Source organism: Argopecten irradians, chromosome 13, assembly GCF_041381155.1.
Source record: "Argopecten irradians isolate NY chromosome 13, Ai_NY, whole genome shotgun sequence".
Lineage (NCBI taxonomy): Eukaryota > Metazoa > Mollusca > Bivalvia > Pectinida > Pectinidae > Argopecten > Argopecten irradians.
The window spans coordinates 851,821-976,740 of record NC_091146.1 but is presented as its reverse complement, the minus strand read 5'-3'; the positions used below and the strand labels follow the sequence as shown (position 1 = coordinate 976,740).

General features: G+C 37.0%; 1 protein-coding gene across 1 annotated transcript; it reads right to left on the bottom strand.

Moving 5' to 3' along the window:
* Window positions 1-10,751: 10,751 nt before the first annotated feature.
* On the bottom strand, window positions 10,752-116,679 carry LOC138306573 (CD82 antigen-like). The gene is made up of 7 exons (XM_069247013.1): window positions 116,151-116,679; window positions 94,652-94,801; window positions 55,440-55,676; window positions 33,513-33,587; window positions 22,932-23,043; window positions 11,248-11,378; window positions 10,752-11,057 (listed from the first exon to the last, which is right to left on the bottom strand). The coding sequence occupies exons 2-7, from the start codon at window positions 94,715-94,717 to the stop codon at window positions 10,965-10,967; spliced, it is 714 nt and encodes a 237-aa protein (XP_069103114.1). The 5' UTR covers window positions 94,718-94,801; window positions 116,151-116,679; the 3' UTR covers window positions 10,752-10,964.
* Between the last annotated feature and the right edge of the window lie 8,241 nt (window positions 116,680-124,920).

The following is a 124,920-nucleotide window of genomic DNA, read 5'->3' as shown; positions in this document are numbered from 1 at the left end:
AATATACTGGAGCTTAATGACTTACACAGGTCACGTGATCATAAAGACATGTTACAGCTGTTCTGCCTGTACAATATACTGGCGCTTAATGACTTACACAGGTCACGTGATCATAAAGACATGTTACAGCTGTTCTGCCTGTACAATATACTGTAGCTTAATGACTTACACAGGTCACGTGATCATAAAGACATGTTACAGCTGTTCTGCCTGTACAATATACTGGAGCTTAATGACTTACACAGGTCACGTGATCATAAAGACATGTTACAGCTGTTCTGCCTGTACAATATACTGGAGCTGAATGACTTACACAGGTCACGTGATCATAAAGACATGTTACAGCTTTTCTGCCTGTACAATATACTGGAGCTGAATGACTTACACAGGTCACGTGATCATAAAGACATGTTACAGCTGTTCTGCCTGTACAATATACTGGAGCTTAATGACTTACACAGGTCACGTGATCATAAAGACATGTTACAGCTGTTCTGCCTGTACAATATACTGGAGCTTAATGACTTACACAGGTCACGTGATCATAAAGACATGTTACAGCTGTTCTGCCTGTACAATATACTGGAGCTTAATGACTTACACAGGTCACGTGATCATAAAGACATGTTACAGCTGTTCTGCCTGTACAATATACTGGAGCTTAATGACTTACACAGGTCACGTGATCATAAAGACATGTTACAGCTGTTCTGCCTGTACAATATACTGGAGCTTAATGACTTACACAGGTCACGTGATCATAAAGACATGTTACAGCTGTTCTGCCTGTACAATATACTGAAGCTTAATGACTTACACAGGTCACGTGATCATAAAGACATGTAACAGCTGTTCTGCCTGTACAATATACTGGAGCTTAATGACTTACACAGGTCACGTGATCATAAAGACATGTAACAGCTGTTCTGCCTGTACAATATACGGGAGCTTAATGACTTACACAGGTCACGTGATCATAAAGACATGTTACAGCTGTTCTGCCTGTACAATATACTGGAGCTTAATGACTTACACAGGTCACGTGATCATAAAGACATGTTACAGCTGTTCTGCCTGTACAATATACTGAAGCTTAACGACTTACACAGGTCACGTGATCATAAAGACATGTTACAGCTGTTCTGCCTGTACAATATACTGGAGCTTAATGACTTACACAGGTCACGTGATCATAAAGACATGTTACAGCTGTTCTGCCTGTACAATATACTGGAGCTTAATGACTTACACAGGTCACGTGATCATAAAGACATGTTACAGCTGTTCTGCCTGTACAATATACTGGAGCTTAATGATACTGGAGCTTAATGACTTACACAGGTCACGTGATCATAAAGACATGTTACAGCTGTTCTGCCTGTACAATATACTGAAGCTTAACGACTTACACAGGTCACGTGATCATAAAGACATGTTACAGCTGTTCTGCCTGTACAATATACTGGAGGTTAACGACTTACACAGGTCACGTGATCATAAAGACATGTTACAGCAGCTGTTCTGCCTGTACAATATACTGGAGGTTAATGACTTACACAGGTCACGTGATCATAAAGACATGTTACAGCTGTTCTGCCTGTACAATATACTGGAGCTTAATGACTTACACAGGTCACGTGATCATAAAGACATGTTACAGCTGTTCTGCCTGTACAATATACTGAAGCTTAATGACTTACACAGGTCACGTGATCATAAAGACATGTTACAGCTGTTCTGCCTGTACAATATACTGAAGCTTAATGACTTACACAGGTCACGTGATCATTTTGTATACGGTAGGTTGGAATTACTGCCAATAGCTCAAGTATACACTTTATTGAAGATAAGTTTCATTCATGTTTATTTTGTTTATTTTATTTATCATTTTTAATATTTTGGCTTAAATTGTATGATCACCATAGTGATTATATTGAAAGTCCTAAATCGAAATAAATAGAAAATATATTTACAAATCATGGCCCCATATTTCACATTGTATTATCACAGATTTCAAACAAGTGTGATAAAATTGAAGATTCATTTGTTTGCAATCTGATCAATTAAGGACCGAATGAGAATTGGTTGCAGAATAAAGGAATGCTTGAAAAGTTGCCGACGGTGGAATTAAAGCGTAGGTACATGTAGTACCAGCATATACATCGAGAGAAAAAACCCAGATTAATTAAGCACCTTTCACCACCCTCTCATGGTTTTGAGTTTCTTTTATGCATAATAATACAATTATCAAACACACGTTTCACGACACAACACAAGTTTGATATTCTAAGATGAAGTTAATATAGTGAGACAAAATTTGTTACCAAAGCAACATAGGCTAGCGCACGTGCGGATTAATATACAAAATGTGTATCTAAAATTTTTATCTATAACTGTAATTAGAAAGTTATATACTACATGTACAGTGACTTGATTACTGTCATGTCATCTATTCTGTATTTGTGGATAGGTATTGCTTGTGACGTCGTGTGTTTGTGAGCGTGACGAAGAACGTAAAACGACGTGAATTTCGCTCACAAAATATATAATGACGTCACAATGGATACCTACCCCAAGGGAGCGAACTCTGTAAAATGCAAAGACGGAGTATGTGATAATTATCTTAAAAACATTTCGTTCCCACGTAATGATATTTTGTTCGAACGTCATAATGATAGTTTTCCATGTCCGTGTGAAGCCACCGCGTCACAATGACCAAAAGTATAGGATGCCACTAGGAAATGAAACTCGAAGATCGAGCCTCGATGTCGACAACATTGCATGCATCAGTGTTACAGCTATCATTACATACGCATCCACTATCATTTTGATGTCCAGTAGGCTAGAATAATGAGAATCTATTTTGATTATGACGTCATACCGCAGTGACATATATAATTTGTTAAAAATTATATATAAATTGAAGCATTTAACAGAACCAAGGAATATGAACAGATTTACAATATGGACATGATCAAATACAGAACATAAAAATAGATCATCATAACTTTACTGTGCAGCTTTCCTGAGAGTCGAACGTATTGCTAATACACTGATACTGTCTATCACGACTACAGGCGTAGTCATGGAAACAAAGAGATGTTAATTACAGTCTATCACCACTACAGGCGTAGTCATGGAAACAAAGAGATGTTAATTACAGTCTATCACCACTACAGGCGTAGTCATGGAAACAAAGAGATGTTAATTACAGTCTATCACCACTACAGGCGTAGTCATGGAAACAAAGAGATGTTAATTACAGTCTATCACCACTACAGGCGTAGTCATGGAAACAAAGAGATGTTAATTACAGTCTATCACCACTACAGGCGTAGTCATGGAAACAAAGAGATGTTAATTACAGTCTATCACCACTACAGGCGTAGTCATGGAAACAAAGAGATGTTAATTACAGTCTATCACCACTACAGGCGTAGTCATGGAAACAAAGAGATGTTAATTACAGTCTATCACCACTACAGGCGTAGTCATGGAGATGTTAATTACAGTCTATCACACTACAGGCGTAGCATGGAAACAAAGAGATGTTAATTACAGTCTATCACCACTACAGGCGTAGTCATGGAAACAAAGAGATGTTAATTACAGTCTATCACGACTACAGGCGTAGTCATGGAAACAAAGAGATGTTAATTACAGTCTATCACCACTACAGGCGTAGTCATGGAAACAAAGAGATGTTAATTACAGTCTATCACGACTACAGGCGTAGTCATGGAAACAAAGAGATGTTAATTACAGTCTATCACACTACAGGCGTAGTCATGGAAACAAAGAGATGTTAATTACAGTCTATCACGACTACAGGCGTAGTCATGGAAACAAAGAGATGTTAATTACAGTCTATCACGACTACAGGCGTAGTCATGGAAACAAAGAGATGTTAATTACAGTCTATCACCACTACAGGCGTAGTCATGGAAACAAAGAGATGTTAATTACAGTCTATCACCACTACAGGCGTAGTCATGGAAACAAAGAGATGTTAATTACAGTCTATCACCACTACAGGCGTAGTCATGGAAACAAAGAGATGTTAATTACAGTCTATCACCACTACAGGCGTAGTCATGGAAACAAAGAGATGTTAATTACAGTCTATCACCACTACAGGCGTAGTCATGGAAACAAAGAGATGTTAATTACAGTCTATCACCACTACAGGCGTAGTCATGGAAACAAAGAGATGTTAATTACAGTCTATCACCACTACAGGCGTAGTCATGGAAACAAAGAGATGTTAATTACAGTCTATCACCACTACAGGCGTAGTCATGGAAACAAAGAGATGTTAATTACAGTCTATCACCACTACAGGCGTAGTCATGGAAACAAAGAGATGTTAATTACAGTCTATCACCACTACAGGCGTAGTCATGGAAACAAAGAGATGTTAATTACAGTCTATCACCACTACAGGCGTAGTCATGGAAACAAAGAGATGTTAATTACAGTCTATCACCACTACAGGCGTAGTCATGGAAACAAAGAGATGTTAATTACAGTCTATCACCACTACAGGCGTAGTCATGGAAACAAAGAGATGTTAATTACAGTCTATCACCACTACAGGCGTAGTCATGGAAACAAAGAGATGTTAATTACAGTCTATCACCACTACAGGCGTAGTCATGGAAACAAAGAGATGTTAATTACAGTCTATCACCACTACAGGCGTAGTCATGGAAACAAAGAGATGTTAATTACAGTCTATCACCACTACAGGCGTAGTCATGGAAACAAAGAGAGTCATAAAATAGAAATGTTGTGATTGTTTGTTTGTTTTATAAGACCTTTTTAAATCTCCCGTATAACTACTATTGTTTTACATTCATTTAAAATAAAAGGTAACAACGTGTGAGAAATTATCAAATGTTTTCCTTTTCTTTGATGTCAAATGTTCACAGATATAATAACCGTCCTTTGTGTGTAATGAATTATTTTCTGGAATTTGCAATGAAGCGAAATCAAATATAAGAAATCCCATAGTTCATACAAATAACCACAAATACAGTACACAGGCAATATTTTTTCACATGAATTTCACGTGAAATTCACATAAAAATGTTCACGTGAAATTCATGTGAAAGGGCTTTCACGAGAAATTAACCAGAATCTCACGTGAAAAAAATGCACGTGGAATTATAAAGAAATGTTGCCATGTATCCTCAAAGTACGGAAGCAATGAATGTAGCACAAAACCAATCCTAATATTATGTACAAAATATTACACTATCAATCACTAAAACTACATTGTAAGTAACAAAATACATTGTAAGATTTTTATAACTACATTGTAAGTAAATAACCACATTGTAAGTTTTTCTAACCACATTGTAAGTAACTAACTACATTGTAAGTATTTGCTAACAACATTGTAAGTAACTAACTACATTGTAAGTTTTTCTAACCACATTGTAAGTAACTAACTACATTGTAAGTTTCTATAACTACATTGTAAGTAACTCTCTACATTGTAAGTTTTTTTCTAACAACATTGTAAGTAACTAACTACATTGTAAGTTTTTCTAACCACATTGTAAGTAACTAACTACATTATAAGTTTGTTTCCGACAACATTGTACGTAACTAACTACATTATAAGTTTTTATAACCAAATTGTAAGTAAGTAACTACCGGTATATAAGTTTGTTTCCGACAACATTGTACGTAACTAACTACATTATAAGTTTTTATAACCAAATTGTAAGTAAGTAACTACCGGTATATTCAACTTTTTATAACTACATTAAAAGTTACTAACTTCATAGCTAGTTCTGATTACACTACAACTTTTTATAACTACATTAAAAGTTGCTAACTTCATAGCTAGTTCTGATTACACTACAACTTTTTATAACTACATTAAAAGTTACTAACTTAATTGCTTGTTCTGATTACATAGTTGACCACAGACAACAGTGATTACATGAATACCAAACAAACTTTAACACATGCATTGAAAGTCTTGTTGAGCAGTTTGAGCTGGGTATAATAAGTGGACAAAGGTGTTTGAAAACACAGCGAACAAAAACTAAACACTAACATATAGAGTTCGTGTTCTGATTGGCGAACCACTATATGTCTCCAACAGGAGCATTGTTTATAAAACACCAGTTGTTATATCACGTGGATAAAACACCAGTTGTTATATCACGTGGTGTGGTTAACATCCAGCCTATAGCGTATTGTTACGTCATTCAGTCGTGTATATAGCAGATCAACATTCACCATTAATCCAACGTTATAACGACAAAATTAATAATTATTGTTATTTTCAAAAAGTTTCTGCATTATTAATGTACATTAATATGCATCAAGCAAAGCAGCCATTACCATAGAGACTTATAAATTAAGTTTTAGCGAGCATCTTATATTTACCACAGAGACTTATAAATCAAGTTTTAGCGAGCATCTTATAATTACCACAGAGACTTATAAATCAAGTTTATATTTACCACAGAGACTTATAAATTAAGTTTTAGCGAGCATCTTATAATTACCACAGAGACTTATAAATCAAGTTTTAGCGAGCATCTTATAATTACCACAGAGACTTATAAATCAAGTTTTAGCGAGCATCTTATAATTACCACAGAGACTTATAAATCAAGTTTTAGTGAGCATCTTATATTTACCACAGAGACTTATAAATCAAGTTTTAGTGAGCATCTTAGCGAGCATATTTCAAGTATAATTACCACAGAGACTTATAAATCAAGTTTTAGCGAGCATCTTATAATTACCACAGAGACTTATAAATCAAGTTTTAGCGAGCATCTTATAATTACCACAGAGACTTATAAATCAAGTTTTAGCGAGCATTGATAATATTTATTAATCTAATTTTAGCTACATCCTTATAATTACCCACAGGGACATTTATAAATCAAGTTTTAGCGAGCATCTTATAATTACCGAAAACAGAGACATATTATAATTAAACAGTTTTATTTTAATATTTAAGTTTTAGCCAAATATAATTTTAAGGAGATGAGCATCTTTATATGATTTACCTCACAGACTTAAATAAAATCAAGTTTTTAGCGAGCATCTTATAATTACCACAGAGACTTATAAATCAAGTTTTAGTGAGCATCTTATAATTACCACAGAGACTTATAAATCAAGTTTTAGCGAGCATCTTATAATTACCACAGAGACTTATAAATCAAGTTTTAGCGAGCATCTTATAATTACCACAGACTTATAAATCAAGTTTTAGCGAGCATCTTATAATTACCACAGAGACTTATTTAAATCAAGTTTAACCTCTGTCCTCAGTGAGCATCTTATAATTACCACACCACCTCCCATATTATAAATCAAAACCCCCGTTATTCTCAGCGAGCAGACTTATAAATCAAGTTTTAGCGAGCATCTTTATAATTACCACAGAGACTTATAAATCAAGTTTTTTGAGCGAGCATCTTATAATTACCTCAGTCGCATACAACCCCCCCGACTTATAAATCAAAGTTTTAGCGAGCATCTTATAATTACCACAGAGACTTATAAATCAAGTTTTAGCGAGCATCATAATATAAATTACCACAGAGACAGACTTATAAATCAAGTTTTAGCGAGCATCTTAATAATTACCACAGAGACTTATAAATCAAGTTTTAGCGAGCATCTTTATAATTACCACAGAGACTTATAAATCAAGTTTTAGCGAGCATCTTATAAAATTACACCACAGAGACTTATAAAATCAAGTTTTAGCGAGCATCTTATAATTACCACAGACTTATAAAAAATCAAGTTTTACGCTAGTGAGCATTCTTTATAATTACCAAAGAGACTTATAAATCAAGTTTAGCTGAGGCTTCTTACCACAGACTTAATAAATCAAGTTTTAGCGAGCATCTTATAATTACCACAGACTTATAAATCAAGTTTTAGCGAGCATCTTATAATTACCACAGACTTATAAATCAAGTTTTAGTGAGCATCTTATAATTACCACAGAGACTTATAAATCAAGTTTTAGCGAGCATCTTATAATTACCACAGACTTATAAATTAAGTTTTAGCGAGCATCTTATAATTACCACAGACTTATAAATCAAGTTTTAGCGAGCATCTTATAATTACCACAGAGACTTATAAATCAAGTTTTAGCGAGCATCTTATAATTACCACAGACTTATAAATCAAGTTTTAGCGAGCATCTTATAATTACCACAGACTTATAAATCAAGTTTTAGCGAGCATCTTATAATTACCACAGAGACTTATAAATCAAGTTTTAGCGAGCATCTTATCACAGAGGATATTTCCACGATGATTCATTCTCTTTTCTCCAAATCAGAATTAATTAGAAACATAATAATGTATTTTTTTGTTTCTATCAGCTCCTTGCTAAAAGTCGATATCGCTGAAAATGTTGTGGACAAATTTTCTATGTCACGAGGAAGTATAAAGGTAAACTACTTCCGGTTTATTGTAATTTAGTTTGTATTTCCGCTTCCGCTGATGACCACCTCATATGACTGTGTTGATTAATATACGTAGTGTAAATGACGTCACAACGAACATATAAAACATATATCACAATATAAGTTTGAGTATCACAATTATAAAGAGAGTGCATAAGGGTTCATAAGGTCACTATAACAGGTCAAAGTTCAACATCGTTCGCACGTGAAGAGAAATATAAGAATATCAAAGAGAAAGCAATGGTGACGTCATATTTTCTGTGACTAAAATCTTTTCCAGTGCAAAAGTATCATTTATACAAATAAGTTACGCGAAAATATTATTTTTGGCATTTATTGTAGATAATGACATTGGAGGTTAAAATACGAGAAACTCTCGTCTTCTGTTCAGTGGTATACCCCTTATTTCAAAATTAATTAAAAAGCTTCCGAAAGAAGCTACTGATTTTAGTGTCCAAAGTGCGATTTATAACGTCCATCCAAGGTTCGATTGTTTTTTTCCTTTTTTGAGCACATTATGTAAAGTCAGAGAACCACATACATATGGGTGGTCCCATGTCAGAGAACCACATACACATAAGTGGTCCCACGTCAAGGAATCACATACACATGGTTGGTCCCATGTCAGAGAACCACATACACATGGGTGGTCCCATGTCAGAGAACCACATACACATGGGTGGTCCCATGTCAGAGAACCACATACACATGGGTCGGTCCATGTCCCATGTCAGAAGAACCACATACACATGGTTGGTGGTCCCATGTCCAGAGAACCACATACACATGGGGTGGTCCCAACACCACGTCAAGGAACCACATACACATGGTGGTCCCACGTCGTCCACCATGAATCACAAATACACATGGTTGGTCCCATGTCAGAGAACCACATACACATGGGTGGTCCCATGTCAGAGAACCACATACACATGGGTGGTCCCATGTCAAGGAACCACATACACATGGTTGGTCCCATGTCAGAGAACCACATACACATGGTTGGTCCCATGTCAGAGAACCACATACACATGAGTGGTCCCACGTCAAGGAACCACATACACATGGGTGGTCCCACGTCAAGGAATCACATACACATGGGTGGTCCCACGTCAAGGAATCACATACACATGGGTGGTCCCATGTCAGAGAACCACATACACATGGGTGGTCCCATGTCAGAGAACCACATACACATGGGTGGTCCCATGTCAGATGAACCACATACACATGAGTGGTCCTATGTCAGAGAACCACATACACATGAGTTGGTCCCATACCATGTCATGTCAGAACCACATACACATGGGTGGTCCCATGTCAGAGAACCACATACACATGGTTGGTCCCATGTCAGAGAACCACATACACATGGGTGGTCCCATGTCAGAGAACCACATACACATGGGTGGTCCCATGTCAGAGAACCACATATACATGGGTGGTCCCATGTCAGAGAACCACATACACATGGTTGGTCCCATGTCAGTCAGAGAACCACATATACATGAGGTTGGTCCATGTCAATGGATACACATTTACCATGGTTTGGTGCCCATGTCAGAGAACCACACATACACATGGGTGGTGGTCCCATGTCAGAGAACCACATACATAGTGGTCATGAGTGGTCCCATGTCAGAGGAACCACATACACATGGTTGGTCCCATGTCAGAGAACCACATACACATGGGTGGTCCCATGTCAGAGAACCACATACACATGGGTGGTCCCATGTCAGAGAACCACATATACATGAGTGAATGGTCCCATGTCAATGGAACCACATACACATGGTTGGTCCCATGTCAGAGAACCACATACACATGGGTGGTCCCATGTCAGAGAACCACATACACATGAGTGGTCCTATGTCAGAGAACCACATACACATGAGTGGTCCTATGTCAGAGAACCACATACACATGAGTGGTCCTATGGCAGAGAACCACATATACATGGTTGGGCCCACGTCAGAGAACCACATACACATGAGTGTCCCATGTCCGAGAACCACATACACATAAGTGTTCAGAGAACCCATATAGAGAAAGGACACATACACATGAGTGTCACATGTCCCACGAGAACCACCACATACACACATGAGTGGTCCCCATCACGTCAAGGAGAATCACAGACCAAACACATGAGTTGGTTCCACATACACATGTCAGAGAACCACATACACATGATTGGTCCCATATCAGAGAAACCACACACACACATGAGTGTCCCAGATGTCCTATGGCGAGAACCACATACACACATGAGTGGTCCCCACATAAAAGCTGATCTTGTACATTTGTATAATGCATATACTTTATCATAATCACAAATAAATATGATATATGTATTCAGAGAGTATTAAAATAACAAAAATATTTATATTACACATAATTATTTGCATATATATATATATATATCCTCGGCAATAATCGGCAACCATCGGATTATTTTTCAGTGCCTGGCGGAGTTTACCGAGCTTTTCCGAAGGTCTAAGTCTCCGTACACCCACCTGGGTCTATTTCTTCATGAGTCTGCCGACCCATGATTATAAACAGGAGTATAGATGAGCATGCGCAGCATAACTGTAACATAAATCAATGAACGTGTTTATGTAAGTATCGACAGGTAAAGAGTAACTTTTTGTTACACATTCAAAAAGTCGAATTGAACAACTATACAGTTGTTGCATAACACCATATATATGTATATATATTAATTTTAACCATAAGAATAGCATATCTCCTATTTGTCCGTTGTCTTTGAGAGTCTTACCATAACTAGTGTGTAGATACCGCCAAGGACGAACAGTGTAGCAGAATAATTCTTTAACTTTTTACTGAGCTCGTCATCAGTCCCCGTATAGTACATAGTACATACCGTGAGGAAGTTAGAGTTGTCCTCGTCTGAATGTCATTCAGTCCCCGTATAGTACACATTACATACCGTGAGGAAGTTAGAGTTGTCCTCGTCTGTATGTCATTCAGTCCCCGTATAGTACATAATACATACCGTGAGGAAGTTAGAGTTGTCCTCGTCTGAATGTCATTCAGTCCCCGTATAGTACATAATACATACCGTGAGGAAGTTAGAGTTGTCCTCGTCTGAATGTCATTCAGTCCCCGTATAGTACACATTACATACCGTGAGGAAGTTAGAGTTGTCCTCGTCTGAATGTCATTCAGTCCCCGTATAGTACACATTACATACCGTGAGGAAGTTAGAGTTGTCCTCGTCTGAATGTCATTCAGTCCCCGTATAGTACATAATACATACCGTGAGGAAGTTAGAGTTGTCCTCGTCTGTATGTCATTTCCGAGTCCCCGTATAGTACACATTACATACCGTGAGGAAGTTAGAGTTGTCCTCATGTCTGTATGTCATTCAGTCCCCGTATAGTACACATTACATACCGTGAGGAAGTTAGAGTTGTCCTCGTCTGTATGTCATTCAGTCCCCGTATAGTACACATTACATACCGTGAGGAAGTTAGAGTTGTCCTCGTCTGAATGTCATTCAGTCCCCGTATAGTACATATTACATACCGTGAGGAAGTTAGAGTTGTCCTCGTCTGTATGTCATTCAGTCCCCGTATAGTACACATTACATACCGTGAGGAAGTTAGAGTTGTCCTCGTCTGAATGTCATTCAGTCCCCGTATAGTACACATTACATACCGTGAGGAAGTTAGAGTTGTCCTCGTCTGTATGTCATTCAGTCCCCGTATAGTACACATTACATACCGTGAGGAAGTTAGAGTTGTCCTCGTCTGAATGTCATTCAGTCCCCGTATAGTACACATTACATACCGTGAGGAAGTTAGAGTTGTCCTCGTCTGAATGTCATTCAGTCCCCGTATAGTACACATTACATACCGTGAGGAAGTTAGAGTTGTCCTCGTCTGAATGTCATTCAGTCCCCGTATAGTACACATTACATACCGTGAGGAAGTTAGAGTTGTCCTCGTCTGTATGTCATTCAGTCCCCGTATAGTACTAATTACATACCGTGAGGAAGTTAGAGTTGTCCTCGTCTGTATGTCATCAGTCCCCGTATAGTACACATTACATACCGTGAGGAAGTTAGAGTTGTCCTCGTCTGAATGTCATTCAGTCCCCGTATAGTACACATTACATACCGTGAGGAAGTTAGAGTTGTCCTCGTCTGAATGTCATTCAGTCCCCGTATAGTACACATTACATACCGTGAGGAAGTTAGAGTTGTCCTCGTCTGAATGTCATTCAGTCCCCGTATAGTACACATTACATACCGTGAGGAAGTTAGAGTTGTCCTCGTCTGAATGTCATTCAGTCCCCGTATAGTACACATTACATACCGTGAGGAAGTTAGAGTTGTCCTCGTCTGTATGTCATTCAGTCCCCGTATAGTACACATTACATACCGTGAGGAAGTTAGAGTTGTCCTTGTCTGAATGTCATTCAGTCCCCGTATAGTACACATTACATACCGTGAGGAAGTTAGAGTTGTCCTCGTCTGTATGTCATTCAGTCCCCGTATAGTACACATTACATACCGTGAGGAAGTTAGAGTTGTCCTCGTCTGTATGTCATTCAGTCCCCGTATAGTACACATTACATACCGTGAGGAAGTTAGAGTTGTCCTCGTCTGAATGTCATTCAGTCCCCGTATAGTACACATTACATACCGTGAGGAAGTTAGAGTTGTCCTAGTCTGAATGTCATTCAGTCCCCGTATAGTACATAATACATACCGTGAGGAAGTTAGAGTTGTCCTCGTCTGTATGTCATTCAGTCCCCGTATAGTACACATTACATACCGTGAGGAAGTTAGAGTTGTCCTCGTCTGAATGTCATTCAGTCCCCGTATAGTACACATTACATACCGTGAGGAAGTTAGAGTTGTCCTCGTCTGTATGTCATTCAGTCCCCGTATAGTACACATTACATACCGTGAGGAAGTTAGAGTTGTCCTCGTCTGAATGTCATTCAGTCCCCGTATAGTACATAATTACATACCGTGAGGAAGTTAGAGTTGTCCTCGTCTGAATGTCATTCAGTCCCCGTATAGTACATAATACATACCGTGAGGAAGTTAGAGTTGTCCTCGTCTGAATGTCATTCAGTCCCCGTATAGTACATAATACATACCGTGAGGAAGTTAGAGTTGTCCTCGTCTGAATGTCATTCAGTCCCCGTATAGTACATAATACATACCGTGAGGAAGTTAGAGTTGTCCTCGTCTGTATGTCATTCAGTCCCCGTATAGTACACATTACATACCGTGAGGAAGTTAGAGTTGTCCTCGTCTGAATGTCATTCAGTCCCCGTATAGTACACATTACATACCGTGAGGAAGTTAGAGTTGTCCTAGTCTGTATGTCATTCAGTCCCCGTATAGTACACATTACATACCGTGAGGAAGTTAGAGTTGTCCTCGTCTGAATGTCATTCAGTCCCCGTATAGTACACATTACATACCGTGAGGAAGTTAGAGTTGTCCTCGTCTGAATGTCATTCAGTCCCCGTATAGTACACATTACATACCGTGAGGAAGTTAGAGTTGTCCTCGTCTGTATGTCATTCAGTCCCCGTATAGTACACATTACATACCGTGAGGAAGTTAGAGTTGTCCTCGTCTGAATGTCATTCAGTCCCCGTATAGTACACATTACATACCGTGAGGAAGTTAGAGTTGTCCTCGTCTGAATGTCATTCAGTCCCCGTATAGTACACATTACATACCGTGAGGAAGTTAGAGTTGTCCTCGTCTGAATGTCATTCAGTCCCCGTATAGTACACATTACATACCGTGAGGAAGTTAGAGTTGTCCTCGTCTGTATGTCATTCAGTCCCCGTATAGTACACATTACATACCGTGAGGAAGTTAGAGTTGTCCTCGTCTGTATGTCATTCAGTCCCCGTATAGTACATAATACATACCGTGAGGAAGTTAGAGTTGTCCTCGTCTGTATGTCATTCAGTCCCCGTATAGTACACATTTACATACCGTGAGGAAGTTAGAGTTGTCCTCGTCTGTATGTCATTCAGTCCCCGTATATAGTACACATTACATACCGTGAGGAAGTTAGAGTTGTCCTCGTCTGTATGTCATTCAGTCCCCGTATAGTACATAATACATACCGTGAGGAAGTTAGAGTTGTCCTCGTCTGTATGTCATTCAGTCCCCGTATAGTACACATTACATACCGTGAGGAAGTTAGAGTTGTCCTCGTCTGAATGTCATTCAGTCCCCGTATAGTACACATTACATACCGTGAGGAAGTTAGAGTTGTCCTCGTCTGAATGTCATTCAGTCCCGTATAGTACATTACATACCGTGGGAAGTTAGAGTGTCCTTCTGAGTCATCAGTCCCCGTATAGTACATAATACATACCGTGAGGAAGTTAGAGTTGTCCTCGTCTGAATGTCATTCAGTCCCCGTATAGTACACATTACATACCGTGAGGAAGTTAGAGTTGTCCTCGTCTGTATGTCATTCAGTCCCCGTATAGTACACATTACATACCGTGAGGAAGTTAGAGTTGTCCTCGTCTGAATGTCATTCAGTCCCCGTATAGTACACATTACATACCGTGAGGAAGTTAGAGTTGTCCTCGTCTGAATGTCATTCAGTCCCCGTATAGTACACATTACATACCGTGAGGAAGTTAGAGTTGTCCTCGTCTGTATGTCATTCAGTCCCCGTATAGTACACATTACATACCGTGAGGAAGTTAGAGTTGTCCTCGTCTGTATGTCATTCAGTCCCCGTATAGTACACATTACATACCGTGAGGAAGTTAGAGTTGTCCTCGTCTGTATGTCATTCAGTCCCCGTATAGTACACATTACATACCGTGAGGAAGTTAGAGTTGTCCTCGTCTGTATGTCATTCAGTCCCCGTATAGTACACATTACATACCGTGAGGAAGTTAGAGTTGTCCTCGTCTGAATGTCATTCAGTCCCCGTATAGTACACATTACATACCGTGAGGAAGTTAGAGTTGTCCTCGTCTGTATGTCATTCAGTCCCCGTATAGTACACATTACATACCGTGAGGAAGTTAGAGTTGTCCTCGTCTGTATGTCATTCAGTCCCCGTATAGTACACATTACATACCGTGAGGAAGTTAGAGTTGTCCTCGTCTGAATGTCATTCAGTCCCCGTATAGTACACATTACATACCGTGAGGAAGTTAGAGTTGTCCTCGTCTGAATGTCATTCAGTCCCCGTATAGTACACATTACATACCGTGAGGAAGTTAGAGTTGTCCTCGTCTGAATGTCATTCAGTCCCCGTATAGTACACATTACATACCGTGAGGAAGTTAGAGTTGTCCTCGTCTGTATGTCATTCAGTCCCCGTATAGTACACATTACATACCGTGAGGAAGTTAGAGTTGTCCTCGTCTGTATGTCATTCAGTCCCCGTATAGTACACATTACATACCGTGAGGAAGTTAGAGTTGTCCTCGTCTGAATGTCATTCAGTCCCCGTATAGTACACATTACATACCGTGAGGAAGTTAGAGTTGTCCTCGTCTGTATGTCATTCAGTCCCCGTATAGTACACATTACATACCGTGAGGAAGTTAGAGTTGTCCTCGTCTGAATGTCATTCAGTCCCCGTATAGTACACATTACATACCGTGAGGAAGTTAGAGTTGTCCTCGTCTGAATGTCATTCAGTCCCCGTATAGTACACATAATACATACCGTGAGGAAGTTAGAGTTGTCCTCGTCTGAATGTCATTCAGTCCCCGTATAGTACACATTACATACCGTGAGGAAGTTAGAGTTGTCCTCGTCTGAATGTCATTCAGTCCCCGTATAGTACATAATACATACCGTGAGGAAGTTAGAGTTGTCCTCGTCTGAATGTCATTCAGTCCCCGTATAGTACACATTACATACCGTGAGGAAGTTAGAGTTGTCCTCGTCTGTATGTCATTCAGTCCCCGTATAGTACACATTACATACCGTGAGGAAGTTAGAGTTGTCCTCGTCTGAATGTCATTCAGTCCCCGTATAGTACATCAATACATTACCGTGAGGAAGTTAGAGTTGTCCTCGTCTGAATGTCATTCAGTCCCCGTATAGTACACATTACATACCGTGAGGAAGTTAGAGTTGTCCTCGTCTGAATGTCATTCAGTCCCCGTATAGTACACATTACATACCGTGAGGAAGTTAGAGTTGTCCTCGTCTGAATGTCATTCAGTCCCCGTATAGTACACATTACATACCGTGAGGAAGTTAGAGTTGTCCTCGTCTGAATGTCATTCAGTCCCCGTATAGTACATAATACATACCGTGAGGAAGTTAGAGTTGTCCTCGTCTGAATGTCATTCAGTCCCCGTATAGTACACATTACATACCGTGAGGAAGTTAGAGTTGTCCTCGTCTGAATGTCATTCAGTCCCCGTATAGTACACATTACATACCGTGAGGAAGTTAGAGTTGTCCTCGTCTGTATGTCATTCAGTCCCCGTATAGTACATATTACATACCGTGAGGAAGTTAGAGTTGTCCTCGTCTGAATGTCATTCAGTCCCCGTATAGTACACATTACATACCGTGAGGAAGTTAGAGTTGTCCTCGTCTGAATGTCATTCAGTCCCCGTATAGTACATAATACATACCGTGAGGAAGTTAGAGTTGTCCTCGTCTGAATGTCATTCAGTCCCCGTATAGTACATAATACATACCGTGAGGAAGTTAGAGTTGTCCTCGTCTGAATGTCATTCAGTCCCCGTATAGTACACATTACATACCGTGAGGAAGTTAGAGTTGTCCTCGTCTGAATGTCATTCAGTCCCCGTATAGTACATATTACATACCGTGAGGAAGTTAGAGTTGTCCTCGTCTGAATGTCATTCAGTCCCCGTATAGTACACATTACATACCGTGAGGAAGTTAGAGTTGTCCTCGTCTGAATGTCATTCAGTCCCCGTATAGTACACATACATACCGTGAGGAAGTTACCGTGAGGAAGTTAGTGAGGAAGTTAGAGTTGTCCTCGTCTGAATGTCATTCAGTCCCCGTATAGTACACATTACATACCGTGAGGAAGTTAGAGTTGTCCTCGTCTGTATGTCATTCAGTCCCCGTATAGTACACATTACATACCGTGAGGAAGTTAGAGTTGTCCTCGTCTGAATGTCATTCAGTCCCCGTATAGTACACATTACATACCGTGAGGAAGTTAGAGTTGTCCTCGTCTGAATGTCATTCAGTCCCCGTATAGTACATATTACATACCGTGAGGAAGTTAGAGTTGTCCTCGTCTGAATGTCATTCAGTCCCCGTATAGTACACATTACATACCGTGAGGAAGTTAGAGTTGTCCTCGTCTGAATGTCATTCAGTCCCCGTATAGTACACATTACATACCGTGAGGAAGTTAGAGTTGTCCTCGTCTGTATGTCATTCAGTCCCCGTATAGTACATAATTACATACCGTGAGGAAGTTAGAGTTGTCCTCGTCTGAATGTCATTCAGTCCCCGTATAGTACATATTACATACCGTGAGGAAGTTAGAGTTGTCCTAGTCTGAATGTCATTCAGTCCCCGTATAGTACACAATACATACCGTGAGGAAGTTAGAGTTGTCCTCGTCTGAATGTCATTCAGTCCCCGTATAGTACACATTACATACCGTGAGGAAGTTAGAGTTGTCCTCGTCTGAATGTCATTCAGTCCCCGTATAGTACACATTACATACCGTGAGGAAGTTAGAGTTGTCCTCGTCTGAATGTCATTCAGTCCCCGTATAGTACATATTACATACCGTGAGGAAGTTAGAGTTGTCCTCGTCTGAATGTCATTCAGTCCCCGTATAGTACACATTACATACCGTGAGGAAGTTAGAGTTGTCCTCGTCTGTAATGTCATTCAGTCCCCGTATAGTACACATACATACCGTGAGGAAGTTAGAGTTGTCCTCGTCTGAATGTCATTCAGTCCCCGTATAGTACACATTACATACCGTGAGGAAGTTAGAGTTGTCCTCGTCTGTATGTCATTCAGTCCCCGTATAGTACACATTACATACCGTGAGGAAGTTAGAGTTGTCCTCGTCTGTATGTCATTCAGTCCCCGTATAGTACACATTACATACCGTGAGGAAGTTAGAGTTGTCCTCGTCTGTATGTCATTCAGTCCCCGTATAGTACACATTACATACCGTGAGGAAGTTAGAGTTGTCCTGTCTGAATGTCATTCAGTCCCCGTATAGTACATATTACATACCGTGAGGAAGTTAGAGTTGTCCTCGTCTGAATGTCATTCAGTCCCCGTATAGTACACATTACATACCGTGAGGAAGTTAGAGTTGTCCTCGTCTGTATGTCATTCAGTCCCCGTATAGTACATAATTACATACCGTGAGGAAGTTAGAGTTGTCCTCGTCTGTATGTCATTCAGTCCCCGTATAGTACATATTACATACCGTGAGGAAGTTAGAGTTGTCCTCGTCTGAATGTCATTCAGTCCCCGTATAGTACACATTACATACCGTGAGGAAGTTAGAGTTGTCCTCGTCTGTATGTCATTCAGTCCCCGTATAGTACACATTACATACCGTGAGGAAGTTAGAGTTGTCCTCGTCTGAATGTCATTCAGTCCCCGTATAGTACACATTACATACCGTGAGGAAGTTAGAGTTGTCCTCGTCTGAATGTCATTCAGTCCCCGTATAGTACACATTACATACCGTGAGGAAGTTAGAGTTGTCCTAGTCTGAATGTCATTCAGTCCCCGTATAGTACATATTACATACCGTGAGGAAGTTAGAGTTGTCCTCGTCTGAATGTCATTCAGTCCCCGTATAGTACATAATACATACCGTGAGGAAGTTAGAGTTGTCCTCGTCTGAATGTCATTCAGTCCCCGTATAGTACACATTACATACCGTGAGGAAGTTAGAAGTTGTCCTCGTCTGAATGTCATTCAGTCCCCGTATAGTACATAATAATACCGTGAGGAAAGTTAGAGTTGTCCTAGTCTGAATGTCATTCAGTCCCCGTATAGTACACATTACATACCGTGAGGAAGTTAGAGTTGTCCTCGTCTGTATGTCATTCAGTCCCCGTATAGTACACATACATTACATACCGTGAGGAAGTGTTACAGGTTAGCTAGTAAACTGTAAGGTGTAACTACAGTCTACATAACCAGACACACCACAACAGTTCAGCTACAACACACAGACAGTAAGTGTAACTACAGGTCTACATAACCAGACACACCACAACAGTTCAGCTACAACACACAGACAGTAAATGTAACTACAGGTCTACATAACCAGACACACCACAACAGTTCAGCTACAACACACAGGACAGTAAAGTGTAAATACAGGTCTACATAACCAGACACACCACAACAGTTCAGCTACAACACACAGGACAGTAAATGTAACTACAGGTCTACATAACCAAGACACACCACAAACATCTCAGCTAGACAACACACAGGCCAGTAAGTGTAACTACAGGTCTACATAACCAGACCAGACACAGTTTCAGTCAACACACAGTATAAGTGGTATTATCACTACATGGTACTACATAACACCGAGACACACCACAACATTCCGCTACAACACAAAGCAGAAGGTAAATACAGGTCCTACAAACCAGACACACCACACAGTTCACTACAAAACACCGACAGTGAGTGTAAATACAGTCACATAACCATACACTCCACAACAGTCATTTTTTTGTGTGTTTGTTAGTTTGATTAATTAACGTTCTATTAACACTAAGGTCATAGTAAGGACCGGCCTCCCCATGTATGCGTGTGTTGCGTGTATGTTTGTTGCGAGGGTGCGTGTTTTCGGGAGACTGCGGTATATTCATTTGTGATCTTCTTGTATAGCGGAACTGTTGCATCTTTTATATAGTGCTATGGCCTTCAACTTGAAAGCACGCCGCTAAGCTAGACACCAAGACCTCATACACACCCACCCGGTTCACATTGATACTGACAACGGGTGAACCATCGTCCCACTCCCTTTATTGCTGAGCGCTAAGCAGGAGCAGAAACTTCCCCGTTTTGGACAAAGTTTGTGTGGTTCTCGGCCAGGGGACAGAACCCAGACCTTCCTCACAGGGGCGAACGCTCAACTCAAGCCAAAAGTGAGGGCGCGGTGGCACAACAGTTCAGCTACAACACACAGTCAGTAACTCGCGTATAAATAAGGTCACAAAACCAGACACGCCACAACCGTTCAGTCTACAACCCACTGACATAAGTGTAACTACAGGTCAACATAACCAGACACACCAACAACATTTTCAGCTACAACACACAGACGTAAGTTGTAACAACTATTGTCTACATAAACACAGACACACCACAACAGTTCAGCTACAACATCACATAGCTAACAACACAACACACAGACAGTAAGTGTAACTACAGGTCTAACATAACCAGACACACCACACAAACAATTCCAGCTACAACGACACAGTCAGTAATTTTGTGTAACGTCAGTTTGCGCTTGCAATCACCAGGAAGGCAATTGTAAACGTAGAAAAAAACAAACACAAAAACAATACAAATCAAACTCATATACCTCACCTAATTCATAAATGATTGCGGAATAGAAAAAACATGAAAAGTAAATATAACAGCGCCCACATAAACACACTAACACCCCAAAGCGAAAATATAAGTATTACAACGTCCACTAATAAAGCTGTTACAACATTGTAGCAAGCACCAGGCGGATAAGATTCTTAGGGTATGATTTCAGGTGTTAAGGTATGCTAACGGAACTACTAACCACATACCCAGTTACGAGGTTATCAGATCATAGTATGAGAAGGTAGAAAGCATTATCGGAGGGGCTGAAGTTGGTATTGCAGACCGGATACCCGTTATCAAGTTCCTAGTTCCGTTTAACTTAAAACGGAACTAGGAACCAAGACCCCGCGACCCGACTCTCGTTTAACTATAAACGGAACTAGGAACCAGACCCCGAGTTCCGTTAACTTAAACCGGAAAATAACGGAACCAGACCCCGAGTTCCGTTTAACTTAAACACGGAACTAGGCAACCAGACCCTCACGAGTTCCTATAACACATGTTTAAGTGATCCTTATACGGAACTAGGAACCAGACCCGAGTGTCCGTATAACCCAATCGCTTGCATAGATGGCATTTTGTAAAGCTCACCTGACCCGAAGGGCCCGATGAATCGAATACTAATAATATGAGATATCTTATATATAATGCGATTAAATTCTGGATGGACCTTGCTCCTTTCAATAAATTTTTAAATTGGCTTTGCCATAACGCATTACTTACTCATTTTAATAGCTCAACTGGTCCAAAAGGACCGAGTTAAGTTATGCAATAGCGCGACGTGTCGGCGTTGATGAATGAGACCGGGGAATTTCCGTTGAAATTAAATGGAAATTCTAGGCAACAGACCGTTTAAGCCCAGTACATACGATTTATTACAGATATTCTTTATCTAAATCCCCATGGTAAAAGGATTTTTGATTTTAAAATTTAAAATCTAACAATGTTTTCTCGAAATATTCAGATTTCCAGATTAATGTTTCTTCATTTATTTTTATTTTTATTTTTATGTGAAAGGAGTATTTCAAATTTATATTTTTTCTGATATTTTAATATTCTGTTAAATTGATGTGCATTTTATCGAACTTCAAGCATAAACCAAAACTGCCTTTGAATTATACATGTATATTGTAACACTATTGATCTTGGTTAAGAATATTCCTTCCATTAGTCAACAAAATAGATCACAAGGAAGCCACCTGTTTTATGAAGAAATTGTCACAAAAAAATTGTCTAGGGTATCCAGATCCGTTTAAGGAAATCTGTGTTATAGATATTAATTCTGTTCTATACATTATTCATCGAAGCTCTAAGTTCGATTCCTGTATATAATAGGTAATTGACGAACATGATGATAGGAATCCTCAGTTCCGCTCGTATGGCCAAGTATTTGTTTGTTAAATCGGATACTCGCGGTCTGTTCCCTAGTTCCGTATAAGCTTATGACGGAACTCGGGACTGGTTCCTATGTTGGTACTAAGCCTGAGTCTATGTATCTAGATGTTTAAACTGTGTTATAGATAATAATTTCTGTTTCTATAGAGATTCATCGGAACTCTAAGTTCTATTTCTGTAATATAATCAAGGTAATTGAACATGGGCTAGTCCGTAGGTAAGCTTCGTTGGCCAGTAACGGTTGGGTTAAACGGAGAGGCGCTCGGGTGGTTCTGGTTATAGGAGCTTTAAAACGTAACTCGGGCTGAGTTTTGGACCCTGAGTTTGCCGTTTAAGTTAAAACGGACTCACTCGGGTCTGGTTCCTAGTTCCGTTTTAAGTTAAACGGAACTCGGGTCTGGTTCCTAGTTTCCGTTTTATTAAACGGAACTAGGAACTAGGAACTCGCAACCAACTTCAGCCCTCCAAGAATATCCTGGTGTTACTCACTGAGTGGAATATGTAGTTCCAGGCCACACTCCTAGAATCTGTCGCTTCATTTCCCTTATAGTGCCGTTTCAGGTTTTCTTTCATTGAATTCTCCAGATAGGCTAGCTCCTGTGAAAGGTAGATAACAGAAATAACATATAAATATAGATAATACTAACTTGTTACAGTGACTTCTCCTTTTACCCCTACACCATCAAGGTATGGAACTCTTTACCAGCTCACACCATCACCTCTGATAACTGGATGCTGACATAAAATAAGAAATAAAAAATAACTTCATCCTTTTTAACATTTTTTTTTTAACCATGCGCACCCCGATATATCAATATAATCAGTATGATGATAAGGGCCAGATATCTTTAACAACGATTGATGACGTAGCAACATGACGTCACTGTTCAGAGTTATCGCTCTTTCACTTCACGTTGGCCAAATCACGCTAAACATATTTTTCCTACTTCCTGAATTTAAGTGTTTTGAGTGGTGTAATTATCAAGCGTTTTACTAATCTCTTGAGTAGGTATGGACATAACGCTGATAGTATCATACCATATCAATACTTCGCTAATTGATAACAATTGTTTATTTCAGCATCGGTTCATCTAAAGTCTACAAAACAATAAAAAAATATTCTGAGGTCAGAATTTACTTCTAAATCTAAAACTCGAAAAGAATCATGAAAACTATCTTAATAGATAGATATTCCTTGATTTTACTAAACGTATGTTTACATATATATATACATGTATATATACACAGGCAAAAGTGCCACGCATGGTTTTCATGCGAAAATTGAAACAATACGGCTGTGTCAGCCAAAACGATAATATAGGATTGAGATAGATCACTGGAAATAGTCCAACGTGCATGTAAACAGATTCAAAGTTGATAAAATGTAGAAGAATTTGGAGACTGTACACAGTACTACTCTATCTAAGTAGCCAATATTGGGTGATACTGTAATCCCACAAATCGTAAAATCAAACTTAATTTGTCATACACATGTCGATAGGAACCAGTTTTATGGTCCGCGGCCGCCATTCCCGACCGTACAACTCGTGTGAAGGGCGGGGATGATGGGAGTTTTACAGTCAGGCAGAAACATCAAAGTGGGTCATCAGGGAGGATTAGAGAACATCAAACTCGGTCATCAGGGGCAATTAGAGATGGTGATGGACATTTGTGCACTTCGGAATACAAGTAACAGTGACCTTGATTCGTTTTACTACGTATTAGAGTATGACGTCATGTACCAACGCTCGTGTAACGTTCACCTAGATTATTGTGATAGCGATTGATGTAACGATTTGGCTATCAAACATGTGTATTCGTTCTCTGCAAATATAGTTGTGGTTTTTTTTATATAATCCCCGTGTTGTATAAATATATTTGTGTTTTATTTTTATATAATTGCTGTGTTATATAAATATATTTTTGTTTTGTTTTTATATAATCCCTGTGTTGTATAAATATATTTTTGTTTTGTTTTTATATAATCCCTGTGTTGTATAAATATATTTGTGTTTTGTTTTTATATAAACCCTGTGTTGTATAAATATATTTGTGTTTTGTTTTTATATAATCCCTGTGTTGTATAAATATATTTGTGTTTTGTTTTTATATAATCCCTGTGTTGTATAAATATATTTGTGTTTTGTTTTTATATAATCCCTGTGTTGTATAAATATATTTGTGTTTTGTTTTTATATAATCCCTGTGTTGTATAAATATATTTGTGTTTTGTTTTTATATAATCCCTGTGTTGTATAAATATATTTGTGTGTTGTTTTTATATAATCCCTGTGTTGTATAAATATATTTGTGTTTTGTTTTTATATAATCCCCGTGTTATAAAAATATATTTGTATTTGTTGTTTTTATATAATCCCTGTGTTGTATAAATATATTTTTGTTTTGTTTTTATATAATCCCTGTGTTGTATAAATATATTTGTGTTTTGTTTTTATATAAACCCTGTGTTGTATAAATATATTTGTGTTTTGTTTTTATATAAACCCTGTGTTGTATAAATATATTTGTGTTTTGTTTTTATATAATCCCTGTGTTGTATAAATATATTTGTGTTTTGTTTTTATATAATCCCTGTGTTGTATAAATATATTTGTGTTTTGTTTTTATATAATCCCTGTGTTGTATAAATATATTTGTGTTTTGTTTTTATATAATCCCCGTGTTGTATAAATATATTTGTGTTTTGTTTTTATATAATCCCTGTGTTGTATAAATATATTTGTGTTTTGTTTTTTATATAATCCCTGTGTTGTATAAATATATTTGTGTTTTGTTTTTATATAATCCCTGTGTTGTATAAATATATTTGTGTTTTGTTTTTATATAATCCCTGTGTTGTATAAATATATTTGTGTTTTGTTTTTATATAATCCCTGTGTTGTATAAATATATTTGTGTTTTGTTTTTATATAATCCCTGTGTTGTATAAATATATTTGTGTTTTGTTTTTATATAAACCCTGTGTTGTATAAATATATTTGTGTTTTGTTTTTATATAATCCCTGTGTTGTATAAATATATTTGTGTTTTGTTTTTATATAATCCCTGTGTTGTATAAATATATTTTTGTTTTGTTTTTATATAATCCCTTGTGTTGTATAAATATATTTGTGTTTTGTTTTTATATAAATCCCTGTGTTGTATAAATATATTTGTGTTTTGTTTTTATATAATCCCTGTGTTGTATAAATATATTTGTGTGTTGTTTTTATATAATCCCTGTGTTGTATAAATATATTGTTGTTGTTGATTTTATATAATCCCTGTGTTGTATAAAAATATCCCTGTGTTGTTTTTATAAATCCCTGTGTTGTATAAATATATTTGTGTGTTGTTTTTATATAATCCCTGTGTTGTATAAATATATTTGTGTTTTGTTTTTTATATAATCCCTGTGTTGTATAAATATATTTTTTGTTTTTGTTTTTATATAATCCCTGTGTTGTATAAATATATTTGTGTTTGTTTTTTATATATCCCTGTGTTGTATAAATATATTTGTGTTTTGTTTTTATATAATCCCTGTGTTGTATAAATATATTTGTGTGTTTGTGTTTTTATATAATCCCTGTGTTGTATAAAATATATTTGTGTTTTGTTTTTATATAATCCCTGTGTTGTATAAATATATTTGTGTTTTGTTTTTATATAAACCCTGTGTTGTATAAATATATTTGTGTTTTGTTTTTATATAATCCCTGTGTTGTATAAATATATTTTTGTTTTGTTTTTATATAAACCCTGTGTTGTATAAATATATTTTTGTTTTGTTTTTATATAATCCCTGTGTTGTATAAATATATTTGTGTTTTGTTTTTATATAATCCCTGTGTTGTATAAATATATTTGTGTTTTGTTTTGATATAAACCCTGTGTTGTATAAATATATTTTTGTTTTGTTTTTATATAATCCCTGTGTTGTATAAATATATTTGTGTTTTGTTTTTTAATAATCCCCTGTGTCTGTAATAAATATATTTGTGTTTTGTTTTTAATATAATCCCTGTTGTTGTATAAATATATTTGTGTTTTTTGTTTTTATATAATCCCCAGTGTTGTATAAATATAATTGTGTTTTGTTTTTATATAAACCCTGTGTTGTATAAATATATTTGTGTTTGTGTTTTTTAATCCCCCTGTGTTGTATAAAAATTATATTGTGTTTTAGTTTTGATATAATCCCTGTGTTGATAATAAAATTTGTGTTTGTTGCTGATTTTATATAAACCCTGTGATTTATAAATATGTTTTGTTTTTTTATTATATATAATCCCTGTGTTTGTATAATATATTTTCGTGTTTTGTTTTTATATAATCCCTGTGTTGTATAACTATATTTGTTTTGTTTTTTATATAACTCCCTGTGTTGTTAAAATATATTTTGTGTTTTGTTTTTATATAAAATCCCTGTGTTGTATAAATTATATTTGTGTTTGTTTTTATATATAAACCCTGTGTTGTATAAATATATTTGTGTTTTGTTTTTTATATAATCCCTGTGTTGTATAAATATATTTTGTGTTTTAGTTTTTATATAAACCCTGTGTTGTATTAAATATATTTGTGTTTTGTTTTTATATAAACCCTGTGTTGTATAAAATATATTTGTGTTTTGTTTTTATATAAATCCCAGTGTTGTATAAATACTATTTGTGTGTTGTTGTTTTTATATAATCCCTGTGTCTGTATAAATATATTTGTGTTTTTTTTTTATATAAACCCTGTGTTGTATAAATATATTTGTGTTTTGTTTTTTATATAATCCATGTGTTGTATAAATATATTTGTGTTTGTTTTTTATATAATCCCTGTGTTGTATAAATATATTTTCGGTGTTTTGTTTTTTATATAATCCCTGTGTTGTATAATATATTTGTGTTTGTTTTTATATAATCCCTGTGTTGTTTTTTTTTTTTTATATAATCCCTGTGTTGTTATAAATATATTTGTGTTTTGTTTTATATAATCCCTGTGTTGTATAAATATATATTTTGTTTTGTTTTTATATAATCCCTGTGTTGTATAAATATATTTGTGTTTTATGTTTTTTTTATGTTTTTATTGTTTTTATATAATCCCTGTGTTGTATAAATATATTTTGTTTTGTTTTTTATATAATCCCCTGTGTTGATAAATATATTTTTGTTTGTGCGTTTTATATTATATCCCTGTGTTGTGTTTAAATATAATCTTGTGTTTTGTTTTTTATATTAAACCGCTGTGTATGTATAAATATATTTGTTTTGTTTATTTATAATCCCTGTGTTTTGTTATATTAATATATTTGTGTTTTGGTTTTTTATATAATCCCTCTGTAGTATAAATATACTTTGTGTTTTGTTTTTATATAATCCCTGTGTTGTATAAAAATATATTTTGTTTTGTTTGTTATATAATCCCTGTGTTAGTATAAATATATTTGTGTGTTGTTTTTATTTAATCCCTGTGTTGTAGAAATATATTCTGTGTTTTTGGTTTTTTATATAAAGTCCCTGTGTTGTTAGGGATATATATTTTTGTTTCGTTTTTTCACTTTATAAGATCCCTGTTGTTGTATAAATATATTTTGCGTGTTTTTGTTTTGATATATAATCCTGTGTTTCGCGTTTTTATGATAACTCTCCTGTGTTTGTGATAATTAAACCCTGTGTTGTATAAATATATTTTGTGTTTGTTTTTATATATTCCTCCGTGTTGTATAAATATATTTGTGTTTTGTTTTTTATATAATCCCTGTGTTGTATAAATGATATTTGTTTTGTTTTTATATAAATCCCTGTGTGTATAAATATATTTTTGTTTTTTTTTTTATATTTCCAGATCCCTGTGTTGTTATAATATCATTGTTGGTTTTCGTTTTTATATAAACCCTGTGTTGTTATAATCCTCAGGTGTTGTGTGGATATGTAGCTCAGGGGGGTTATATGTGTCTGTTGGTAAAAAATATTGACCGTGACCGGCCATTAGAGCGGGGTATATAAACCCTGTGTTGTATAAATTATATTTGTGTTTTGTTTTTATATAATCTGTCATGTATAATATAATTGTGTTTTTTTTTATATAAACCCTTGTGTTGTATAAAATATAGTCCGTTGTTTTTTTTTATATAATCCCGTTGTTTTATATTTGTGTTTTGTTTTTATATAATCCCTGTGTTGTATAAATATATTTTGTTTTGTTTTTATATAAACCCTGTTGTTGTATTTATCTTTGTTTTGTTTTTTATAATATTTGGATATGTGTTTGTATATATAATATATTGTTGTATTTGTTTTTTTATATAATAAACCCTGTTTTAATAAATTATTTTTGTTTTGTTTTTTTATATAATGTGTTGTATAAATATATCCCTGTGTTGTATGTGTATATTATTTTTATAATCCCTGTGTTTTTATATATATATATAATCCCAGTGTTGTATAAATATTTTTGTGTTTTGTTTTTTTATTATAATCCTGTGTTGTATAAATATATTTTGTTTTGTTTTTTATATAATCCCTGTGTTGTATAAATATATTTGTGTTTTGTTTTTATATAATCCCTGTGTTGTATAAATATATTTGTTTTGTTTTTATATAATCCCTGTGTTGTATAAATATATTTGGTTTTGTTTTTATATAAATCCCTGTGTTGTATAAATATATTTGTTTTTGTTTTATATAATCCCTGTGTTGTATAAATATATTTGGTGTTTTGTTTTTTTATATAATCCCTGTGTTGTATAAATATATTTGTGTTTTGTTTTTATATAATCCCTGTGTTGTATAAATATATTTGTGTTTTGTTTTTTATATAATCCCTGTGTTGTATAAATATATTTGTTTTGTTTTTATATAATATAAATATATTTGTGTTTTGTTTTTTATATAATCCCTGTGTTGTATAAATATATTTGTGTTTTGTTTTTATATAATCCCTGTGTTGTATAAATATATTTGTGTTTTGTTTTTATATAATCCCTGTGTTGTATAAATATATTTGTTTTGTTTTTATATAATCCCTGTGTTGTATAAATATATTTGTTTGTTTTTATATAATCCCTGTGTTGTATAAATATATTTTTGTGTTTTGTTTTTATATAATCCCTGTGTTGTATAAATATATTTGTGTTTTGTTGTTTTTATATAATCCCTGTGTTGTATAAATATATTTGTGTTTTGTTTTTATATAATCCCTGTGTTGTATAAATATATTTGTTTTGTTTTTATATAATCCCTGTGTTGTATAAATATATTTGTTTTGTTTTTATATAATCCCTGTGTTGTATAAATATATTTGTGTTTTGTTTTTATATAATCCCTGTGTTGTATAAATATATTTGTTTTGTTTTTATATAATCCCTGTGTTGTATAAATATATTTGTTTTATGCTTTTCCCAAACCCCTCCATGTTTTATATAACAATCTCCCCACACCTATCCTAAGACCGCCCTAGTCGACAGGTCTCTAAGTAAGCGTACCACAGCTAGTTTAACACTAGTGAACTTGACCCAGGAAATATAAAAGCTATTGAAATGGAATTATGCGCCCGGACTTACTGTTTCAGTACAAAGTTATGTGAATATATCAATTATATATAAGTAATAGAAACCGAAACACTCTATATAAATACCACTGGCGTATATAAATATACGTGATGTTGTTGTATTGAAACGTTGTAAAACTATACTATGGAGCAGGCGTAGTAATCAATGGTATATATTATGTCCATTGTAATCCTACAGAAAATGTACATAAACTGATCATAGCGGTCGGTTGATGACCTTTCCACAAACTAGGCACTCTGGGTACTCCGGTTTCTATCGATACAAGCTTGATTTGTATCAGGAATTCTACAAGCTATGGAAGTGACCTATACGAAATAACATTCGTGATATCGAATGTCAACGAATAATGTATCGTGTGCAGAGTGTTATTATACAAACATATTGATGTTTGTGGTGTATACTATTCATTTGGGTTTACAGAGGAACCCAGATAAATAACAAAGACTTACCCCAGATCCAAGGAACCCAGATAAATCATAAAGATTACCCCAGAACCAATGAACCTAGATAATTGATAAAGACTTACTCCAGAACCAAGGAACCCAGATAAATCATAAATACTTATCCCAGAACCAAGGAACCCAGATAAATCATAAATATTACCCCAGAACCAAGGAACCCAGATAATTGATAAGGACTTACCCCAGAACCAAGGAACCCAGATAATTGATAAGGACTTACCCCAGAGCCAAGGAACCCAGATAAATAATAAACACTTACCCCAGAACCAAGCCACCCAGATAAATGACAAAGACTTACCCCAGAACCAAGGAACCCAGATAAATGATAAAGACTTACCCCAGAACCAAGGAAAACCAGATAAATGACAAAGACTTACCCCAGAACCAAGGAACCCAGATAAATGATAAAGACTTACCCCAGAACCAAGCCACCCAGATAAATGATAAAGACTTACCCCAGAACCAAGGAAACCAGATAAATGACAAAGACTTACCCCAGAACCAAGGAACCCAGATAAATGATAAAGACTTCTTACCCCAGTAACCAAGGAAACCAGATAAATAATAAAGACTTTCCCCAGAACCAAGGGAAACCAGATAAATAATAAAGACTTTCCCCGGAGCCAAGGAAACCAGATGAATAATAAAGACTTACCCCAGAGCCAAGGAACCCAGATAAATGATAAAGACTTACCCCAGAACCAAGGAACCCAGATAAATAATAAACACTTACCCCAGAACCAAGCCACCCAGATAAATGATAAAGACTTACCCCCAGAACCAAGGAAACCAGATAAATGACAAAGACTTACCCCAGAACCAAGGAACCCAGATAAATGATAAAGACTTACCCCAGAACCAAGGAAACCAGATAAATCATAAAGATTACCCCAGAAAAACCAATGAACCAAGATAATTGATAAAGACTTACTCCAGAACCAAGGAACCCAGATAAATCATAAATACTTATCCCAGAACCAAGGAACCCAGATAAATCATAAAGACTTACCCCAGAACCAAGGAACCCAGATAATTGATAAGGACTTACCCCAGAGCCAAGGAACCCAGATAAATAATAAACACTTACCCCAGAACCAAGCCACCCAGATAAATGATAAAGACTTACTCCAGAACCAAGGAAACCAGATAAATGACAAAGACTTACCCCAGAACCAAGGAACCCAGATAAATGATAAAGACTTACCCCAGAACCAAGGAAACCAGATAAATGACAAAGACTTACCCCAGAACCAAGGAACCCAGATAAATGATAAAGACTTACCCCAGAACCAAGCCACCCAGATAAATGATAAAGACTTACCCCAGAACCAAGGAAACCAGATAAATGACAAAGACTTACCCCAGAACCAAGGAACCCAGATAAATGATAAAGACTTACCCCAGAACCAAGGAAACCAGATAAATAATAAAGACTTTCCCCGGAGCCAAGGAAACCAGATAAATAATAAAGACTTACCCCAGAGCCAAGGAACCCAGATAAATGATAAAGACTTACCCCAGAACCAAGGAACCCAGATAAATAATAAACACTTACCCCAGAACCAAGCCACCCAGATAAATGATAAAGACTTACCCCAGAACCAAGGAAACCAGATAAATGACAAAGACTTACCCCAGAACCAAGGAACCCAGATAAATGATAAAGACTTACCCCAGAACCAAGGAAACCAGATAAATAATAAAGACTTTCCCCGGAGCCAAGGAAACCAGATAAATAATAAAGACTTACCCCAGAACCAAGGAATCCAGATAAATAATAAAGACTTACCCCAGAACCAAGGCATCCAGATAAATAATAAAGACTTACCCCAGAACCAAGGAATCCAGATAAATAATAAAGACTTACCCCAGAACCAAGGAACCCAGATAAATGATGAAGATTTACCCCAAAACCAAGGAACCCAGATAAATGATAAAGACTTACCCCAGAGCCAAGGAACCCAGATAAATAATAAAGACTTACCCCAGAACCAAGGCATCCAGATAAATAATAAAGACTTACTCCAGAACCAAGGAACCCAGATAAATAATAAAGACTTACCCCAGAACCAAGGCATCCAGATAAATAATAAAGACTTACCCCAGAGCCAAGGAACCCAGATAAATAATAAAGACTTATCCCAGAACCAAGGAAACCAGATAAATGATGAAGATGTACCCCAAAACCAAGGAACCCAGATAAATGATGAAGATTTACCTCAGAACCAAGGAACCCAGATAAATGATAAAGACTTACCCCAGAACCAAGGCATTTAGATAAATAATAAAGACTTACCCCAGAACCAAGGAAACCAGATAAATTATAAAGACTTACTCCAGAACCAAGGAACCCAGATAAATGATGAAGATTTACCCCAAAACCAAGGAATCCAGATAAATGATAAAGACTTACCTCAGAACCAAGGCATTCAGATAAATAATAAAGACTTACGCCAGAACCAAGGCATCCAGATAAATGATAAAGACTTACCCCAGAACCAAGGAACCCAGATAAATGACAAAGACTTACCCCAGAACCAAGGAACCCAGATAAATGACAAAGACTTACCCCAGAACCAAGGAACCCAGATAAATGATAAAGACTTACCTCAGAACCAAGGCATCCAGATAAATAATAAAGACTTACCCCCAGAACCAAGGAAACCAGATAAATAATAAAGACTTACTCCAGAACCAAGGAACCCAGATAAATGATAAAGACTTACCCCAGAACCAAGGAACCTAGATAAATGATAAAGACTTACCCCAGAACCAAGGAACCCAGATAAATTTCACAGACTTACCCCAGAACCAAGGAACCCAGATAGATAATAAAGACTTACTCCAGAACCAAGGAACCGTGATAAATGATACAGACTTACCCCAGAACCAAGGCATCCAGATAAATTATAAAGACTTACTCCAGAACCAAGGAACCCAGATAAATAATAAAGACTTACCCCAGAACTAAGGAACCCAGATAAATGATAAAGTCTCACCCCAGAACCAAGGCATCAAGATATATGATAAAGACTTACCCCAGAACCAAGGAACCAGGCCAACACTCCAGCTACGACAGCTAGGACCATCACAATGATGACGTCAATACCATACTGAAACGACAACAGTAACACGATGTCATTCACATACTGAAAATTGGCAGTCATAGGAGGATAAATGCCAATCGGAGAACGACAAAAAGTCCACCGTTGTCCATTTGTCATTTATCCTCCCATAATTGCCAACATAATACAGCTTATATTTACATTTCATAATGATTTTAAGAAATATTTGTTTTATGATAAACTAGTGTCATATCACCAGGGTAGAATGGTCAACAACCATTTTCCTGACATCGGCCCGACAATAAGAAAGTCATAGGGAAAATGACGCCAGCCATACATTACATCACAGAAGTATACCCAGGATTTAGTCCAGTAATTATAATTTCACTATTTCACATACTTATTTATACAAAGAGGACAAAAATAGAAAACAGCGGTCACGTGACAAAATAACAAATAATGCTTTGGTTATTGACGCCTCAGTGTTAATTAATAACAACAATTTGTTTACGTTTGTCTGGTATCGGTGTAAAGAAGATTCATGGAGGGACGATGTTTTCTTCTATACTAAACGTACAATACCCCTACTGGGACGCTGACAAATTTGGACATTAATCAAAACTTAATCACGTGAATCTAGCCTTTGGTTTTATATTGCTTTCTTTCCGTTGATAAGCCCGGCACATTTATGGAAATTATGGAGAGCCTCCTCTGTAAGTTCTGTGTGTTTAGTAATGTATTGTGTAGTCGACGTATTCAGTGGAGTGTTGACGTAATTATCAATACATTATAGATGTATCCAGTATGTAACGTATTACATGTATAATTAACGTATCTGTGTAGTCGACGTATTCAGTGGAGTGTTGACGTAATCAATATATTATAGATGTATCCAGTATGTAACGTATTACATGTATAATTAACGTATCTGTGTAGTCGACGTATTCAGTGGAGTGTTGACGTAATCAATATATTATAGATGTATCCCAGTTATCAACGGGCGATTACATGTATAATTAATGTATCTGTGTAGTCGACGTAATTCAGTGGAGTGTTTTGACGTAATCTATTATATTATAGATTATCCAGTATGTAACATATTACATGTAATAATTAACATATCTGTGTAGTCGACGTATCAGTGGAGTGTTGACGTAATTAAATCAATATATTGTAGATGTTATCCAGTATGTAACGTATTACAGTGATGATTGTGATAATTATTACATTAACGTATCAGTGTATAGTTAAATATCAGTGTAGTCCGACGTATTCAGTGGATTGTTGACGTAATCCAATATATTAATAAGATGTATCCAGTATGTAACGTATTACATGTATAATTAAACGAAATCTGTTGTAGTCGAACGTATCCAGTGGAGTGTTGACGTAATCAATATATTATCAGATGTATCCATTATGTAATAACGTATTACATGTATAATTTCAACGTATCTGTGTAGTCGACGTATTCAGTGGATGTTGTAGTGACGTATTTCAATCGTAAATTTCAAATTATAGGATGTATGTCCAGTATGTAACGTATTACATGTATAATTAACGTAATCTGTGTAGTCGACGTATTCAGTGGAGTGTTGACGTAATCAATATATTATAGATGTATCCAGTATGTAACGTATTACATGTATAAATTAACGTAAATTTGTGTAGTCGACGTATTCAGTGGAGTGTTGACGTAATCAATATATTAAAGATGTATCCAGTATGTAACGTATTACAGTGTATAATTACACGTATCTGTGTAGTCGACGTATCCAGTTTGAGTGTTTGACGTTAAATCAATATATTAAAGATGTTATCCAGTATGTAACGTATATATACATGTATAATTAACGAATCTGTGTAGTCGACGTATTCAGAGGAGTGTTGACGTAATCAAAGTATATTATAAGATGTTACAACAACGGACGTGGCTGTTGGATTATGGAAAAATTTATGCCACACGAGTGAGTTTTTTTTTAAGTTTACAAATAGACACGAAGCGTTTTGCGAATTTTTAAAAAAATACTTTCAGAGTGTGGGAATCCAATCCAACCACGAGTCGTACCCTGTTGGCTCGTGTGACCTGTTTCTACCACAATTCTATCCGCTTTTAAGCCTATAGAAATATGACGAGGATAAGTACGCTATCCAACAGCAGTTTTGGCGTCAAGCGGGCGATCACCACCAGCGATAGCATGACGTCACTCGATTATTGATGACGTTGACAAAATGATGACACGACACTCAGAAAAGACGTATTTCGGTCAAAAGTTCACCGTGTCAGCCAATCAGAATGCGTATCAGGAGTTTATTACCACGAAGTGGTATAAAACAATTTGTTTAATCAACAGCTGCATCGTTTATTTGATACTCTGAGAGTTGAATAACACTGATTGATTTGTGGTAGAAAGGATGTATACAGAATGTAACGTGTCATACATGTGTATAATTAACGAATCTGTGTCAGTCGAACGTATTCAGTGGAGTGTTGACGTAATCAATATATTTATAAGATTTGTATCCAGATATGTAACGTAATTTAATGTAAATAATTAAGCGTAACTGTGTAGTGCGACGTATTCAGTGGAGTTAGTTGGACAGTAATCAATTAAGATGTATCCATATGTAACGATTACAAGTATACATCAACGTATCATTGTGTTAGTCCCGACGTATTACAGTGGAGTATTTGACGTAATCAATATATTATAGATGTATCCAGTATGTAACGTATTACATGTATAATTAACGTATCTGTGTAGTCGACGTATTCAGTGGAGTGTTGACGTAATCAATATATTATAGATGTATCCAGTATGTAACGTATTACATGTATAATTAACGTATCTGTGTAGTCGACGTATTCAGTGGACAGTGTTGACGTAATCAATATAATTATTAGATGTATACAGTATGTAACATATTACACTGTATAATTAACGTATCTGTGTAGTCGACGTATTTCAGTGGAGTGTTGACGTAATCAATATATTATAGATGTATCCAGTATGTAACGTATTACATGTATAAATTAACGTATCTGTGTAGTCGACGTATTCAGTGGAGTGTTGACGTAATCAATATAATTTGTTTTACATGGTTTTAGAGCACTATATCAACACATATCCACTATTTTGGTAATAAAAGTACTCAAACCTAGTACTGCAAATACAACGCATCAGAAACAGAAAAAAAAAATTCGAATAAAATCAAATGAATTTGATTAATTTTCAGTACTGCTCAATATTTTAGTTTTAAGTCCTGTTGAAGTATGATGACCATTTTTTTTTTATAAAAACTAATTATTTTCTTATGATGAATATCTAAACAAATCCATTATGGTAAAAACAACAAGCTGTTATGGCAGGGATCTTTGAATCCCATTCCTCAGAAAAACAGATACCTGTAAACTTTCCTGGAAAATTAAAAGCTAAAAATTGAAAGGCTGATATTTGGGTATCTATCACCCAGCTGGGGGTCTAATGTCCTGTTGGCCCAACCTTAAAATATCAATAATATTCAAGAAACTTCAACTTGTCACAGAAAAGGAAAAACATATACATTTACAGGGGTATGTATACTGTATTGTTTTGATATTTATCTTAATTAAATTTCCTATATAAAAATAAACACATTTTCAAAAACTAAAAAAAAGCCCTTAAAGTCTAATAATCCATTACAAGGATTTTAGTTCCTACACACATACTTTATCAACAAACATAAAACAGATAAAACTATTTTTGCACACATGAGGCTTAAAAATTTTCTGTTAGCAGCCTTATCAAGGACAATCAAACGTTTCTGAAAAACAGCGTATTTTCAATGACAAACAGTCCCAAAATGAAATTAAAAGTTGAAACTGTAGTAAATTGAATATAAAGGATTTACTTTGAATAATTCTGTTAAGGAATCCACACTGAGAGTAACTTATCTATGCGGTATTTAGAGTCCAATTTGTATTATACTCCATAACGTAGAAAAATTATGTTAATCCTTAGAACAACAGTAAAAAACTGATTATTTTTACTTTTAACTCCCTGAGGTCTAACACCTTAGATGCAATTTGAATATCATTGAACGGAGATCATTGGAATTGTGAGGAGTGTATACACATGCGGAGACAGTGCAGGATTGAGTACATGTTAGGTGCGTATATTCTAGCACAGAGGCTGTGTGAATTCCCACCAATCATAAGGACAAGCTTCCCATGACTGCAATACCCACAAATGCAGTAAAGGGAATGCAACATTTTGATTGGATCCAAAGGAATATTTACGAATCGAAGTTTATGAAATGAAATGGTTCCAAGAGTGTCACCACAGAGATGTCATTGTAGGGGCAAGCCCCTACACATCAATAGTAAACCAGATAGCAAACAAATGCTCAACAGGAACAGTGCAACAACAACGCAGCAGAAACAGAAAAAATATAATAAATTCAATTAATTACCAAAATCAAAATTAATATAAAACTCCTTTTTACATTATGTTTTCACATATACACTATTTTGGAAAAACCATGTCACCATATGAGACAGCCTTTTACAATAGTTTGCATTTACCTCAGATCTGTGTTTAACCATTCGATTTATTTAAAAAAACATTAGATTTAAGTAGCACAAAAAGGGCATATTATTGATAAATATAGTTTATACTTTTAAAACTCTAATGCCTATAAACCATAGATAGTAAGTTAATCAGTAACAAATATTATGTAAGTTTGTACAGAGGAGTCGATCCACAACATTCCTAATCGAGTTGTAGATAATACAAACGCTAGTCGCGTTTGTATATATATAACAATAATTCATACGTTGTGCACTGTAAAGTTATCACTATGGTACGTAGTATTGATTTTATTTATGTTAAGTTCCTTCAGATCTCAAATAGACACCACGAGTTACTTACATGTAATACTCAACACTATAACGTACACATTCAACACTATGATGTAACAGGGTCGATAGATAATACATATATATATATATCGTACCTTTTATATCATATAAATATGTTGCTTATTTCAAATGATAAAAATATTTTAATCTTTCAAATATTCCCGCCAGTTATATATTTATAGTATACATGTATAGGGATATGCTGTGGTCAACTGCTTTACCCATGTGTCACTGGTCAGTTTCGGTCTTTGTTGGATTTCCTGCCTAAGTTATACCTTGACAGATATTGCAACTGGTCAGACGTGGTATCGTCTAATTAATTTGACACAACTCTGACTTGACTTGGACGTATGTGATTATGTAAGTATGTGATGCATGCAATACTAACATCACAATTCCCAGTCCAACTAATCAATGTGTCTATACAGGTGTGGTATAGAGTATCAATGTGTCTATACGGGTGTGGTATAGAGTATCAATGTGTCTATACAGGTGTGGTATAGAGTATCAATGTGTCTATACGGGTGTGGTATAGAGTATCAATGTGTCTATACGGGTGTGGTATAGAGTATCAATGTGTCTATACGGGTGTGGTATAGAGTATCAATGTGTCTATACGGGTGTGGTATAGAGTATCAATGTGTCTATACGGGTGTGGTATAGAGTATCAATGTGTCTATACAGGTGTGGTATAGAGTATCAATGTGTCTATACAGGTGTGTGGTATAGAGTATCAATGTGTCTATACAGGTGTGGTATAGAGTATCAATGTGTCTATACAGGTGTGGTATAGAGTATCAATGTGTCTATACGGGTGTGGTATAGAGTATCAATGTGTCTATACGGGTGTGGTATAGAGTATCAATGTGTCTATACGGGTGTGGTATAGAGTATCAATGTGTCTATACAGGTGTGGTATAGAGTATCAATGTGTCTATAAGGTGTGATATAGAGTATCAATGTGTCTATACGGGTGTGGTATAGAGTATCAATGTGTCTATACGGGTGTGGTATAGAGTATCAATGTGTCTATACGGGTGTGGTATAGAGTATCAATGTGTCTATACGGGTGTGGTATAGAGTATCAATGTGTCTATACGGGTGTGGTATAGAGTATCAATGTGTCTATACGGGTGTGGTATAGAGTATCAATGTGTCTATACGGGTGTGGTATAGAGTATCAATGTGTCTATACGGGTGTGGTATATAGAGTATCAATGTGTCTATACGGGTGTGGTATAGAGTATCAATGTGTGTATCTATACGTGTTATGTGTGGTATAGAGTATCAATGTGTCTATACGGGTGTGGTATAGAGTATCAATGTGTCTATACGGGTGTGGTATAGAGTATCAATGTGTCTATACGGGTGTGGTATAGAGTATCAATGTGTCTATACGGGTGATGGTATAGAGTATCAATGTGTCTATACGGGTGTGGTATAGAGTATCAATGTGTCTATACGGGTGTGGTATAGAGTATCAATGTGTCTATACGGGTGTGGTATAGAGTATCAATGTGTCTATTGGGTGTGGTATAGAGTATCAATGTGTCTATACGGGTGTGGTATAGAGTATCAATGTGTCTATACGGGTGTGGTATAGAGTATCAATGTGTCTATACGGGTGTGGTATTAGAGTATCAATGTGTCTATACGGGTGTGGTATAGAGTATCAATGTGTCTATACGGGTGTGGTATAGAGTATCAATGTGTCTATACGGGTGTGGTATAGAGTATCAATGTGTCTATACGGGTGTGGTATAGTGTCTACGGTGTGGTATAGAGTATCAATGTGTCTATACGGGTGTGGTATAGAGTATCAATGTGTCTATACGGGTGTGGTATAGAGTATCAATGTGTCTATACAGGTGTGGTATAGAGTATCAATGTGTCTATACAGGTGTGGTATAGAGTATCAATGTGTCTATACGGGTGTGGTATAGAGTATCAATGTGTCTATACAGGTGTGGTATAGAGTATCAATATGTCTATACAGGTGTGGTATAGAGTATCAATGTGTCTATACGGGTGTGGTATAGAGTATCAATGTGTCTATACGGGTGTGGTATAGAGTATCAATGTGTCTATACGGGTGTGGTATAGAGTATCAATGTGTCTATACGGGTGTGGTATAGAGTATCAATGTGTCTATACGGGTGTGGTATAGAGTATCAATGTGTCTATACGGGTGTGGTATAGAGTATCAATGTGTCTATACGGGTGTGGTATAGAGTAGTATCAATGTGTCTATACGGGTGTGGTATAGAGTATCAATGTGTCTATACGGGTGTGGTATAGAGTATCAATGTGTCTATACGGGTGTGGTATAGAGTATCAATGTGTCTATACGGGTGTGGTATAGAGTATCAATGTGTCTATACGGGTGTGGTATAGAGTATCAATGTGTCTATACAGGTGTGGTATAGAGTATCAATGTGTCTATACAGGTGTGGTATAGAGTATCAATGTGTCTATACAGGTGTGGTATAGAGTATCAATGTGTCTATATGGGTATAGAGTATCAATGTGTCTATACGGGTGTGGTATAGAGTATCAATGTGTCTATACGGGTGTGGTATAGAGTATCAATATGTCTATACGGGTGTGGTATAGAGTATCAATGTGTCTATACGGGTGTGGTATAGAGTATCAATGTGTCTATACGGGTGTGGTATAGAGTATCAATGTGTCTATACGGGTGTGGTATAGAGTATCAATGTGTCTATACGGGTGTGGTATAGAGTATCAATGTGTCTATACGGGTGTGGTATAGAGTATCAATGTGTCTATACGGGTGTGGTATAGAGTATCAATGTGTCTATACAGGTGTGGTATAGAGTATCAATGTGTGTATACGGGTGTGGTATAGAGTATCAATGTGTCTATACGGGTGTGGTATAGAGTATCAATGTGTCTATACAGGTGTGGTATAGAGTATCAATGTGTCTATACGGGTGTGGTATAGAGTATCAATGTGTCTATACAGGTGTGGTATAGAGTATCAATGTGTCTATACGGGTGTGGTATAGAGTATCAATGTGTCTATACGGGTGTGGTATAGAGTATCAATGTGTCTATACGGGTGTGGTATAGAGTATCAATGTGTCTATACGGGTGTGGTATAGAGTATCAATGTGTCTATACGGGTGTGGTATAGAGTATCAATGTGTCTATACGGGTGTGGTATAGAGTATCAATGTGTCTATACGGGTGTGGTATAGAGTATCAATGTGTCTATACGGGTGTGGTATAGAGTATCAATGTGTCTATACAGGTGTGGTATAGAGTATCAATGTGTCTATACGGGTGTGGTATAGAGTATCAATGTGTCTATACGGGTGTGGTATAGAGTATCAATGTGTCTATACGGGTGTGGTATAGAGTATCAATGTGTCTATACGGGTGTGGGTATAGAGTATCAATGTGTCTATACAGGTGTGTATAGAGTATCAATGTGTCTATACGGTGTGGTATAGAGTATCAATGGGTGTGGTATAGAGTATCAATGTGTCTATACGGGTGTGGTATAGAGTATCAATGTGTCTATACAGGGTGTGGTATAGAGTATCAATGTGTCTATACGGGTGTGGTATAGAGTATCAATGTGTCTATAAGGGTGTGGTATAGAGTATCAATGTGTCTATACGGGTGTGGTATAGAGTATCAATGTGTCTATACGGGTGTGGTATAGAGTATCAATGTGTCTATACGGTGTGGTATAGAGTATCAATGTGTCTATACGGGTGTGGTATAGAGTATCAATGTGTCTATACGGGTGTGGTATAGAGTATCAATGTGTCTATACGGGTGTGGTATAGAGTATCAATGTGTGTCTATACGGGTGTGGTATAGAGTATCAATGTGTCTATACGGGTGTGGTATAGAGTATCAATGTGTCTATACGGGTGTGTCTATACGGGTGTGGTATAGAGTATCAATGTGTCTATACGGGTGTGGTATAGAGTATCAATGTGTCTATACGGGTGTGGTATAGAGTATCAATGTGTCTATACGGGTGTGGTATAGAGTATCAATGTGTCTATACGGGTGTGGTATAGAGTATCAATGTGTCTATACGGGTGTGGTATAGAGTATCAATGTGTCTATACGGGTGTGGTATAGAGTATCAATGTGTCTATACGGGTGTGGTATAGAGTATCAATGTGTCTATACGGGTGTGGTATAGAGTATCAATGTGTCTATACGGGTGTGGTATAGAGTATCAATGTGTCTATACGGGTGGATAGTATCATGTGTCTATACGGGTGTGGTATAGAGTATCAATGTGTCTATACGGGTGTGGTATAGAGTATCAATGTGTCTATACAGGTGTGGTATAGAGTATCAATGTGTCTATACGGGTGTGGTATAGAGTATCAATGTGTCTATACGGGTGTGGTATAGAGTATCAATGTGTCTATACGGGTGTGGTATAGAGTATCAATGTGTCTATACGGGTGTGGTATAGAGTATCAATGTGTCTATACAGGTGTGGTATAGAGTATCAATGTGTCTATACGGGTGTGGTATAGAGTATCAATGTGTCTATACGGGTGTGGTATAGAGTATCATACGGTGTGTCTATATCGGTCAAGTGTGGTATAGAGTATCAATGTGTCTATACGGGTGTGGTATAGAGTATCAATGTGTCTATACGGGTGTGTGGTATAGAGTATCAATGTGTCTATACGGGTGTGGTATAGAGTATCAATGTGTCTATACGGGTGTGGTATAGAGTATCAATGTGTCTATACGGGTGTGGTATAGAGTATCAATGTGTCTATACGGTTGGGTGTGGTATAGAGTATCAATGTGTCTATACGGGTGTGGTATAGAGTATCAATGTGTCTATACGGGTGTGGTATAGAGTATCAATGTGTCTATACGGGTGTGGTATAGAGTATCAATGTGTCTATACGGGTGTGGTATAGAGTATCAATGTGTCTATACGGGTGTGGTATAGAAGTATCAATGTGTCTATACGGGTGTGGTATAGAGTATCAATGTGTCTATACGGGTGTGGTATAGAGTATCAATGTGTCTATACGGGTGTGGTATAGAGTATCAATGTGTCTATACGGGTGTGGTATAGAGTATCAATGTGTCTATACGGGTGTGGTATAGAGTATACAATGTGTCTATACGGGTGTGGTATAGAGTATCAATGTGTCTATAACGGGTGTGGTATAGAGTATCAATGTGTCTATACGGGTGTGGTATAGAGTATCAATGTGTCTATACGGGTGTGGTATAGAGTATCAATGTGTCTATACGGGTGTGGTATAGAGTATCAATGTGTCTATACGGGTGTGGTATAGAGTATCAATGTGTCTATACGGGTGTGGTATAGAGTATCAATGTGTCTATACGGGTGTGGTATAGAGTATCAATGTGTCTATACGGGTGTGGTATAGAGTATCAATGTGTCTATACGGGTGTGGTATAGAGTATCAATGTGTCTATACGGGTGTGGTATAGAGTATCAATGTGTCTATACGGTGTGGTATAGAGTATCAATGTGTCTATACGGGTGTGGTATAGAGTATCAATGTGTCTATACGGGTGTGGTATAGAGTATCAATGTGTCTATACGGGTGTGGTATAGAGTATCAATGTGTCTATACGGGTGTGGTATAGAGTATCAATGTGTCTATACGGGTGTGGTATAGAGTATCAATGTGTCTATACGGGTGTGGTATAGAGTATCAATGTGTCTATACGGGTGTGGTATAGAGTATCAATGTGTCTATACGGGTGTGGTATAGAGTATCAATGTGTCTATACGGGTGTGGTATAGAGTATCAATGTGTCTATACGGGTGTGGTATAGAGTATCAATGTGTCTATACGGGTGTGGTATAGAGTATCAATGTGTCTATACGGGTGTGGTATAGAGTATCAATGTGTCTATACGGGTGTGGTATAGAGTATCAATGTGTCTATCGGGTGTGGTATAGAGTATCAATGTGTCTATACGGGTGTGGTATAGAGTATCAATGTGTCTATACGGGTGTGGTATAGAGTATCAATGTGTCTATACGGGTGTGGTATAGAGTATCAATGTGTCTATACGGGTGTGGTATAGAGTATCAATGTGTCTATACGGGTGTGGTATAGAGTATCAATGTGTCTATACGGGTGTGGTATAGAGTATCAATGTGTCTATACGGGTGTGGTATAGAGTATCAATGTGTCTATACGGGTGTGGTATAGAGTATCAATGTGTCTATACGGGTGTGGTATAGAGTATCAATGTGTCTATACGGGTGTGGTATAGAGTATCAATGTGTCTATACGGGTGTTAGTGGTATAGAGTATCAATGTGTCTATACGGGTGTGGTATAGAGTATCAATGTGTCTATACGGGTGTGGTATAGAGTATCAATTGTCTAACGGGTGTGGTATAGAGTATCAATATGTCATACGGGTGTGGTATAGAGTATCAATGTGTCTATACGGGTGTGGTATAGAGTATCAATGTGTCTATACGGGTGTGGTATAGAGTATCAATGTGTCTATACGGGTGTGGTATAGAGTATCAATGTGTCTATAGGGTGTGGTATAGGTATCATGGTCAATGTGTCTATACGGGTGTGGTATAGAGTATCAATTGTCTATACGGGTGTGGTATAGATTATCAATGTGTCTATACGGGTGTGATTTAGAGTATCAATGTGTCTATACGGGTGTGGTATAGAGTATCAATGTGTCTATACGGGTGTGATTTAGAGTATCAATGTGTCTATACGGGCGTGGTATAGAGTATCAATGTGTCTATACGGGTGTGGTATAGAGTATCAATATGTCTATACAGTTGTTGTATAGAGTATCAATGTGTCTATACGGGTGTGATTTAGAGTATCAATGTGTCTATACGGGTTTGGTATAAAAGTAGAAGTTCTGATAAGACGTGTATGTTATATATACATATAATTAACAGTATTCAATCCATGCAGATGTGCTTCGCTATACCCTATCTGTCAAAATGGCGCCATCAATAGCTCCATAAACACGAATTATGTATACGAACACGCGAGTATAATTAGCCATCCCCTAATTATATAAAGTTCCATGTCCACAGAGCATGTTACAAGGCTGAATAGCGGTAATCCTGTATATACCTCCAAGGCTTTTCACAGCGTTACTGTGGCCAGGGAACCACGACAATTGACCATATGTTGTAACTATTAATATTTCCTGTAAATATTTACGATGTATCTCCAATACAAAATGTCCACCAATTACACAATATAACATGTACATTGTAGCCGGTTTTAATTGTATATAATACATCGATTTATTTTATAATTTCAAAACTAATTGACAACCTGAGGTGATGTTACAATCAATAACTGTTATCATAAAGTATGTACAAAATTGAGTCTGGTGTAGAGGATATATTATCCTGTACCAGAAATATCGTATAAATAATACGGCCGCCGTCTAGCTTAGCTCTAGAGCGAATTTCTCTTATAATCTGTACTTAAATCATTAGTTACAATTTAATAAACAGGCAATCACTATACATGTACACTATTAGGAGTGAAATACTTTCTCTTACCCCGGACAAGGATGTTCGTAATTTTACCGGTGTGAGATATACATTATGTATCTATCTCCCCCTAGGGTAAAGACAGGTTACACGAGATCTTTGCTCGTGCTCACACAGGGTAAAAGAAAAATTTTTTTTTACCTCCTTTGGGATGAGACAGGAGATCTCAACCCTCGGGATTAGATTCTTAAGCTGCCATACACTCCACAAAGCCTCGTGTTTGACAATTTAAGAATCTTACCCCTCGGGTTGAGATTCCCCTGTCTCACCCCAAAGGGGGTGAAAGATTCTAGGACTCGGTACCATTTTACTGTAGATACCTTGTTGATGTTCCATCATACATTTGTTTTGTTTTGTCATGTAAAAACAGTTGTTCTATTTTTAATGCTTCTTGTAAACATATTCCGTCTTTGCATGTTACAGAATTACCTCCCTTGCGGAAAGGTATGCATCGTGACGTCAATATTTTGAGAGCTAAACTCACGTCGTTTTCCTTCCAATAGTATGACTATATAACGCTCGAAAACACACGACGTGACAATCAATAAATGTACCTATCCGCAGGGGCAAATAACTCTGTAATATACAAACATGGAATGATATATATAACGGTCGGTAGCGATCTTCACTGTCAATATTTGTATCCAGTATAATACAGTCGGTTACATATATTTCGAACATTTTATTACGTGCCATAAGGGAGGCTGAAGTTGGTTCCGAGTTCCGTTTAAGGATTTTGGTTTTTTTAAATAAAATTAAAAAAAATTCAATTTATGTAATTTGAACATATTACAAATGTTATCTGTTGTGTTTTGTGACGGAAAATTTGTGATAGAGTCAGTTTAAATACGTTTTCAAATAACTCCTATTTCCGTTTAAATAAAACGGAACTCGGAACTTCCGTTTAAGGAAATTTTCTATCATTTTAGATAAAAACAGGTAATGTGCTTTGGACATAATAGAAATGTTACCTGTTGTCTTTTTTCATAGATTACTAGTGACAAATCCACTTGAACTTAGTTTTCGATCGACTTCCAGTTCTGAGTTCCGTTTAAGTTTACTATACATTATATTGAACTGACAATACTTGGTCCTGTACATAAAGCCATTTAATTATTGACTAAGTGATTAATCAGTTCCGTTAATTATTTATATCGATTTCCCAGGACTTTTGTTTGTACTTTTGATTACTCAATCCATGAACACATACACAGACTCATTCACTTCGTGTTTAGATTATTGGTGTAACCTTTCGTAACCTTTCGTAACCTTTCGTATACGGAATGATTGCACGAGATATCTTTCCCTATAGGAGATTTCAGAAAAGATGGCGATGACGTCACACAAAGGTACATCCGGGCGCTCAAAGGTACAACTCCGTATATCTACACATAAACATAGCGGAAAAACAGCCGCTTGCGATGTTTGTTTACGTTTTATTGTAATACATAGTACGACAATCCGAGAACTATTGCGTTATTTTAATTATAAAAAGGGTAAATAAATATATTCAACAATAATATTTAGATATAAACATCAGGTATTTGTATTTTACTCCGTTTATACTCAATTTTCTACCGCCACGAGAAAAAAAACACGGTCGCCATTAGACCTACGTATAAACATTGACAGAAGTTACAAAATTGACAGAAACTTCAAATTAAATTCCAAGTTTCCCCAAATATTATACTGATATTTTAATAAGCAATTACTGTTTTTCTAAGTCTTACTTGGTAAAACAGCTTACGATGTGTGATTATGACCAAATTAAAATTTGCCTTCGTAGATACCCCAAGCGCACTGCAGCCATTACGTACAGTACTGCCGAGATCCCGAATTTCGTCATTTTTCATAGTCACAAAATTATGTATTCTGGTTAACTTTTTCGTCAGAAATATTGGAATTTAGTTTATAACATTCAAATGAGTCATTTTATAGATACTTTTTATCATGTTTTCAAACAAAACTTCGAGTATTTTAGGATTCTCGAGGCCGTGCGCAATACATGTATGTCCTGGTCGGCATTTATAGAAATTACGATCTACATTGTAGCTATATTCATAAATCTAAATGTAGTCTATCTAACATGTATTCAAATTATTTAAAAGTAATATCTCCTCAATTTGGGACTTCACATAACGGCACATGGAATACAAGTGATTAAAAAAATATAAAAATAAACTCATGAAATTGAACGATTTCACTATTTTATTTTTTGAGATATCGGCAGCCATAGGCCTACTGTACGTCTACGTACACATGCATGTATATCTTCATTTATGTGTAACGGTGGTTTATACCATTCATTTAAAATAATATATACATGGGAAATAACGAAATATATATATATATATTACAAGTACTTATTGAGATATGTGTTGGTAATTACGTATAAATATTATTAATTTCCCAACTATCGGCTGTTGCCCGAGGTGATCTACCAGCGAAGCCATGCACGAGCGGCCGTGGTCTGACCAGGTGGTTCACATTTCGTTATATTTATATTAAATAGTGTTATGGACAGATTTTTCGTGTATAACAGAAATATGATACATTGAAATCAATTATCTATTCATAACTTTTTCACAACATGGATTTCTACGTGTGAACAAAAAGCGGGTACGTGTGACGGCCCGGCACCGCTTCGCAAGCTGGCTTCAACACTAAATCTAAACAAATATATTTAGCAATAAACAATTGTAAATAGAAATGTCTGTAACCTCTGAAACAATAAGGAACTATTTTGAAATCAGAATTTGCAAGTATGAAAGTGTATGCTTTTGTCAACGTATCGATTGTGTAGCAGGGATGTACGTATCTGTTATTGTTTTTATTAGTCGCCATACCGTGTTTGTACCTTTGAGGACCCGGATGTAAACTTTCTGTGACGTCACGCCATCTTTTCTGAAATCTCCTATAGCAAATTAAATGACTCGTGTAGGATTGTACTACGCGTACCTTTCGTATTTCCACTTTATGGCCTCTCTCTGAGGACTAACTTCTGGCTAATTGATAAAGAGAGACGAACAGATGGAGGAATAAATAGACGGTAGTCTAAAAATACTAACGCAACTATATCTTACACCGAGCAGGAATACCTAGGGAGCAAATTAACACGCATGACTAATTACGTTCCCACGTCTTTACAAATCGGAACATACAGCTCATATATGTTTGATCACGTGTCTCCCGACCAACCTTGGTGTACCGTGATCATGTCCCTTGTTACGGTAGCTTGCGGCTAGGGCAGAATATAGACACATGTGGTCAGTGTTTACAAGTAGCAGCAGAGGCTGGTCACTATGTAGTATCTGTATAGTACCGCCTACTTCCTTATCGGCTTAATTACCAACCACCCGGTTTTTTAAGTAGGTCGTGCCCGGCCTTTAAAGTTGTATGGTCTATCACTTTCGCTCTTTTTGTCATAGTGAAAACTGTTTAAGTGTTATACACATTTTTCTTCGTCTGTCTGAGTTTTAAACTTTCGGTTTTTACCACTTTTTATAAAGTTGCAGTACTGAGAGTATTTTAATTATTAAAGTAAAAAATCTTTTTAACGTGTGCACGTTAAAAATAGGCTCGAAATATGCCGAATCATTCCGAATTCTTCCGAACATCGTCGCCAAAATCTCGAAGTAACTCGAGAGTTGTGAAACCAAGAAAAAATGTCAACAATTTTTCATAAACAAAACATGTGGTCGACCTCAGCAGACTAGATCTACAAAGAAAATAACGCATATTACAATATTTGAAACATACAATATTTTTTTTCGGCAATTATTTGCTCGAGAAGGAAAACGTAAACAAACACATGTGCGCTTACGCTAGTACCTGGCTCACCACGTGCAGGTCGTGTCGACGTCGACATGCACGTGACACGATTTGGAATTCCGACAAAACTCGAAGGTACTGATCAAATCCAGGAATATATGGTCCCTAGATTGCGGCTCTCTTATAGGCCGACATTTGCCTTTGGGGAGCTAAATCATCAACTTACATGTCCATGTTCAAATATCAAATGTTTAAGCGACATATCGTTACAGTGAAATTAGCAGGAAATACAACTTTAAATTAAGCTCATGCTCATCTGTCGGTACAGCGGCGAGTCGCGAGTCCAAGAATAAATTACAATACACGTGACCCGTTTTGTACAGATGTTAAATGTCAGCCAATACTAACAAAACAGCTAATATTGTCCGCCTTCAGTCAATAGTTCTTTATTGTGAAAAGTTTGATAACAGCGCTCAATGCCAGTGACAAATGTGGAGGGAGTCACTAGAAGAGATGTTTAAACAGTGTCCATTACAAGTACTTAATGGCTTTCAATCTCTAGTTTACGGAATATAATGGACCGATGCTTTAAATGTCCCGATGTTTTTATCACACATACCGAGTGTTCACTGTCCTCCGAAACAGACATCTCTATTGTCGGCTAACCAATATCGATTGATGTGTCACGCCCGTAACATTGTCACCATGATCTGTCTGTAATCACTGACCATTGATGTGTCACACTCGTAACACTGTCACCATGATCTGTCTGTAATCACTGACCATTGATGTGTCACACTCGTAACACTGTCACCATGATCTGTCTGTAATCACTGACCATTGATGTGTCACACTCGTAACACTGTCACCATGATCTGTCTGTAATCACTGACCATTGATGTGTCACACTCGTAACACTGTCACCATGATCTGTCTGTAATCACTGACCATTGATGTGTCACACTCGTAACACTGTCACCATGATCTGTCTGTAATCACTGACCATTGATGTGTCACACTCGTAACATTGTCACCACCATGATCTGTCTGTAATCACTGACCATTGATGTGTCACACTCGTAACATTGTCACCATGATCTGTCTGTAATCACTGACCATTGATGTGTCACACTCGTAACACTGTCACCATGATCTGTCTGTAATCACTGACCATTGATGTGTCACACTCGTAACACTGTCACCATGATCTGTCTGTAATCACTGACCATTGATGTGACACACTCGATACACTGTCACCATGATCTGTCTGTAATCACTGACCATTGACGTGTCACACTCGTTACACTGTCACCATGATCTGTCGGTAATCACTGACCATTGATGTGTCACACTCGTAACACTGTCACCATGATCTGTCGGTAATCACTGACCATTGATGTGTCACACTCGTAACATTGTCACCATGATATGTCTGTAATCACTGACCATTGATGTGTCACACTCGTAACATTGTCACCATGATCTGTCTGTAATCACTGACTATTGATGTGTCACACTCGTAACATTGTCACCATGATCTGTCTGTAATCACTGACCATTGATGTGTCACACTCGTAACACTATCACCATGATCCGTCTGTAATCACTGACCATTGATGTGTCACACTCGTAACACTATCACCATGATCTGTCTGTAATCACTGACCATTGATGTGTCACACTCGTAACATTGTCACCATGATCTGTCTGTAATCACTGACCATTGATGTGTCACACTCGTAACACTATCACCATGATCTGTCTGTAATCACTGACCATTGATGTGTCACACTCGTAACACTGTCATCATGATCTGTCTGTAATCACTGACCATTGATGTGTCACACCCGTAACACTGTCACCATGATCTGTCTGTAATCACTGACCATTGATATGTCACACTCGTAACACTATCACCATGATCTGTCTGTAATCACTGACCATTGATGTGTCACACTCGTAACACTGTCACCATGATGTGTCTGTAATCACTGACCATTGATGTGTCACACTCGTAACACTGTCACCATGATGTGTCTGTAATCACTGACCATTGATGTGTCACACTCGTAACACTGTCACCATGATATGTCTGTAATCACTGAATTTCCCTATAACCTTCGGCTTCGATAAACAGTTCATCAGGTTGAACCCAACATCTCGGGGATAACTTCTGACTGTTGACTGATATGGAAAGAAACAACTGCATTATTACAACCTGGTACTCACTCGACTGATGTCATAGCCGATCGTCAGCCTTATTTACATTAAAGAGTGACTACCACTTTATACTGAACATTAAAGAGTGACTACCACTTTATACTGAACATTAAACAGTGACTACCACTTTATACTGAACATTAAACAGTGACTACCACTTTATACTGAACATTAAACGGTGACTACCACTTTATACTGAACATTAAACAGTGACTACCACTTTATACTGAACATTAAACGGTGACTACCACTTTATACTGAACATTAAACAGTGACTACCACTTTATACTGAACATTAAACGGTGACTACCACTTTATACTGAACATTAAACGGTGACTACCACTTTATACTGAACATTAAACAGTGACTACCACTTTATACTGAACATTAAACAGTGACTACCACTTTATACTGAACATTAAACGGTGACTACCACCACTTTATACTGAACATTAAACAGTGACTACCACTTTATACTGAACATTAAACAGTGACTACCACTTTATACTGAACAGTCAACAGTGACTACCACTTGATACTGAACATTAAACAGTGACTACCACTTTATACTGAACATTAAACAGTGACTACCACTTTATACTGAACATTAAACAGTGACTACCACTTTATACTGAACATTAAACAGTGACTACCACTTTATACTGAACATTAAACAGTGACTACCACTTTATACTGAACATTAAACAGTGACTACCACTTTATACTGAACATTAAACAGTGACTACCACTTTATACTGAACATTAACAGTGACTACCACTTTATACTGAACATTAAACAGTGACTACCACTTTATATCGAACATTAAACAGTGACTACCACTTTATACTGAACATTAAACAATGACTACCACTTTATACTGAACATTAAACAATGACTACCACTTTATACTGAACATTAAACATTGACTACCACTTTATACTGAACATTAAACAGTGACTACCACTTTATAATGAACATTAAACAGTGACTACCACTTTATACTGAACATTAAACGGTGACTACCACTTTATACTGAACATTAAACAGTGACTACCACTTTATACTGAACATTAAACAGTGACTACCACTTTATACTGAACATTAAACGGTGACCACCACCACTTTATACTGAACATTAAACAGTGACTACCACTTTATACTGAACATTAAACAGTGACTACCACTTTATACTGAACATTAAACAGTGACTACCACTTTATACTGAACATTAAACAGTGACTACCACTTTATACTGAACATTAAACAGTGACTACCACTTTATATCGAACATTAAACAGTGACTACCACTTTATACTGAACATTAAACAGTGACTACCACTTTATACTGAACATTAAACATTGACTACCACTTTATACTGAACATTAAACAATGACTACCACTTTATACTGAACATTAAACATTGACTACCACTTTATACTGAACATTAAACAGTGACTACCACTTTATACTGAACATTAAACAGTGACTACCACTTTATACTGAACATTAAACAGTGACTACCACTTTATACTGAACATTAAACAATGACTACCACTTTATACTGAACATTAAACGGTGACTACCACTTTATACTGAACATTAAACAGTGACTACCACTTTATAATGAACAGTAAACAGTGACTACCACTTTATACTGAACATTAAACAGTGACTACCACTTTATACTGAACAGTTAAACAGTGACTACCACTTTATACTGAACATTAAACAGTGACTACCACTTTATACTGAACACTAAACAGTGACTACCACTTTATATCGAACATTAAACGGTGACTTACCACTTTATACTGAACATTAAACAGTGACTACCACTTTATACTGAACATTAAACAGTGACTACCACTTTATACTGAACATTAAACAGTGACTACCACTTTATACTGAACATTAAACAGTGACTACCACTTTATACTGAACATTAAACAGTGACTACCACTTTATACTGAACATTAAATAGTGACTACCACTTTATACTGAGCATTAAACATTGACTACCACTTTATACTGAACATTAAACATTGACTACCACTTGATACTGAACATTAAACATTGACTACCACTTTATACTGAACATTAAACAGTGACTACCACTTTATACTGAACATTAAACAGTGACTACCACTTTATACTGAACATTAAATAGTGACTACCACTTTATACTGAGCATTAAACATTGACTACCACTTTATACTGAACATTAAACATTGACTACCACTTGATACTGAACATTAAACATTGACTACCACTTGATACTGAACATTAAACATTGACTACCACTTTATACTGAACATTAAACAGTGACTACCACTTTATAATGAACATTAAACAGTGACTACCAATTTATACTGAACATTAAACATTGACTACCACTTGATACTGAACATTAAACATTGACTACCACTTTATACTGAACATTAAACAGTGACTACCACTTTATACTGAACATTAAACATTGACTACCACTTTATACTGAACATTAAACATTGACTACCACTTTATACTGAACATTAAACAGTGAATACCACTTTATATCGAACATTAAATGGTGACTACCACTTTATACTGAACATTGAACAGTGACTACCACTTTATACTGAACATTGAACAGTGACTACCACTTTATACTGAACATTAAACAGTGACTACCACTTTATACTGAACATTAAACAGTGACTACCACTTTATACTGAACATTAAACAGTGACTTCCACTTTATACTGAATATTGAACAGTAACTGCCACTTTATACTGAACATTAAACAGTGACTACCACTTTATACTGAACATTAAACAGTGACTTCCACTTTATACTGAACATTGAACAGTGACTGCAACTTTTATTTTATACTTATACTGAACAAGTCATAAGTGTGTGGACTTACTGCTATAAGACAACTCCTCCATCTACAGAGACATATGTGTGTAACAGGAGAGGAGAAAATGTAGCGGCCAGACCGGGATTCGAACCCGGAAACCTCCGAACACTAGCCGAGTGCTCTACCGACTGAGGTACCTAGTCACTGATGTTCGACCCAGTCCAATCCCGCTACACTGGGGATCCTTTCTCGAAGTCTTCGCCCTCGAAGACATACGAGACCCTTTCAAACACCACCACTGTGGTTATTTAGATGGGCACCAATTTTGTAACAGGAGATCGAAGAGAAAATGTAGCGGCCAGACCGGGATTCAAACCCAGGACCCTCCGAACACTAGCCAAGTGCTCTAGCGACTGAGCTTCCAGGTCACTGATGACCAATCCCGCTACAAGTGTGTGGACTTACTGCTATAAGACAACTCCTCCAGCTGCAGAGACATAAGTTTACGGACTAACTGCTATAAGACAACTCCTCCAGCTACAGAGACATAAGTTTACGGACTAACTGCTATAAGACAACTCCTCCATCTACAGAGATTTAAGTTTACGGACTTACTGCTATAAGACAGCTCCTCCAGCTACAAGCAGCCCCAGAACAGCCGATAAGGGAGACGACTAGTCCTGCCAGACCGACGGCGATGAACAGGTTCGATAACGTCACTAACATGTCCTCTATGGTGGCGCCATCCTGCTGTGTGTTTAGATCTCTGAGGAGATCCACTAACGGTCCATTAATGAAGTCACCCTTAACCTTCACGGCCATACCAGCCGCTACCATGGCGAAGCCGAGCAGCTGAAAGTACAGGATATTAAAATGAAAAACATGACCATAACAAAGCTAGAAAATGACAACCCTAACCATACCAAAGCTACATCAAGAGGTCTAGATGGTCTGTATCCCTTACCTGGTTTGTAATGCCAAGATAAGATCTCCGAAAATGGAATCACTGTTTCTATTCGAAAGGTTTCTCAAAAATTAACTGTATTCCTCCTATTGGGCACTACTCTTTCTGCTCCAGGGGATCAGAGCCAAGACAATACAAAATATGTTCCCCATCCCTCAAGGATGTTTCTGACCAAATTTAGTTACAATCCACACATGAATCTATGACTAGTATCGATTTAAAAGATTTACCTGTCTCTCCAATTGGGCCCCGCACCTCCTGGCCCCAGGGGGTCAGAGTCAAAATGTACACAATATCCGTTCCCCTTTCCCCAAGAATGTTTCTGGCCAAATTTGGTTACAGTCCATGCAGAACTCTATGAGTAGGGGTGATTTCAAGGATTTACCACTATTTTTCACTATTTTTCCTATTGGGCCTAACCCCTTCTACTCCTTGGGATTCAGGGCCAAAAATTATACAAATTCATTTCCCCTTCCCTATATAATGTTTCTGGCTAAATTTGGTTGTTTTTTTTTTTATCAAAATGTAGAATTTAGTTATGTGGGCACATATTTTTTTTTCTTAATTTTGGTTATTTTCCCACTATTGGCTTTCTTTGTAATGAACATGAACAAAATAAAGGTTATTATATTGTGTTTTGGATTTGTTTAATGGCCATCATTTTTCACAATAATGGCGTTTTTATGACAAATCACACCACTGTCCACCTGGACCGTTAAGATCAGTTATAATCCAATTAAAACCCATGAATTTCAGGTACATTTCATTAAAAAACAATTAATCCAGCTTAAAACATTATTACTTTTAATGTTTGGCCACTGTTTCATGTCCAGTAGAAAAATAATGGCCATTACATTAAAAACAAATTATGTGCTTTGTAATGGGAATCTTACAATCCTGAAATTTGTTAATAGGGAAAGTAATTGGTATGGCCATTACTTGAGGGGGCGATAAAGGTGTACAAAAGTCATGGCAAAATAAGTAATGGCTTTTTCATGGGTTTACTAATGGACAACAGTCGTGTATATCACCTGTCATATTCGCGGGCTCGCACGAGGAGTCAGATGTTTCGAATAATTGGTAAATCGTATACGTAACAATGGTCAGTTCTTGATCGCAAAGGAAAAAAGTGAGGAATATATATATATATGTGGTACGTATGTACTTCGCTAATACTGGATGACCAATCGCTCGAGACTGGTTTTCTATTCTTTGTCTAGGAATCTATCATTTTAATTTGATGATAACATACTGACTAGCAATCGAATAAATTGACAACAAAGTAATCAGTTTCTTTGATTTAATGACCATGAAAACAAACATACACTTAGATTTAGAAATTTCCAGATATTTGCGTCTTCTTTGTAATTTGCAAATTCTAAACAACAATAAATAAACAGAAACTCGTAAACTTGAAATATTGACCCCGCGAATTTAATACAGAACGTAAAACGGAGTATATATTCTGCTTGTCACGTGCAGAAGTCACGTTTCTCAGAATGGTGAAATGACGATTACAGCACGAGGAAATAACGTGATGATACAGGCCGGTATAGTATCCTAACGGGACTATCTCCTATCGATAGGAGAGTCCCGACACTGTGTAATAGTATAACGTTAGTGTAAAAGTATTGTCAGCTTAATCACCTAAGTAACTATACGTAAAGCTGGTACTGTGTAATAGTATGACGTTAGTGTAAAAGTATTGTAAGCTTAATCACCTAAGTGACTATAAGTAAAACTTGTACTGTGTATAGTATAACTTTAGGGTAAATGTATTGTCAGCTTAATCACCCAAGTAACTAGTATAACGTTAGTGTAAATGTATTGTCAGCTTAATCACCCAAGTAACTATACGTAAAGCTTGTACTGTGTAATAGTATAACGTTAGTGTAAATGTATTGTCACCTTAATCACCTAAGTAACTATACGTAAAACTTGTACCGTGTAATAGTATAACGTTAGTGTAAAAGTATTGTAAGCTTAATCACCTAAGTGACTATACGTAAAACTTGTACTGTGTATAGTATAACGTTAGTGTAAAAGTATTGTCAGCTTAATCACCCAAGTAACTATACGTAAAACTTGCACTGTGTAATAGTATAACGTTATTGTAAAAAGTATTGTAAGCTTAATCACTCCTAAGTAACTATTTGTAAACTTGGTACTGTGTAATAGTGTATCGTTATTGTAAAAGTATTGTAAGCTTAATCTCCTAAGTAATGCTATGTTTGGTAGAACTAGGTTCTCTGTGTGATCACGGTGAAATATATATATACCATAGAATGTTTGGTAGAACAGGTTCTCTGTGTGATCATGGTGAACTATATATACCATAGAATGTTTGGTTAGAACAGGTTCTCTGTGTGATCGTGGTGAACTATATATACCCTAGAATGTTTGGTAGAATAGGTTCTCTGTGTGATCGTGGTGAACTATATATACCCTAGAATGTTTGGTAGAATAGGTTCTCTGTGTGATCGTGGTGAACTATATATACCCTAGAATGTTTGGTAGAACAGGTTCTCTGTGTGATCGTGGTGAACTATATATACCCTAGAATGTTTGGTACAATAGGTTCTTTGTGTGATCGTGGTGAACTATATATACCCTAGAATGTTTGGTAGAATAGGTTCTCTGTGTGATCATGGTGAACTATATATACCCTAGAATGTTTGGTAGAATAGGTTCTCTGTGTGATCATGGTGAAACTATATATACCCTAGAATGTTTGGTAGACTAGGTACTTTGTGTGATCGTGGTGAACTATATATACCCTAGAATGTTTGGTAGAATAGGTTCTCTGTGTGATCGTGGTGAACTATATATACCCTAGAATGTTTGGTAGAATAGGTTCTCTGTGTGATCGTGGTGAACTATATATACCCTAGAATGTTTGGTAGAATAGGTTCTCTGTGTGATCGTGGTGAACTATATATACCCTAGAATGTTTGGTAGAATAGGTTCTCTGTGTGATCGTGGTGAACTATATATACCCTAGAATGTTTGGTAGAATAGGTTCTCATGTGTGATCGTGGTGAATTATATATACCCTAGAATGTATGGTAGAATAGGTTCTCTGTGTGATCATGGTGAACTATATATACCCTAGAATGTTTGGTAGAATAGGTTCTCTGTGTGATCGTGGTGAACTATATATACCCTAGAATGTTTGGTAGAATAGGTTCTCTGTGTGATCATGGTGAACTATATATACCCTAGAATGTTTGGTAGAATAGGTTCTCTGTGTGATCATGGTGAACTATATATACCCTAGAATGTTTGGTAGAATAGGTTCTCTGTGTGATCGTGGTGAACTATATATATACCCTAGAATGTATGGTAGAATAGGTTCTCTGTGTGATCATGGTGAACTATATATACCCTAGAATGTTTGGTACCATAAGTTTCTCTGTGTGATCATGGTGAACTATATATACCCTAGAATGTTTGGTAGAATAGGTTTCTCTGTGTGATCGTGGTGAAACTATATATACCCTAGAATGTTTTGGTAGAATAGGTTCTCTGTGTGTTATCGTGGTGAACTATATATACCCTAGAATGTTTGGTAGAATAGGTTCTCTGTGTGATCGTGGTGAACTATATATACCCTAGAATGTTTGGTAGAATAGGTTCTCTGTGTGATCGTGGTGAACTATATATACCCTAGAATGTTTGGTAGAATAGGTTCTCTGTGTGATCGTGGTGAACTATATATACCCTAGAATGTTTGGTAGAATAGGTTCTCTGTGTGATCATGGTTCCTCTGTGTGATCGTGGTGAACTATATATACCCTAGAATGTTTGGTAGAATAGGTTCTCTGTGTGATCGTGGTGAACTATATATACCCTAGAATGTTTGGTAGAATAGTTCTCGGTTCTCTGTGTGATCATGGTGAACTATATATATACCCTAGAATGTTTGGTAGAATAGGTTCTCTGTGTGATCATGGTGTTGACTATATATACCCTAGAATGTTTGGTAGAATAGGTTTCTCTGTGTGATCGTGGTGAACTATAATATACCCTAGAATGTTTGGTAGAATAGGTTCTCTGTGTGATCGTGGTGAACTATATATACCCTAGAATGTTTGGTAGAATAGGTTCTCTGTGTGATCGTGGTGAACTATATATACCCTAGAATGTTTGGTAGAATAGGTTCTCTGTGTGATCGTGGTGAACTATATATACCCTAGAATGTTTGGTAGAATAGGTTCTCTGTGTGATCGTGGTGAACTATATATACCCTAGAATGTATGGTAGGTAATAGGTTTCTCTGTGTGACTTATATATTACCGAGAATCTTTGGTGAAACTATATATACCCTAGAATGTGTATGGTTTAGAAAGGCAGGTTCTCTGTGTGATCGTGGGTGAACTATATATACCCCTAGAATGTATGGTAGAATAGGTTCTCTGTGTGATCGTGGTGAACTATATATACCCTAGAATGTTTGGTAGAATAGGTTCTCTGTGTGATCGTGGTGAACTATATATACCCTAGAATGTTTGGTAGAATAGGTTCTCTGTGTGATCGTGGTGAACTATATATACCCTAGAATGTTTGGTAGAATAGGTTCTCTGTGTGATCGTGGTGAAACTATATATACCCTAGAATGTTTGGTAGAATTAGGTTTCTCTGTGTGGTCAGGTGAACTAATATTTACCCTAGTGTTTGGTAGAATAGGTTCTCTGTGTGATCATGGTGAACTATATATACCCTAGAATGTTTGGTTAGAATAGGTTCTCTGTGTGATCGTGGTGAAACTATATATAACCCTAGAATGTTTGGTAGAATAGGTTCTCTGTGTGATCATGGTGAACTATATATATACCCTAGAATGTTTGGTAGAATAGGTTCTCTGTGTGATCAATCGGTGAACTATAATAAACCCTAGAATGTTTGGTAGAATAGGTTTCTCTGTGTGATCGTGGTGAACTATATATAACCCTAGAATGTTTGGTAGAATAGGTTCTCTGTGTGATCAGGGTGAACTATATTATACCCCCTGTGTTTGGTACAATAAGGTTCTCTTTGTGTGATCATGGTGAACTATATATACCCTAGAATGTTTAGGTAGAATAGGTTCTCTGTGTGATCGTGGTGAAAACTATATATACCCTAGAATATTTGGTAGAATAGGTTCTCTGTGATCGTGTGATCCCTAGTTGGTGTGAACTTTATATACCCTAGAATGTTTGGTAGAATAGGTTCTCTGTGTGATCATGGTGAACTATATATACCCTAGAATGTTTGGTAGAATAGGTTCTCTGTGTGATCGTGATCATATACCCTAGGTGAACTATATATACCCTAGAATTAACCCAAGTTTGGTAGAATAGTTATCTCTGTGTGATCGTGGTGAACTATATATACCCTAGAATGTTTGGTAGAATAGGTTCTCTGTGTGATCGTGGTGAACTATATATACCCTAGAATGTTTGGTAGAATAGGTTCTCTGTGTGATCGTGGTGAACTATATATACCCTAGAATGTTTTGGTAGAATAGGTTCTCTGTGTGATCGTGGTGAACTATAATATACCCACTAGAATGTTTGGTAGAATAGTGTTCTATATACCCGTGTGGATCGTGGTGGTAGAACTCTATATTATACCCTAGAATGTTTGGTTTAGAATAGGTTCTCTGTGTGTGATCGTGGTGAAATAGTTCTCTGTGTGATAACTATATTTACCCTAGAATGTTTGGTAGAATAGGTTCTCTGTGTGATCGTGGTGAATGAACTATATATACCCTAGAATGTTTGGTTATATATCGTGAATGATAGGTTCTTTGTGTGTCGTGGTGAACTGTATATATACCCTAGAATGTTTGGTAGGAATAGGTTCTTTGTGAACTCATATATACCCTAGAATGTTTGGTCGTGGATTCGTGAAACTATATATACCCTAGAATGTTTGGTAGAATAGGTTTCTCTGTGTCAGTCGTGGGTGAACTACTATATTACCCTAGAATGTTTGGTTAGAATAGGTTCTCTGTTGTGTTCCATCCGTAGGTTCTCTATAACTATATATACCCTAGAATGTTTTGGTAGAAATAGGTTCTCTGTGTGGAGATCGTGGTGAACTATATATACCCTAGAATGTTTGGTAGAATAGGTTCTCTGTGTGATCGTGGGTGAACTATATATACCCTAGAATGTTTGGTAGAATAGGTTCTCTGTGTTGATCGTGGTGAACTATATTTTATACCCTAGAATGTTTGGTAGACAATAGGTTTCTCTGTTATGATCGTGGTGAACTATATATACCCTAGAATGTTTATGGTAAGAATATGCTCTTTGTGTGATCGTGGTGAACTATATATTACCCTAGAATGTTTGGTAGAATAGGTTCTCTAGTGTGATCGTGGTGAACTCTAAATACCCTAGAATGTTTGGTTAGAATAGGTTCTCTGTGTGATCATGGTGAACTCTATATACCCTAGAATGTTATGGTAGAATATTGGTCTTCTGTGTGATCTTTTAATCATGTGTGAATGCAATTATACCCGTGTATTTAACAGTAAACGTACATATTCATTCCGACTAGTAATGTTTGTAGAATCCGAAAATTTCAGACAATGAACCAGAATGTGTATGTCTCTAAGTAATGTGAATTGATTGCCTCCCTAGAATGTTTACGTAGAATTGGCTCCAGCTGACAGGATTCGTTATTGAACCAGAACATAGTCTATCACACTGACCTAAAATCCTTGAACCACAACTCTAAATGATCGTCCTCACTGACGCTAATATCATTGAGAATGAACATATAATATGCACTTTGATCCTGATCATAATGGATCAATGAAACCAGATGTTTAAATGTCATCATTTATCACTAAATATCATAGATCCACATCGTAAATATGTCATCTACCAGATGACTAACATTATTGACACCCACAACGAGTACTTTGTGTCACCACTTAACGGGGTATCGGGGAACAACATAAATTCCACACTTGAACCTAACGTCAATGAAATAGTACTATAAATCTACCACTGACCTAATATCAATGAAGAACATAAATATCACCACTGACCTAATATCAATGAACCAGAACATAAATATCACCACTGACCTAATATCAATGACCAAGAACATAAATATCACCAACTGGACCTAATAACATTGATTCGTACATGAATGTCACCATAATATATTCAAATGAACCAGAACCATAAATATCACCAGACTGACCTAAAATCAATGAACCAGAAACATAAATATCACCACTGACCTAATATCAATGAACCAGAACATAATATCACCACTGACCTAATAGCAATGAACCAGAACATAAATATCACACACTGACCTAATATCAATGAACCAGAGACATAAATATGCACATCATCACTGACCTAATATCAATGAACCAGAACATAAATATAGCACCACTGACCTAATATCAATGAACCAGAAACATAAATATCACCCACTGACCTAATATCAATGAACCAGAACATAAAGATATCACCACTGACCTAATATCATTGAACCAGAACATAAATATCACCACTGACCTAATATCAATGAACCAGAACATAAATATCACCACTGACCTAATATCAATGAACCAGAACATAAATATCACCACTGACCTAATATCAATGAACCAGAACATAAATATCACCACTGACCTAATATCAATGAACCAGAACATAAATATCACCACTGACCTAATATCAATGAACCAGAACATAAATATCACCACTGACCTAATATCAATGAACCAGAACATAAATATCACCACTGACCTAATATCAATGAACCAGAACATAAATATCACCTCTGACCTAATATCATTTAACCACAATGTCAGGCGATGATAAACTGGCTATCGCATTTCTGTGCTGGTTGTTCATCAATATAATAAAATCATATATATCGATATATACAGCACATCTATATCCCCACACAGGGGGATTAACAAGTAAACTAATCCAGAATATATAGAGGAAATAATCATTTTAAAAGCAACATATTCTCAGAAAAAGATTTTTGATATTCCCAACAAACCATACAAACTTCCAGGAACAAATCCCCTGGTGTAGAAACTTAATCCAGGAAATGACGAACACTTGTTATGTTTCCTCACGTGTATTACCTAATCATCAATATTGAAAAAATACAGTTTTCTAACAAGTCCCCAACATGCTGTTGTGACCGCCACTGTTTGTGTGAGGTATCTAGGACAGTTCTACATCCGTGATTTAATGTGTTTTATCACATGTTCTGTCTAGATCTGCTACACAGAGGAGCCGCCTATATGACCTGTCTGTATATTTGTATCACATGTTCTGTCTAGATATGCTACACAGAGGAGCCGCCTGTATGACCTGTCTGTATATTTGTATCACATGTTCTGTCTAGATCTGCTACACAGAGGAGCCGCCTGTATGACCTGTCTGTATATTTGTATCACATGTTCTGTCTAGATCTGCTACACAGAGGAGCCGCCTGTATGACCTGTCTGTATATTTGTATCACATGTTCTGTCTAGATCTGCTACACAGAGGAGTCGCCTGTATGACCTGTCTGTATATTTGTATCACATGTTCTGTCTAGATATGCTACACAGAGGAGCCGCCTGTATGACTTTTCTGTATATTTGTATCACATGTTCTGTCTAGATATGCTACACAGAGGAGTCGCCTGTATGACCTGTCTGTATATTTGTATCACATGTTCTGTCTAGATCTGCTACACAGAGGAGCCGCCTGTATGACCTTGTATTTGTATGTATATTTTGTATGACCTGTTGTATCACATGTTCTGTCTAGATCTGCTACACAGAGGAGCCGCCTGTATGACCTGTCTGTATATTTGTATCACATGTTCTGTCTAGATCTGCTACACAGAGGAGCCGCCTGTATGACATGTCTGTATATTTGTATCACATGTTCTGTCTAGATCTGCTACACAGAGGAGCCGCCTGTATGACCTGTCTGTATATTTGTATTATCACATGTTCTGTCTAGATGTGCTACACAGAGGAGCCGCCTGTATGACCTGTCTGTATATTTGTATCACATGTTCTGTCTAGATCTGCTACACAGAGGAGCCGCCTGTATGACCTGTCTGTATATTTTGTATCACATGTTCTGTCTAGATCTGCTACACTGAGAGGAGCCGCCTCTGTATGACTTGTCTGTATATTTGTATCACATGTTCTGTCTAGATATGCTACACAGAGGAGCCGCCTGTATGACCTGTCTGTATATTTGTATCACATGTTCTGTCTAGATCTGCTACACAGAGGAGCCGCCTGTATGACCTGTCTGTATATTTGTATCACATGTTCTGTCTAGATCTGCTACACAGAGGAGCCGCCTGTATGACCTGTCTGTATATTTGTATCACATGTTCTGTCTAGATCTGCTACACAGAGGAGCCGCCTGTATGACCTGTCTGTATATTTGTATCACATGTTCTGTCTAGATCTGCTACACAGAGGAGCCGCCTGTATGACCTGTCTGTATATTTGTATCACATGTTCTGTCTAGATCTGCTACACTGAGGAGCCGCCTGTATAAACTTTCTGTATATTTGTATCACCTGATCTGTCTAGATCTGCTACACAGAGGAGCCGCGTGTATGACCTGTCTGTATATTTGTATCACATGTTCTGTCTAGATCTGCTACACAGAGGAGCCGCCTGTATGACCTGTCTGTATATTTGTATCACATGTTCTGTCTAGATCTGCTACACAGAGGAGCCGCCTGTATGACCTGTCTGTATATTTGTATCACATGTTCTGTCTAGATCTGCTACACAGAGGAGCCGCCTGTATGACGTTTCTGTATATTTGTATCACATGTTCTGTCTAGATCTGCTACACAGAGGAGTCGCCTGTATGACCTGTCTGTATATTTGTATCACATGTTCTGTCTAGATCTGCTACACAGAGGAGCCGCCTGTATGACCTGTCTGTATATTTGTATCACATGTTCTGTCTAGATCTGCTACACAGAGGAGCCGCCTGTATGACCTGTCTGTATATTTGTATCACATGTTCTGTCTAGATCTGCTACACAGAGGAGCCGCCTGTATGACCTGTCTGTATATTTGTATCATTCTATTCTGACCATTGACCTGTACGATTGTATCTACCATGATTGTTAACACCTTTAAACAGTGGCACGTTCTGTTCTCTTGATTGTCTGATTCTGACACAGAGGACCTTTGAAAATTTTTTATTCAAAGTCTATGACCATTCTGACGAACGTTAAAAATACCAAAACCTTGACTTGTTATAATGTGTCTAAGATTACTCACTCTGACGAACGTTAACATACCAAACCTTGACTTTTATAAAGTCTATGACAAATTCATGACGAACGTTAACATACCAAAAAAAGTCTATGACCATTCTGACGAACGTTAACATACCAAACCTTGACTTGTTATAAAGTCTATGACCATTCTGACGAACGTTAACATACCAGACCTTGACTTGTTATAAAGTCTATGACCATTCTGACGAACGTTAACATACCAAACCTTGACTTGTTATAAAGTCTATGACCATTCTGACGAACGTTAACATACCAGACCTTGACTTGTTATAAAGTCTATGACCATTCTGACGAACGTTAACATACCAGACCTTGACTTGTTATAAAGTCTATGACCATTCTGACGAACGTTAACATACCAGACCTTGACTTGTTATAAAGTCTATGACCATTCTGACGAACGTTAACATACCAGACCTTGACTTGTTATATAAGTCTATGACCATTCTGACGAACGTTAACATACCAGAACCTTGACTTGTTATAAAGTCTATGACCATTCTGACGAACGTTAACATACCAGACCTTGACTTGTTATAAAGTCTATGACCATTCTGACTGAACGTTAACATACCAAACCTTGACTTGTTATAAAGTCTATGACCATTCTGACGAACGTTAACATACCAAACCTTGACTTGTTATAAAGTCTATGACCATTCTGACGAACGTTAACATACCAGACCTTGACTTGTTATAAAGTCTATGACCATTCTGACGAACGTTAACATACCAGACCTTGACTTGTTATAAAGTCTATGACCATTCTGACGAACGTTAACATACCAGACCTTGACTTGTTATAAAGTCTATGACCATTCTGACGAACGTTAACATACCAGACCTTGACTTGTTATAAAGTCTATGACCATTCTGACGAACGTTAACATACCAAACCTTGACTTGTTATAGAGTCTATGACCATTCTGACGACGTTAACATACCAGACCTTGACTTGTTATAAAGTCTATGACCATTCTGACGAACGTTAACATACCAGACCTTGACTTGTTATAATGTCTATGACCATTCTGACGAACGTTAACATACCAAACCTTGACTTGTTATAAAGTCTATGACCATTCTGACGAACGTTAACATACCAGACCTTGACTTGTTATAAAGTCTATGACCATTCTGACGAACGTTAACATACCAGACCTTGACTTGTTATAAAGTCTATGACCATTCTGACGAACGTTAACATACCAAACCTTGACTTGTTATAAAGTCTATGACCATTCTGACGAACGTTAACATACCAAACCTTGACTTGTTATAAAGTCTATGACCATTCTGACGAACGTTAACATACCAAACCTTGACTTGTTATAAAGTCTATGACCATTCTGACGAACGTTAACATACCAGAACCTTGACTTGTTATAAAGTCTATGACCATTCTGACGAACGTTAACATACCAAACCTTGACTTGTTATAAAGTCTATGACCATTCTGACGAACGTTAACATACCAGACCTTGACTTGTTATAAAGTCTATGACCATTCTGACGAACGTTAACATACCAAACCTTGACTTGTTATAAAGTCTATGACCATTCTGACGAACGTTAACATACCAGACCTTGACTTGTTATAAAGTCTATGACCATTCTGACGAACGTTAACATACCAAACCTTGACTTGTTATAAAGTCTATGACCATTCTGACGAACGTTAACATACCAAACCTTGACTTGTTATAAAGTCTATGACCATTCTGACGAACGTTAACATACCAAACCTTGACTTGTTATAAAGTCTATGACCATTCTGACGAACGTTAACATACCAAACCTTGACTTGTTATAAAGTCTATGACCATTCTGACGAACGTTAACATACCAAACCTTGACTTGTTATAAAGTCTATGACCATTCTGACGAACGTTAACATACCAAACCTTGACTTGTTATAAAGTCTATGACCATTCTGACGAACGTTAACATACCAGACCTTGACTTGTTATAAAGTCTATGACCATTCTGACGAACGTTAACATACCAAACCTTGACTTGTTATAAAGTCTATGACCATTCTGACGAACGTTAACATACCAGACCTTGACTTGTTATAAAGTCTATGACCATTCTGACGAACGTTAACATACCAAACCTTGACTTGTTATAAAGTCTATGACCATTCTGACGAACGTTAACATACCAAACCTTGACTTGTTATAAAGTCTATGACCATTCTGATGAACGTTAACATACCAAACCTTGACTTGTTATAAAGTCTATGACCATTCTGATGAACGTTAACATACCAAACCTTGACTTGTTATAAAGTCTATGACCATTCTGACGAACGTTAACATACCAAACCTTGACTTGTTATAAAGTCTATGACCATTCTGATGAACGTTAACATACCAGACCTTGACTTGTTATAAAGTCTATGACCATTCTGACGAACGTTAACATACCAAACCTTGACTTGTTATATAAAGTCTATGACCATTCTGACGAACGTTAACATACCAAACCTTGACTTGTTATAAAGTTCTATGACCATTCTGATGAACGTTAACATACCAGACCTTGACTTGTTATAAAGTCTATGACCATTCTGACGAACGTTAACATACCAGACCTTGACTTGTTATAAAGTCTATGACCATTCTGACGAACGTTAACATACCAAACCTTGACTTGTTATAAAGTCTATGACCATTCTGACGAACGTTAACATACCAAACCTTGACTTGTTATAAAGTCTATGACCATTCTGACGAACGTTAACATACCAGACCTTGACTTGTTATAAAGTCTATGACCATTCTGACGAACGTTAACATACCAAACCTTGACTTGTTATAAAGTCTATGACCATTCTGACGAACGTTAACATACCAGACCTTGACTTGTTATTAGAGTCTATGACCATTCTGACGAACGTTAACATACCAGACCTTGACTTGTTATAAAGTCTATGACCATTCTGACGAACGTTAACATACCAAACCTTGACTTGTTATAAAGTCTATGACCATTCTGACGAACGTTAACATACCAACCTTGACTTGTTATAAAGTCTATGACCATTCTGACGAACGTTAACATACCAAACCTTGACTTGTTATAAAGTCTATGACCATTCTGACGAACGTTAACATACCAGACCTTGACTTGTTATAAAGTCTATGACCATTCTGACGAACGTTAACATACCAGAACCTTGACTTGTTATAAAGTCTATGACCATTCTGACGAACGTTAACATACCAAACCTTGACTTGTTATAAAGTCTATGACCATTCTGACGAACGTTAACATACCAAACCTTGACTTGTTATAAAGTCTATGACCATTCTGACGAACGTTAACATACCAGACATTAATAACCAAAAAAAGTCTATGACCATTCTGACGAACGTTAACATACCAGACCTTGACTTGTTATAAAGTCTATGACCATTCTGACGAACGTTAACATACCAGACCTTGACTTGTTATAAAGTCTATGACCATTCTGACGAACGTTAACATACCAAACCTTGACTTGTTATAAAGTCTATGACCATTCTGATGAACGTTAACATACCAAACCTTGACTTGTTATAAAGTCTATGACCATTCTGACGAACGTTAACATACCAAACCTTGACTTGTTATAAAGTCTATGACCATTCTGACGAACGTTAACATACCAGACCTTGACTTGTTATAAAGTCTATGACCATTCTGACGAACGTTAACATACCAGACCTTGACTTGTTATAAAGTCTATGACCATTCTGACGAACGTTAACATACCAAACCTTGACTTGTTATAAAGTCTATGACCATTCTGACGAACGTTAACATACCAAACCTTGACTTGTTATAAAGTCTATGACCATTCTGACGAACGTTAACATACCAAACCTTGACTTGTTATAAAGTCTATGACCATTCTGACGAACGTTAACATACCAGACCTTGACTTGTTATAAAGTCTATGACCATTCTGACGAACGTTAACATACCAACCTTGACTTGTTATAAAGTCTATGACCATTCTGACGAACGTTAACATACCAAACCTTGACTTGTTATAAAGTCTATGACCATTCTGACGAACGTTAAACATACCAGACCTTGACTTGTTATAAAGTCTATGACCATTCTGACGAACGTTAACATACCAAACCTTGACTTGTTATAAAGTCTATGACCATTCTGACGAACGTTAACATACCAGACCTTGACCTTGACTTGTTATAAAGTCTATGACCATTCTGACGAACGTTAACATACCAAACCTTGACTTGTTATAAAGTCTATGACCATTCTGACGAACGTTAACATACCAAACCTTGACTTGTTATAAAGTCTATGACCATTCTGACGAACGTTAACATACCAAACCTTGACTTGTTATAAAGTCTATGACCATTCTGACGAACGTTAACATACCAGACCTTGACTTGTTATAAAGTCTATGACCATTCTGACTTTTTATAAAGTCTATGACCATTCTGACGAACGTTAACATACCAAACCTTGACTTGTTATAAAGTCTATGACCATTCTGACGAACGTTAACATACCAAACCTTGACTTGTTATAAAGTCTATGACCATTCTGACGAACGTTAACATACCAGACCTTGACTTGTTATAAAGTCTATGACCATTCTGACGAACGTTAACATACCAGAACTTGACTTGTTATAAAGTCTATGACCATTCTGACGAACGTTAACATACCAGACCTTTGTTATAAAGTCTATGACCATTCTGACGAACGTTAACATACCAGACCTTGACTTGTTATAAAGTCTATGACCATTCTGACGAACGTTAACATACCAAACCTTGACTTGTTATAAAGTCTATGACCATTCTGACGAACGTTAACATACCAAACCTTGACTTGTTATAAAGTCTATGACCATTCTGACGAACGTTAACATACCAACCTTGACTTGTTATAAAGTCTATGACCATTCTGACGAACGTTAACATACCAACCTTGACTTGTTATAAAGTCTATGACCATTCTGACGAACGTTAACCATACCTTGACTTGACTTGTTATAAAGTCTATGACCATTCTGACGAACGTTAACATACCAACCTTGACTTGTTATAAAGTCTATGACCATTCTGACGAACGTTAACATACCAGACCTTGACTTGTTATAAAGTCTATGACCATTCTGACGAACGTTAACATACCAAACCTTGACTTGTTATAAAGTCTATGACCATTCTGACGAACGTTAACATACCAAACCTTGACTTGTTATAAAGTCTATGACCATTCTGACGAAACGTTAACATACCAGACCTTGACTTGTTATATAAGTCTATGACCATTCTGATGAACGTTAACATACCAAACCTTGACTTGTTATAAAGTCTATGACCATTCTGACGAACGTTAACATACCAGACCTTGACTTGTTATAAAGTCTATGACCATTCTGACGAACGTTAACATACCAAACCTTGACTTGTTATAAAGTCTATGACCATTCTGACGAACGTTAACATACCAGACCTTGACTTGTTATAAAGTCTATGACCATTCTGACGAACGTTAACATACCAGACCTTGACTTGTTATAAAGTCTATGACCATTCTGACGAACGTTAACATACCAAACCTTGACTTGTTATAAAGTCTATGACCATTCTGACGAACGTTAACATACCAACCTTGACTTGTTATAAAGTCTATGACCATTCTGACGAACGTTAACATACCAGACCTTGACTTGTTATAAAGTCTATGACCATTCTGACGAACGTTAACATACCAAACCTTGACTTGTTATAAAGTCTATGACCATTCTGACGAACGTTAACATACCAAACCTTGACTTGTTATAAAGTCTATGACCATTCTGACGAACGTTAACATACCAGACCTTGACTTGTTATAAAGTCTATGACCATTCTGACGAACGTTAACATACCAAACCTTGACTTGTTATAAAGTCTATGACCATTCTGACGAACGTTAACATACCAAACCTTGACTTGTTATAAAGTCTATGACCATTCTGACGAACGTTAACATACCAAACCTTGACTTGTTATAAAGTTATGTCTATGACCATTCTGACGAACGTTAACATACCAACCTTGACTTGTTATAAAGTCTATGACCATTCTGACGAACGTTAACATACCAAACCTTGACTTGTTATAAAGTCTATGACCATTCTGACGAACGTTAACATACCAAACCTTGACTTGTTATAAAGTCTATGACCATTCTGACGAACGTTAACATACCAAACCTTGACTTGTTATAAAGTCTATGACCATTCTGACGAACGTTAACATACCAGACCTTGACTTGTTATAAAGTCTATGACCATTCTGACGAACGTTAACATACCAAACCTTGACTTGTTATAAAGTCTATGACCATTCTGACGAACGTTAAACATACCACACCTTGACTTGTTATAAAGTCTATGACCATTCTGACGAACGTTAACATACCAAACCTTGACTTGTTATAAAGTCTATGACCATTCTGACGAACGTTAACATACCAGACCTTGACTTGTTATAAAGTCTATGACCATTCTGACGAACGTTAACATACCAGACCTTGACTTGTTATAAAGTCTATGACCATTCTGACGAACGTTAACATACCAAACCTTGACTTGTTATAAAGTCTATGACCATTCTGACGAACGTTAACATACCAAACCTTGACTTGTTATAAAGTCTATGACCATTCTGACGAACGTTAACATACCAAACCTTGACTTGTTATAAAGTCTATGACCATTCTGACGAACGTTAACATACCAGACCTTGACTTGTTATAAAGTCTATGACCATTCTGACGAACGTTAACATACCAGACCTTGACTTGTTATAAAGTCTATGACCATTCTGACGAACGTTAACATACCAGACCTTGACTTGTTATAAAGTCTATGACCATTCTGACGAACGTTAACATACCCCTTGACTTGTTAGAGTCTATGACCATTCTGACTTTTTATAAAGTCTATGACCATTCTGACGAACGTTAACATACCAGACCTTGACTTGTTATAAAGTCTATGACCATTCTGACGAACGTTAACATACCAGACCTTGACTTGTTATAAAGTCTATGACCATTCTGACGAACGTTAACATACCAAACCTTGACTTGTTATAAAGTCTATGACCATTCTGACGAACGTTAACATACCAGACCTTGACTTGTTATAAAGTCTATGACCATTCTGACGAACGTTAACATACCAGACCTTGACTTGTTATAAAGTCTATGACCATTCTGACGAACGTTAACATACCAAACCTTGACTTGTTATAAAGTCTATGACCATTCTGACGAACGTTAACATACCAAACCTTGACTTGTTATAAAGTCTATGACCATTCTGACGAACGTTAACATACCAGACCTTGACTTGTTATAAAGTCTATGACCATTCTGACGAACGTTAACATACCAGACCTTGACTTTATAAAGTCTTGTTACATACACTATAAAGTCTATGACCATTCTGACGAACGTTAACATACCAGACCTTGACTTGTTATAAAGTCTATGACCATTCTGACGAACGTTAACATACCAAACCTTGACTTGTTATAAAGTCTATGACCATTCTGACGAACGTTAACATACCAACCTTGACTTGTTATAAAGTCTATGACCATTCTGACGAACGTTAACATACCAGACCTTGACTTGTTATAAAGTCTATGACCATTCTGACGAACGTTAACATACCAACCTTGACTTGTTATAAAGTCTATGACCATTCTGACGAACGTTAACATACCAAACCTTGACTTGTTATAAAGTCTATGACCATTCTGACGAACGTTAACATACCAGACCTTGACTTGTTATAAAGTCTATGACCATTCTGACGAACGTTAACATACCAAACCTTGACTTGTTATAAAGTCTATGACCATTCTGACGAACGTTAACATACCAAACCTTGACTTGTTATAAAGTCTATGACCATTCTGACGAACGTTAACATACCAGACCTTGACTTGTTATAAAGTCTATGACCATTCTGACGAACGTTAACATACCAGACCTTGACTTGTTATAAAGTCTATGACCATTCTTGACGAACGTTAACATACCAAACCTTGACTTGTTATAAAGTCTATGACCATTCTGATGAACGTTAACATACCAGACCTTGACTTGTTATAAAGTCTATGACCATTCTGACGAACGTTAACATACCAAACCTTGACTTGTTATAAAGTCTATGACCATTCTGACGAACGTTAACATACCAAACCTTGACTTGTTATAAAGTCTATGACCATTCTGACGAACGTTAACATACCAAACCTTGACTTGTTATAAAGTCTATGACCATTCTGACGAACGTTAACATACCAAACCTTGACTTGTTATAAAGTCTATGACCATTCTGACGAACGTTAACATACCAAACCTTGACTTGTTATAAAGTCTATGACCATTCTGACGAACGTTAACATACCAAACCTTGACTTGTTATAAAGTCTATGACCATTCTGACGAACGTTAACATACCAGACCTTGACTTGTTATAAAGTCTATGACCATTCTGACGAACGTTAACATACCAGACCTTGACTTGTTATAAAGTCTATGACCATTCTGACGAACGTTAACATACCAGACCTTGACTTGTTATAAAGTCTATGACCATTCTGACGAACGTTAACATACCAGACCTTGACTTGTTATAAAGTCTATGACCATTCTGACGAACGTTAACATACCAGACCTTGACTTGTTATAAAGTCTATGACCATTCTGACGAACGTTAACATACCAAACCTTGACTTGTTATAAAGTCTATGACCATTCTGACGAACGTTAACATACCAGACCTTGACTTGTTATAAAGTCTATGACCATTCTGACGAACGTTAACATACCAAACCTTGACTTGTTATAAAGTCTATGACCATTCTGACGAACGTTAACATACCAAACCTTGACTTGTTATAAAGTCTATGACCATTCTGACGAACGTTAACATACCAAACCTTGACTTGTTATAAAGTCTATGACCATTCTGACGAACGTTAACATACCAAACCTTGACTTGTTATAAAGTCTATGACCATTCTGACGAACGTTAACATACCAAACCTTGACTTGTTATAAAGTCTATGACCATTCTGACGAACGTTAACATACCAGACCTTGACTTGTTATAAAAGTCTATGACCATTCTGACGAACGTTAACATACCAGACCTTGACTTGTTATAAAGTCTATGACCATTCTGACGATTGTTAACATACCAGACCTTGACTTGTTATAAAGTCTATGACCATTCTAATTGTAATACCAAATACCTTGACTTGTTAAATGGTACAGCGGTACATATAACTGGTCGTGAGTGTTGATAATAATTGTATTACTCAATATACCTTACTTGTTTAAATGGTACAGCGGCTTCAATAACTGGTCGTGAGTGTTGATAATAATTGTAATACTCAAATACCTTACTTGTTTAAATGGTACAGCGGCTTCTATAACTGGTCGTGAGTGTTGATAATAATTGTATTACTTACTAACAACAGCTTGTTTAAAGCTTTTATCTTCAACAGTGGTACACACAATGTAATACTTAACTGTAGCGGTGTTTTATCAACAGTGGACACCATCAGATGGTAGTAGCGGTGTCAAGGACACATCAATAGAGACAAGAGAACAGTAAAATCGGAAGCAGCAAGTTTAACCCTTACATATTTTATTTAGTACCACCAATAGCCCTACTTCTCATGCTTACAGTATATATAATCTGATGGTGTAATTGTTTTCTACTTATTTAATTTTGGTTGCCGTTTCAATCCTCCCAAATTTGGCACGAGAAACCAAATGCTGCTATCCCCCATGTTAAAGGCTTACATGAATACTGCGTGTAATTGTGCTATTATCTGCGCGGAGATGAGCCTACCAGCAGGAGATCCAATTACACTCCACAAATTACACAATAAACCAAATAAGGTATAACTGCAACAAATCCAATATATTACGATACGGAAAGATAACCTGATATAACTACACTACCAGGAATGCACGCACGTGTGTCTATAAATAGAACATCTAAAGAGCTTTCACAGACGGGAAAACAGAAATAAAAACAGACCATGTACACTTATATAATAGGTATGACAGATAAACAGCACAGAGGGGTTCCGTATGACAGATCTACAACACCGAGGGGTTCCGTGTGACAGATATACAGCACAGTTCACGCCTGATCCTGTGAGATCATTAGACCCAGCCAATAAATACAATGAACCATTAGTACATACGTACCCATATCGATCACTCACTGCTATTACAGCCATTCGTCATGTCAAATTTCTGCAGATAACATTTATGGCCGTTCATGATTTAATGTTTTTTCTTCATCTTACAACATACCAGAATACAATAAACAATAAAACGCACGTGTCTAGACCGATTTAACCAACATTTAACCCCGTCAATGTCATTTCCTGGCCTTATCACAGATAGTGAGATAATCAGTGTAACCCATTCAGTCAATTAACGGGAAATTAACTTAATTGAAAAGGACAAAGAAATATGAGGAAGAGCTTTCGCTCACGCTTTTTATACAAGACAAAGCAATATGAGGAAGAGTTTTAACTCAGGCTTTCTATACAAGACAAAGCAATATGAGGAAGAGTTTTAACTCAGGCTTTCTATACAATGATAAAGAAATATGACACAGAGTTTTAACTCAGGCTTTCTACACAATGATAAGGAAATAAGGAAATATGAGGAAGAGTTTTTTAAATCCGACTTATTATACAAAGACAAAGAAATATGAAGAAGAGCTTTAACTCACGCTTTCTATACAAGACAAAGCAATATGAGGAAGAGTTTTAACTCACGCTTTTTATACAAAGACAAAGAAATATGAGGAAGAGTTTTAACTCACGCTTTTTATACAAAGACAAAGAAATATGAGGAAGAGTTTTAACTCAGGCTTTCTATACAATGATAAAAAAATATGACACAGAGTTTTAACTCAGGCTTTCTACACAATGATAAGGAAATATGAGGAAGAGTTTTTTAAATCCGACTTATTATACAAAGACAAAAAAGTATGACACAGAGTTTTAATTCAGGCTTTCTACACAATGATAAGGAAATATGAGGAAGAGTTTTAACTCACGACTTTTTATACAAAGACAAAGAAATATGACGATGTGTTTTAACTCACGCTTTTTATACAAAGACAAAAAAATATGACACAGAGTTTTAACTCAGGCTTTCTACACAATGATAAGGAAATATGAGGAAGAGTATTTAACTCACACTTAACATATAATTAAAAAGAAATATGAGGAAAAGTTTTAACTCACGCTTTTTATAACTCACAAGATTAATGAATATTCAGATATTAGAAAAACCTTATATTCAGTATGTATTACACAAACCTTATATTCAGTAAGTATTAGACAAACTTTATATTCAGTATGTATTACACAAACTTTATATTCAGTTGTAATACACAAACATTATATTCGTAAACCTTATATTCAGTAATGTATTACACAAACTTTATATTCAGTATGTATTACACAAACTTTATATTCAGTATGTATTACACAAACCTTATATTCAGTATGTATTACACAAACCTTATATTCAGTATGTATTAGACAAACTTTATATTCAGTATGTATTAGACAAACCTTATATTCAGTATGTATTACACAAACCTTATATTCAGTATGTATTACACAAACCTTATATTCAGTATGTATTAGACAAACTTTATATTCAGTATGTATTACACAAACTTTATATTCAGTATGTATTAGACAAACCTTATATTCAGTATGTATTAGACAAACTTTATATTCAGTATGTATTACACAAACTTTATATTCAGTATGTATTAGACAAACTTTATATTCAGTATGTATTAGACAAACTTTATATTCAGTATGTATTACACAAACTTTATATTCAGTATGTATTACACAAACTTTATATTCAGTATGTATTAGACAAACTTTATATTCAGTATGTATTAGACAAACCTTATATTCAGTATGTATTACACAAACTTTATTCAGTATGTATTACACAAACTTTATATTCAGTATGTATTAGACAAAACTTTATATTCAGTATGTATTACACAAACCTTATATTCAGTATGTATTACACAAACTTTATATTCAGTATGTATTACACAAACCTTATATTCAGTATGTATTACACAAACTTTATATTCAGTATGTATTACACAAACTTTATATTCAGTATGTATTACACAAACCTTATATTCAGTATGTATTACACAAACCTTATATTCAGTATGTATTACACAAACTTTATATTCAGTATGTATTACACAAACTTTATATTCAGTATGTATTAGACAAACTTTATATTCAGTATGTATTAGACAAACCTTATATTCAGTATGTATTAGACAAACTTTATATTCAGTATGTATTAGACAAACCTTATATTCAGTATGTATTACACAAACCTTATATTCAGTATGTATTAGACAAACCTTATATTCAGTATGTATTAGACAAACTTTATATTCAGTATGTATTACACAAACTTTATATTCAGTATGTATTACACAAACCTTATATTCAGTATGTATTACACAAACTTTATATTCAGTATGTATTACACAAACCTTATATTCAGTGTGTATTACACAAACCTTATATTCAGTATGTATTAGACAAACCTTATATTCAGTATGTATTACACAAACTTTATATTCAGTATGTATTACACAAACTTTATATTCAGTATGTATTACACAAACCTTATATTTATATTCAGTATGTATTACACAAACCTTATATTCAGTATGTATTACACAAACTATATATTCAGTGTGTATTACACAAACCTTATATTCAGTATGTATTACACAAACCTTATATTCAGTATGTATTAGACAAACTTTATATTCAGTATGTATTACACAAACCTTATATTCAGTATGTATTACACAAACCTTATATTCAGTATGTATTACAGACAAACCTTATATTCAGTATGTATTACACAAACCTTATATTCAGTATGTATTAGACAAACTTTATATTCAGTATGTATTACACAAACCTTATATTCAGTATGTATTACACAAACCTTATATTCAGTATGTATTACACAAACTTATTTCATATTCAGTATGTATTAGACAAACCTTATATTCAGTATGTATTAGACAAAACTTTATATTCAGTATGTATTACACAAACTTTATATTCAGTATGTATTAGGACAAACCTTATATTCAGTATGTATTACACACAAACTTTATATTCAGTATGTATTAGACAAACTTTATATTCAGTGTGTATTAGACAAACCTTATATTCAGTATGTATTAGACAAACTTGTTTCAGCCAAATCGCACTCATTGAACTTGAGAAGATGTTCAAAATGTGTTTTCAAGATGGCGGCTGTGGCGGCCATCCTGGGTTTCGGATCGACCCGGAAAATAACAAAACTTTGTCGGGACTATGTCAGGATCATTTCATGCAAGTTTCAGCCAAATCGCACCGGTAGAACTTGAGAAGAAGTTCAAAATGTTTTTTCATGATGGCGGCTGTGGCGGCCATCTTGGATCTCGGATCGACCCGAAAAATACCAACAATTTGTAAGTTTCAGCCAAATCGCACTGGTAGAACTTAAGAAGAAGTTCAAAATGTGAAAAGTTAACGCACCTTCGGGTCAGATGAACCGAAAAATAATAGGCAAAATATTTCCCTTTTGTTTGTGCATGTTTTGATAATGTCAATGAACACGCTAAATCAGACGTTTATGGACAGCTAACAGTACTTTATACAGAATATAAATAAAATGGAGAAGTGACCAGTATCGTCTGACAACATAACTATATATCTAACGTAAACAAAGTCAAGGCCATTATCAGATCTGGAAAATTTGAGAAAATGAGGTTGAAGTCAAGAAAGATAATTCCATGTGAGTTTAAGATAACTTGAAATGAAAAAGAAGTCTGAGAATTTAAAAGAGGATAAGGAGTGATTCTGTCGTGTTAATGATAAACGCTTCTGTATAGATCCGTGAGTAGATCAAGTGATGCTGTGAGTTAATGATTGATCCGATAGCATGACAAAACACACAACCTTGTGGCTAATGTTCCCTGATTAATGTAACGGTGAGAGGGTAATGACGATAATTACACATTGAGGGGACCCGGGGTCGTGTGGTCGAGGTATACCAACAATAACTCCCATTTAAATTATATACCATCGTATACAGGGGTCTCGCACACACACGTTCTTCAAAAATATAAACAAAACATATCAAACAAAACAGAATTTATACAACAAAACCACAGGATAATATAATGAATGTTTTAAATGAAACAAAGGCACGACACACAAAACCTTAGAAAATGAATGAAACAAAGGCACACACACAGAACCTCAGGATATTGTAAGGAAGTGACTAGAAAATGAATGAAAAAACAAAGGCACACACACAAAACCTCAGGATATTGTAAGGAAGTGACTAGAAAATGAAATGAAACAAAGGCACACACACAGAACCTCAGGATATTGTAAGGAAGTGACTAGAAAATGAATGAAACAAAGGCACACACACAGAACCTCAGGATATTGTAAGGAAGTGACTAGAAAATGAATGAAACAAAGGCACACACACAGAACCTCAGGATATTGTAAGGAAGTGACTAGAAAATGAATGAAACAAAGGCACACACACAGAACCTCAGGATATTGTAAGGAAGTGACTAGAAAATGAATGAAACAAAGGCACACACACAGAACCTCAGGATATTGTAAGGAAGTGACTAGAAAATGAAATGAAACAAAGGCACACACACACAGAACCTCAGGATATTGTAAGGAAGTGACTAGAAAATGAATGAAACAAAGGCACACACACAGAACCTCAGGATATTGTAAGGAAGTGACTAGAAAATGAATGAAACAAAGGCACACACACAGAACCTCAGGATATTGTAAGGAAGTGACTAGAAAATGAATGAAAACAAAGGCACACACACAAAACCTCAGGATATTGTAAGGAAGTGACTAGAAAATGAATGAAACAAAGGCACACACACAGAACCTCAGGATATTGTAAGGAAGTGACTAGAAAATGAATGTAAACAAAGGCACACACACACAAAACCTCAGGATATTGTAAGGAAGTGACTAGAAAATGAATGAAACAAAGGCACACACACAAACCTCAGGATATTGTAAGGAAGTGACTAGAAAATGAAATGAAACAAAGGCACACACACAGAACCTCAGGATATTGTAAGGAAGTGACTAGAAAATGAATGAAACAAAGGCACACACACAGAACCTCAGGATATTGTAAGGAAGTGACTAGAAAATGAATGAAACAAAGGCACACACACAGAACCTCAGGATATTGTAAGGAAGTGACTAGAAAATGAATGAAACAAAGGCACACACACAGAACCTCAGGATATTGTAAGGAAGTGACTAGAAAATGAATGAAACAAAGGCACACACACAGAACCTCAGGATATTGTAAGGAAGTGACTAGAAAATAAATGTAACAAAGGCACACACACACAAACCTCAGGATATTGTAAGGAAGTGACTAGAAAATGAATGAAACAAAGGCACACACACAGAACCTCAGGATATTGTAAGGAAGTGACTAGAAAAATAAATGAAACAAAGGCACACACACACAAAACCTCAGGATATTGTAAGGAAGTGACTAGAAAATGAATGAAACAAAGGCACACACACAGAACCTCAGGATATTGTAAGGAAGTGACTAGAAAATGAATGAAAACAAAAGGGCACACACACAGAACCTCAGGATATTGTAAGGAAGTGACTAGAAAATGAATGAAACAAAGGCACACACACAGAACCTCAGGATATTGTAAGGAAGTGACTAGAAAATGAATGAAAACAAAGGCACACACACAGAACCTCAGGATATTGTAAGGAAGTGACTAGAAAATGAATGAAACAAAGGCACACACACAGAACCTCAGGATATTGTAAGGAAGTGACTAGAAAATGAATGAAACAAAGGCACACACACAGAACCTCAGGATATTGTAAGGAAGTGACTAGTAAATGAATGAAACAAAGGCACACACACAAAACCTCAGGATATTGTAAGGAAGTGACTAGAAAATGAATGAAACAAAGGCACACACACAGAACCTCAGGATATTGTAAGGAAGTGACTAGAAAATGAATGTAACAAAACAAAGGCACACACACAGAACCTCAGGATATTGTAAGGAAGTGACTAGAAAAATGTAACAAAGGCACACACACAGAACCTCAGGATATTGTAAGGAAGTGACTAGAAAATGAATGAAACAAAGGCACACACACAGAACCTCAGGATATTGTAAGGAAGTGACTAGAAAATGAATGAAACAAAGGCAAGGCACACACACAGAACCTCAGGATATTGTAAGGAAGTGACTAGAAAATGAATGAAACAAAGGCACACACACAGAACCTCAGGATATTGTAAGGAAGTGACTAGAAAATAAATGTAACAAAACAAAGGCACACACACAAAACCTCAGGATATTGTAAGGAAGTGACTAGAAAATGAATGAAACAAAGGCACACACACACAAGAACCTCAGGATATTGTAAGGAAGTGACTAGAAAATGAATGAAACAAAGGCACACACACAGAACCTCAGGATATTGTAAGGAAGTGACTAGAAAATGAATGAAACAAAGGCACACACACAGAACCTCAGGATATTGTAAGGAAGTGACTAGAAAATAAATGAAACAAAGGCACACACACAGAACCTCAGGATATTGTAAGGAAGTGACTAGAAAATGAATGAAACAAAACAAAGGCACACACACAGAACCTCAGGATATTGTAAGGAAGTGACTAGAAAATGAATGAAACAAAGGCACACACACAGAACCTCAGGATATTGTAAGGAAGTGACTAGAAAATAAATGAAACAAAGGCACACACACAAAACCTCAGGATATTGTAAGGAAGTGACTAGAAAATGAATGAAACAAAGGCACACACACAAAACCTCAGGATATTGTAAGGAAGTGACTAGAAAATGAATGAAACAAAGGCACACACACAGAACCTCAGGATATTGTAAGGAAGTGACTAGAAAATAAATGAAACAAAGGCACACACACAGAACCTCAGGATATTGTAAGGAAGTGACTAGAAAATAAATGAAACAAAGGCACACACACAAAACCTCAGGATATTGTAAGGAAGTGACTAGAAAATAAATGTAACAAAAAACAAAGGCACACACACACAAAACCTCAGGATATTGTAAGGAAGTGACTAGAAAATGAATGAAACAAAGGCAACACACACACACAGAGAACCTCAGGATATTGTAAGGAAGTGACTAGAAAATGAAAACAAAACAAAGGCACACACACAGAACCTCAGGATATTGTAAGGAAGTGACTAGAAAATGAATGAAACAAAGGCACACACACAGAACCTCAGGATATTGTAAGGAAGTGACTAGAAAATGAAAAACAAAACAAAGGCACACACACAGAACCTCAGGATATTGTAAGGAAGTGACTAGAAAATGAATGAAACAAAGGCACACACACAGAACCTCAGGATATTGTAAGGAAGTGACTAGAAAAATGAATGAAACAAAGGCACACACACACAAACCTCAGGATATTGTAAGGAAGTGACTAGTAAAATGAATGAAACAAAGGCACACACACAGAACCTCAGGATATTGTAAGGAAGTGACTAGAAAATGAATGAAACAAAGGCACACACACAGAACCTCAGGATATTGTAAGGAAGTGACTAGAAAATGAATGAAACAAAGGCACACACACAGAACCTCAGGATATTGTAAGGAAGTGACTAGTAAATGAATGAAACAAAGGCACACACACAGAACCTCAGGATATTGTAAGGAAGTGACTAGTAAATGAAACAAAACAAAGGCACACACACAAAACCTCAGGATATTGTAAGGAAGTGACTAGTAAATGAATGAAACAAAGGCACACACACAGAACCTCAGGATATTGTAAGGAAGTGACTAGAAAATAAATGAAACAAAGGCACACACACAGAACCTCAGGATATTGTAAGGAAGTGACTAGAAAATGAATGAAACAAAGGCACACACACAGAACCTCAGGATATTGTAAGGAAGTGACTAGTAAATGAATGAAACAAAACAAAGGCACACACACAGAACCTCAGGATATTGTAAGGAAGTGACTAGAAAATGAATGAAACAAAGGCACACACACAGAACCTCAGGATATTGTAAAGGAAGTGACTAGAAAATGAATGAAACAAAAAAAAGGCACACACACACAGAAATCCTCAGGATATTGTAAGGAAGTGACTAGAAAATGAATGAAACAAAGGCACACACACAGAACCTCAGGATATTGTAAGGAAGTGACTAGAAAATGAATGAAACAAAGGCACACACACAGAACCTCAGGATATTGTAAGGAAGTGACTAGTAAATGAAACAAAACAAAGGCACACACACAGAACCTCAGGATATTGTAAGGAAGTGACTAGAAAATGAATGAAACAAAGGCACACACACAGAACCTCAGGATATTGTAAGGAAGTGACTAGTAAATGAATGAAAACAAAGGCACACACACAGAACCTCAGGATATTGTAAGGAAGTGACTAGAAAATGAATGAAAAACAAAGGCACACACACAAAACCTCAGGATATTGTAAGGAAGTGACTAGTAAATGAATGAAACAAAGGCACACACACAGAACCTCAGGATATTGTAAGGAAGTGACTAGAAAATGAATGAAACAAAGGCACACACACAGAACCTCAGGATATTGTAAGGAAGTGACTAGAAAATGAATGAAACAAAGGCACACACACACAGAACCTCAGGATATTGTAAGGAAGTGACTAGTAAATGCATAAAATTAATCCGGAATTGTAAACAAAGGCACACACACAGAACCTTAGGATATTGTAAGGAAGTGACTAGAAAATGAAATGAAACAAAGGCTCACACACAGAACCTCAGGATATTGTAAGGAAGTGACTAGAAAATGAATGAAACAAAGGCACACACACAGAACCTCAGGATATTGTAAGGAAGTGACTAGAAAATGAATGAAACAAAGGCACACACACAGAACCTCAGGATATTGTAAGGAAGTGACTATGTAAAATGGAATGAAACAAAGGCACACACACAGAACCTCAGGATATTGTAAGGAAGTGACTTGGTGACTAGAAAATGAATGAATGAAACAAAGGCACACACACAGATCCTCAGGATATTGTAAGGAAGTGACTAGTAAATGAATGAAACAAAGGCACACACACAGAACCTCAGGATATTGTAAGGAAGTGACTAGTAAATGAATGAAACAAAACAAAGGCACACACACAGAAACCTCAGGATATTGTAAAGGAAGTGACTAGTAAATGAATGAAACAAAGGCACACACACACAGAACCTCAGGATATTGTAAGGAAGTGACTAGTTAAATGAATGAAACAAAGGCACACACACAGAAACCTCAGGATATTTGTAAGGAAGTGACTAGAAAATGAAATCGAAACAAAGGCACACACACAGAACCTCAGGATATTGGTAAGGAAGTGACTAGAAAATGAATGAAACAAAGGCACACACACAGAACCTCAGGATATTGTAAGGAAAGTGACTAGAAAATGAATGAAAAACAAAGGCACAACACACAGAACCTCAGGATATTGTAAGGAAGTGACTAGAAAATGAATGAAACAAAGGGCAAAGGCACACAACAGAAAACCTCAGGATATTGTAAGGAAGTGACTAGAAAATGAATGAAACAAAGGCACACACACACAGAACCTCAGGATATTGTAAGGAAGTGGACTAGAAAATGAAATGAAACAAAACAAAACGGCACACACACACAGAACCTCAGGATTATTGTAAGGAAGTGAGTAGTAAATGAATGAACACAAAGGCACACACACAAAACCTCAGGATATTGTAAGGAATGTGACTAGTAAATGAAATGTAACAAAGGCCACACACAACAGAACCCTCAGGCATATTGTAAGGAAGGTGACTAGAAAATGAATGTAACAAAGGCACACACACAGAACCTCAGGATATTGTAAGGAAGAGTGGACTAGTAAATGGAATGTAACAAAGGCAACAACCACACACAAACCTCAGGATATTGTAAAGGAAGTGACTAGAAAAATGAAGGCTATAGAAAACAAAGGCAAACACACAAAAACCATCAGGATATTGTAAGGAAAGTGACTAGAAAATGAATGTAAATATATACGCTTATCAGGACATTAGATAGTGTCAGGACATATGTTAACTATCTACTCTGACATCAGAGCATACATAGGGTTTAATGTTAACTCTATAGCATCAGGGCATACATAGTGTGTAATGTTAAATATACGAATCAGGGCGTACAAGTGTGTAATGTTAGATATAACGACACTCAAAACTTATCAATAGGCCTTACAGTTCAATCTACGAAGTAATGTTAAGTGTCATCTAAGACATCAGGGCATACATAGGTGTGTAATGTTAAATATACGACATCAGGGCATACATAGTGTTGTAATGTTAAAATATACGACATCAGGGACATACATAGTGTGTAAATGTTCAATATACGACATCAGGGACATTTGTACATAGTGTCCCTAATGTTAAATATAATTACGACATCAGGGCATACATAGTGTCTAATGTTAAAGTATACGACATCAGGGCATACATAGGTGTGGTAATGTTAAATCTACGACATCAGGGCCAATACAATTGTGTCTAATGTTAAATATACGACATCAGGCGTACATAGTGTACAAATGTTAAAATATACGACATCAGGGCATACATAGTGTGTAATGTTTAAATATACGACATCAGGGGCATACATAGTGTGTAATGTTAAATATACGACATCAGGGCATACATAGTGTGTAATGTTAAATATACGACATCAGGGCATACATAGTGGTGTAATGTTAAATTATACGACATCAGGGCATACATAGTGTGTAATGTTAAATATACGACATCAGGGGCATACATAGAGTGTGTAATGTTAAATATACGACATCAGGGCATACATATAGTGTACTAATTTAAATATACGACATCAGGGCATACATAGTGTGTAATGTTAAACTATAATACATCAGGGCATACATAGTGTGTAATGTGTTAAATATTACGACATCAGGGCATACATAGTGTGTAATGTTTAAATATACGACATCAGGGTTTAATTTAACCATACATAGTGTGTAATGTTTAAATATACGACATCAGGGCATACATAGTGTGTAATGTTAAATATACGTCATCAGGGCATACTAAATGTCTTACGACAGTAGGGCATATACGACACATGTTAGATATACATAGTCTAATGTTAAATGTTAGATATGACATCAGGCATACATAGTGTCCTAATGTTAAATATACGACATCAGGGCATACAGACAATCTACGTGTCTAATGTTTATGTAAATATACGACATCAGGGCCCTGCATACATAGTGGCTGTGTTATAGATTACGTCATCAGGGCATACATAGTGGTCTAATGTTAAATATACGACATCAGGGCATACATATGTGTGTAATGTTAAATATGACGACATCAGGGACATACATAGTGTGTAATGTTTATTATAACGACATCAGGGAGTACATACATCTAGTGTAAATATAAGACATGTTAATGTGTAGTCGACATCAGGGCATACATAGTGTGTAATGTTAAATCTATGACATCAGGTTACCCTCAGACATAGTGTCTAATGTTAAATATACGAACATCAGGGTCCTACATAGTGTAGTAATGTTAAGATAAAAGACCTTACGACATCAGGGGTCCATACATAGTGTTAATGTTAAATATACGACATCAGGGCATACATAGTGTCTAAATATAAATATAGACATACAGGTGTGCATACACACTTATACATAGTGTCTAATGTTAAATATACGACATCAGGGCATACATAGTGTCTAAATGTTAAATATACGACATCAGGGCATACATAGTGTCTAATGTTAAATATACGACATCAGGGACATACATAGTAATGTCTACGAGTACATCAGTACACAGTGTCTAATATACGACATCAGGGGCATACATAGTGTCCTAATGTTAAATATTACTGACCATCAGGGCATACATAGTGTCTAATGGTTAAATCTATATGGGTCATAAGGCATACATAGTGTGTATGTTTAAATATACGACATCAGGGCATACATAGTGTCTAATGTTAAATATACGACATCAGGGCATACATAGTGTGTAATGTTTAATATACGTCTTTCAGGGCATACATAGTGCTAATGTTTTAATATCTAGTGGGCTTCATAGGGTGTTTCGGGTATATGTTATAATCTACAATATGTAATGTTTAATGAAACATCAAGAGGCATACATAAGTGTGTAACTGTTGTAGATTATACGACATCATCATACATAGTGTGTAATGTTAAATCGTAACTGGTACATCAAGTTGGTGTACATAGTTGTAGATCGTAATGTTAAATCTACGACATCAGGGCATACATAGTGTCTAATGTTAAATATACGACATCAATGGCACTATACATAGTGTCTAATGTTAAATATACGGGACATCAGGGCATACATACTAGTGTCTAATGTTAAATCTACGTCATCAGGGCATACATAGTGTGTACTGTTAAATATACGACATCAGGGCATACATATAGTGCATACATAATGTTTAATTGTTAAATATACGACATCAGGGCATACATAGTGTGTAATGTTAAATATATGACATCAGGCATACATAGTGTGTAATGTTAAATATTCGACATCATCAGGGCAATACATAGTGTGTCCTAAATGTTAATACTATACGACACATCAGGGCATACATAGTGTGTAATGTTAAATATACAGACATCAGGGCATACATAGTGTGTTAATGTTAGATATACGACATCAGGGCATACATAGTGTGTAATGTTAATTATACGCACATCAGGCATACAATAGTGTCTAATGTTAAATAACGACATCAGGGCATACATAGTGTCTTATTTAAATATACGACATCGCAGTGTCTACATTAGGTGTAATGTTAAATCTATGACATCAGGGCATACATAGTGTCTAATGTCTAAATATATAGCATCAGGGCATACATAGTGTGTAATGTTAAATATACGACATCAGGGCGTACATAGTGTGTAATGTTAAATATACGACATCAGGGCATACATAGTGTCTAATGTTAAATATACGACATCAGGGCATACATAGTGTGTAATGTTAAATATACGACATCAGGGCATACATAGTGTCTAATGTTAAATATACGACATCAGGGCATACATAGTGTCTAATGTTAAATATACGACATCAGGGCATACATAGTGTCTAATGTTAAATATACGACATCAGGGCATACATAGTGTGTAATGTTTAATATACGACATCAGGGCATACATAGTGTGTAATGTTAAATATACGACATCAGGGCATACATAGTGTCTAATGTTAAATATACGACATCAGGGCATACATAGTGTGTAATGTTAAATATACGACATCAGGGCATACATAGTGTCTAATGTTAAATATACGACATCAGGGCATACATAGTGTCTAATGTTAAATATACGACATCAGGGCATACATAGTGTGTAATGTTAAATATACGACATCAGGGCATACATAGTGTGTAATGTTAAATATACGACATCAGGGCATACATAGTGCTAGTGTCTAATGTTAGATAATACTCATCAGGGCAACATACATAGTAGTGTCTAATGTTAAACGATATACAGACATCAGGGCATTAAGCACATACATAGTGTCTAATGTTAAATCTACGACATCAGGGCATACATAGTGTGTAATGTTTTAATATACGACATCAGGGCTTTACATATGTGTAATGTTAAATATACACATCAGGGCAATACATAGTGTCCTAATGTTAAATATACGACATCAGGGCATACATAGTGTGTAATGTTAAATATACGACATCAGGGCATACATAGTGTGTAATAATTTAAATATACGACATCAGGCATACATAGTGTCTAATGTTTAAATATATAACGACATCAGGCATACACATAGTGTCTAATGTTAGATATATACGTCTCATCAGGGCATACATAGTGTGTAATGTTAAAATATACGACATCAGGGCATACATAGTGTCTAATGTTAAATATACGACATCAGGGCATACATAGTGTCTAATGTTAAATATACGACATCAGGGCATACATAGTGTCTAATGTTAAATCTATACGACATCAGGGCATACATAGTGTGTAATGTTAAATATACGACATCAGGGCATACATAGTGTCTAATGTTAAATATACGACATCAGGGCATACATAGTGTCTAATGTTAAATATACGACATCAGGGCATACATAGTGTCTAATGTTAGATATACGACATCAGGGCATACATATGTGTACATATGACATCAGCAATTACAGAGAAATACACATCAGGGCATACATAGTGTCTAATGTTAAATATACGACATCAGGGCATACAATAGTGTGTAATGTTAAATATACGACATCTGGGCATACATAGTGTGTAATGTTAATATACGACATCAGGGCATACATAGTGTCTAATGTTAAATATACGACATCAGGGCATACATAGTGTGTAATGTTAAATATACGACATCAGGGCATACATAGTGTGTAATGTTAAATATTACGACATCAGGGCATACATAGTGGTGTGTAAAGTTAAATATACGACATCAGGGCATACATAGTGTTTAATGTTAAATATACGACATCAGGGCATACATAGTGTCTAATGTTAAATATACGTACATCAGGGCATACATAGTGTGTAATGTTAAATATACGACATCAGGGCATACATAGTGTCTAATGTTAAATATACGACATCAGGGCATACATAGTGTGTAATGTTTAATATATGACATCAGGGCATACATAGTGTCTAATGTTAAATATACGACATCAGGGCATACATAGTGTCTAATGTTAAATATACGACATCAGGGCATACATAGTGTCTAATGTTAGATATACGACATCAGGGCATACATAGTGTGTAATGTTAAATATATGACATCAGGGCATACATAGTGTCTAATGTTAAATATACGACATCAGGGCATACATAGTGTCTAATGTTAAATCTATGACATCAGGGCATACATAGTGTGTAATGTTAAATCTATGACATCAGGGCATACATAGTGTGTAATGTTAAATATACGACATCAGGGCATACATAGTGTGTAATGTTAAATATACGACATCAGGGCATACATAGTGTGTAATGTTAAATATACGACATCAGGGCATACATAGTGTCTAATGTTAAATATACGACATCAGGGCATACATAGTGTCTAATGTTAAATATACGACATCAGGGCATACATAGTGGGTTCTAATGTGTTAATCTATGACATCAGGGCATACATAGTGTGTAATGTTAAAATAACGACATCAGGCAGCCGTACATAGTGTGTAATGTTAAATATACGACATCAGGGCATACATAGTGTCTAATGTTTAGATATACGTCATCAAGGGCATACATAGTGCCTAATGTTAAATATACGACATCAGGGCATACATAGTGTCTAATGTTAGATATACGACATCAGGGCATACATAGTGTGTAATGTTAAATATATTGACATCAGGGCAGTACATAGTGTCTAATGTTAAAAGATATGACATACATTGGGACATCAGTGTGTAATAATGTTAATTCTATGACATCATCCAGGTCATTACATAGTGTGTAATGTTAAATATACGACATCATAGCAATACATAGTGTGTAATGTTTAAATATACGGACATCAGGGCATACATAGTGTGTAATGTTAATTATACGACATCGGGCAGACATAGTGTATAATGTTAAATATACGGACATCAGGGCATAGCATAGTGTCTAATGTTAAATATACGACATCAGGGCATACATAGTGTGTAATGTTTTAGATATACGACATCAGGGCATACATAGTGTGTAATGTTAAATATATGACATCAGGGCATACATAGTGTCTAATGTTAAATATACGACATCAGGGCATACATAGTGTCTAATGTTAAATATACGACATCAGGGCATACATAGTGTGTAATGTTAAATATACGACATCAGGGCATACATAGTGTGTAATGTTTACTAAATATACGACACTCAGGGCATACATAGTGTCTAATGTTAAATATACGACATCAGGGCATTACAACATAGTGTCTAATGTTAAATATACGACATCATAGCATACATAGTGTGTAATGTTAAATCTATGACATCATAGCATACATATAGTGTGTAATGTTAATTCTACGACAATCCATCAGCATACATAGTGTGTAATGTTTAATATAACGACATCAGGGCATACATAGTGTCTAATGTTAAATATACGACATCAGGGCATACATAGTGTCTAATGTTAAATATACGACATCAGGGCATACATAGTGTGTAATGTTAAATATACGACATCAGGGCATACATAGTGTCTAATGTTAAATATACGACATCAGGGCATACATAGTGTCTAATGTTAAATATACGACATCAGGGCATACATAGTGTGTAATGTTAAATATACGACATCAGGGCATACATAGTGTGTAATGTTAAATATATGACATCAGGGCATACATAGTGTGTAATGTTAAATATATGACATCAGGGCATACATAGTGTGTAATGTTAAATATACGACATCAGGGCATACATAGTGTGTAATGTTAAATATACGACATCAGGGCATACATAGTGTGTAATGTTTAATATACGACATCCAGGGCATACATAGTGTCTAATGTTAAATATACGACATCATCAGGGCATACATAGTGTAATAGTTAATTCTATGACATCAGGGCATACATAGTGTTAATGTTAAATATATGACATCAGGGCATACATAGTGTGTAATGTTAAATATACGACATCAGGGGGCATACATAGTGTGTAATGTTAAATATACGACATCAGGGCATACATAGTGTGTAATGTTAATATACGACATCATAGCATACATAGTGTGTAATGTTAAATATACGACATCAGGGCATACATAGTGTGTAATGTTTAATATACGACATCAGGGCATACATAGTGTCTAATGTTAAATATACGACATCAGGGCATACATAGTGTCTAATGTTAAATATACGACATCAGGGCATACATAGTGTGTAATGTTAAATATACGACATCAGGGCATACATAGTGTCCCATTAATGTTAATTATATTCAGGACATTACATAGTGTGTATGTTAAATATAGGACATCAGGGCATACATAGTGTCTAATGTTAAATATATACGACATCAGGGCATACATAGTGTGTAATGTTAAATATACGACATCAGGGCATACATAGTGTGTAATGTTAAATATACGACATCAGGGCATACATAGTGTGTAATGTTAAATATACGACATCAGGGCATACATAGTGTGTAATGTTAAATATATGACATCAGGGCATACATAGTGTCTAATGTTAAATATACGACATCAGGGCATACATAGTGTCTAATGTTAAATATACGACATCAGGGCATACATAGTGTGTAATGTTAAATATACGACATCAGGGCATACATAGTGTCTAATGTTAAATATACGACATCAGGGCATACATAGTGTCTAATGTTAGATATACGACATCAGGGCATACATAGTGTGTAACTGGTTAAATATACGACATCAGGGCATACATAGTGTCTAATGTTAAATATACGACATCAGGGCATACATAGTGTCTAATGTTAGATATACGACATCAGGGCATACATAGTGTCTAATGTTAAATATACGACATCAGGGCATACATAGTGTCTAATGTTAAATATACGACATCAGGGCATACATAGTGTGTAATGTTTAATATACGACATCAGGGCATACATAGTGTCTAATGTTAAATATACGACATCAGGGCATACATAGTGTGTAATGTTAAATATACGACATCAGGGCATACATAGTGTGTAATGTTAATATATACGTCATATATCAGGGCATACATAGTGTGTAATGTTAGTATATACCTCATCAGGGCATACATAGTGTGTAATGTTTAAATATACGACATCATCAGCATACATAGTGTGTAATGTTAAATATATACGACATCATAGCATACATAGTGTGTAATGTTAAATATATGACATGTATGTAAACTATTGAACTCATATGTCGACACACTGGTCGACAACAAAAACTTATTGAAAGTTGTTAAATTACTCGACATGGTTATAAAATCAGTTTAGGAAATGTAAAGTGTAATAACTAAAAACGGGTTAAAATGTTTTGGACAGATTGCGTTTTTTCATGGCAGGTTGTGTACGATTATTCGTTATATAACCTGATGGTATTTAAATGACTATGACATCTTTCATGGGAAGTAAAGATACTTTAAAAAAGAAATGTCACTTGTATTTTATGAAGACTAAGATAAATGTGGTAGAATCTGTTGTGTTCTTTAGATGTCTAAATAAAGGTGGTAGAAACTTTTGACTTACAAAGAAGATGATGTTGATGGCGAACAGGAACCACCTGAGTGGTGACGGTTTGATGTCCACTTTCATGTTCCTCTTACATTAATAATTCACACATCGTCTCCTTGGGCTTCACCACGATCGTCCACACTCAACCGTCCACACATCCGCGTCCTAAAATTAAGATAAAGGAGGTTTTTACAAGGGATTTCACCCATACACTAATGCACAACAATGTTGACAAACCGATAATACAATATCGCATTTCACGCTGGCTTTCACCATTGCAATTATATGTCGATGTCATAGGATGGAGACCGATAATACAATATAATGGCTGGCATCTATATCTATATTTATGGTGATAGAAAACTGATGTTTTTTTTTACTATTTTCTCAAAACCTGGTACACTACTAAATATGTACAAAACGTGATGTTTTGGCACTAGGTTACATTTGCCGAGATGGAGATTGATTTATTTGTTATACAAATTTAGATTATAAAGCCATGCGTGTCCAGTGTTTTGATTAATCTATGATATAAGTGAACATTAATGTTTAAAGAAATCCAATGATCAGATCAACATACATAATCTACTTCAATATCAAAGATAGAACCCGTATTATAATAACACGCACTATATTTAGGGTCCTCGTGAAATGTAATATACAACACTTTATACAATATGTAACACTTTGTACAATATGTAACACTTTATACAATATGTAACACTTTATACAATATGTAACACTTTATACAATATGTAACACTTTATACAATATGTAACACTTTATACAATATGTAACACTTTATACAATATGTAACACTTTATACAATATACATGTATAATACTTTACCCTGACAGATGCATACAACATCTAACATTTTACTCTGATGGTTTTAACACAAATCCCGTTATTAGATTTAACGACAGTTATATAGCGCTAACATAGGAGGCTAACACGCATATACAGAGTCTGGCATTTATTTTTACATATTTTATTAGTAATTTGCTTTATGTCTTCACATGTATGGTTTATATATGCCGTAAACATTAGTTATATAATCGCCACAAATCCGCAGCACTTTTCTTCTAGGTTGCTAAATATTTGTATTAATAATGATAAATCTATTGAATTATTAAAGACCCACTACCTTTTTTATTATAAATGTAAAAATAAATTAAAAAGGATAAATTGTTACAAATTGGACTTTACAAATTGGGAATTTGTCACAAATTGTTACAAATTGGCACTTTGTCACAAATTGTTACAAATTGAGACTTTGTTACAAACTTGGAACTTTGTTACAAATTTAGACTTTGTTACAAATTGGGACTTTGTTACAAATTAGGACTTTGTTACAAATTGAGACTTTGTTATAAATTGGGACTTTGTTACAAATTAAGACTTTGTTACAAATTGAGACTTTGTTACAAATTGGGACTTGGTTACAAATTAGGACTTTGTTACAAATTGGGACTTTGTTACAAATTGGGACTTTGTTACAAATTAAGACTTTATTACAAATTGGGACATAATTACAAACTTGGAACTTTGTTACAAATTGGGACTTTGTTACAAATTGGGACTTTGTTGCAAATTGGGACATTGTTACAAACTTGGAACATTGTTACAAATCGGGACATTATTACAAATTAGGATTTTGTTACAAATTGGGACTTTGTTACAAATTACGACTTTGTTACAAATTGGGACTTTGTTATAAATTGAGACTTGGTTACAAATTAGGACTTTGTTACAAATTGGGACTTTGTTACAAATTGAGACTTTGTTACAAATTTGGACTTTGTTACAAATTGGGACTTTGTTACAAATCGGGACTTTGTTACAAATTGAGACTTTGTTACAAATTGGGACTTTGTTACAAACAGGGACTTTGTTACAAATTAGGACTTTGTTACAAATTGGGACTTTGTTACAAATTGGGACTTTGTTACAAACTGGGACTTTGTTACAAATTGGGACTTTGTTACAAATTGGGACTTTGTTACAAATTCGAACTTTTTTACAAATTGGAACTTTGTTACAAATTCGGACTTTGTTAACTATGCATGTTTCACAATGAAAACCTATGTGATAAATTCCATAGCAGTTGCAATTGGTTATCTTTTATGTTTACACACTCCAGTGTGTTAACACCTACGACGCCTCTGATTGGTCAACTACAAGATCTCTTGATTCCGATTGGCTCTCAACATCGGGCAGCTTTTCATAGCTCATTGAAGCCCTGCAGGTAGGGCGTTAGAATTGTACCTGCTGCCCCTATTGCATGATCGTAAAAGGCGACTAAATTTAGGATCTTATCTTTTCTATTCTTCCTAACTGACTTTATCCTACCTAATGCCTCCCTTGGCACCGCTTCACTTTTGGCCTTGAGTTGAGCGTTCGCCCCTGTGAGGAAGGCTCTGGGTTCTGTCCCCTGGCCGAGACACACCAAAGTCTGTAAAAGTGGTAGTTTCTGCTCCTGCTTAGCGCTCAGCAAAAAGTGAGTGGGACGACTGGTTCGCCCGTTGTCAGTATAATGTGACCGGGTGGGGTGTGTTGCTTGGTGTCTTCGGCGGCATGCTTCAGTGATATAGCACTATAAAAAGGGCAAACGTTCCACTATACAAGAAGACACAACATGAATATACCGCAGTCTCCCGAAACACGCACCTCGCACAACATACACGCAACACACCGCATACGGGAGGCCGTCCTTACATGACCATAGCTGTTAATAGGACGTTAATTAATCAAACAAACAAACAAATCATAGCGCATTGTCTTTTGAATAGTATTATTTTTACTGTTATAACAGGTAGTTGCTTATTCAAGGTATTAAACAATAGAATATTGGCTACCTATTTAGGCAATCGGTAACCTTCGGCACTTTCCGTAAACGAGAAAATATTCTTTCTGTGTATTCTTTAGAGAATGTCCGAGGAGTTCCGATTGCTTATTTAGGCACTATATTTTATGGCTGAAATATATCACTACATTGTATCATGGTAAGTTTCCCTTCATGGAGCCGGGAAAATGGTCATCACGGTATAAGTATAGAGTTAAAGTTATGGGATAAATAACTTCCCCAACGCATGACTGTTGTTTATCATGTTTATCTAAACTCTCGTTAGTTAATTTTCTAATTTTAAAAAGACACTCGCTAAAGCGCGTGTCTTTCCAAAATCTGAAAATTAACTAACTCAAGTTTGATAAACATGATAAACAACAGTCACTTGTTGGGGAACCTCTGTATATTTATATAGTGGGCCTTTTAAAGACTCGATGTCAAATGAGACGTTAGAAAGAAGAATGTCTGTTAGGAAAAAGAGGACAGATAGGATCATGAATTTAAAGTCAACTTTTACAAAAACTGGATTTCAAACATTTTACAACATGCTTTCCTAGATTATTGGTAAAAATCGTATCCCTTTTATTTAATATGAAAACGGTGAGTGAGAGGGATTATTTTACATTAATCCAGAACGACGAGATTTGTGGTCGATGGAATATTTTGCCTAGTTTAAAACAAACTTCACAAAAGATAATGGAAATTAACAATGAAGAAATAAAGATAATGGAGGAAAAATAAACTCTAACCTTGGCTTTAAAATCAAACTAACAATGACCTTTGAAGACTACCAACAAAGAAATAAATAAGAGAGACAAACACGATTACGATAGGGAGGCGCCTCTGACACTCTCTAGTTAATTACAAGGACCCATGTTTTGTACCGTGAAATACATTAACTTCAATTGTTAACGAATCATTATATTTGTTTAACCTTCAACTAAAATAATACCTGAAAATTGATAAAAACAATTCGCGGCAATCATTTTGCAATTTTCAAAACATTGCAAATATGTTCTGAGCACATAAAGGTGTAAAACTAATTAGCTGTGTTATCATTTAGATGTAACATCATTTACATGCATGGGTTCTATGCTGACTGATAATACAATCAGATTCCTGTGTCGATACGTTCTGGCTGTCAACAAATAGGATTGATATTAATTGCTCTGGTTGTTTTGGAAATATATAGATTATAACTCATTCTGATCCAAATCTTGAATAGTACGGTGTTAACACAAACCAGTTAAATATGATGAAAAACTAAGTCTCTCGGAATACATTGTTTTTTATCTAAAGCATAAGTACAATGACCAAGAGGGAGATTTTTCTCCGAAGGTGTCCACTACCTACACCACTAAGGGTCTGTCAGTATAATGATACCAGGCGTGTTTGTCAGTATAATGTGACCGGGTGAGTTCGTCAGTATAATGTGACCGGGCGAGTTTGTCAGTATAATGTGACCGGGCGGATTTGCCAGTATAATGTGACCGGGTGAGTTCGTCAGTATAATGTGACCGGGCGGGTTAGTCAGTATATTGTGACCGGGCGAGTTTGTCAGTATAATGTGACCCGGCAGGTTTTTCAGTATAATGTGATCGGGCGGGTCTGTCAGTATAATGTGACCGGGCGAGTTTGTCAGTATAATGTGACCGGGTAAGTTCGTCAGTATAATGTGATCGGGTGAGTACGTCAGTATAATGTGACAGGGCGAGTTCGTCAGTATAATGTGACCGGGCGGGTTTGTCAGTATAATGTGACCGGGCGGGTTTGTCAGTATAATGTGACCGGGTGAGTTCGTCAGTATAATGTGACCGGGCGGGTTAGTCAGTATAATGTGACCGGGCGGGTTTTTCAGTATATTGTGACCGGGCGAGTTTGTCAGTATAATGTGACCCGGCAGGTTTTTCAGTATAATGTGATCGGGCGGGTCTGTCAGTATAATGTGACCGGGCGAGTTTGTCAGTATAATGTGACCGGGTAAGTTCGTCAGTATAATGTGATCGGGTGAGTACGTCAGTATAATGTGACAGGGCGTGACCGGGCGAGTTCGTCAGTATAATGTGACCGGGTGAGTACGTCAGTATAATATGTGACAGGGGCGAGGTCGTCAGTATAATGTGACCGGGCGGGTTTGTCAGTATATAATGTGACGGGCGGGTTTGTCAGTGTGACCGGTGGTTTGTCAGTATAATGTGACAGGGCGAGTTCGTCAGTATAATGTGACCCGGCAGGTTTGTCAGTATAATGTGATCGGGCGGGTTTGTCAGTATAATGTGACCGGGCGATTTGTCAGTATAATGTGACGTGTTGTCAGTATAATGTGACCGGGTAAGTTCGTCAGTATAATGTGACGGGTGAGTTCGTCAGTATAATGTGACAGGGCGAGTTCGTCAGTATAATGTGACCGTGGGCGGTGACGGCGGTTCGTCAGTATAATGTGACCGGGTGAGTACGTCCGGGCGGTTTGTCAGTATAATGTGACAGGGCGAGTTCGTCAGTATAATGTGACCGGGCGGGTTTGTCAGTATAATGTGACCGGGTGAGTTCGTCAGTATAAATGTGACCGGGCGGGTTTAGTCAGTATAATGTGACCGGGTGAGTTCGTCATATAATGTGACCGGGCGGGTTAGTCAGTATAATGTGACCGGGCGGGTTTGTCAGTATAATGTGACCGGGCGGGTTAGTCAGTATAATATGACCGGGCGGGTTAATCAGTATAATGTGACAGGGCGAGTTCGTCAGTATAATGTGACCGGGCGGGTTCGTCAGTATAATGTGACCGGGCGGGTTCGTCAGTATAATGTGACCGGGCGGGTTAGTCAGTATGATGTGACCGGGCGGGTCTGTCAGTATAATGTGACAGGGCGGATTCGTCAGTATAATGTGACCGGGCGGGTTTGTCAGTATAATGTGACCGGACGGGTTAGTCAGTATAATGTGACCGGGTGAGTTCGTCAGTATAATGTGACAGGGCGAGTTCGTCAGTATAATGTGACCGGGCGGGTTTGTCAGTATAATGTGACCGGGTGAGTTCGTCAGTATAATGTGACCGGGCGGGTTTGTCAGTATAATGTGACCGGGCGGGTTCGTCAGTATAATGTGACCGGGCGGGTTTGTCAGTATAATGTGACCGGGCGAGTTCGTCAGTATAATGTGACCGGGCGGGTTTGTCAGTATAATGTGACCGGGTGAGTTCGTCAGTATAATGTGACCGGGCGGGTTTGTCAGTATAATGTGACGGGCGGGTTTGTCAGTATAATGTGACCGGGTGAGTTCGTCAGTATAATGTGACCGGGCGGGTTTGTCAGTATAATGTGACCGGGCGGGTTCGTCAGTATAATGTGAACCGGGCGGGGTTTGTCAGTATAATGTGACAGGGCGGGTTTGTCAGTATAATGTGACCGGGGGTTTGTCAGTATAATGTGACCGGGCGGGTTTGTCGGGCGGATGTAGTATTATGTGACCGGGGTGAGTTCGTCAGTATAATGTGACAGGGCGGGTTCGTCAGTATAATGTGACCGGGCGGGTTTGTCAGTATAATGTGACGGGCGGGTTTGTATCAGTATAATGTGGACGGGCGGGTTCGTCAGTATAATGTGACGGCGGGTTTATTCAGTATAATGGGTGACCGGGCGGGTTTTTCAGTATAATGTGACCGGGCGGGTTTCGTCAGTATAATGTGACCGGGCGGGTTTGTCAGTATAATGTGACCGGGTGAGTTCGTCAGTATTAATGTGACCGGGCGGTTTGTCAGTATAATGTGACCGGGCGGGTTAGTCAGTATAATGTGACCGGGGCGGGTTTGTCAGTTTAATGCGACTGGTGACCGGGCGGGTTTGTCAGTATAATGTGACCGGGCGGGTTTGTCAGTATAATGTGACCGGGCGGGTGCGTCAGTATAATGTGACCGGGCGGGTTTTTCAGTATAATGGGACCGGGCGGGTTTTTCAGTATAATGGGACCGGGCGGGTTAGTCAGTATAATGTGACCGGGCGGGTTTGTCAGTATAATGTGACCCGGGTGAGTTCGTCAGTATAAAATGTGACCGGCGGGTTTTGTCAGTATAATGTGACCGGGCGGGTTAGTCAGTATAATGTGACCGGGCGGGTTTGTCAGTATGTGATCTGGTATTATCACGTGATATAACATTAGAAAATGAGTTCTACTATAACAAGGATACCCACATCTACCGGATATACCGAATTTTACATTTACTTAATTTTGCAGTACTAAGGGAGACTTGTGATCATTTTGTGTTGATGGGACAATATCTTTTGTTTTTATTGTTGATTCCTGTTTCACAAATATCTTACCCATTTCACATCTACCGACAGGGATAGCAAAGACTATCAGCCTTGGTCCATGGTGTTATGTGGCCACTAATAGTTAATTTTAGGACAGCCTTTTGTAATGTGTATTTTGACAAACAACCATTAAAATCAGAATCTGTTACAGTATCGGAATAGCAAATCGTGACCGATCACTAGCCTTGGACCAAGTTTGCATTTTGTTTGTGGTTATTATGACAATACTTGTGTATCATGACGGAGGTTATTGGTGGACTTATACTTGTGTTCACGAGGGTATTGGTTAGATTAGAATGGTACCGCATGTGTTCATGGTTTTGGTGTAATATTATAATATCTTAAACTGCCCACGCCAATAAACATGCGTGTTAAAGGTTAATGGGTCTATTTAATTGTGCAGGGTCGTGTCGATCACTATATGTGTAAGGAATAGATTTTAGAATTTTGTTGAGGTTCATGAGGGGTTAATGATAGAATATACTTGTGTATCAATGAGAGGTTAATGGTTAGAATTTATACTTGTTTACCATGTGTCATGAGAAGTTACTGGTAGAATTTAATTATACTTGTGTATCATGAGAAGTTTAATGGTAGAATTATACTTGTGTACCATGAGAGGTTAATGGTAGAATTTATACTTGTGTATCATGAGAGGTTAATGGTAGAATTATACTTGTGTATCATGAGAGGTTAATGGTAGAATTATACTTGTGTACTCATGTGAGGTTAATGGTAGAATTTTATACTTGGTATAATTTAGAGAGGTTTGATGGTAGAATTATTTGTGTATCATGAGAGGTTAATGGTAGATTTATACTTGTGTATCATGAGAGGTTAATGGTAGAATTATACTTGTGTATCATGAGAGGTTAATGGTAGAATTATACTTGTGTATCATGAGAGGTTAATGGTAGAATTATACTTGTGTATCATGAGAGGTTAATGGTCTATTTATACTTGTGTATCATGAGAGGTTAATGGTAGAATTTATACTTGTGTATCATGAGAGAATGGTCGAATTATACTTGTGTATATCATGAGAGTTACATGGTCGAGGTTTCTTGTGTATGAGAGGTTAATGGTCTATTTATACTTGTGTATCATGAGAGGTTAATGGTAGAATTATACTTGTGTATCATGAGAGGTTAATGGTAGATTTATACTTGTGTATCATGAGAGGTTAATGGTAGAATTATACTTGTGTATCATGAGAGGTTAATGGTAGAATTATACTTGTGTATCATGAGAGGTTAATGGTCTATTTATACTTGTGTATCATGAGAGGTTAATGGTAGAATTATACTTGTGTATCATGAGAGGTTAATGGTAGAATTATACTTGTGTATCATGAGAGGTTAATGGTAGAATTATACTTGTGTATCATGAGAGGTTAATGGTAGAATTATACTTGTGTATCATGAGAGGTTAATGGTAGAATTATACTTGTGTATCATGAGAGGTTAATGGTAGAATTATACTTGTGTATCATGAGAGGTTAATGGTAGAATTTATACTTGTGTATCATGAGAGGTTAATGGTAGAATTATACTTGTGTATCATGAGAGGTTAATGGTAGAATTTATACTTGTGTATCATGAGAGGTTAATTGTAGAATTTATACTTGTGTATCATGAGAGGTTAATGGTCTATTTATACTTGTGTATCATGAGAGGTTAATGGTAGAATTATACTTGTGTATCATGAGAGGTTAATGGTAGAATTTATACTTGTGTATCATGAGAGGTTAATGGTAGAATTATACTTGTGTATCATGAGAGGTTAATGGTAGAATTATACTTGTGTATCCATGAGAGGTTAATGGTTTAATGGTAGAATTATAATTGTGTATCATGAGTGGTTAAATTGATTTTATACTTGAGGAGGTTAATGGTAGAATTTATACTTGTGTTATCATGATAGAATTATAGGTATCGATGACGTAGGTTAATTAGAATTTTACTTGTGTATCATGAAGCTGGTTAATGGTAATATTTATACTTGTGTATCATGGTATTAATGGTAGAATTATACTTGTGTATCATGAGAGGTTAATGGTTAGAATTTATACTTGTGTATCTGAGAGGTTAATGGTAGAATTATACTTTGTTATACTTGTGTATCATGAGAGGTTAATGGTAGAATTATACTTGTGGTAAGAATTTTAATGAGAGGTTAATGGTAGAATTATATCAATGGTAGGAATTATACTTGTTATCTTGTGGTAGAAAATTATACTTGTGTATCTTGAGAGGTTAATGGTAGAATTATACATGTGTATCTTGTGTATGTCATGAGAGGTGTAATGAGAATTAATGTGGTAGAATTATACTTGTGTTGAGAGGTTAATGAGAGGTAAATGTGTAGAATTTATTATACTTGTGTATCATGAGAGGTTAATGGTTTTTAATTATCATACTTGGTGTATACATGAGAATGGTTAATACTTGTGTATCATGAATTCTATACTTGTGTATCATGAGAGGTTAATGGTAGAAATAATACTTGTGTACCATGAGAGGTTAATGTTTATACTTGTGTAGATGATTATGGTCTATTTTTACTTGTGTATCATGAGAGGTTAATGGTAAAATTATACTTGTGTATCATGAAGGTTAGGTAGAATATACTTGTGTATCATGAGAGGTAAATGGTTAATTATACTTGTGTACCCATGAGAGGTTAATGTGTATCATGAGAGGTTAATAGGTTAGAATTATACTTGTGTGTATCATGAGAGGTTAATGGTAGAATTATACTTGTGTATCATGAGAGGTATAATGGGTTAGAATTTATACTTGTGTATCATGAGAGGTTAATGGTAGAATTATACTTGTGTACCATGAGAGGTTAATGGTAGAATTATACTTGTGTATCATGAGAGGTTAATGGTAGTATTTATACTTGTGTATCATGAGAGAGAGGTTATACTTGTGTATGAGTAGGTAAATTTATACTTGTGTATCATGAGAGGTTATGAGAGGTTATTCATGAGTGGTTAGAATTTTATATACTTGTGTTTTAGAATCTATAGAGAGGGTTAATGGTAGAATTATACTTGTGTATTCATGAGAGGTTTAATGGTAGAATTATACTTGTGTAGTATCATGAGAGGTTAATGGTAGAATTTATACTTGTGTATCATGAGAGGTTAATGGTAGAGATTATACTTGTGTATCATGAGAGAATTGTAGAATTTAATGGTGCTATCAATGGATATATACTTGTGTATCATGAGAGGTTAATGGTAGAATTTATACTTGTGTATCATGAGAGGTTAATGGTAGAATTTATACTTGTGTATCATGAGAGGTTAATGGTAGAATTATACTTGTGTATCATGAGAGGTTAATGGTAGAATTATACTTGTGTATCATGAGAGGTTAATGGTAGAATTTATACTTGTGTATCATGAGAGGTTAATGGTAGAATTATACTTGTGTATCATGAGAGGTTAATGGTAGAATTATACTTGTGTATCATGAGAGGTTAATGGTAGAATTATACTTGTGTATCATGAGAGGTTAATGGTAGAATTATACTTGTGTATCATGAGAGGTTATTGGTAGAATTTATACTTGTGTATCATGAGAGGTTAATGGTAGAATTATACTTGTGTACCATGAGAGGTTAAATGGTAGAATTTATATCATGAGAGGTTAATGGTAGAATTATACTTGTGTAACCATGAGAGGTTAATTGTAGAATTTTTAGAATTTATAGAATTGTGTACATGAGAGGTTAATGGTAGAATTATACTTGTGTATCCATGAGAGGTTAATGGTAGAATTATACTTGTGTATCATGAGAGGTTAATGGTAGAATTTATACTTGTGTATCATGAGAGGTTAATGGTAGAATTATACTTGTGTATCATGAGAGGTTAATGGTAGAATTATACTTGTGTAACATGAGAGTTCCGGTAGAATTATACTTGTGTATCCATGAGACTTTTTATATGGTAGAATGTATACTTGTGTATCATGAGAGGTTAAACGGTTTAATTATAATTGTGTATCATGAGAGGTTACATGGTAGAATTTCAATACTTGTGTATCAATGAGAGGTTTATGGTAGAATTATACTTGTGTATCATGACCGAGGTTAATGGTTAGAATTATACTTGTGTATCATGAGAGGTTAATGGTAGAATTATACTTGTGTATCATGAGAGGTTAATGGTAGAATTATACTTGTGTATCATGAGAGGTTAATGGTCTATTTATACTTGTGTATCATGAGAGGTTAATGGTAGAATTATACTTGTGTATCATGGAGAGGTTAATGGTAGAATTTATATTGTGTATCATGAGAGATTAGTTAGAATTCTAGTGTATCATGAGAGGTTAATGGTCTATTTATACGTGTGTATCATGACGGTTAATGGTTAGGATGTATACTTGTGTACATGAGAGGTTAATGGTCTATTTATACTTGTGTATCATGAGAGGTTAATGGTAGAATTATACTTGTGTATCATGAGAGGTTAATGGTAGAATTATACTTGTGTATCATGAGAGGTTAATGGTCTAATTATACTTGTGTATCATGAGAGGTTAATGGTAGAATTATACTTGTGTATCATGAGAGGTTAATGGTAGAATTATACTTGTGTATCATGAGAGGTTAATTGTAGAATTATACTTGTGTATCATGGAAAAGAGGTTAATGGTTTGAATTATACTTGTTGTATCATGACAGGTTTATTGGTTTTCAAATTATACTTGTGTATCCATGAGAGGTTAATTGTCCGAATTATATATGTGTATCATTGAAAGGCCAATAATGGTTGAATTTTATACTTGTGTAGACCGCCAATGTATCATTAGATGGTGGAATTATACTTGTGTACATGAGAGGTTAATGGGTAGAATTATACTTGTGTAATCATGACCGAGGTTAATGGGAACTATATATTTACTTGTGTTATCATGACAGAGGTTAATGGTGATATTTACATTTGTGTACCATGAGACAGGACCGGCCAATATATAAATATTTAATACTTGTGGAATGATAGGTTTACATGGCTCAATTTTATACTTGTGTATCATGAGAATTAATAGGACAGACCGCCAGTTTATCTACTCAGAGGTGGGTTAAATTATAGACAGACCGCCAATCTATCTTGTGTACTCATGGAATTATAGACAGACCGCCATGTATAACTACTCATATGGAGTTATAGACAGGTTTACCGCCCATGAGATTTTGATAACAGATGCCAATACTCAGGGAATTATAGTCAGACCAGCCAATATATCTGTGTATCATGGAATTATAGACAGACGCCCAATATATCCATACTCATGGAAATTATAGACAGACCGCCAATGATATATGAATTTTCAGGGCAAACGTCAATATTATCTATCTCACGGAATTATAGACAGGTGACCGCCAATATATCTACTCATGGAAAAATTATAGACAGGACCGCCAATATATCTACTCATGAATTATAAGACCCTGGAATTATAGTCAGACCGCCAGTATATCTATATCAGACCGCCAATACTACATGACATTACTCATGAATTATATTAGACAGACCGCAATATATATATCTACTGATGGAAGACCGCCAATATAGGAATTATAGACAGACGGCCAGTATATATCATGGAATTATAGACTATATACTCATGGAATTATAGACAGACCGCCAAAGTATATATACTCATGGAATTTATAGACATATATATTACTCATGGAATTATAGACAGACCGCCAATATATCTACTCATGGAATTATAGACAGACCGCCAATATATCTACTCATGGAATTATAGACAGACCGCCAATATATCTACTCATGGAATTATAGACAGACCGCCAATATATCTACTCATGGAATTATAGACAGACCGCCAATATATCTACTCATGGAATTATAGACAGACCGCCAATATATCTACTCATGGAATTATAGACAGACCGCCAATATATCTACTCATGGGAATTATAGACAGACCGCCAGATATATCTACTCATGGAATTATAGACAGACCGTCAATATATATATACTCATGGAATTATAGACAGGGACCGCCAATATATCCACTCATGGCATTATAGACAGACCGCCAGTATATATCTACTCATGGAATTATAGACAGACCGTCACGACCGCCAATATATATACTCATGGAATTATAGACAGACCGCCAATATATCTACTCATGGAATTATAGGACAGACCGCCACAATATATCTACTCATGGAATTATATCTACCGCACATCTATGGAATTATAGACAGACCGCCAATATATTATACTCATGGAATATATCTACAGACCGTCAATATAATATAGACAGGACTGACCGTCAATATATTTACTCATGGAATTATAGGTCAGACCGTCAATATATCTACTCATGGAATTATAGACAGACCGCCAATATATCTACTCATGGAATTATAGACAGACCGCCAGTATATCTACTCATGGAATTATAGACAGACCGCCAATATAAATACTCATGTAATTATAGACAGACCGTCAATATATCTACTCATGGAATTATAGACAGACCGCCAATATATCTACTCATGGAATTATAGACAGACCGCCAGTATATCTACTCATGGAATTATAGACAGACCGCCAATATATCTACTCATGGAATTATAGACAGACCGCCAATATATCTACTCATGGAATTATAGACAGACCGCCAATATATCTACTCATGGAATTATAGACAGACCGCCAGTATATCTACTCATGGAATTATAGACAGACCGCCAGTATATCTACTCATGGAATTATAGACAGACCGCCAATATATCTACTCATGGAATTATAGACAGACCGCCAATATATCTACTCATGGAATTATAGACAGACCGCCAACAGTTATAGACTACTCATGGAATTATAGACAGACCGCCAATATATTATACTCATGGAATTATAGACAGACCGCCAATATATATATACTCATGGAATTTATTATATTATAGACAGACCGCCAATATATATTATACTCATCTGGAATTATAGACAGACACTGCCAATTATATATTCCTACTCATGGAATTATAGACAGACCGCCAATATATCTACTCATGGAATTATTAGACAGACCGATCAATACGTATATTACCTCTATGGAATTATAGACAGACCGTCAATATATATACTCATGGGAATTATAGACAGACCCGCAAAGATTAAAATATTCATGGGAATTTCATAGACAGGACCGCCGCATATATTACTCATGGAATTATAGACAGACCGCCAATATATCTACTCATGGAATTATAGACAGACCGCCAATATATATACTCATGGAATTATAGACAGACCGCCAATATATTTACTCATGGAATTATAGACAGACCGCCAATATATTTACTCATGGAATTATAGACAGACCGCCAATATATTTACTCATGGAATTATAGACAGACCGCCAATATATTATACTCATGGAATTATAGACAGACCAATATATCTACTCATATACTCATGGAACATATAGAAAAGACCGCCAATATATTTACTCATGGAATTATAGACAGAACCGCCAATATAATACTCATGGAATCAGACAATATTTTTTACTGCAATTATAGACAGACCGTCAAATATATATACTCATGGAATTATAGACAGACCGCCAATATATTTACTCATGAAATTTATAGACAGACCGCCAATATATCTACTCATGGGAATTTAAAGGTTCAGACAGACCGCAAATATGGTTGTATTCATGGAATTATAGACACCCCGCCAGTATATATAGTGTATTCTAAAAGGTTCAAACCACCCAGGAAGTCAGTGTATAGATTCAGAGGTTCAATATATCTCACATGCCGTGTACTCATGTTAATTATAGACAGACCGCCAATATATAGATACTCATGGTATTTATAGACAGACCGCCAAGATATCATGTACTCTATGGGTTTATAGACAGACAGCCAATATATCAGGTATTATCAGATGTAAAACTAAAGTAACAAGATGTCAACCCACCCAGCCAGCCGTAGATGTCAGTGTATTTATACAGGTTAAACCCACCCAATACAGTAGATGTCATGGACATTAAATCAGTTCAGAACCCACTCCAGCATGTAGATGTCTCATGGATTTAAAGACCGAGGTTCCAATATTTAACTCTTCAACCACATGCCCAGTAGATTATTCAAGACAGACCGCCCCAATATATTACTAAAGGTGATAAACCCACCCCAGACCTAAATAGAAGTCATGTGTTATTCTATAAAGGTTTCAGACCCACCCAGCCCATATTTATGTCAGTGTATTCTAAAGGTTTCAATACCCCACCCAGCCAGTAGATTGTCAGTGTATTCTAAAGGTTCAAACCCACCCAGCCAGTAGATGTCAGTGTATTCTAAAGGTTCAAATCCCACCCAGCCAGTAGATGTCAGTGTTTTCTAAAGTTAGATGTCATGTAAAGGTTCAAAACCCACCAGACAGTAGATGTCAGTGTATTCTAAAGGTTCAAACCCACCCAGCCAGTAGATGTTGAGTGTATTCTAAAGGTTCAAATCACCCAGCCAGTAGATTCTAAAGGTTCTTAAAGGTCACCCTAAAGATTCACCCAGGTCAGTAGATGTCAGTGTATTCTAAAGGTTCAAACCCACCCAGCCAGTAGATGTCAGTGTATTCTAAAGGTTCAAACCCACCCAGCCAGTAGATGTCAGTGTATTCTAAAGGTTCAAACCCACCCAGCCAGTAGATGTCAGTGTATTCTAAAGGTTCAAACCCACCCAGCCAGTAGATGTCAGTGTATTCTAAAGGTTCAAACCCACCCAGCCAGTAGATGTCAGTGTATTCTAAAGGTTCAAACCCACCCAGCCAGTAGATGTCAGTGTATTCTAAAGGTTCAAACCCACCCAGCCAGTAGATGTCAGTGTATTCTAAAGGTTCAAACCCACCCAGCCAGTAGATGTCAGTGTATATCTAAAGGTTCAAAAACCCACCCAGCCAGTAGATAGTCAGTGTATTCTAAAGGTTCAAACCCACCCAGCCAGTAGATGTCAGTGTATTTCTAAGGTTCAAACCCACCCAGCCAGTAGATGTCAGTGTATTCTAAAGGTTCAAACCCACCCAGCCAGTAGATGTCAGTGTATTCTAAAGGTTCAAACCCACCAGACAGTAGATGTCAGTGTATTCTAAAGGTTCAAACCCACCCAGCCAGTAGATGTCAGTGTATTCTAAAGGTTCAAACCCACCCAGCCAGTAGATGTCAGTGTATTCTAAAGGTTCAAACCCACCCAGCCAGTAGATGTTAGTGTATTCTAAAGGTTCAAACCCACCCAGCCAGTAGATGTCAGTGTATTCTAAAGGTTCAAACCCACCCAGCCAGTAGATGTTAGTGTATTCTAAAGGTTCAAACCCACCCAGCCAGTAGATGTCAGTGTATTTCTAAAGGTTCAAACCCACCCAGCCAGTAGATGTCAGTGTATTCTAAAGGTTCAAACCCACCCAGCACAGTAGATGTCAGTGTATTCTAAAGGTTCAAACCCACCCAGCCAGTAGATGTCAGTGTATTCTAAAGGTTCAAACCCACCCAGCCAGTAGATGTCAGTGTATTCTAAAGGTTCAAACCCACCCAGCCAGTAGATGTCAGTGTATTCTAAAGGTTCAAACCCACCCAGCCAGTAGATGTCAGTGTATTCTAAAGGTTCAAACCCACCCAGCCAGTAGATGTCAGTGTATTCTAAAGGTTCAAACCCACCCAGCCAGTAGATGTCAGTGTATTCTAAAGGTTCAAACCCACCCAGCCAGTAGATGTCAGTGTATTCTAAAGGTTCAAACCACCCAGCCAGTAGATGTTAGTGTATTCTAAAGGTTCAAACCCACCAGCATCCAGTAGATGTTAGTGTATTCTAAAGGTTCAAACCCACCCAGCCAGTAGATGTTAGTGTATTCTAAAGGTTCAAACCCACCCAGACAGTAGATGTCAGTGTATTCTAAAGGTTCAAACCCACCCAGCCAGTAGATGTCAGTGTAATTCTAAAGGTTCAAACCCACCCAGCCAGTAGATGTCAGTGTATTCTAAAGGTTCAAACCCACCCAGCCAGTAGATGTTAGTGTATTCTAAAGGTTCAAACCCACCCAGACCAGTAGATGTCAGTGTATTCTAAAGGTTCAAACCCACCCAGCCAGTAGATGTCAGTGTATTCTAAAGGTTCAAACCCACCCAGCCAGTAGATGTCAGTGTATTCTAAAGGTTCAAACCCACCCAGCCAGTAGATGTCAGTGTATTCTAAAGGTTCAAACCCACCCAGCCAGTAGATGTCAGTGTATTATAAAAGGTTCAAACCCACCCAGCCAGTAGATGTCAGTGTATTCCTAAAGGTTCAAACCCACCCAGCCAGTAGATGTCAGTGTATTCTAAAGGTTCAAACCCACCCAGCCAGTAGATGTTAGTGTATTCTAAAGGTTCAAACCCACCCAGCCAGTAGATGTCAGTGTATTCTAAAGGTTCAAACCCACCCCAGCCAGTAGATGTCAGTGTATTCTAAAGGTTCAAACCCACCCAGACAGTAGATGTTAGTGTATTCTAAAGGTTCAAACCCACCCAGCCAGTAGATGTTAGTGTATTCTAAAGGTTCAAACCCACCCAGCCAGTAGATGTCAGTGTATTCTAAAGGTTCAAACCCACCCAGCCAGTAGATGTCAGTGTATTCTAAAGGTTCAAACCCACCCAGCCAGTAGATGTTAGTGTATTCTAAAGGTTCAAACCCACCCAGACAGTAGATGTCAGTGTATTCTAAAGGTTCAAACCCACCCAGCCAGTAGATGTCAGTGTATTCTAAAGGTTCAAACCCACCCAGCCAGTAGATGTCAGTGTATTCTAAAGGTTCAAACCCCACCCAGCCAGTAGATGTTAGTGTATTCTAAAGGTTCAAACCCACCCAGCCAGTAGATGTTAGTGTATTCTAAAGGTTCAAACCCACCCAGCCAGTAGATGTCAGTGTATTCTAAAGGTTCAAACCCACCCAGCCAGTAGATGTCAGTGTATTCTAAAGGTTCAAACCCACCCCAGCCAGTAGATGTTAGTGTATTCTAAAGGTTCAACCACCAGTAGATGTTAGTTGTATTCAAACCAAACCCACCCAGCCAGTAGATGTCAGTGTATTCTAAAGGTTCAAACCCACCCAGCCAGTAGATGTCAGTGTATTCTAAAGGTTCAAACCCACCCAGCCAGTAGATGTCAGTGTATTCTAAAGGTTCAAACCCACCCAGCCAGTAGATGTCAGTGTATTCTAAAGGTTCAAACCCACCCAGCCAGTAGATGTTAGTGTATTCTAAAGGTTCAAACCCACCCAGCCAGTAGATGTTAGTGTATTCTAAAGGTTCAAACCCACCCAGCCAGTAGATGTCAGTGTATTCTAAAGGTTCAAACCCACCCAGCCAGTAGATGTTAGTGTATTCTAAAGGTTCAAACCCACCCAGCCAGTAGATGTCAGTGTATTCTAAAGGTTCAAACCCACCCAGCCAGTAGATGTCAGTGTATTCTAAAGGTTCAAACCCACCCAGCCAGTAGATGTCAGTGTATTCTAAAGGTTCAAACCCACCCAGCCAGTAGATGTATGTAGTGTATTCTAAAGGTTCAAACCCCCCAGCCAGTAGATGTCAGTGTATTCTAAAGGTTCAAACCCACCCAGCCAGTAGATGTTAGTGTATTCTAAAGGTTCAAACCCACCCAGCCAGTAGATGTTAGTGTATTCTAAAGGTTCAAACCCACCCAGCCAGTAGATGTCAGTGTATTCTAAAGGTTCAAACCCACCCAGCCAGTAGATGTTAGTGTATTCTAAAGGTTTCAAACCCACCCAGCCAGTAGATGTCGTTGTATTCTAAAGGTTCAAACCCACCCAGCCAGTAGATGTCAGTAGTGTATTCTAAAGGTTCAAACCCACCCAGCCAGTAGATGTTAGTGTATTCTAAAGGTTCAAACCCACCCAGCCAGTAGATGTCAGTGTATTCTAAAGGTTCAAACCCACCCAGCCAGTAGATGTCAGTGTATTCTAAAGGTTCAAACCCACCCAGCCAGTAGATGTCAGTGTATTCTAAAGGTTCAAACCCACCCAGCCAGTAGATGTCAGTGTATTCTAAAGGTTCAAACCCACCCAGCCAGTAGATGTCATTGTATTCTAAAGGTTCAAACCCACCCAGCCAGTAGATGTCAGTGTATTCTAAAGGTTCAAACCCACCCAGCCAGTAGATGTCAGTGTATTCTAAAGGTTCAAAACCCACCCAGCCAGTAGATGTCAGTGTATTCTAAAGGTTCAAACCCACCCAGCCAGTAGATGTCATTGTATTCTAAAGGTTCAAACCCACCCAGCCAGTAGATGTCAGTGTATTCTAAAGGTTCAAACCCACCCAGCCAGTAGATGTCAGTGTATTCTAAAGGTTCAAACCCACCCAGCAGTAGATGTCAGTGTATTCTAAAGGTTCAAACCCACCCAGCCAGTAGATGTCATTGTATTCTAAAGGTTCAAACCCACCCACCATTAGATGTCAGTGTATTCAAAAGTTCCCACCCAGCCAGTAGATGTCAGTGTATTCTAAAGGTTCAAACCCACCCAGCCAGTAGATGTCAGTGTATTCTAAAGGTTCAAACCCACCCAGCCAGTAGATGTCAGTGTATTCTAAAGGTTCAAACCCACCCAGCCAGTAGATGTCAGTGTATTCTAAAGGTTCAAACCCACCCAGCCAGTAGATGTCAGTGTATTCTAAAGGTTCAAACCCACCCAGACAGTAGATGTCAGTGTATTCTAAAGGTTCAAACCCACCCAGCCAGTAGATGTCAGTGTATTCTAAAGGTTCAAACCCACCCAGCCAGTAGATGTCAGTGTATTCTAAAGGTTCAAACCCACCCAGCCAGTAGATGTCAGTGTATTCTAAAGGTTCAAAACCCACCCAGCCAGTAGATGTCAGTGTATTCTAAAGGTTCAAACCCACCCAGCCAGTAGATGTCAGTGTATTCTAAAGGTTCAAACCCACCCAGACAGTAGATGTTAGTGTATTCTAAAGGTTCAAACCCACCCAGCCAGTAGATGTCAGTGTATTCTAAAGGTTCAAACCCACCCAGCCAGTAGATGTCAGTGTATTCTAAAGGTTCAAACCCACCCAGCCAGTAGATGTCAGTGTATTCTAAAGGTTCAAACCCACCCAGCCAGTAGATGTCAGTGTATTCTAAAGGTTCAAACCCACCCAGCCAGTAGATGTCAGTGTATTCTAAAGGTTCAAACCCACCCAGCCAGTAGATGTCAGTGTATTCTAAAGGTTCAAACCCACCCAGCCAGTAGATGTCAGTGTATTCTAAAGGTTCAAACCCACCCAGCCAGTAGATGTCAGTGTATTCTAAAGGTTCAAACCCACCCAGCCAGTAGATGTCAGTGTATTCTAAAGGTTCAAACCCACCCAGCCAGTAGATGTCAGTGTATTCTAAAGGTTCAAACCCACCCAGCCAGTAGATGTCAGTGTATTCTAAAGGTTCAAACCCACCCAGCCAGTAGATGTCAGTGTATTCTAAAGGTTCAAACCCACCCAGCCAGTAGATGTCAGTGTATTCTAAAGGTTCAAACCCACCCAGCCAGTAGATGTCAGTGTATTCTAAAGGTTCAAACCCACCCAGCCAGTAGATGTCAGTGTATTCTAAAGGTTCAAACCCACCCAGCCAGTAGATGTTAGTGTATTCTAAAGGTTCAAACCCACCCAGCCAGTAGATGTCAGTGTATTCTAAAGGTTCAAACCCACCCAGCCAGTAGATGTTAGTGTATTCTAAAGGTTAGGTGTATTCTAAAGGTTCAAATGAATCCACAATTAAATATTAATATATACTTAGGTTAGGTCCATTTAATCACTTAATTATGTTTCCTTTCCATATTCTAGCAAGATTAGAGAATGTTTTCTTTGTCTAAATACATACATGATGTCATCGGAAACCGAGACTGTGTCAAACGCCAAATGGATAGTTTATAAAACAACATTAGTTTTTTTGTTGGACATATTTAAGAGAAATCCAACGGGATGTGAATATATCTTTAGAAACGAAATGTTGTTGTAAGTTACAATTAACAAAGAAACAAAGTATCAGTTTCAATCAATAATTACAGATTGAAGGGAATTGAGGCTTGAAAAGTAGTTTCGATAAAAAGCAAAATAGTTTTTAGATCAAAGGATATGTTTAAAGCATCTTATAAACCCTACAGAAAAAAATAACTGTTTCGGTTTTTGTTTAAACATTACGTCAATGATGAACGTATCGTGTGGTCCTGGGTGTTATTTACTTTAAAAACACATTTTTCTATAAACGTGACGGAACACATCGACATTATTAGCCTTTAACAGCAGACTACTTACTTGTGTGTTCCGTCAGCCCATTAACACGTACTCTCCAATCACACACAAACTGACTTCAATCTGTCACTGAAAAGGTAAATCCCAGAACACACACACGCGCACCACAGTACTATATACTCCGATCCTCGAACAATCGCACGCGCCCCACGTTACTATAATCCGGGAACACTCACACACGCACAATAGTACTCTAATCCCGGAAAATCACACGCGCTCTGATGTACTCCGCACAAGTAAAGTCGATGTAGTATGCATGAGATACCTATTGCGTTGTCTTGAACAAGTGATGCGTGACGTGTGATTCAGCAGTGGATACTTACATCTGACGGAGCTCGGAGTGGCTGAAGGCTTAGGTGTGGACAGAGGGGCCCGTCACTGTGTAGTAAGCTCGGAGTGACTGAAGACTTAGGTGTGGACAGAGGGGTCCGTCACTGTGTACTAAACACTATAAAGCCATGCTACGCTTGTATGCAAATGAAGCGCCCCATCAATTGATCAGAAAGTCATTGTTGACTTCGTTACAGGACGGGACACTATTGATATGGAGACGTATTGGGAATATCACCGCGTCCACTAGTATATAGCAGGCACGGCTATGTGAAGTAGGTGTTTATATATCTAGCAGTATAAGGCTTCTATAACACTGATTACCAAAGGGTTTATCTACACGCACCATCATCATGTACCCCTAAACTCACGTACCATCATCATGTACCCCTAAACTCACGTACCATCATCATGTACCCCTAAACTCACGTACCATCATCATGTACCCCTAAACTCACGTACCATCATCATGTACCCCTAAACTCACGTACCATCATCATGTACCCCTAAACTCACGTACCATCATCATGTACCCCTAAACTCACGTACCGTCATCATGTACCCCTAAACTCACGTACCATCATCATGTACCCCTAAACTCACGTACCATCATCATGTACCCCTAAACTCATCACGTACCATCATCATGTACCCCTAAATTCACGTACCATCATCATGTACCCCTAAACTCACGTACCATCATCATGTACCCCTAAACTCACGTACCATCATCATGTACCCCTAAACTCACGTACCGTCATCATGTACCCCTAAACTCACGTACCATCATCATGTACCCCTAAACTCACGTACCATCATCATGTACCCCTAAACTCATGTACCCCTAAACTCACGTACCATCATCATGTACCCCTAAACTCACGTACCATCATCATGTACCCCTAAAATCACGTACCATCATCATGTACCCCTAAACTCACGTACCATCATCATGTACCCCTAAACTCACGTACCATCATCATGTACCCCTAAACTCACGTACCATCATCATGTACCCCTAAACTCACGTACCATCATCATGTACCCCTAAACTCACGTACCATCATCATGTACCCCTAAAACTCACGTACCATCATCATGTACCCCTAAAACTCACGTACCATCATCATGTACCCCTAAACTCACGTACCATCATCATGTACCCCTAAACTCACGTACCATCATCATGTACCCCTAAACTCACGTACCATCATCATGTACCCCTAAACTCACGTACCATCATCATGTACCCCTAAACTCATGTACCATCATCATGTACCCCTAAACTCACGTACCATCATCATGTACCCCTAAACTCACGTACCATCATCATGTACCCCTAAACTCACGTACCATCATCATGTACCCCTAAACTCACGTACCATCATCATGTACCCCTAAACTCACGTACCATCATCATGTACCCCTAAACTCACGTACCATCATCATGTACCCCTAAACTCACGTACCATCATCATGTACCCCTAAACTCACGTACCATCATCATGTACCCCTAAAACTCACGTACCATCATCATGTACCCCTAAACTCACGTACCATCATCATGTACCCCTAAACTCACGTACCATCATCATGTACCCCTAAACTCACGTACCATCATCATGTACCCCTAAACTCACGTACCATCATCATGTACCCCTAAAATCACGTACCATCATCATGTACCCCTAAACTCACGTACCATCATCATGTACCCCTAAACTCACGTACCATCATCATGTACCCCTAAACTCACGTACCATCATCATGTACCCCTAAACTCACGTACCATCATCAATGTACCCCTAAACTCACGTACCATCATCATGTACCCCTAAACTCACGTACCATCATCATGTACCCCTAAACTCACGTACCATCATCATGTACCCCTAAACTCATGTACCATCATCATGTACCCCTAAACTCACGTACCATCATCATGTACCCCTAAACTCACGTACCATCATCATGTACCCCTAAACTCACGTACCATCATCATGTACCCCTAAACTCATGTACCATCATCATGTACCCCTAAACTCACGTACCATCATCATGTACCCCTAAACTCACGTACCATCATCATGTACCCCTAAACTCACGTACCATCATCATGTACCCCTAAACTCACGTACCATCATCATGTACCCCTAAACTCACGTACCATCATCATGTACCCCTAAACTCACGTACCATCATCATGTACCCCTAAACTCACGTACCATCATCATGTACCCCTAAACTCACGTACCATCATCATGTACCCCTAAACTCACGTACCATCATCATGTACCCCTAAACTCACGTACCATCATCATGTACCCCTAAACTCACGTACCATCATCATGTACCCCTAAACTCACGTACCATCATCATGTACCCCTAAACTCACGTACCATCATCATGTACCCCTAAACTCACGTACCATCATCATGTACCCCTAAACTCACGTACCATCATCATGTACCCCTAAACTCACGTACCATCATCATGTACCCCTAAACTCACGTACCATCATCATGTACCCCTAAACTCACGTACCATCATCATGTACCCCTAAACTCACGTACCGTCATCATGTACCCTAAAACTCACGTACCATCATCATGTACCCCTAAACTCACGTACCATCATCATGTACCCCTAAACTCACGTACCATCATCATGTACCCCTAAACTCACGTACCATCATCATGTACCCCTAAAACTCACGTACCATCATCATGTACCCCTAAACTCACGTACCATCATCATGTACCCCTAAAATCTCACGTACCATCATCATGTACCCCTAAACTCACGTACCATCATCATGTACCCCTAAAATCACGTACCATCATCATGTACCCCTAAACTCACGTACCATCATCATGTACCCCTAAACTCACGTACCATCATCATGTACCCCTAAACTCACGTACCATCATCATGTACCCCTAAACTCACGTACCATCATCATGTACCCCTAAACTCACGTACCATCATCATGTACCCCTAAACTCACGTACCATCATCATGTACCCCTAAAATCACGTACCATCATCATGTACCCCTAAAATCACGTACCGTCATCATGTACCCCTAAACTCACGTACCATCATCATGTACCCCTAAAATCACGTACCATCATCATGTACCCCTAAACTCACGTACCATCATCATGTACCCCTAAACTCACGTACCGTCATCATGTACCCCTAAACTCACGTACCATCATCATGTACCCCTAAACTCACGTACCATTCATCATGTACCCCTAAACTCACGTACCATCATCATGTACCCCCTAAACTCACGTACCATCATCATGTACCCCTAAACTCAATGTACCATCATCATGTACCCCTAAACTCACGTACCATCATCATGTACCCCTAAACTCACGTACCTACCACGTCATCATGTACCCCTAAACTCACACTTACCATCATCATGTACCCCTAAACTCACGTACCATCATCATGTACCCCTAAACTCACGTACCATCATCATGTACCCCTAAAACTCACGTACCATCAACTCATGTACCCCTAAAACTCATCGTACCATCATCATGTACCCCTAAACTCACGTACCATCATCATGTACCCCTAAAACTCACGTACCATCATCATGTACCCCCTAAACTCACGTACCATCATCATGTACCCCTAAACTCACGTACCATCATCATGTACCCCTAAACTCACGTACCTTCATCATGTACCCCTAAACTCACGTACCATCATCATGTACCCCTAAACTCACGTACCATCATCATGTACCCCTAAACTCACGTACCGTCATCATGTACCTCTAAACTCACGTACCGTCATCATGTACCCCTAAACTCATGTACCATATCATTCATGTACCCGCTATGTATACCCTATCACGTACCATCATCATGTACCCTAAAACTCACGTACCATCATGTACCCCAGTTAGAACTCAGAACAGGGCGGTATAGATGTACCTTATACTCACGTCCTTTACTTCAGTTAGAACACAGAACAGGGCGGTATAGATGTACCCCTATATGTCACTTTACTTCAGTTAGAACACAGAACAGGGCGGTATAGATGTACCTCTAATGTCCTTTACTCACGTTAGAACACAGAACAAGGGCGGTATAGATGTACCTTATATGTCCTTTACTTCAGTTAGAACACAGAACAGGGCGGTATAGATGTACCTTATATGTCCTTTACTTCAGTTAGAACACAGAACAGGGCGGTATAGATGTACCTTATATGTCCTTTACTTCATGTTAGAACACAGAACATGGGCGGTATAGATGTACCCTTATATGTCCTTTACTTCAGTTTGAACACAGAACAGGGCGGTATAGATGTACCACTTATATGTCCTTTACTTCAGTTTGAACACAGAACAGGGCGGTATAGATGTACCTTATATGTCCTTTACTTCAGTTAGAACACAGAACAGGGCGGTATAGATGTACCTTATATGTCCTTTACTTCAGTTAGAACACAGAACAGGGCGGTATAGATGTACCTTATATGTCCTTTACTTCAGTTAGAACACAGAACAGGGCGGTATAGATGTACCCTTATATGTCCTTTACTTCAGTTAGAACACAGAACAGGGCGGTATAGATGTACCTTATATGTCCTTTACTTCAGTTAGAACACAGAACAGGGCGGTATAGATGTACCTTATATGTCCTTTACTTCAGTTAGAACACAGAACAGGGCGGTATAGATGTACCTTATATGTCCTTTACTTCAGTTAGAACACAGAACAGGGCGGTATAGATGTACCTTATATGTCCTTTACTTCAGTTAGAACACAGAACAGGGCGGTATAGATGTACCTTATATGTCCTTTACTTCAGTTAGAACACAGAACAGGGCGGTATAGATGTACCCTTATATGTCCTTTACTTCAGTTAGAACACAGAACAGGGCGGTATAGATGTACCCTTATATGTCCTTTACTTCAGTTAGAACACAGAACAGGGCGGTATAGATGTACCTTATATGTCCTTTACTTCAGTTTGAACACAGAACAGGGCGGTATAGATGTACCCTTATATGTCCTTTACTTCAGTTAGAACACAGAACAGGGCGGTATAGATGTACCTTATATGTCCTTTACTTCAGTTGAACCTTATATGTCCTTATACTTCAGTTGAACACAGAACAGGGCGGTATAGATGTACCTTATATGTCACTTCAGTTAAACAGGGCGGTATAGATGTACCTTATATGTCCTTTACTTCAGTTTGGAACACAGAACAGGGCGGTATAGATGTACCTTATATGTCCTTTACTTCAGTTAGAACACAGAACAGGGCGGTATAGATGTACCTTATATGTCCTTTACTTCAGTTAGAACACAGAACAGGGCGGTATAGATGTACCTTATATGTCCTTTACTTCAGTTTGAACACAGAACAGGGCGGTATAGATGTACCCTTATATGTCCTTTACTTCAGTTAGAACACAGAACAGGGCGGTATAGATGTACCCTTATATGTCCTTTACTTCAGTTAGAACACAGAACAGGGCGGTATAGATGTACCTTATATGTCCTTTACTTCAGTTTGAACACAGAACAGGGCGGTATAGATGTACCCTTATATGTCCTTTACTTCAGTTAGAACACAGAACAGGGCGGTATAGATGTACCTTATATGTCCTTTACTTCAGTTTGAACACAGAACAGGGCGGTATAGATGTACCTTATATGTCCTTTACTTCAGTTAGAACACAGAACAGGGCGGTATAGATGTACCTTATATGTCCTTTACTTCAGTTTGAACACAGAACAGGGCGGTATAGATGTACCCTTATATGTCCTTTACTTCAGTTAGAACACAGAACAGGGCGGTATAGATGTACCTTATATGTCCTTTACTTCAGTTAGAACACAGAACAGGGCGGTATAGATGTACCTTATATGTCCTTTACTTCAGTTTGAACACAGAACAGGGCGGTATAGATGTACCTTATATGTCCTTTACTTCAGTTAGAACACAGAACAGGGCGGTATAGATGTACCTTATATGTCCTTTACTTCAGTTAGAACACAGAACAGGGCGGTATAGATGTACCTTATATGTCCTTTACTTCAGTTTGAACACAGAACAGGGCGGTATAGATGTACCTTATATGTCCTTTACTTCAGTTTGAACACAGAACAGGGCGGTATAGATGTACCTTATATGTCCTTTACTTCAGTTAGAACACAGAACAGGGCGGTATAGATGTACCTTATATGTCCTTTACTTCAGTTTGAACACAGAACAGGGCGGTATAGATGTACCTTATATGTCCTTTACTTCAGTTTGAACACAGAACAGGGCGGTATAGATGTACCTTATATGTCCTTTACTTCAGTTAGAACACAGAACAGGGCGGTATAGATGTACCTTATATGTCCTTTACTTCAGTTAGAACACAGAACAGGGCGGTATAGATGTACCTTATATGTCCTTTACTTCAGTTAGAACACAGAACAGGGCGGTATAGATGTACCTTATATGTCCTTTACTTCAGTTAGAACACAGAACAGGGCGGTATAGATGTACCCTTATATGTCCTTTACTTCAGTTAGAACACAGAACAGGGCGGTATAGATGTACCTTATATGTCCTTTACTTCAGTTAGAACACAGAACAGGGCGGTATAGATGTACACTTATATGTCCTTTACTTCAGTTAGAACACAGAACAGGGCGGTATAGATGTACCTTATATGTCCTTTACTTCAGTTAGAACACAGAACAGGGCGGTATAGATGTACCTTATATGTCCTTTACTTCAGTTAGAACACAGAACAGGGCGGTATAGATGTACCCTTATATGTCCTTTACTTCAGTTTGAACACAGAACAGGGCGGTATAGATGTACCTTATATGTCCTTTACTTCAGTTAGAACACAGAACAGGGCGGTATAGATGTACCTTATATGTCCTTTACTTCAGTTAGAACACAGAACAGGGCGGTATAGATGTACCTTATATGTCCTTTACTTCAGTTAGAACACAGAACAGGGCGGTATAGATGTACCTTATATGTCCTTTACTTCAGTTAGAACACAGAACAGGGCGGTATAGATGTACCTTATATGTCCTTTACTTCAGTTAGAACACAGAACAGGGCGGTATAGATGTACCTTATATGTCCTTTACTTCAGTTAGAACACAGAACAGGGCGGTATAGATGTACCTTATATGTCCTTTACTTCAGTTAGAACACAGAACAGGGCGGTATAGATGTACCTTATATGTCCTTTACTTCAGTTTGAACACAGAACAGGGCGGTATAGATGTACCTTATATGTCCTTTACTTCAGTTAGAACACAGAACAGGGCGGTATAGATGTACCTTATATGTCCTTTACTTCAGTTAGAACACAGAACAGGGCGGTATAGATGTACCTTATATGTCCTTTACTTCAGTTAGAACACAGAACAGGGCGGTATAGATGTACCTTATATGTCCTTTACTTCAGTTTGAACACAGAACAGGGCGGTATAGATGTACCTTATATGTCCTTTACTTCAGTTTGAACACAGAACAGGGCGGTATAGATGTACCTTATATGTCCTTTACTTCAGTTAGAACACAGAACAGGGCGGTATAGATGTACCCTTATATGTCCTTTACTTCAGTTAGAACACAGAACAGGGCGGTATAGATGTACCCTTATATGTCCTTTACTTCAGTTAGAACACAGAACAGGGCGGTATAGATGTACCCTTATATGTCCTTTACTTCAGTTTGAACACAGAACAGGGCGGTATAGATGTACCTTATATGTCCTTTACTTCAGTTAGAACACAGAACAGGGCGGTATAGATGTACCTTATATGTCCTTTACTTCAGTTTGAACACAGAACAGGGCGGTATAGATGTACCCTTATATGTCCTTTACTTCAGTTTGAACACAGAACAGGGCGGTATAGATGTACCCTTATATGTCCTTTACTTCAGTTAGAACACAGAACAGGGCGGTATAGATGTACCTTATATGTCCTTTACTTCAGTTTGAACACAGAACAGGGCGGTATAGATGTACCCTTATATGTCCTTTACTTCAGTTAGAACACAGAACAGGGCGGTATAGATGTACCTTATATGTCCTTTACTTCAGTTAGAACACAGAACAGGGCGGTATAGATGTACCAGAACAGGGCGGTATATGTACCCTTATATGTCCTTTACTTCAGTTAGAACACAGAACAGGGCGGTATAGATGTACCCTTATATGTCCTTTACTTCAGTTAGAACACAGAACAGGGCGGTATAGATGTACCCTTATATGTCCTTTACTTCAGTTAGAACACAGAACAGGGCGGTATAGATGTACCTTATATGTCCTTTACTTCAGTTAGAACACAGAACAGGGCGGTATAGATGTACCTTATATGTCCTTTACTTCAGTTAGAACACAGAACAGGGCGGTATAGATGTACCTTATATGTCCTTTAC

What these genes read in the sequence shown, in the direction of transcription:
- LOC138306573 (XM_069247013.1), bottom strand. Translation starts at nt 94,717, where the DNA reads ATGAAAGTGGACATCAAACCGTCACCACTCAGGTGGTTCCTGTTCGCC. An exon ending in CCATCAACATCATCTTCTTT is followed by an intron (nt 55,677 to 94,651) that starts GTAAGTCAAAAG and finishes CTGTACTTTCAG; the next exon opens with CTGCTCGGCTTCGCCATGGT. An exon ending in GGAGGAGCTGTCTTATAGCA is followed by an intron (nt 33,588 to 55,439) that starts GTAAGTCCGTAA and finishes TTGTCGTTTCAG; the next exon opens with TATGGTATTGACGTCATCAT.